This window comes from Tursiops truncatus, chromosome 10 (genome assembly GCF_011762595.2).
Source record: "Tursiops truncatus isolate mTurTru1 chromosome 10, mTurTru1.mat.Y, whole genome shotgun sequence".
Lineage (NCBI taxonomy): Eukaryota > Metazoa > Chordata > Mammalia > Artiodactyla > Delphinidae > Tursiops > Tursiops truncatus.
This window is the reverse complement of record NC_047043.1, coordinates 51,352,257-51,457,603: the sequence shown is the minus strand read 5'-3', so window position 1 is coordinate 51,457,603 and position 105,347 is coordinate 51,352,257. Positions and strand designations below refer to the sequence as shown.

Sequence of the window (105,347 nt, the reverse complement as noted above, 5' to 3'; positions counted from 1 at the left end):
AAAAGAGTATGAAAAAGAATATATTTTGCTGTACACCGGAAACTAACACAACATTATAAATCAACTATAGTTCAATTAAAAATAAAAATAAAAAATAATTCGGGCTCTAAAGTCAGGCAATGAGGGACTTCCCTGGCTGTCCAGTGGTTAAGACTCCGTGCTACCAGTGCAGGGGCCTCCGGTTTGATCCCTGGTCGGGGAACTAAGATCCCGCAGGCTGCACGGCAAGGCCAAAAAAACCCCCAGAAAGCAACACAAAACAAAAAAAGGACTAAATGGCGAATACCCTTGTAACCACCCTCTAGTTCAAGAAACAAAACTTTGTTGCCCTTCCATGGGGCCCCTCCCAATCTCAAGCCCTCACCCCCACAAGTAACCACTATTCTTGACTTTTATAATCATCGCTCACAGTGTTAAAAACCAGACTAAGTTTTAAAAAGATGCACAAGTTGTAAAAAATAGTGTTAAAGAAAAGAATTATTCTGACACTTGATAAAATGGTAAGGAAGATTTCCTTCAAGACTTTTTTGTAATAAGGGTCAACTCTACTGCCATAGGTGGGGAGGGATGGGTCTCAATTCTAAGTACAGCAAAGATAGCTGGGGATTTACAGCCAGCAGAGAGAAGGGCTTGTTGGTGAAAAATTGTAAGAGGAGATCTCAAGGGATTCTTGCTAAGGGGAGGTCAAGGACTTAGATGTCAAAGGGAGGTGGGGCGGGGATGAGGACCTTGATCAGATAACAAGAATTGGGGGATTGTTCCTAAACTGACTTAGCAGGATTCTTTGCTAAGACTGCACAATGCAGGGCAGGCAAGGACAGGACAGGCACAGAAGGCCGAGGTCCAGGTCTAGAAGAGCTTAAAAGAGTCTCTAGTCAGAGGAGCCTAATTAAAGTTTAGTCTAGGAGTCTGTCAATAGACCGCATAATTTAACCGTAATTTGTTTTTTTGTTTTGTTTTTGGCTGCGCCCTGAGACTTGTGGGACCTTAGTTCCCCCACCAGGGATCAAACCCAGGCCACCGCAGTGAAAGCGCCGAGTCCTAACCACTGGACCACCAGGGAACCCCCTAACCCTACATTTTTATTTTTCAAAACTAAGTTAACAATATAAAAGTCAAAAATATTTAAAATGAGTGAATTTTGTGGAATGTTAATTATAACTCAATAAAGCTGGAAAAATACATATATTTGAAATCGATTTCCCTAAAGGCTCCTTCCTCTGAGAAAGGGGGGATTTTCAGAGAGTTCGGGGAACTAGGTAGGAAAGACAACTTCAGACTCATATCTAGTGGTTAACCAGCGGTCCTGGACACGTTAACTCAAACAGTAGAGACTTCGTTTTCACGAGTGGAAAACTTGGATAAAACTTGTATTTTATGCCCAGTTGATAGATCTGCGGTATCGCAGGGATGTTGAGGGGCTCAAAGGCAAAACTGAAAGATGGGAGGTGTTGCTATTCTTGTCTCTCAAAACCCAACGATGAAATAAAAATTCCGCAGCCCCTGGTGCTTTGAGGGATGGCATTCGGAAAGATTTCGCCACAGTTGAAACACACTTCTAAATGTATCAATAACCTGGAACAGTGGTTCTCAAACTTTAGCGTGCATCGGAACTACCTGGAGGGTTTGTAAAAATACAGGTTTCTGGATCCCACCCCTAGAATTTCTTGGGCCAGGACCTGCTATTTCCATTTCTAACACGTACCAGATACAGGATTGGTCTAGGGAACCACACTTTGCAGGCCCCTGGTTTAGTCTTCCGGACAGCCCCGTGGGCAGGGCTGAGAGTCCATCTAGTCCACTTAGGTTTATCTGGCCTCAACTTCCCTCTTCTGTCCTGTCAAGGGAGCCAGGGAGCAAGGAGACCCCTGTTAAAGTCCAACCCCGAGGCGCGTTATCAAGCTGTTGACAGCCAGGCCTCCTGAGGGCCTTTGCAAAAGGCCCCTCCCTCCGGCGGAGCCCTGCCAGTCAGTGCCAAATAACACCATCCTGCTGTCACGCGGCAGCGCTTGGCCCCAGGCTCCCGCCTCCCTGGGTTCCTGGCTCGGCGGCCGCTGGGCGGGGCGCGGGGCGGAGCCGGCGCGGGGCGGTGCCAGGCCGCGGGTCCTCAGTCAAGTGACACCCGGCGGCTGCCCGGGCGCTGACAGTGGAGCCAGGAGGCCGGAGGGTGGATATGCCGGGGGTCGTTCGCATCCTCTCCCTGCTGCTGGTGCCGCTGCTGCTGGGCTCTGCGCGTGGCTTGCACGTAAGTTCACAGGACCCCCGCGCAGGAATGATGGATAGGGGACAGGCTGGCGGGGGACCGGGCTGGTGCTGCGGCCACCTGGGGTCCCAAAGGACGGAGGTCCTGGGACCCCAAGGCGCGCCCGGGCCCGCAAGGCAACGGGGGGAGCTCAGGCAGTGGGCTGAGCCGGCAGAGGGCCGGCCGGGCGGGGCGAGCTTCCTTACCGGTAGCTCTGTCGCTCGTGTGTTCCGCCCCTGCCGCCTCTTTTCGCTGGGACCTACTTCCTTATTGGTGCAATGAGGGGCTGAGATGAGGTGCTTTCCAGCTTTGCGGGTTTCCGGCAGGGGGATTCCAAGTAGCGCGCGTTCTTGGAGGGCGCCTTGGGCTCTGTTTGCTTGGCGCGCCCTTCCTTGCCAGCGCTCTGCGGAGCGCTCCGGAAGGAGAAAAATGGGGTCAAGAGAGGCCCCCGCAATGGGAACATTGGATTAATTACCTTCGAGGTGGTCTCTTTTCGGACATCTCGTGCCCTTCTCGGCCCTTCCCGCCGCCTACTTTTTAAGGCTTGGATTTTCCAAACCTTTAGGGTTTGGCGGTGGGCAAGAGGCAGGCTGCAGGTAGCCACCAGCGTTGCTGGAGGGAGGTCTGGCGGGACGAGGTGCTGGGCGGTGCGGGGCGTGCACGATTGCGGGAGAACTACAGCCTCAGTCCACCCGGCAGAGCTAAGGCAGGGGCCGAGGGAACTCCGAATCGCTCCTGGGAAGGTCAGCATCACGGCCTTGGAAAGGTGGGGTGGATCTGAGGGGAGAGGGACCGGGGGATTTAAACGGGCGCCTGTCTCTCTGCACGTTCAGGGAACCAACTTTGGTTTCTCCAGAGTTCGGGTGGGCTGAGTCTGGGACTTGTTTTATAAGTGGAAAATGGTGAACTTTGACTTGCAAATTACACCTTTGATAAAAGGCTTTCAGTAAAGTACGTAGGGCAGGGGAAAAAAATATATATATATATATATTTTTAATTTTAATTTATCTGTCTTAAACCGAGGTTGAGAATCTTATTTGGAAAACAACTGCTGAAAATATTTTCATTTTGGATTCTTCTTGGGAAAAGGTCACCTCAAATGACTATTTGCTAACCTTTGTCTACCTGGGTCTGTGCTTCCCCTGCCCCAGTTTTTTGTCTGGGAGCCCTGGAGTGGGAACTAGCCAGCCATGAGAGCCACAAGAGAACAGTTCAAGGATTCAGTGGCAGAGAAAGATGGGGAGATGGCAGATCTTAACCGATGTCTAGGAGGGTTGTGAGATGGGAGGGATAAGGATTTATGGAGGAGGAGCTGGGGGACAGGGCAGCCTGCCATGTCGTGGTCGCTCATTATCCTTGTGCAGCATCATTCACAGGGGCTGCCCTGTGACTGCCAGGAGGCCGTCTTCACCCCAGGAATCCTTATGTTAGGTGTCTAGGTGTCCCTCCTGGGCCTAGAGCTGGAAAAGATACCAGCCAACTAGCTTTCCATGATTTCCTTCTTACATTTATTTACAACAGCGGTTCTCAAACATTAACTGTCCTAGAAGTTAAAACCGAACATTTAAAAGTATTTATTAACTTACTTAAGAAATCGTAAAATCGTTATATGTTAATAAACTTTATATATTTCTTGAAAAATAATAATTTCTTCCCAAATTGTAGGGCGAAGAGTGACATTGTACATTTTTGCAAATCTCTTTCATGTCTGTCTTAATAGATGATAGTTGGATTCTCATAGCTACTTCTGCATTCATTCTCGCTATATCACATGTCATGTAGCCTCTGGAAAACTTCACTGTACACTCATGAGAGAATGGTTATGGCTTAGTCCTGTTTTGTTTTGGTTTTTTTTGCGGTACCTGGGCCTCTCACTGCCGTGGCCTCTCCCGCTGCGGAGCACAGGCTCCGGACGCTCAGGCTCAGCGGCCATGGCTCACGGGCCCAGCCGCTCCGCGGCATGTGGGATCCTCCCAGACCGGGGCTCGAACCCGCGTCCCCTGCATCGGCAGGCAGACTCCCAACCACTGCGCCACCAGGGAAGCCCCTTAGTACTGTTTTTGAAAATAGTTTTGACTTAATGGACCCCCCGAAAGGGTCTCCCTGGACCACACTTTGAGAACCGCTGGTTTAGAATAATGTTTTTGTTATTATAAAAGTTCACACGCATTATGGAAATACCTGAAACATACAGAAAACGGTAAGAAAATGAAACTGCCCATCCTGTTATAATCCAGCGTGTTTGTATTTCAATAATAAAATGTAGCAACTGACTGGTATTTGAGTGGCTTGGATTCAGGATGGGTTGGGCAGGTGTAAGTGGCCTTCAGGTTTTGACTGGGGACAAGGAAGCTCTCATATCCCACAAAGCTGACGCCGGTTCCTGGTTGCAGGCGGAGCTGACCTGGAAACCTGTCCTTGGCCACTGTCCTATCTAAGGAGCTCACCTTCCAGAGCCCGCCTGCACAGAACTGGCAGGGGACCCTCTTAGGAGCAGAGGTGATGGCGATCTTCAGGCAGCTGTCCCTGGGCGCAAAGGCCGCCCTGGCAGCCGGCACTGTCTTCGTGTCCATGGTCATCTCCCGCTCCTACCTGGCGGAGAGCCTCGAGCTCAGGGCCTGGCGGTGGCTGTTCCGCCTGCAGCTCGCCCTGTTTGCCAACTCGCTCATGCTCCTCGGTTCCCTCTACATCTGGCGAAGCACCGTCAGCAACCTCAGCCACTCCCCTGCTGCAGAGTCGGCCTGTTTCCAGCTTTGGAAGTTGGCCGTTGTGGCCTTCCTGGCCCTGGCCCATTCCAGTTTCTTCACCATGATCTTTCTAGTGGCCGAGGAGCCCTATCTCTTTTCCCTGACGGCCTACTCCTGCCTTGGGGCATACATCATCATGGTCTGCTTCCTCTGTACCCTCAGTGGCATGGAGCAGGCCTACCAGCTCCTGGCCTTGCGTGCCGGCAGGGTGGTGGGCAGCCTTGACAAGACAAGGAAGCTGGCACTCAGGCCAGCGCTGGCGGTGCTGGTGTCCGCCGTGCTCAGTGTGGTAGGGCTGCTGAACGCTGCCCAGCCCCCGGCTGTGAAAACTGTGGAGGTGCCCATCCATTGGCTGCCCGCCTCCATGGACAACCTCAAGATCGCGCTGCTCTCCGACATCCACTTGGGCCCCACGGTGGGCAGGACCAAGATGGAGATGTTCGTGAAGATGGTGAACACGCTGGAACCGGATGTCACAGTGATTGTGGGTGACCTGTGTGATGCCGAAGCCTCTGTCCTCCGGACAGCCGTCGCTCCTCTGGGCCAGCTTCGCTCACGCCTCGGCACCTACTTTGTCACGGGGAATCACGAGTACTACACATCAGATGTCAGCAACTGGTTTGCGCTGCTGGAATCCCTGAACGTCACGCCCCTTCACAATCAGAACGTGAAGATTTCTGCCACCCGGGCCCAGCCTGGCGGGGGTGAGGATGATGACTGGATCTGCTTGGCCGGGGTGGACGACATCGAAGCAGACATCCTGCACTACTCTGGCCACGGCATGGATCTCAAGAAGGCTCTGGGGGGCTGCAGCCCGGACCACACCACCATCTTGCTAGCTCATCAGCCCCTGGCTGCCAAGAGAGCTCTCCAGGCTCGGCCAGATATCAACTTGATCCTTTCTGGGCACACTCACGCTGGGCAGATCTTTCCCTTGAATGTGGCAGCCTATCTCCTGAACCCCTTCTTTGCTGGTCTGTACCAAGTGGCCCAGACTACATTTGTTTATGTGAGCCCAGGCACGGCCTACTATGGGATACCCATGCGACTGGGCAGCAGGGCGGAGATTACAGAGCTCGTCCTGCAGCGGGTTCCCTGAACCCACCCCTGCCCCGTGCGCCTCCTCATTGCCCTTGCCCTCCATCCCCGATCCTCTGCAGACCAGGCTGCCTGCTTTATCCCCTCCAGTCTCTCCTGCCAGCACACGCTTGTCACAAGACCGGCTTGCACCGTGATCAGTGGTGGGGCTGCCTGTTAACTCTGTAGGTGGCCATCTGCTTCTTTCTGTGCATTTGTGAGGCCACTAAAGTCACATGTGTAGGAACAGGCATCTATTTTCCAGATGATGTGGAGTAAGCCCTCCTCCTCTGCAGAACTCATGGGGATGAACTGAACCAGGGGGTTGCTTGAAGGGGATGCCTGTGGAAAGTGGAGTAGGGAGGGGGCTCTTGGTATTTTAAAAGCCTGTTTAGGACTTAAGCAGTTTTCAAAATCATTGATCCAGAGCTTTCTGGGGAAGGGGCAGTGTGGCTAGGTAATCTGGGAGAACTGGCGAGATGGAGGCCCCTCTGGCTGCTGGAGAAGAAGCTTTTCTTTTCCCCTTTGGTTCTATCAGAGTCCCCTTTACTGAGAGCATCAGCCAAGTCGGCTGGAATATAGGCTCATCCTGTTCCGGGCCTTGAGTGATGCTGTCTAATTGGCTGTGCTCCTGGGCCTTTGGGGTTGGGGGTGGGGCAGAAGGATGGGAACACTGGTCCGTGAATGAAGGTCAGAGTGCCGCTGCCTAGGAATTCAGGGGGTGTTTGCCAAACTTGGCTCCTTTTATACAACACCTGGATGAGGTGATTAGGGACAGGCGACTTTCCCCAACTGAGAGATGAGGGAACCGAGGCAAAGGGAGGTAGAGCACTGGCGGCAGCACAAGGGTTATGGGAGATTCTGGCTGGAAGCCAGGTTTTCTGCCTCCCAAGACCAGTGTTCTTCCCACTGCCTGATGGTAAGTAGCTGTACCCTTACAGGTGAGGATAGGGTTCAAACACAAGTAACATTGTAACGAGAACAAGCAAGGGCCTATAACCTGATGCCCTTTTGAAGTGGTCTGCTTGAGGCTGATTTCAGTTCATGGTAACTACGTGAGCAGGACCCGGAAGGGGGTCGGCCAGTTTCAGGGTAGGGTGGCTGTTACACTGGAGGGACAGTCAGGAAACTGGAGTGCACACCCCCCACCCCAGGTTTGGGTCAGAAACGGAGGTTCGCTCTCTACCGGTAGGGAGGTTGAGGCTTGCATGGGGAGTGGCAGGGCACTGAGCTCCTGCGGGCCCCAAGGCCTTCCCTTCGTGGGACCCCTGGCTCTGGGATGCTGGGCTGTCCTTCCTGCTGGTGGCTCACTGCCCCCTTCCCCCCCACCAGCCTGACCCCATCAGCGCTGTCCTAGCGCTCTGGCCACAGAACCAGACGGCCATCCCTAAGCTGGACCCTCAGAAAAAGAGGCAGGGGTTACCGTGTCTGGAGCAGCCCCAGCGTCGCTGGCCGGCCTCTGTGCCAGAGGTAGGATACCCTTTGACCCTGGGGTAGCAATAAGGCCTGATAGACAAGGCCTCACTGAGAATCTTTCTGCGACAGGGAACTCTGACTGGAGGGGCTCACCCTCCTGCTTTCTTGTCAGGCAGCATCGGGCAAATGACCTCACTGAGCCTCGGTTTCCCTCACCCTGAAATGGGGATAATTATCGTATCTACCTCAAGATTGTTTTGCAGGGAGGGTATTAAGACATGGCGCAGAAGTTGCTTGTAGCTCAGTCACAAGGAAGCAGTTGATGTTGCTAATTTTTAAACATCCCATGGGGCCTGCAAAGGGGCTGTGTTGGTCACAGGTGCACGGAGAATTTATGGAGCAGCCAGTCCTGGGAAACAGGAGTGGGTCCCATGCCGCCTGCCGCTGGGGCCCAGTGATTTGTCACAGCAGCAACTGCTGGGGTTGCTTTCCTCTGTCTCTTGCCTGTGTTATTGTCTCCCTGTGCGCACTCAGCCTGGCCAGGGCAAGTCTCTCCATTTTCCCCCTTGTCCTCTTGGTTAGCGGAACCCTGGGGGCTCCTGGAGACCACCTTTCTTGTTTCCAGGCAACCAAAGTATTGACAGCGGGTCTTCCAGTCGAGTTTAAAATGTATCTTTGAGTTGAGATTTCAGTGGTTTCCTTATTATTTACCCCCTCGTGTTTAATCATCCTTACAGCCAGGAATAAGTTTGGAGAAAAACTTATCCAGAACCAAGGAAAGGACCCTGGAGAGGCTTTCTTTTAACACATTTTGCGGGTGCTGGGGTTATAGGAGGGGGAAGTGCTTTGCCAAGGGCAGCGCCCAGCTCAGCTCAAGTTTCCTGACTGCATTCTTGGTGGCATCACTCAACCTTGCCACCTCAGGAAGGTCACTCTTCCAGACCCTCTCACATTCTCGTGCCCTGACCCCGGTTGGGATCACCCCCAGTCTACACTAGTTCTGCCATTTGTCTTCCACCTTGTGTGTCTCCTGCTCTACCAAGTATTATTTCACTGGTTTCTTGATTTGGGATCTTTCTCATCAGTGCCCTGAGCTGGATGGAATTCACTTCCATCAGTCCTGCTTTTCATCTTGCACCTTCTTGTCTCTTCTCTTTCCCCGAGCATTTTTCAGTCTTTCAGCATTTTTCAGTCTTGAGCACCTGTCTGTCATCCCTGCTCTGAAGTCCTTGCTTGACTGATTCCTCTCTTAACAGAAACAAGACAGGTCCATCTTCTGTGCCCAAGGAATAGTCAGCAGCACCTTCTCACACTTGGTTTGTGTCCCATGACGTGGTGGAAGTTTTCCCAGCACAAATTTCTCCAATTGTGTCCAGATATGGTCCTGGTGGGCTGCTCTCCACGGCCCCCTTGGTACCTCTGTTCCCTGTTCTTCACTCATTTACCTTCTTTGATTTGTTTATTTATTGCTGGGGGAGGTGGTGAGAAACATTTACTTGAAGCTTGAAAATGCTTTCAATTTCATTCTAGTTTCTTTTTAAAAATCTGTTAAATGCAAGTTAAAATGAAACATAAAGCTTTCTAAAAATTAACTATAGGGCTTCCCTGGTGGCGCAGTGGTTGAGAGTCCGCCTGCCGATGTGGGGGACACGGGTTCGTGCCCCGGTTCAGGAAGATCCCACATGCCGCGGAGCGGCTGGGGCCGTGAGCCACGGCCGCTGAGCCTGCGCGTCTGGAGCCTGTGCTCCGCAATGGGAGAGGCCACAACAGTGAGAGGCCCGTGTAGCACAAAAAAAAAAAAAAAAAAATTAACTATAGCCTGTGTACTGGGATACTATATATACATTTTTTTTTTTAATTTTTATGTATTTATTTTGGCTGTGTTGGGTCTTCGTTTCTGTGTGAGGGCTTTCTCTAGCTGCGGCAAGCGGGGGCCACTCTTCATCGCGGTGCACAGGCCTCTCACTATCGCGGCCTCTCTTGTTGCGGAGCGCAGGCTCAGTAGTTGTGGCTCACGGGCCTAGTTGCTCCGCGGCATGTGGGATCTTCCCAGACCAGGGCTCAAACCCGTGTCCCCTGCATTGGCAGGCAGATTCTCAACCACTGCACCACCAGGGAAGCCCTGGGATACTATTGTTGTAAAACCTCAATACATTAATCCTACTGCCATTCATTCCAAACATCCATCCATCCGACCATCCTTTTTTCCCCTTGTTTGTTCTTTTTAAAAGCTTTTTATTGTGAAAACTTGGAAGTATTCACAAACTAGGGAGAGCAGCAACAGAATCCCCATCACCCAGCTTCAACATTTGTGACTATTCTACTGTTCCTTCTCATCTACCCCAGCCCTTCACTCTTTCTTTTTTGTCAGGAGTATATTAAGGCAAATCTTAGAAAATATAATTTCACCCCCAAATGCTTCAGTATGAATCCTTTTTTAAAAAGCATATCCATAATGCTGTTATAGCTGATGAAATTCACAGTAATTCTTTAATATCATCTTATACCTAGTTAGGAGACTTGGGGCTAGAAGTTAGGTTTTCTACCTCTTAATAAAAGTATTTTTTCCACTGTCTGAGGATTAGGTGGCTGTATCTATTACAAGTAACTTTAGGATTCAAATGCAGTTAACTGTGTAAAGAGTTAGTTTTCAGTTTTTCCGATTATCTCAATTGTCTTGTGTGTGTGTGATAGAAAAACACATAGTGTGGAATTTATCATCTTAGTGATTTTTAAGTGTACAGTTCAATGGCGTTAAGTGTATTCACATTGATGTACAACAGATCTCCAGAGCTTTTTCATCTTGCAAATGTAAAACTCTATACCCATTAAACAACAACTCCCCTACCCACCCCCAGCCTCTGGTAACCACTACTTTACATTCTGTTTCTATGAATCTGACTACTCTGGGTACTTCATATAAGTGGAATTATATATTATTTGTCTCTTGTGGCTGGATTATTTCACTTAGCATAATGTCCTCAGTGTTCATCCCCACTGTAGCATGTGACAAGACTTCCTTTTTAAGGATGAATGATATTCCATTGCATGTATATACCACAGTTTGTTCATTCATCAGTGGACATTTGGGTTGCTTTCACCTCTTGCCTGTTGTGAATAGTGCTGCTGTGAACATGGGTGTGCAAATATCTCTTTGAGACCCTGCTTTCTATTCTTTTGGATATATACCCAGAAGTGGGATTGCTGGATCATATAGTAGTTCTATTTTTCATTTTTTGAGGAAACTCTATACTGTTTTCCATAGCAGTTGGACCACTTTATAATCCCATCAGCAGTACACAAGTGTTCCAGTTTGTCTATATCCTCACCAAATCTTATCTTCCATTTTTTTGTTTGTTTTAATAAATTTATTTATTTATTTATTTATTTATTTATGGCTACACTGGGTCGCTGCTCTGCGTGGGCTTTCTCTTGTTGTGGCGAGCGGTGGCTACTCTTCGTTGCGGTGCACGGGCTTCTCATTGCAGTGGCTTCTCTTGTTGCGAGCATGGGCTCTAGGCACGCAGCTCAGTAGTTGTGGCTCGCGGGCTGTAGAGCACAGGCTCAGTAGTTCTGGTGCACAGGCTTAGTTGCTCCGTGGCATGTGGGATCTTCCTGGACTGGGGATCAAACCCGTGTCCCCTGTATTGACAGGCAGATTCTTTTTCTTTTTTTTAAATTTATTTTTGGCTGCATTGGGTCTTTGTTGCTGTGCACGGGCTTTCTCTAGTTGCGGCGAGTGGGGCTTCTCTTGTTGCGGAGCATGGGCTCTAGGCGCTCAGGCTTCAGTAGTTGTGGCACGCGGGCTCAGTAGTTGTGGTTCCCAGGCTCTATAGCACAGGCTCAGTAGTTGTGGCACATGGGCTTAGTTGCTCCGCGGCATGTGGGATCTTCCCAGACTGGGGCTTGAACCCATGTCCCCTGCGTTGGCAGGCAGATTCTTAACCACTGCGCCACCAGGGAAGTCCCTGTTTGTTTGTTTTTGATAGTGGTGTGAGATGATAACTTATTGTGGTGTTGATTTGCATTTCTCTGATGATTGGTAATGTTGAGCATCTTTTCATAGGCTTGTTGGCTATTTGTATACCATCTTTGGAAGAATGTCTATTCAGGTCTTTTGCCCATTTTAAAATCATATTTGATTTTTTTGTTGTTGAGTTGTAGGTCTTTATTATTCTGGATATTAACCGCTTATCAGATATATGATTTGCAATTATTATCTCCCATTCCATAGATTGACTTTTCACTGTATTGATTGTATCCCTTGATGCGAAAAAGTTAAGTTTGATGTTCCATTTGTCTATTTTTGCTTTTGTTGCCAGTGCTTTTGGTGTCATAACCAAGCAGTCACTGCCAACCAAGCCCAATATCATAAAGCTTTCCCCCTATGTTTTCTTCGAGGAGTTTTAAATTTGGGGTTTTATGTTTCGGTCTTTGATCCATTTTGAGTTATTTTTGTATATGGTGTAAATTAAGGATCCAACTTCATTCTTCTGCATGTGGATATCCAGTTTTCCCAACACTTTTTGTTTAAGAGACTGTCCTTTCCCCATTGAGTGGTCTTGGCACCCTCACTGATGACCATGTGAACATTTGTGTGACAGTTTATTTTCAGGCCCCTCTATTCTATTCTATTGGTGTATTTGTCTGTCTTTATATCAGGAACTCATTGTTTTTTATTACAGTAGTTTTGAAATCAGGAAGTGTGAGTCTCCCAACTTTGTTCTTCTTTTCCAAAATTGTTTTAGCTATTGGGGGTTCCTTGAAATTCTGTATGAATTTTAGGATGAATTTTTCTATTTCTGCAAAGAATGCTGTTGGGTTTCTGATAGAGATTACATTGACTCTATAGATCACATTGGGTAATATGGACATCTTAACAATACTAAGTATTTCGATCCATTAACATGGGATGTCTTTCCATTTATCTGTGTCTTTTAAAATCTCAGCAGTGTTTTGTAGTTTTCAGTGTATGAGTGTTTCACCTCCTCGGTTAGGTTTATTCCCAAGTATTTTATTCTCTTTGATGCTATTATAATTGGAATTGCTTAATTCCCTTTTTGGATTGTTCATTGTCAGTGTATAGAAATGCAACTGATTTTTGTATGTTGATTTTGTATCCTGCAACTTTGTTGAATTCATTTATTAGTTCTAACAATTTTGCGTGTGTGTGTATGTGTGAAATCTTTAGGGTGTTCTACATATAAGATCATGTCTGTGAATAGAGGTAATTTTACTTCTTCCTTTCAAATTGAATGTCTTTTGTTTCTTTTTCTTGCTTGTTGCTCTGGCTAGGACTCCCAACAGTATGTTGAATAGAAGTGGTGAGAGCGAGCATCCATGCCTTGTTCCAGATCATGGAAGAAAAGCTTGCAATCTTTCACATCGAGTATGATGTTAACTATTGGTTTTCGTATACGGCCTTCATTGTGTTGAGGTAATTTTCTTCAATTCATAGTTTGTTAAGTGTTTTATCGTAAAAAGTTGTGGAATCTTACCAAATAAATTTCTGCCTCAATTGAAATGATCATGGTTTTGTCCTTCATTCTGTTAATGTGTGTTCCATTGATTGATTTTCATATGTTGAATCATTCTTGCATTCTGAATCTCACTTGGTCATGATGTATAATCCTCTTAAAGAGCTCTTGAGGGAATTCCCTGGTGCTCTAGTGGTTAGGACTCGGTGCTTTTACTGCCAAGGGCGCGGGTTCCATCCCTTGTCAGGGAACTAAGATCCCACAAGCCATGTAGCGTGGCCAAAAAAAAAAAAAAAAAATTGTTGAATTTAGTTTGCTGATATTTGTTGAGGATTTCTGCATCAATATTAATCAGGAATATTGATATTGGCTTGCAGTTTTCTTTTTTTGTTATGTCCTGTCTAGTGTTGGTGTTAGGGTTATGTTGTTCTCATAGGATGAGCTTACAAGTGTTCCCTCCTTTTTAATTTTTTGGAAGAGTTTCAGGAGGATTGGTGTTAATTCTTCTTTAAATGTTTGGTAGAATTCTCTAGCTGAAGCCATCTGATCCTTTGTTTTTCTTTGAGATTTTTCAATGACTGATTCTATCTTACTAGTTATTGGTTTGTGCAATTTTCTATTTTTTCATGATTCGGTCTTGGTAGGTTGTATGTTTCTAGACATTTATCTTTCTTTAGGTTTCGCAATTTATAGGTATACAATTGTTCATAGTAGTCTCATAATCCTTTTTGTGTGTGTGTGTGCCATCAGTTGTAGTATCTTCTCTTTCATTTCTGATTTTGAGGCTTCTTTCTTTTTTTCTTAGTTAATCTAGCTAAAGATTTATCAGTTTTGTTGATCTTTTCAAAAAATGAACTCTTGGGATTCCATGGTGGCGCAGCGGTTGAGAGTCCGCCTGCCGATGCAGGGGACACGGGTTCATGCCCCGGTCCAGGAAGATCCCACATGCCGCGGAGCGGCTGGGCCCGTTAGCCATGACCGCTGAGCCTGCGCGTCCGGAGCCTGTGCTCCGTCCGCAAAGGGAGAGGCCACAACAGTGAGAGGCCCGCATTACCAAAAAAAAAAAAAAAAAAAAAAAGAACTCCTACTTTCATTGATTTTTTTTTTTATATTCTCTATTTCACTTAATCCCTGCTCTAATTTTCATTATTTCCTCCCTTCTGCTAGCTTTAGTTTTTTTCTTTGATTTCTTGAGGAATTGTGTCACTTTACAGTTCTTTTGTTTGAATCAGGATCTAAAAACAAGGTCCATATATTGTATGTGATATATTTCTTAAGTCTCTCTAAGTCTATAAGATACCCTCTCTTCTTATTTTGTGCCATTTATTTGTTAAAGTTATCTGGATATTATATCTTGGTATTTCCTACATTTTGGATTTGTGGTGGTGTTTGACATGTACTATCCTTCATATTTTCTGTAAACTGGTAGAGGTGGACATCTATTAAAGTTAGAGCTAGAAGCTAGACAGATTCACGTTCAACTTTTCTCCTTTTTTGGTAGGAAAACTTCATTGCTTTCAGTGATGCTGAGATTGACCAGGTGTTGTCAGCTTGGCTCCTCCACTAGAAGGTTCCACATCATCTTTTCATCTAATGTTTCAGCAGTCATTGATGATTGTTGCCTAAAGTCATTAGTCCAGTAGGGATTGTAAAATGGTGATTTTTTTTTTAAGTTTGATACATTTAATACAGAATTTAGCAGGCCAGAGTACTAAATAGACTTTCTGGGAGTATTTAGTTGGCTTTTATCTATTCAAGAGACAATGGAAACTTCTTTTACCTCAGTTCTGAATTTTGAAGGAGTTTTTGTGGAGCTTAGAAGTATAATCCTGGGAATTCACTGGTGGTCTAGTGGTTAGGACGCTGCACTCTTGCTGCCGAGGGCCTGGGTTCAATCCCTGGTCAAGGAGCTAAGATCCCACAAGCCGCATGGTGCGGCCAAAAAAAAAAAAAGAAAAAGAAGTGTAATTCTGCCTTCAGCCCCCAAAACGATGATTTTTAATCTCATTTCTTCTGCATTTACTAGCTGTGGTTCTTCTACAAAGAATTCTCTTCATCAATTGTTTGGTTATTCTGAAAAAGTCTGTACCAAAGGCAAGACGGATGCTGGATTCTTCCTCTTTATTCATTAGTTTTCAGAATAATTAGTTGATAGCCCAGCAGACTTCAGGGATGACCAATAAGCTTTTCTTTTAGGTGGGAGGGAGTATTATGAATTTGGCTATTTTTGCATATCTGACGTGTTTCAATCTAACGAAATGATAAATCTTTTAATGCTCAAAATATCCCATTTTCAGCCAGTTGGAGCTCCTTCAAATTGGCTTCTGTGTCATTTTGTGTGGCCCTAATAGTTGTTGATTGTTTTAGGCTTATTTTGTATATATTCTGCCCCAGACTTGGATTAAGTGATTTCTTAAGGAGCCCTGGTTCCTTTTTGTGGGAAATATTTAGAGACCATAATTTAAGTGCTAGAGGAGCTAAGTGCTACTGGCTAGTGTCATTTCTCAGCTGTTTCTGTGGCTATTGCTGGGAAATAAATATTTTTTTAGAAAGAGAAAAAATTTTAAGTTACATTAGTTTTTAGAGCAGTTTTAGGTTCATAGCAAAATTGAGTGGACAGTACAGAGATTTCCTGATTGCAGGACTTTTACTTAACTTTCTTTGATTTTATGTTTGTTTCTATTTTATACTGAAATGTTTGGTTCCTGACAACCCGATGTAATTGCTTATTTATCCTATTATGTATTTTATAGATTCAGAATAGTAATGAAATATTATTAATAGGATGAAATCTACCGGATGCAGGTTTATTTGTTTTAATGCAGTTCAAGATGTATTTTTATCCTTAGTCTAAATATAGTCAAAATACTATTTCAAATTCACTTGAAATGATTCCTTCCTCTGTGGACAGTTAGGTCTGTTTTTCACTTTTAAGAATTATTTTATATTTTTAAATTTATTTTTTTAAAACTGTGTACTTAACTTTTCTCTGAGATGACGGAGCAGAATTAAATCTGTAAATGTCTGTGAGTCCTGGAGGATAGGGAACTGATCCTCAACTCATTTCTCCTCCATTCTGCCATTTCCCCTTCCTCTTCCATTGAAATTTGCACTCTTTATCCACAGTCTTTTGGAATGCTGAACAAAAATCTTCTTGGAACAAGACAGGAATAAGTAAATAAACTTAATAAATCTATAAGCCATGGCAGATCATTCACAAATTCCTCCAGATCCATATTGATTATCACCATTCATTCCGTGGGGTGGTTTTTCTTCTACAGCCTGTCTGATGTAATGGTGCTTCCATGACATTTGATGTTTGAAAGTCTCTAGCTCTGGCATTATCAATGTGTGTTTTATAGTCGTCTGCAATATTCCTTCCCTTTCTCTTTGCTCTGTGAACTGAGGGATCTGGGACGCCCATGTGTGTAAACACCCCTCCACCCCTGTCTTCTCCCCTTCTCTTAATCCCTTTTCCCTTAACACTAGGGTGCTAGCAGCCTGGGATGGTTGGGTTTCTGTCACCCTGGAGCTGAGCAGCTCATGTCAGGAATTCTCCAGGCTCTTGGGCCTCTGGGGTGAGTTGAGAAGGTATGTAGGGTGCTGGGGTTGGAGATCCATGGACTAGGTGCTTACCTGAGTTATTATGAGAGACTTGAAGACATTAGCATCTTCACGTAATCGGCATGACACATAACCTGGGATAGCACTGAGCTCCTTTTATTTCTTTATTCAGGTTGAGGAATGTGCACAAATAATGCAAATATAATTAATTTTAGTTCTGAGGATTAGGCAACTTGAGGCATGTTCACATTACCTGGTGATGTAAATACCAATGTTACATTGAATTTTTTTTAAAGAAAGGCTTATTCACCACTGAAATAATCTCAACAGCATCATTAACTTTAAACATGTTGTATCGGACAGTATTAGTTACCTGATATGTATTTGGTCTGGGGTTATTTCATTTGTACTGTGGTCTTTTTTCTCCAGTGTTATATGCATTATGTATAATACATTGGTTGGGGGTGGGGGCACAGCTTGGAAAGGTGTGGGCTTTGACTTGCTTGGAATTGCTTTTTATTCTGTAAGTTCTGTGACCTCATGCACTGTAAATATTGATGCTACCACACCCGAGCACATGTGAAATAAAACTGTGGCTCTTCAGTATTTGGTTCCAATGCGAATTAATTAAAAAGGGGTTGGGGAAGTAGGTGTCCAGTAGTTAAGAATCCGCCTGCCAATGCAGAGGACACGGGTTCCATCCCTGGTTGGGGAAGATCCCACATGCCATGGAGCAACTAAGCCCGTGCACCACAATTACTGAGACTGTGCTCTAGAGCCCGCGAGCCACAACTACTGAGCCTGCGAGCCACAGTTACTGAGCCCGTGTGCCACAAATACTGAAACCCGTGTGCCTAGAGCCTGCACTGCGCAACAAGAGAAGCCACCGCAATGAGAAGCCCGCACACTGCAATGGAGAGTAGCCCCCACTCGCCGCAACTGGAGAAAGCCCGCGTGCAGCAGCGAAGACCCAGCGCAGCCAAAAAAAAAGGGGGTGGAATTTGCACACAGGGAAAATTTTCCATTATATGTATTTGGGGGTAATAAACTCTGAAGGCAGCTTTCCCTCTTTTCTCCTCCCCCCACATTTCTCGATGGCCCTACTTCCATCAGTGGTGCCACAGCTCAGAGATTAAGGAAGCTGACTCTTTTAGGCTGGGTCCTCTCAGGTCCTTCAACATTGAAAGGGGTCACTTTGGAGCCATGAAGTGGATTTTCCCTGTTTACCTTGGCCCTGACAGTCACCAGTTAGAGGCTGTCTCTTAGGTGATGCTGCTTCTGCATCTGTCTGTATCATCCCCTCTGCTGCTTTTCTAAGCTTCCGTTTCAGAGACTTGTCACTGCTCCCCAGGTCCAAATAACATGCTGTTGTTTGTATATCAGACCAGTGTGACAGCTCAGGGAGTGTCCTGACAGTCGAGGTGTCTCATGGGAGAGAGCGGGGCAGTTACCAGGTCCCTGGAGCAAGACAAAGAATGTGTCCTGCTGTCCTGCCCACTTAAAAACCAACTGCTTTTGACCCTTTTTATTGATAGTTTTGAAAAGATTAGCCACAGACCAAATGCCAGAGGCTGTGTTGACTGTCCCACAGCTGCCACTGGGGCTACCACTTGGTTAAACAAGTGGTCCACCACCATCCAGCACGATCTGTTTTTGGCAGGGGCTCCCCGGTGATCTGAATGGGGATGTGATGAGGATGTCCACTGAGTCTTTGTGGTAGAGGCATCAGTGTCTGCAATTCCAGGAGAACTGTGGGCTTGTTCAGAATTACCTTGGGTGGAGGTGGGCAGTGGGCAGTTCCAGGACATCTGTTTGGCCCTTCCCTCCACAGCGGCTGTTACTCATGGGGAGGCTTCTGGGGGCTGTTAAGTAGAACCATCCCAGTTTGCACTCAGAACCAGGGACATCGCCATAGGGTAGGTCCTCTGACTAGTGAGAAGGACGTGGGCCCTTTCCCGTGGCAACAAGGTGGGGGTGGTGGCATTCAGGAGCCCTGGTATATACATACCAGCCCAGACTGCATCCAACAGTCCTCATGAGGTCTGGGGGTGCACTTTCCTTAGGACACAGGTGTCCTAAGTCCCGCTGGGGAAGGAATATTTATTGTGTGTACTTAGGGTGGCGTCACAGGGCCCTTCCTCAAGGGGATCCATCCAATCCTTCCTTCCATCAGCTGTTTGTTGTAGAACCACCTCAGAGCTGGGAACCAGATGAAGGAGTCATGATTTTCCACTTCAGGGGCTGACCTCAGCCTTTTGCTCACAAGTGATTGATTTTTTCTTGCGAGATACATCAAGCAGCGCCCTCACTGGTTGGCCAACCATCTCGCCCTCTTGCCTGAAGTCACCTCTGTCAACACGCCCCAGCTGCCACTCTGGCCTAGCTGTTTGTGGTGGTGATTATGTCCATCTGCATCTGGCGGTTAAGGGGTACCTCTTTGGTTATGCCAGGATCTCATCACCCTCGAAGACACGAGGGAGCATCTTCTGTCACCCCCTGCTCACAGAGCACAGCCCTCAGGGGACTTCCGGAGGACACCAGGACCCTCCTCACTGCTGTGTTCCTTACTGAAGGGTGTGTTCTCTGGCCAGTTCTGGGGAGTATAGTCAGATGTTGGGGTGTCTGGTCACCGTTTTTACTTTCTCACTTCTTGGAACCATCTCATACCTTCCTCAGGATTCCATGGCAGTCCAGGCACCTCCACCTTATTTCCTGTGAGTCAATATCATGTCCAAGTTCCAAGGAACTGGGTTCCAACAGCACAGGGACTGGGTTGGGCACCTTTACCAAGATGACAGCTCACACATGGGAGAACGCACCATGTCCATACACTCCCCTCTATCTGCCTTGTGTTCTGCCCCCTCAAGATCCCCTCCCAGTGTCCCCCCTCCCCCTCCGCAATTAAGTCCTGGCCTTATCTTTCTGGCAGGAGATGTAGGTCTCTTTAAACATTGCCATGGAAGCCTCTGGCATTCACAGAATGCCCTGAGTGGATGGCTGATTTGAGCCTGTCAACCGGTCTCTTTCTTCAAAGCTTCCAATCTGTTAGTAAAAACTAGCCAACCTCACAATCCTTATAATTACCAGCACCCACCCCTCAGCCCCATTCCACGGGTAGAGCTAATGCAGATGCCCACTCCCCCCCTCTGCCCGTGCCCCCTCCCAGTCCTGCACAGGTGAGGGCCTTATCGTGTGTGTTTGCATACCATGGGCCGTCGCCACCCACTTAGCACCAGCTGTAGGGTTCTTCCTGCTGTTTGACGCACAGGAAATGAGAAATCCAGGTATTCACTCACATCCTGAGGATCTGCTGTTTAGGACAGTTCTGGTACCAAGTGTCTTAATTTGGGTTCCTCTAGAAGTAAAACATGAAACCAGGGCTGGAGTGCAGGTGATCTGGGAAGCGGCCCAAGAGGGACAGATTCTCACTCTGGGCAACAGGACCGTGATTCTGCCAAGGCCTCCTGGAGAGCAGACGGAACGTCTCCCGAATTGCCTGCCTAAAAGAGGAGGGTGGGGCTTCCCTGGTGGCGCAGTGGTTGAGAGTCCGCCTGCCGATGCAGGGGACACGGGTTCGTGCCCCGGTCCGGGAAGATCCCACATGCCGCGGAGCGGCTGGATCCGTGAGCCATGGCCGCTGAGCCTGCGCGTCCGGAGCCTGTGCTCCGCAACGGGAGAGGCCACAGCAGTGAGAGGCCCGCGTACCGCAAAAAAAAAAAAAAAAAAAAAAAGAGGAGGGTGCAGTTATCCACTCCCAGTGGTTGAGGGCTGCTCCGAGGTGCGTGGACTCCCCCCGACACCTGGGCTTCTGGGTGAGCAGGTGCCCGTGGCGTGTGGGTGGGAAGACACAAAGACTTGACTGGTGAGCTTGAGATGAGACACTGTCAGCACACTGTACACTGAACTCGCGCGGGACTATCCACAGCCCTGACATAGGTGTGTTTTTTTGAAGTTTCGTTTTTTTGTTTTTTTAATTTTTTGGCCGCACCTTGGGGCATGCGGGATCTTAGTTCCCCGACCAGGGATGGAACCCGCCCCCACTGCAGTGGAAGTGCGGAGTCTTAACCATTGGACCGCCAGGAAGTCCCCAGGTGTGTTTTAAAAAACACCTCTTGACCTTCTCTTTATTCTGTCTCAGAGATCTTACCACGGTGGCAAGAATAAGTCAGTACTCTCAGAATGTATATAATATTTCATCATGTGTGTGTATGTACATTCATATGCAATACACGTACCACAGAAACCGTAATTTATTCCATCCAGTTTTTTTTTTTTTTTTTTTTTTTTTTTTTTTTGCGGTACGCGGGCCTCTCACTGTTGTGGCCTCTCCCGTCGCGGAGCACAGGCTCCGGACGCGCAGCCTCAGCGGCCATGGCTCACGGGCCCAGCCGCTCCGCGGCATGTGGGATCTTCCCAGACCGGGGCACGAACCAGCGTCCCCTGCATCGGCAGGCGGACTCTCAACCACAGCGCCACCAGGGAAGCCCTCCATCCACTTTTTAAGTTTAACCTTTTTCCAGTTTTATTGAGAAATAATTGGCATACATCACTGGATAAGTTTAAGGCGAACAGCGTGATTTATTTACATGTTGTGAAATGATTACCACAATAGGTTCAGCTAACACCCATCTTCTCATACAGATAAAATAAAAAGGAAAGAAAGAAAGAAGAAAGGAAAAAATTTTCTTCTCCTTATGATGAGAACTCTTAGGATCTACTCTCTTAACAGCTTTCCTGTATATCCTACAGCAGTGTTAGCTATAGTCATCATGTTGTACCTTACATCCCTGGTATTTATTTATGATAACCGGAAGTTTGTACTTCTTTATTTTTTTGGCTGTGCCACGCAGCATGTGGGATCATAGTGCCCCCACCAGGGATTGAACCTGCACCCCCTGCAGTGGGAGCGCAGAGTCTTAACCACTAGACTGTCAGGGAAGTCCCTGGAAGTTTGTGCCTTTTGACCACCTTTCTCCAATTCTCCCTGCCCCTGACTTTTTAATTTGTGTCAACATTTTACTAGGAAAAAATTCAGGAGGGTGGAGCCCCCTCCACCAGGGCTTACAGTTTCCTCTGCCTGTGTCGCCCATCCCCTTGGCTAACTCTTCCTCATCCTGGGGCTCAGCTTAGACCCATTCTTCTTTTTTTTTTTTTTTTAAGATGTCGGGGGTAGGAGTTTTTAATTAATTAATTTATTTTTGCTGTGTTGGGTCTTCGTTTCTGTGCGAGGGCTTTCTCTAGTTGTGGCAAGCGGGGGCCACTCTTCATCGCGGTGTGCGGGCCTCTCACTATCGCGGCCTCTCTTGTTGCGGAGCACAGGCTCCGGACGCACAGGCTTAGCAGCCATGGCTCATGGGCCCAGCTGCTCCGCGGCATGTGGAATCTTCCCGGACCGGGGCAAGAACCCGTGTCCCCTGCATCTGTAGGCGGACTCCCAACCACTGCGCCACTAGGGAAGCCCCAACCTGGTGGTTTTATCCTCATTTTACTCTGTTGGCCTCACTATGTCGAATCTTGGGTTTCTTCCTTGCTAGACAGAAGCTTCATGTGGTCTGTGGCTGCATCTATTGGTTCCCCTCTGTTATTACCCAGCACATAGTAGGTGTTTGTAATATTTGCAAGTGCTTGTTAGGTTGATGTTTGGGCTGGATTTTGAGGTTGTTTGAATGCAGGGGTGCTCTGCTCTGTGGGACAAAGGCCATATTCCACCATCTGCCCAGATCGTTTCTCTCCAACCTCATCTGCTTCTCCAAATCCCTTCCCTTAGACAAGCGAACTCCAAACAGCCCTTTCCTTTTCCCAGTTCTGCCCGAAGTTGCTCACTCCCTTTCTACCTGTACAAACAATTTCCCCAACATATGGGCCACCTTTGAACTCAAAGAACTTGTGGGAAACCCTTATTTGACATTTAATCATATACATGCTGTGAGATGTTTTCAAAGTCATCCATTGGGGCACCTAGTATAAGAAATCATGTGAGTTTCTTGCTTTTGAGTAGCAATTAAAGCGTTGTTTGGAGATACTAAATTGACACTCTGACCTTCTAAAAAATGATTCTTAAATTATTTGTTTATTTTTGGTTAGCTTTAGTAACTCACATACAGTAAAGCTTTCCAGTTGCCCCTAAGCAGTCTCCTGGCGGCATGCAAGATCTTTAGTTCCCCGACCAGGGACTGAACCCGGGCCGCCTGCAGTGGAAGCTTGGAGTCCTAACCACTGGACCGCCAGGGAATTCCCACAGTCACAATACTTTATATTTGGATTTCAGGCCAAGTGTGATCTAGGACCCTTGCTCTCATTGATGTTTCCAGGTATGGCTTCAAGGGCAACCCCCAAAGCTCTCATGGACTGTGATGCTGCTATGAAAAAGAGATTAAAAAAAAAAAAGCCTAAAGATGCACAAGGAATCTTACCAACAATGGAGGACACTAATTAAATGGTCTCTTCTAGTCCTTGTCCTGTTGGAACCTGAGGTCTATTGCTGCCTTTTTATATCCACCAGAGGGCAGTGTTCTATTCTACCTCACAGTCCGCCTCCCCTTTGAGGTCTCCCCTTTCTTTTCTTTTTCTTTTTTTTTTTTCAATTAAAAAATTTTTTTTGGCCACGCTGCATGGCATGTGGGATTTTAGTTCCCTGACCAGGGATCCAACCCAAGCCCCTGCACTGGAAGTACAGAGTCTTAACCACTGGACCGCCAGGGAAGTCCCAGAGATCTTCCCTTTCAAATCCTAGCATTTCAGCTCCTGAAGTGATCCCCAAACTGTGTTTCTCAAACTTTGATTTGACTTCTAGAATCAAATCAAATCTTGGGCGTCCCTGGTGGCGCAGTGGTTGAGAGTCCACCTGCCGATGCAGGGGACACGGGTTCATGCCGCGGTCCGGGAAGATCCCACATGCCGCAGAGCGGCTGGGCCCGTGAGCCATGGCCGCTGAGCCTGCGCGTCCGGAGCCTGTGCTCCGCAACGGGAGAGGCCACAACAGTGAGAGGCCCGCGTACCGCAAAAAAAAAAAAAAAGCATCTTGATTAGTTGCTAATAGAAATACATCTTACATCTCAACCCCACAGAGACGTACAACCATATGCAACTCTATATATGTATATATAACAAAATTTCATAAAATGACACTTGTTTTCATAGAGAACAGACCTGTGGTTGCCAAGGGGGAGGGGGTTGGGAGAGGGATGGAGTGGGAGTTTGGGATTAGCAGATGCAAACTATTATATATAGAATGGATAAACAACAAGGTCCTACTGTGTAACACAGGGAACTATATTCAATATCCTGTGTAAACCATAATGGAAAAGAATATGAAAAAGAATGTATATATGTGTATAACAATCACTTTTCTGTACAGCAGAAATTAAGACAACATTGTAAATCGACTGTACTTCAATAAAATAAATTTTTAAAAAAACACTTGTCTTTACTATGTGCAATACACTGATATTTCTATTCTCTTCCATTAAAAAAAGTGCCAATCATCACCAAATTGAGTTCACAACCTACAAATTGGGTCGCACATATTGCCTTAGAGTTCATTTAGTCTGGCATCCTGCATACTTATGGATGAAGAGATGCAGGGTTAGAGAGGGATGCTCAGTCATTGTGGGACTCAGCGCAGCACCTAGGATAAGGCTTCCGGGCTTCGGACTTCTGATCTGTTGCTTTCAGCACAACGACATTCCTGTTGAGGGACACCCAGAGCTCTGGCAGGTCACAGCCATGGAGTCCAGGATATGTGTGTGTGTGTTCCAGCCCCAGCACACTGAGCTTCGCCACACCTTGCGAAGAGTCCCCTGCAGCAGGGTTTTCTCTTTGGGCATGTAAATTCTGCAGCTCACCCACTGATTGTCACATTGGTGCCGGCCTCTGGAATCCTGCACGTGGCTCCTCCACGCCCTGACTTAGCAGTGGGTTGCTTTATAGCCCAGAATCAAGAACGTACACAAACTAAGAGGGTAGGGAGTCAGTTGCCACTGTTGAAGCGTCTGCTTCTGAGATGCGGAGGGTGGAAGTTCTCATGTGGTTCCGTCCTTGCTCTGTAGAACGCCTCCCAGAGGACTTTCGAGATCGATTACGGCCACAACTGCTTCCTCAAAGATGGCCAGCCCTTCCGCTACATCTCGGGAAGCATTCACTATTTCCGCGTGCCCCGTTTCTACTGGAAGGATCGGCTGCTGAAGATGAAGATGGCTGGACTGAATGCCATCCAGACGTAAGTAGGAGGGCACTGGGCTCTCACCTGGGCCTGGACACCCACCCCTGGAGGGAGGGTCCAGCTGCATCTCTCGGTGCAGCTGTTTCATTGCTCAGAACGGGGAATAGCCTGGTCTGGGGTCCCGGGAGAGGCTAGTCATGGGCTTGAGTGTCCCTTCTTTAGACAATTAACTACTTCTTCCAACCTTGAACTTTGTCACCAGAAATCATACAATGGATATCATCTTGAAAGGGCAAAGGGAAGTAACAATGGTTGAGTGTTTACTGTGTGCAGGGCACGTTACATGGATGATGCCATTTCTCCAAGGTCACCCTTCTTGTTTGCAGCTGGCGAAACTGAAATTTGCCCAGGCACATGTGTTTGGACAGAGGTTCCGCTGAGATTTGAAGATAAGGGTGTTGGTAGGCAACCATAGCTCCTCTCAGCTCCTAGAGGGATATGCCTTGTTGGGTAGATTCCTGAAACCTAGTTTGTCTTTGTGGTTCTGCTGGGGTGATTCCATGGCCCAAGGTTACAGAATTTTACCCCAAAACTATCTCTCCTTATCTCTTCTGCTGTTGTAAAGTGACTAATTGAGAAGGAAGTTGGGGTGGCTGGCCACTTTGGTTTCTGCACTGGTGATGTGGATTGCTGATAACTCTTCAAAGATAAAGGGTGAGAAAACCCAGCGGCAGATTCCTGGGACAGATAGTTAGGAAGAATCCCACTTGTTATTCTGGTTCTAGGGCCACTGGGACATGTCTGTAGTTTCAACACTAAGTTCTGGGGGACCAAGACTGTTCCAGGGAACCCTGAAACCATGGGATTGTGGGAAAAAAACACAAGCCAGGGGTCATCAAAGACACCTTTGTGATGGCAGTGGGTGGCTTCATATTTAAAGTTGTGTCCCAGGGCTTCCCTGGTGGCACAGTGGTTAAGAATCCACCTGCCAATGCAGGGGATATAGGTTCGAGCCCTGGTCCGGGAAGATCCCACATGCCGCGGAGCAACTAAGCCCATGTGCCACAACTACTGAGCCTGCGCTCCAGAGCCCACGAACCACAACTAGTGAAGCCTGCGCGCCTAGAGCCCGTGCTCCGCAACAAGAGAAGCCGCCGCAAGCAGAAGCCCGTGCACCACAACGAAGAGTAGGCCCCACTCGCTGCAACTAGAGAAAGCCTGCACGCAGCAATGAAGACCCAACGCAGCCAAAAATTTAATTCAAAAAAATAAACTTTTAAAAATAAATAAATAAATAAGTTTGTGTCCCATGCTGCAGGCAGCCCAAGGAGCTGGTCGGAATTTTATTTTTTATAAATTTATTTATTCATTTTTGGCTGCATTGGGTCTTCATTGATGCACACAGGCTTTCTCTAGTTGTGGCGAGCGGGGGCTACTCTTCATTGTGGTGTGCGGGCTCCTTCTCATTGCGGTGGCTTCTCTTGTTGTGGAGCATGGGCTTTAGGCACGCGGGCTTCAGTAGTTGTGGCATGCGGGTTCAGTAATTGTGGCACGCAAGCTCTAGAGCGCAGGCTCAGTAGTTGTGGCGCCACCAGGGAAGTCCCAGAATTTTTGTTATTTTACCTCCTTCGGACTATTCCTGACAAAATCTTTTGTTAGGAGGACGCAGGGCTTGGAGGTTTTCCCATTTTTATTGAAAAATATTTTTCAAAAAATAAGTATGGGGCTTCCCTGGTGGCGCAGTGGTTGGGAGTCCGCCTGCCGATGCGGGGGACGCAGGTTCGTGCCCCGGTCTGGGAGGATCCCGCGTGCCGCGGGGTGGCTGGGCCCGTGGCCCGTGGCCGCTGAGCCTGCGCGTCCGGAGCCTGTGCTCCGCGATGGGAGAGGCCACGGCAGTGAGAGGCCCGCGTACCGCAAAAAATAAATAAATAAATAAGTATGCCTCTTATTACTGTAGCACAGATATTTTCATTTTTCCTAAGCCCTTACATAGGCATAAGTAATTTTTCCATAGCAGTAATTTGTGTCCATGAACTCTGTCTTTTTTTTTAAGTCAAGCATTAAATAGGAATGGGCGTTCTTTGAGGGTCATACACTTAAAAGTGTTCCCCACAAGTTTGATTCTCTTGGTAGCTGCTGTGAAAGCTCAAAAGAAGGCTTCTTTTCTGCGCGTCTGCCTTAGGAAGATGTCTGTGTGTCCTGCGGGTTTATAGTTCTGCAGACTGTTCAGAAATTCATGTAGGACACCTGGATTTTTGAGATATTTCCAGGAAGGGGCTGTGTGTGTCTTGGCAGGTACGTGGCCTGGAACTTCCACGAGCCCCAGCCAGGACAGTACGAGTTCACTGGGGACCACGACGTGGAGCATTTCATTCAGCTGGCACATGAGCTGGGACTGCTGGTCATCCTGAGGCCTGGACCTTACATCTGTGCAGAGTGGGACATGGTGAGTGCGGCTTGACCTGCCCTGCCTGCCTGGTGTGCGGTCAGGCAGGGATCTGGAGGCAAGTGAACTAAAGCAGCGTTGGTAAGTCTCTAATTCCAGGTAACACGGGCCTGTGACTGAGCAAACCCAGTTGTCTTTTACCTTGAGCAGTGCCCAGGCAGAGAGGAGCAGGGAGGGGTCACAAGGCATGGGTCCTCCTCTTGGTGGTCACGTACAGAAGTCAGCTTCCTCATCTGTAAAAAGAAGTTCATGGTGTGGCCTCTGTCTGCCTCACAGGGTAGTTGTGAGGTTAAGTGGAGGAATCTGTAGAAAAGGCTTTGATTCTCAAAACATTGCATTCATGCCCAGTGATCTTATTTTTATTATGTTTACAATTTCTAATTGCCCTGAAAGTTACAACCCAGAAAGCCCAGCTCAAATACCCCTTCTCCATGACATTTTTCTTCTTTCCCCTCACTGCTAATAGTAGTAATTTCTGTCTCCCCTAAGACCTTATCATGGCCTCTTCTTCCTTTTTTTTTTTTTTTTTTTTTCCCCTCTCCTAGGGAGGATTACCTGCTTGGCTACTAGAGAACGAATCTATTGTTCTCCGTTCTAGTGATCCAGGTAAGTTGTTACAGATGTCGTAAGAGAATTTAAGAAAGCTTAGATAATTTATATCAAAAGAGTCAGGTATTTCGAAGGCTGGGGTACTCCTGGGCGAATGCTTGTGAAAGTTTAGCAAAAGTGTGAGCGTTCATCATGCTCTTCCAGGTACTGAATGTTTTAGGAAAGAAGGATTATTCGAACAGCTTGACCAGATCTCGCTGATACCCTGGGAACTCTTTGAGTTGGCACTGGGCCCTGTTTGCGGTTCACTGGCTGATTTTAATGCTTTCTCTGCCTCTGTTCTTAGAATACGACATGGCTGGTGCCGACTCCCAGCTAATCAGAATGGCAGGTGTAGTTTCTGCGGTGGTGTCACTGGATTTCTCAGTAGCTGCGGTGTCTTCAGTTCCTTTGTCTACTTTTACAGAGTTAGATAACTAAATGATAGATAAAATGATAGGTTTTTTTCTTGTCTAGCTGTAAACCCTGATCGATCTGCAGGTCCCATTTAGCTGCTGTTCTTTTTTTTTTTTTTAATTTTTATTGGAGTATAGTTGATTTACAATGTTGTGTTACTTTCTGCTGTACAGCAAAGTGAATCGGCTATACATATACATATCTCAACTCTTTTTTAGATTCATTTCCCATATAGGTCATTACAGAGAATTGAGTAGAGTTCTTAGCTGCATTTCTGTCTTCTGAAGGCTTCAGTTTCTCTTGGTGATGAAGCTGGTCATAAGAGCAGCTAACACTGATTAAATTTGCTGTGTAAAAGGCTAGTATATTATGTTCTATATGCATTTCCTTCTTAGTGTACTACCCTCACATTTTACGCTCTTAGTATATTAGTGTTTTTCCACATTTTATCTCAGTTAATCCTTACAGCAACTTTATGACCTATGTACTCTCTTATCCCCGTTTGACAATGTAAATGTATAATTGATTAGAACTTAATTTTAAAAAAACTCAACTGTGACAGAGAGGACACATCGCTCAGTCATTCAACAAACATTGGTGGATGCCTCCTGTGCTGCAGGCTTTTTGTCCTAATGGCAGGGGCAGATACCAGGCATACTGGTCCTTGTCCTTTCAGAGCTCCACTGAGGAGACAACTCTCGGGAGGACAACATTTTTTTTTTTTTTTTTTGCGGCATGCGGGCCTCTCACTGTTGTGGCCTCTCCCGTTGCGGAGCACAGGCTCGGGACGCGCAGGCTCAGCGGCCATGGCTCACGGGCCCAGCCGCTCCGCGGCATGTGGGATCTTCCCGGACCGGGGCACGAACCCGTGTCCCCTGCATCGGCAGGTGGACTCTCAACCACTGCGCCACCAGGGAAGCCCAGCAGGACAACTTTTAGCAGACTTTTAGTGCATGTAGTGCCCCCCCATTTCAGAAAGTGGTTGTTGAATCCAGTCTGTTCAATCTCTGCTGCCAGCCCCAGGGTAATAGGCTGTGTTGTGTCTCTTTGTAGAAAAAGGCGTGTGATGGTGTTAAACCTGGTTGTCTTCCAGATTACCTTGCAGCTGTGGACAAGTGGTTGGGAATCCTTCTGCCCAAGATGAGGCCCCTCCTCTATCAGAATGGAGGGCCGATTATAACAATGCAGGTAACTGCAGAGAGGAGCCTGGCCGGGTCAGGGGAGGTTTCCATCCATCCACATTATATATGGGAACGAAGCAGACATGAACCTCATATGTCTATTTCTTTCTTTTTGTTTTTCTTTTTAACTTTTAAAATTGAAGTATAGTTGATTTGCTATGTTGTGTTAGTTTCAGGTGTACAGCAAAGTGATTCAGTCATATACATATATACGAATATATATATTCTCTTCCAGCTTCTTTTCCACTCTAAGTTATTACAAGATATTGAATATAGTTCCCTGTGCTATACAGTAGGTCCTTGCTGTTTATCTTCATATGTCTATTTCTTTAAGAGGCAATGCCACAGATGGTGCTTTGATTTAAATTGCATTCTGGGGAGGCATTACCATTTTTGAATGCTTGCTGTGTGAGACTCTCTGCTGGATACCCTACAAATGCTATTCAGTTATTCCAACCACCATCTTCAAAGAGGTTAAGTGACTTGGCCAAGGTCACGCAGCTGGCAGGTGTTGCAGCCTGGCTCCTCTCCGGTGCCACGTTGCCTTCTGGCCACAGGGATGCAGCATGGACTGACCCACTTTGGCGTCTGCACTGCCTAGGCCGTCAGTTTCCATGGGTGTGGAAAGAGGATGCAGTGAATTGGGGCCACTGTGTTTTCTCTCCCACTTCCTGCCCTCACTTTCCTTCTTCCATGTGTTTTTCACTTTGCAGTGACTGGTAGATTGTGAGGTATATCACGTGGCAAGAACTTTTCAAGTGAAAAATAGGCACACTTGACCTGCGATGATTTTTGATGTTTGTAAAAATACTTAGGTAAAACAAAACCATGTCTGTTGGTCATTTACCAAGGATGCTCTGATTGCAAAGAATACGTTATGTAAAACTGGCTGCATCCCGGACCAGCAAGGGGGTGCGTGCGGTGCTCCCTAGGGGAGCGTGGGCCAGATTTCCTTCTTGTGAACAGCACTGTGGAGTGTTTGCAGGGACGGTCATTGTGGGGAGGGAGCCTGGCCATTTCCATGCCCTTCAGATATGAGAGGGCTGGGCTGGCCAGGGTGCCCTGCGTGGTGGAGAGAGGCCAGGCTGCTACTCCCAGAGGGGTGTACTGATAGCACTCACTGCCCCTCACCTGTCCTGAGTCTGTACCAGTTAAGCTTACAGGAGCCCATTTTCCTGTATGAAGATTTCAAGGCTGAAACTGGGTGTATCTGCATAGCTGGGTCTTCTTCCTTTCTCTTGATCTCAGGTTTTCCTCAATTTCCCTTGCTTTTTAGTCTCTGCTTCTGCCGAAATCACTTTCAATTTTTGCTGAGGACTTTCCTGTACCTTTTGGTTATTGAAATGCACCACAATGTCAACAAATATGAACTGTGCAAGGGAGAGCAAAGTTGATTGTCTTGGGGGGAATTTCCTCCTGTGTCCATCCCTGGCAACCTCAGATGACTTGAACTTGACCGTGGATCCTGCCGGAGGACTCAGCTTCCTTCCTCTCCCTTCCTCCCGTCACATCTCCACCTGCTAAAATCCCACCTAATCCTTTTGCCCCTTGATAATTAGGAGTGGGCGCCTTCCACCCACAAATTTGCTTCATCCAATTTGTGAGGTACTCATCATGAGGGATTAGCCCTGTTTATACCTGCTGTTTTGGAAGAGGAACAGCTGAAAACGTCTGCAGTGTTTTGTTGCTTTATCAAGGAGCTTACAGGGTGAGATAATTATTCTAGAACAAAGACCTGCAACCTGCAAACCTGGCCCTCTGCCTGTTTTTGTAAATAAAGGCCACTGGCACATGACCATGCCCGACCATTTATATATTGTCTGGGGCTGCTTGTGAACCACAATAGCATGGTTCAGTAGTTGAGACAGAGACATATGGCCAAAAAGCTCCAAATATTTACTCTCTGGCCCTTTATAGAAAAAGTTGGCAAACTCCTACTCTAGAAAAATCAGCTTTCCTCTGAGGCTAACTGCAACTTCGTCTATGAGTCTCAAGCCCTTTTCTGTGTGTTTCTCCTCTTACCTCCCCCGCCTCCACACACACCTCTGCTTTCCTCTCGTTGGCAATGATAGAGAACTTGACTGTATGCTTTATTGCCAGCTTTCTGAGCACTTACCAGGTGCCAGGTATTGTGCAAAAGCCCTATTCATGTATTGGCTCAGTGAATCCTCATACAACCCAGTGAGGTAGGTACACTCACCTCTTACAGGCAAAGAGACATTTGACGGGTGGAGCCACCTGGATAAGAAGAGGCAGAGCTGAGGTTTGCACAGGGACTCTTGGGCCTCTGATGCCTGTGACCGCAGCACGAAGCTGTCTTGCGAATGTTGAGCTTTTCTCTTTCTCTAAAAACCTAACCAAATTAGGTATATGCATTTATTACAATCCTGTTTAAACTACAGTCCTGTATTTTATCTTAATACAATGATGATAATGGATAAATAAGATTTGAAAGAGTAAGTGAAAATCAATGACATTGGCTTGGGGCGTGGCCAGAAAAGAACGAGAGGTGCAGAGGCTCTGGGCCGTCTTAGTTGCTAAAGCCGACCCTTAAATTTAGCTTTGAACTTCTTGGCAGCCAGATGATGAAGGAAGACACAGCCATTTAAGTAGCTCTTAATTAAAGAGGAGAAAAAAGAAAACGAGGGGGACAGTACCTTGCCAGTATTTGCAAAGCTTTTCTTAAGATTTATTTCAATTATTTCCAAAGGGACTTCTGAGGCACTAATCAGAGTATCAGGATCAGTCATCCAAGGGGAGTTTCCTGCTCTGTGTGAGTGGCAAACACCTTCTATTGCAGAATGGCTTCATGACCTGTGAAGCCCTTGATACTGGCCTACCACTACCTGTTTTGCTGCTTCTTTTTTTAAAAAATTTAATTTATTATTAGTATTTTTTTGGCTGCACCTCGCGGCATATGGGATCCTAGTTCCCCGACCAGGGATGGAACCCGCGTCCCCTGCACTGGAAGCGCAGTCTTAATCCCTGCACCTCCAGGGAAGTCCTTGTTTTGCTTCTTTTTAAAATTATTTATTTATTTATTTATTTTTGGCTGCATTGGGTCTTTGTTGCTGCACATAGGCTTTGTCTAGTTGCGGCGAGCAGGGGCTACCCTTCGTTGCAGAGCATAGGCTCTAGGTGCACAGGCTTCAGTAGTTGTGGCTTGCGGGTTCTAGAGCACAGGCTCAGTAGTTGTGGCACATGGGCTTAGTTGCTCCGCGACACGTGGGATCTTCCCGGACCAGGGCTTGAACCCGTGTCCCCTGCATTGGCAGGCAGATTCTTAACCACTGCGCCACCAGGGAAGCCCTGTTTTGCTTCTTGAACCCATAACATGAAAGTATAGTCAGAGGGATTCTCGCTGAGAAAACCATTGTGCGTTAAACCATTTGGGAGGAGGTGCTTTGCAGATGATGATGGTGGTGTCTAGTTCTTCTACATCACTCCCTACTCCCTTCCCACTCCCCGACTCTGTCCATAGGCTTCATGGAGCTACTAGCAATTTTGCCAACAGCATACTCCTTGCAGGAATACTCTCTACCTCTCCCGCTTCCCTGACCAGCGAGTGCCTTTCTGTCTAGAGCTGCCTCGGGCAATCCCTGCGGGGAAGCTTCCTTAACCATCTCTTCCAACCACTCTCAGACTGGGCACCTCGTTTCTGGAGGCTCACAGTTTCTTATGCTCATGTTCAAAGGCCACGTATCCCTAGGATCACAAAAATTTGTTTTGCGTTGTGTGCAGGTAGAAATTGTTATGTGTGGGAAGTTTTTAAATTTTTGTAAAATTGTGAAGTATACCACACACACATTAATGTGCAATAATGAAGCATTATGACAAGAACAGCTACAGAATGACCACCAAGATGGAAAATGGTACGTGGCCAGGACCCTGGAAGCTTCCCAGGTGTCCTTCTTCATCACACCCCACTTCTTCTCACTGTTCTGACTTTCGTAGCCGTCAGCTTCTTGCTTTTCTTTACACTTTTACCGATTATGTGCACACCAAGACTTGATAGTTTGGTTTTGACTGATTTCGATTTTCTATTCGGGAAATTGTATCGTGTGTATTTTTCAGTGTCATGCTTCTTTCACCAACCTCTATACCTCTAAGATTCTTTGGTGTATTGGATTTTCTGGTGTATCTGGTGTATTGGAAATAAATGAAGGTCATTCATTTTATTGCTTTAGAGCAATGTTGCTTAACCTTTTTTTCATTGTTGCCCATTAAAGATCCTCTCTAGACATATTTTTCTAATTGCCCCCCATGAAATTTTAATACCTGAGATATACTGTATAATTGTACATATATCTATACTTTATATGAAAAATAAGGTTTTTTTTTTTTAAATCCTATAAAAATCAGCTCCCACCTCCTTGGGGATGCTCTCCACCTCATTGAGAATGGACACTTCAGAGCAGGGGTTACCACCCTCAGCACTATTGTCATTGTACCCAGTGATTCTTTGTGGTGGAGGCTGACAATGCAGGATCTCTAGCAACATCCTTTGGCCTCTACCCACTGAATTAACAGATGATTTTTCTTCATTTTTTAATATTTCTGCCATGGAAAGTTATTATTTATGTAATGTTTAAAGTATCGGTTACGTATTATAGGGGACACTATCACTACAACCTGAAAACTAACACATTGGTTGTTTTCCTTATTTCTGGGAGGTATTAGAAGGTAGGTTTTTATGCTAAGTTGCTTTTTGGAAAATGAGTTTTGAGGACTGAGTGTAGGAGATATTTGGGGATATTACTAAGCCTTGTCATCTCAGAGATATGCAGGTAGTTTCTCTAAACAAAAGCTTGCCTTCGGACGTTGGAGTCTCCTGATTTCTTTCCCCTCCTCTCTTTAAATTTGCAGGTTGAAAATGAATATGGCAGCTACTATACCTGTGATTACAACTACCTGCGTTTCCTGCAGAAGCGTTTCCACTACCACCTGGGTGAGGACGTGCTTCTGTTCACCACGGACGGGGCGCATGAGAGCTTCCTGAAGTGCGGGGCACTGCAGGGGCTCTATGCCACCGTGGACTTCGGAGCAGGTTGGTGTCTACAGTCACAGAAACCCAGCTGAGCAGGCAGGTTTGGGCTTTTTACTCCATCGGTCATTCTAGACAGCTGTTGTTCAAGTGGCAAGGGCATATCGAGTGAGATTTCCCAGATTTTCCTGTATCTGGTAACGGGTAAAATAGAACACCTGATATTGCACCCCTCCATTGCAGAGATCATTTTATGTCAGCTGAGCTGGCCCTTAGGTCAGGAGCTCCATTTCCAGCCCTGGCGGAGCTGGCTGCAGCCTGGAGTCCTGTTCTCTTAGGGGCTGCCTGCCAGGAGCAGTTCCAGGTTGAGGAGCTCCACCTTTCAGGCTCTGTCTGGGATGTGCTGCTCTTCCCTGCTCGCCCTGTCCCCCGAGTCGTGGCTGGATGCTCGGGCTGGGTCGTGGCCATCGTGAACTCTGAGGCCGGTCCTGGGTTTCGGGGAACTTACCTGGTACTTCCATTTTCTTTCTACATAAACTCATAAGGCTGGGAACTGTGATGGGCCGGAGGTGGTTTGGCGGATGCTACGAAAAATTGTCTTCCTGATGCATTAGTGCTGTGTAAGCTGCTGAGGTTCCACACATGAAAGGAGGGCTGGGATGCTTCGGGCTGTATGACATTAAGAAATCTTCATGTAGGTTGAGAGCAGCTTTCATAAAGGGCATGGCAGCTAAATGCAGTGTGTGATCCTGGACTTTTTTTTTCCGTGTTTTTTTTTTTTCCTTTGTTGTTGTTATGAAGGACATTATTGAGACAATTGAAGTCTTTGAATAAAGCCTTTAGATTAGATAATAGTATTCTATCCATGTTAATTTCCTGTTTTTTATCATTGAGTTCTGTTTATTTAAAGAATGCCCTTGCCCTTAGGGGATACACACTGAAGTATCTAGGGGTAAGGGGCCATTCTGTCTGCAAATTATTCTCAAATGACTCAGAAAAAAATATGTATATTCATATAGAGAGGGAAAACCTGATGAATGTGGTAAAATGTTAACAATTGGGGAACCTGGGTGAAGGGAAGATGAGTTCTTTGTACTATTCTCACAGCTTTTCTGTAAATTTGAAATTATTTCAAAATGAAAAGTTACTGCCCTGCCCAAAAAGACCAGCTCTTCAAGTAGCATAAGGATCCCGCTGTTCTCCCATCTGAGGGATGAGACACATACCCAGCGTTGCCTTCTTTTGAGAAGGATGTACAGAAAACTGAAGTTGCATTTTTAAAAAGATTCTTCTACCCTACCAACAAGGAAGTAACTGGCTCTGAGTGAATTGAGTGTTTCTAGAAACATGGTACGTTGCTCAGAGCATTTGGCGATGAAATAACTCATCTACAAAGAGCTGCACAGGAAGTGGCATGCTGGTTTCGTCCTGCTTTGGCACACTTCCCAACACAGTGATGAAAAAGCACAGTATTTTTCTGTTGGGAGGAACAAATTGAAGATTATTATGAGTTAGTTGTAAGCATTATTTGTATGTAGGGTGACAGCACATACAAATAATGCTTCTTCTGTGGGTTCAAGGACAGACACTCAAGACCAGTGTGCCTGAGGCAGGTGGGGCTGTGGTAGCTTTATTCATTTGTGTGCAAGAGGGGCAGTGCCTGGGGTCAGATCCCAGGAGAGGCGCCTGAGAGCAGCATTTAAAGATCTGGAAGCTACTGAATGCTTAATAGTGAGAAATTTACAGCCATAAAATAAATGAGATTCCATTCTTTCTTGATCAGCACATTCCCTCCTGAAAGCTGGCCTTACAGAGAAGCCCAAGGCTTGTCCAAGAGCAGGGGGGTTTTGGAGACTTGGCTGGTGTCCCTTTCACGCTGGGACACCCACTGCGGGAACTGGACTGTGCAGTGTGGGGTCAGGGTGTCCTCTGCTCTGGCTGGGAAGCACTGTGCGTGTTCACTGATGTAAAGCAGCCCATTACCTCTCTGGGGAGAAACCCCTTCTCTCTTTAGAGGTGGAGGGGAGAACAGAGTCATGGGAAGCAAGATGAGATACAGGCATCCTAATGGAATATTTCAGAAGAAAAAATTGAGTTCACGAGTGGTCTGGAATGACAGAGAGAGAGAGAGAGAGAGAGAGAGAGAGAGAGAGACCAGCCGTGTGTCCAGGTGCCGGGGACACAGGAAGCACAAAGCCTGTGCCGTGATCTCCCAAAGGAAAGCAGTCAGGAGAGGCCCGAGCACTGTTCACAGAGGAAGCATCATTCTGTGGTCCCCACGGTCCGTCAAATGGATGGCCTGAGTCCTCACCTAAAGCTAGCTTGGAGGTGTGCAAGCCCCTGGGGGTGTGGGGAAGGGCGGGGGCCTCAGGCGCAAGTCCTACGAAGGAGTCTTTTTATTTAACTTCTTGTCATTCCCATGGCTGACCGTTCTTCTCCCTCTCATTTTTCAGGTGTCAACGTCACAGCTGCTTTCCTAATCCAGAGGAAGAGTGAACCCAAAGGACCCTTGGTAAGAATCAGGCGTGAGGCCTGGGGAGACTGTTTGCTTGTACTAACTTCATTACCGCTGCTGGGAGAGAGCGATTAACTGCTGCGGAGGGTGGGAATGGATCCTTGGTTTCTCTGAGTCTGAGGTCAGCAGCTGATGGGAGTGTAGAGACCCCCTTCTGGACACATGGGAAACAGCAGAAGCAGTGCTGCTACTTGACACTGAGGCCCTGCACTGGAGGGGGGCAGAATGGGGACCGAAGTGAACATCCCGCCTCCGTCAGGCTCTGCGCTTTTGCATACCTCATCGTATTTGGTCATCGTGCCAGCTCTCATAGGTAGTATCATTGTCTCCATTTTCAGTGAAACTCAGAGGCCATGTCACTTGCCCAGGGTCGTACAGCTGGTGAGTGGCAGGGCCAGGATCTGTGTTCAGGTCTGTGTTTCTTGAAAGCTCTTTGTGACAGAGCTTCTCCACCTTTAGTGTGCTTACAAATCACGTGGGACTCTTGCTAAAACGCAAACGTTGATCTGTTGGGTCTGGGAGGGGATTGAGATTCTGCATTTCTGACAAGCAACCAGGTGACACGGGGAGGTAGGGTTGCTGACCACTCTGGGAGCCGCGGGGCTCTGTGATGTGCTGTGTAGGCACCTGGGAGGTGGAGACGGAGGCCAGGTCCTGGCAGGTGTGCTCAGCCCATCAATGATGCAGCCCTCTCTGTGCTTCCCTTCTCCTTGCAGTTGTGGCAGTTGTCCTTGTCACTTGGCCCCGTGTAAGGGGGAATATCCTGTGCCTTCCGTGCAGCAAGTCAGGCTGCCCCGCCTGTGTACCCACCTTTGTACAAAGCAGCCTTTTCTGAACCTGGTCTCTGCTTCGTGAGCCATGCAGAACCCGAGTTCCCAGACTCCGGGTGGAGCTATTTCCTGGAGTCTGAGACAAGAAGTCCCCAGAACACGTCCAGATTTCTCTTTCCTTCTAAGATCAAGGGCTTGGCAGGGTCATGCCCAACAGAAACATGAAGCGCTTGGGGCCTGCCTGGCAGAATATTTGGACAAGTCTACCTCACTTTAAGTCAACCTGAGATCTGAAAATCTAGATTCACACAAAGGGTGAATTTGGAGCTAGTTATTTTATAAACATTTTGTCATCTGATTCTTTTGCCCAACAAACTTTCCTACCATATTCAAACTGAGGATTGGTTAACAAGATTTTGATGCAGGTACAACTTTTCAGGGACACCTGTATTGTTCACACCTGAGACCTGAGTTTAGGCAATGCTATATGGGATGTCCTCATTGGTCCCCCAGCTCCAGGTAAAGTAGTGAATGTCAGCTCCTCTCCCCACCTGTTCCTCGGTAGAGAACCTAGGGCAGTAGTTACTGAGAAGCCCAGCATGTAAAGGTCTTAAGTCTATCCTAAGCTCCATATTCCTTTCTCTTTTCAGGTCAATTCTGAATTCTACACTGGCTGGTTAGACCATTGGGGCCAACCTCACTCAACAGTCAAGACTAAAACGGTGGCTTCCTCCCTTCACGATATTCTCTCCCGAGGGGCCAGTGTGAACATGTGAGTGTTATTTTTCAGAGGGGAGGCTGTTCTCCGTAGCTGTGGGCTCATGGTGAAGTACTGTCTGTTCTCTTGTTTCCTTGTAGGTACATGTTTATAGGTGGCACGAATTTTGCCTATTGGAATGGTAAGAGCAATTTAACATCTGTTTGTAGAATCTAATCCTAAAATGTTTTTGGTGCTTGATTTTTGGAGGGGTGTGCCTATGGACAATTGTTATTTTCTATTTTTGCTTGCTTTCTCCCAAATTTTCTAATATATAAAATTGCATATATAATTTTAAAAATAATTTTTCTTTTGTTTATTAAGAAGAGGAGAGAAATGTTGAATTTACTTTTCTATTGAGAACTGATTTAAAAAAATTGAGTATCCAGGTGTTATGAAATAATCAATGTTATATAAATGAGGAACTGCATTTGATGATTATAAATTACCCTTCTATACTTGTTTGAGATGCTCACAAATTACTTGTTCTTTTAAAATTTAATTCAGAATTTTCATTTAATTTACAAAAGTGTTATAGAATCATAGAAATGGAATATTTTTCTTATGTAAATACGAATCTTTCAAAGTTTTCTTTTCTTTTTTTATTTTATTGAAGTATAGTTGATTTACAGTGTTGTGGTAGTTTCAGATGTACAGCAAAGTGATTCAGATATAGATAGATATAAATATATAGATATGTATTGTTTTTCAGATTCTTTTCCCTAATAGGTTATTGTAAAATATTGAGTATAGTTCTCTGGCTATACAGTAGGTCAAAAAATCATTCTTCCTTAAAAAAAAATTTAAGAGACATAACTTGTACATTTAGAAGCTATTGTTTTAAATCAAGCTAGTCGGGCAGATCATAGTCTCTGGCTATAACTTACTTGTTCGTATATTCTGGTCTTTTTCTTCTCTTTTTTTTTTTAAAAAAACACTTTGTTTTGTTGAGATATAATTCACATACCATAAGATTCATGATTTGGGGAATTTCCTGGCTGTCCAGTGGTTAGGACTCTGCGCTCTCACTGCCGAAGGCCTGGGTTTGATCCTTGGTCGGGAAACTAAGACCCCACAAGCCACATGGTGTGGCCCCCCAAAAAAATAAATAAATTCATGATTTTAAAGTACACGATTCAGTGGTGTTTAGTTTATCACAAACTTGTGCAGCCATTATCACCATCTAATTCCAGAACATTTTCATTACCTCGTACCCAAGAAATGCCCCACTTTCCCTCCTCCCAGCCCCTGGCAACCACTAGTCTACTCTCTGTCTTTATGGATTTGCCTATTCTGGACATTTCATACGAAGGGAGCCATACAGTTTGTGGTCTTTTGTGTTTGGCTTCTTTCATTCAGCATAATCTTCTCAAGGTTCATCTATATTGTACTGTGTATCAGGACTTCGTTCCTTTTTATTGCTGAATAATATTCTATTGTGTGGATATACCACATTTTGTTTATCCATTCATCAACTGATGGACATTTGGGATGTTCCCTCTTTTGGGCCATTATGCATAATGTTCCTGTGAACGTTATTACCTATGTGTAATATTACCTATGTGTAAGTATTTGTTTGAACCCCTGTTTCAGTTCTTTTGGCTGTACACCTAGGAGTGGGATTGCTGGTTCATATGGTAACTAACTCTATACTTAGAGTTAGAGGAACTGCCACAGTGTTGTCTAAAGCAGCTGCACCATTTTACATTCCTATATGGCCTATATGGTCATTTTTTTTTTAGTAGGAAAAATTATGGTAAAATTCTCTTCATTGCCATTGACTTTTGCAAAGACAAACCATCCTATATTGCTTTTCTCTAAACCTCATTCCCCACATCTCTCCACATCTGCATTTTCCTCTAGGAGTCATTGAGGATGCTTTACAGTTGAGTTTTGGAAGCCTAATTGGACCTCAGTCTCCTGGTGTTAGTAATTGGACACTATCAGCTCTTAATGAAGTTTCTTCTTCAAACTGCTATCTTTTGTGCAGGGCAGGATGGTCAAGGAGAAGACTTTGGTTAAAGTATTATTAATATTATTTTTAGAGCCAAAAAATGGAGATAATGCAAAGTTCAAATGTCATTTCTTAAAAGATAGTAGAGTGCCAAGGTTGGTAATTGAAGTTAGATCAGCCCTGTGTCTGTCTTCCCCTTAGAAACACTTCAGATTTTGTGATGCCTTTTGCATTCAGAAAGTAGGGATTCCTCCTAGCTTCCATCCATGGAACCAAGACCAGTCACCAATCCAGGAATAAAGGCTGATATTGTTTGAAACTTTACAGTTCATGAAACAATTTTCTATATCCTATTATTTTATTGAAAACAATACATTCTTTTTTTTAATATATATTTATTTATTTATTTATTTTTGGCTGCATTGGGTCTTCGTCGTTGGGTCTTAGTTGCTGCGCACGGGCTTTCCCCAGTTGCGGCAAGCGGGGCCTACTCTTTGTTGCGGTGCACGGGCTTCTCATTGTGGTGGCCTCTCCCGCTGCAGACCTTGAGCTCTAGGCGTGTGGGCTTCAGTAGTTGTGGCATGCAGACTCAGTAGTTGTGGCTCGTGGGCTGTAGGGCGCAGGTCCAGTAGTTGTGGCACACTAGCTTAGTTGCTCCACGGCATATGGGATCTTCCCAGACCAGGGATCAAACCGGTGTCCCCTGCATTGGCAGGCAGATTCTCAACCACTGCGCCACCAGGGAAGTCCCAATACATTCTTTTTTAAAATTTACGTATAATAACTGATTCACTTTGCTGTACACCTGAAGCTAATACAACATTGTAAATCAACTATACTCCAATAAAAATTTTTAAAATAAATAAATAAAATTTACATGTATAAAACTACCACTGAGAAGTTGTCCTTAATCCTGTCCCTTGCCCCTGACCCTGCCATAAACAATACAAGGCTCTTTTCTGCCTCTGTTTTCCCATTTAGTCCTCATAGCAGTCTCATCTGGGCTGGGGATTATGGACCCACTTTACAGATAAGAAAAGCAGGGTACCAAAAAAGTCCACAAGATTCCCATTCAGTTGGCAGAGAGTAGAGCCTAGGCTCAAACTCAGGCCTTGGAAAGCTGGTCACTGCTCTTTGGATAACTCCTTGCAGCCTGAAGCCTGTGTTTCCAACCCCCAAACCAGTCCCTCTGTGTTTGCTGGCCTCTCTCTCCTGCCCTGTTGCCTGGTCTCTTTGCAGGAGTTGGGCGAGGGGGTGAGCAGTCTGTGCTTTTGGCTGCAGTTCTTCGGGCCAGCTTCCCAGAGGACAGCATGGGAGAAAACCTCAGGTTTTCTGGCTCAGGTGCTCACTGCGTTCCTGCCCACAATAGCTGCCCATGCTGTGCAGATAGGCGCCCACTCTGTGCTCATGTATCCGCACGGGAGCCAGGCTGTCCTCTCCTCCTCACACACCCTGCAAAGCTGAGGAGCGGTACATCCTGCCAGTTCTCTTGTCTTCCTACCTCACACTCCCCAGCGTGGCCAGAGGAGGCTGAAGTCAGCACTGTTTCCCTAGGACACTGCCCTGTGGGAATCTGAAACATCCAGAGGAAGATTCTGCTGGTAGAACTGCACACACTTAGTTTTCCAGTCTGTCCTGTAACCCGTTGGCCAACTTCCCAGCCTGGGTTCCCTTGGCCCGTAAAGTATGTTTCTGGGTGTTCACGCTTGTTGACACTCCTTCACAGAGCTCCTTCTCATGCATGGCTCTGCAGGGGCCTTGGGTAAACAAGGCCATGACTACCACTAGGATGCCCTTGGTCTAGTCGAGCGAGGTCGCTGCCACACTGAGTGAGAGGAGGGACCATAAAGGAGAAGGTGAGCTCCTTGCAGCAAGGGATGTGGTTTTTCTTTTCTTTGCATCTCACAGCAAAGGATGTGTTTTAACATAGGTGTTCCCAGAGGCAGGAGAGTAAAAGTAATATGACTGGATCAATTCAATTGGTGGAGTGGCCCAGGTCTTTCAAAATGTAGATTCTGTGCATTGAACAGATTAGACAGTCTTTGGGGGATGACCTGATCCTTGGCCTCCCTCATCTGTCAACCCCGCCACCAGTAGGATCACCCAGGAGGGCTCCATCATTCGTGAGCTGTGGGATCACTCCAAGGAATTTGTTACTAAATCATAGTGAACTGTCAGATTTTGTGCCTCATTTACTTAAAAATTAGATTGGATGTAAGATTATCCTAAAATAACTTTATTCTTTCACACACTTGCACTGCAAAACGCTCTCTGGAGTAGAAGAGAAAGGGGTGGCATGGAGCCTTGCTGGTCTGCAAAAGGCAGCGTCAGTTTCACCTGGGAGGCTTGCTTAGAAATGCAGAGTCTCAGGTCTGACCCTATCCCTGCTGAGTCAGAATCCCAGGTTGGGCTAAGGAGTGTGTTTTAATGAGCTCTCCACGTGACTCTCAGGCCAGGGCAAGTTGTACTGACACAGGGTCACTGCCCAAATTTGCAGAGTCTCCTATCTGTGAATATCACCTGTGACAAGGCTGGGGCCCACTGGTCTAGACTGTGCCCCTTGGACAATAATTGCAACGCTGTTTGCTTTTTGCATCCACAGTATTGCCATTATTTATTAGTCTCTGTGGCGGGTCACGTTCCCTGGGAAACGTACTCTGAGACTGCCTGGCACAAGTTTATTGGGGTGTGCTCCCAGCGGCAACATCAGAGTCAGGATTGGGCAGAAGGAGAAGCTGGGCAGTGATGCAGTCTCAAAAGTGGCTCAGCTGATTCTAGAGGGAGCTCTGGAGCTGCGATGGCCCTTTGAGGCAAGGGGACTGGGCTTTTATATCCCTGCACTGGTCAATCTTTGGATGTGGGCAATCCCAGAAGGGGTGTAATCTTGGGCAAGGCGGCCCAGCAGATGTCAAGGACCAGAGAGGGGCACATCTGAGAGCCGTCTTCAGCAAGCACTCCTGGTAACTGGGGGAATGAGTGAGTCAATGTGAGAGGCACACCACAGCACCCCCCCAACTCTTTGCAGACATTACAAACGCCCAAGGTTACACTTGACTTTCAGTGGGCTGATGTGTGTCTGCAGTCATCTCCCAGTTTGTTTGGTCTGATAGCCCCTTAGTTGTTTGCTGCTGATCCTGGGCCCAGAAAACTGGTGTGTCCACCATGGACCTTTTCTCAGCCACACATGAGGTGATGAACAAGATCACGGCTGCAGGGTTAACAGTCAGACGTGTGAGTCATGCCATAAGTCTTGCTGTTGCTGGTTGTGAGATGTCCAGGGGGGTTGTGGGGAGCTTCAGAGGCCCTGCTTGTCCAGTGACAGGGCTGTCTGCTGGGGTCGCTGAGAGAGTGGATGGGGAGGGTGCTCTGTATGCTCTAAGAGCTTGGCGAGGGCCACTTGCAGGAAGAAACTCGTTTCTCTAAACCTTGCCTCCTGAGGGCCACCTCTGTGTCACTTAACAGTTGACTCTAATGTGTTCCTTATTTTCTCCCTCCACAATGCCAAGCCATGAATCCCAAAGAACTTTTCCCAGGGGAAGGCCTTCCGTAGTAGTTAGTGGCACGGTTTTGTCTTGCAGGGGCCAACATGCCCTACCAAGCACAGCCCACCAGCTACGACTACGATGCCCCCCTGAGCGAGGCCGGGGACCTCAGTGAGAAGTATTTTGCTGTGCGGGATGTTATTCAGCAGGTGAGTGCTTTGTACGGGCTGCAGGGGCTGGTCTGGGCCAGAGCCTGCCCGGGACTCACAATGCGCTGTAGACAACTTCCTGGAGCCTTTGTGTTTAAAAGGACGGATGAAGGGAAGCATGAGCAAGACTTGGCCTTGAGTCTTTGTCCCACCCGATTAAGAGTGAGCCTGAGGGCTTCCCTGGTGGCGCAGTGGTTGAGAGCCCGCCTGCCGGTGCAGGGGACACGGGTTCGTGCCCTGGTCCGGGAGGATCCCACATACCGCGGAACGGCTGGGCCGGTGAGCCATGGCCGCTGAGCCTGCACTTCCGGAGCCTGTGCTCCGCAACGGGAGAGGCCACAACAGTGAGAGGCCCGCGTACCGCAAAAAAAAAAAAAGTGAGCCTGTCAGCAAGGTGCTCCACAGTACGTTGTAAGGATTAAAAAGAACACAGGTAAGGCCTCCGGTACAGCCCTGACACATCTGTTGTCCAGTAAGCGGTGGCCATTTATACTATTATTCATACTAAACAGAAGAAGATGTGTGTCCACATAAGTAGCTGAAGTACGCAGGAAAGAAAATCCGTGGGCATTCTGAACACGGTACAAATGTGAGCTGTCAGCAATGCTTCATTTTTCTATTTGGGGCAAGTGATTTGCTGTTTCCTCCGGGCCTGACACCTGAATGCTTAGTCCTTGCTAACGTTGTGACCTTTGAGGCATCTAACGCACCCAGGTGGGGTTTCCTGTCTCTGTGTGGCTTTAAAAAAAAACCCACAGTTTTTCTGCTCAGTCACCTGAGTTTTGAAGTTAAAAAACAAAGATTTTCTGCCTATAAATGGTATGGACTTTTTTTTTTCCTGTTAGTTTTAAGTATGCTGTAGTCTCCGTTTAAGCCTGTGTTAGTTATATTATGAAAAATTTTAAACATATTGAAAAATATGATCTATACTTAACTACTCTTAGAGTTTGTCCATTTGATCTACGTTTCCAGATGTGTGGTTAAAATGTTGCTCGTGTGATTTTTATTGTGGGTTTAATCTCTGTAGAATTTAGAGCGATGACTCCCAAGTTCTGTCTTGTACGTTTGTTCTCTGTTTCAGAGCTCTCTATTCCTATCTTTATTATTTCCTTCCTTTATTTGAAGCTTAGCTTTTTAAACTGGGCTTTCTTCTTTTCTTTTCTAATATAAATACTCAAGTCTATACATTTCCTTCAAGTACTGCTATGGTACCATATCATAAGTTTTGATATGTAATATATTTATTATTGTTTGCTTTTAAACATGCCTATTTTGATTTCTCTTTGACCCTTCAGACGTTCAGAAGTGAGTTTTTAAATTATGAAACATAAATATTTTTCTAGTCTGTTGGTTTCTCACATATTTGCATTGTGGTTGGAGAATGTAGTGTGCATGATACCAATCCCTTGAAGTTTCTTGAACCTCTCGGTAGAGCCTGGCCTATACCAATATGAACAAATATACTGTGTATTCTCGAAAAGACTTCATGTTTTATAATTGTTGGCTATAATCTGTATATGTGTTCATTAGATTAAGCTTATTAATGGTTCTGCTGATATCTTTGATATCCTTCCTAAATTTTTTGGTCAGTTTATTGTATTAGTTATTGAGAGAGTTGTGTTTATGTATTTCTTCTTGTAGTTCTGTCAGTTTTTGAGGCCATGTTATTAGTATGTAGATTGAGAATTAGGTCTTTTAGTATCATTATATGGAAGTCATCTATCTCTGATAATGCTTTTTGCCTTAAAGTCTGTTTTGTCTGATACTAATACTACCTGCATTCTTTTGGTTAGTATTTATCTCGTATACCTTTCACAATGCTTTAATTTCAACCTTTTTATATCCTTTTTAGAAAAACACGTGTCCCGAAACAGACTCAATGGACGTAGAGAACAGACTTATGTTCTTTGCTTCTGATTTTTTAAGAAAATAATACATCACAGATAAAGCTGGGTTTATTTCCTGTTTCTTCTCCTCCCTCCTCAGAGGGAGGAGGAGGAATAGTATTTATCTTTCACACACATTTTTGGGATTTTTTTACCACAAATGCATGCATCCACATACACTATATTTAATTTTTTTGTCTCTTTAAATTGTACATGAATATTCCATTGTACTTCCCTTTTTAAGTTACTGATTTCTTTGATTTTATTGTAGTGCCTGTGGACTTATTTCTTTTACAGTCTGTTGCCTCATCTCACAAACCACTTCAGGTTTGTTTATTTTTAAACAGATTTATTTAGATATAAATCACATACCATAGACTTCATCCATTTAAAGTACACAATTCAGTGGGTTTTGTATGTTAATTTTTTTAAATTGTGATAAAATATATATAACAAAATTTGTCATTTTAACCATTTTTAAGTGTACAATTCAGTGGCATTAATTACATTCATAATGTTGTGTAACCATCGCCATTATCTATTTACAAAATCTTTTCATCCACCCAGACAGAAACGCTAACTATTATGCAATAACTCCCCATTTCCCCCTCCTTTCAGCCACCGGAAAGCGCTAGTCTACCTTCTGCCTCTGTGAATTTGCATATTGTAGATGTTTCACAAAAGTGGAACCATACAATATTTTCCTTTTGTGTCTGACTTATTTCACTTAGCATAATGTTTTCAAGGTTCATGTTATAGCATGTATCAGAAGTTCATTTCTTTTCATGGGTGAATAATACTTCATTGTATACATACAGACAGCCCTCCATATCTGTGGATCCCACATCCGCAGACTCAACCCACTACAGATTGAAAATATTTAAAAAAAAAAAAAAATTACAGGAAGTTCCAAAAAGCAAAACTTGAGTCTGTTGCACGCGGGCAATTTTTCACATAACATTTACATTGTATTTACGACTATTTACATAGCATTTACACTGTATTAGGTATTATAAGTAATGCAGAGCTGATGTGAAATATATGAGAGAATGTGCACGGAACATATGCAGATGTACTCAAGTCCCTTGAGCTTCCTGGAATGTTGGTATCTGTGGGGGTCCTGAAATCAATACTCTGCAGATACAGAGGGACGACTTGTATACCACAGTTTGTTTATCCACCCCATTCGTCTCTTGATGAACACTTGGGTTGTTTCCATCTTTTGGCTATTTCGAATGATACTACATTGAACATTGGGGCACAAGTATCTGTTCAAGTCCCTGCTTTCGATTCCTTTGGGTATATACCTCTCAGTAGTGTTGCTGGCAGGTTTATTTTTTTAATTTTTTTTATTTTTTGCGCTACGCCGGCCTCTCACTGTTGTGGCCTCTCCCGTTGCGGAGCACAGGCTCCGGACGCGCAGGCTCAGCGGCCATGGCTCACGGGCCCAGCCGCTCCGCGGCATGTGGGATCTTTCCGGACCGGGGCACGAACCCGTGTCCCCTGCATCAGCAGGCGGACTCTCAACCACTGCGCCACCAGGGAAGCCCGTGGCAGGTTTATTTTTAGAATCATTTGCCTTCTGAAATAATGAGCTTTTCTATGCTTAACATAGAAAAACAATCCAAGTCAAATTTAAAAGCAGATATTTACATGTGCTTTTCTTGCACAAAACATCATCTAATCTTTGGCCTCATCATAACCTCACGTTTTTATTCTCCCATATATTTAGCTACTTCTTTCTGCCCCCTCCCCCAACCCCTGCAACCCCTCACATCTTCTTGATCTTCCCTGGCTCTTAGGATTGATGGCTGTTAGAGTCTTTCACCATCACCCTCCATAGCCCTCTCTGCTGCTGTTCAAGGGCGCCTGCTCCACAATCCACCGGCCTGGACCATTCTGCTGTCACACTCTGGCCCTGAAACCAGGCAGGAGGACTGTGAACTTCAGTGTGGACTGGCTGGAACAGGGATTTGTACTTCCAACCTCAACTGGACCTTTAATTATCTGCACTTCTCTATTTACATCCTGGTCTTTTCTCCCCATCTAGTGGGAACCAGCACTGCCATGCTTTCTCCTTAAGGTATAGGTGATGCTATCTCCTCCTTCACCAAGAACATTAATGCTGCTGAATACACCATGTGACATAGTCAGATATACATTTCAGAAAGGGTACTGAGTGAGGCACCAAAAGCGAATGTATATTTAAATGAGTAAAAAAAAAAAATCATTACAAACTTACCGTTACCAGGGGATAAGTGAGGGGAGGGATAAATTGGGAGATTGGGATTGACATATACACACTACTGTATATAAAATAGATAACTAATAAGAACCTGCTGTATGGCACAGGGAGCTCTACTCAATACTCTGTAATGGCCTATATGGGAAAAGAATCTAAAAAGAAAAAAGAGTGGATATATGTATATGTATAACTGATTCACTTTGCTGTACACCTGAAATTAACACAATATTAATCAACTATACCCCAACAAAAATTGTTTAAAAATCATTACAAGTTTTAAATTTTTTAAATTAAAATAATTGCAAACATCACAAAACTTAAGAACATATTTTGGCTTTATTAACTGAAACACCTCTGCCATCCTTCTTCCCTTATATTCTTTTGGCTGCATGCTGTTTTATTGTCTCTTCGGATGATAACAATGTTTGTAATCTTCTTCTCTAGAGAGACTGGCAATCTCTCTCAAGTGTGACTGATTGAAATTTGTTTTTTAGTATTGATAGTTTAGAAAAACAGGAAAGCTTCACATTTTGTTACTGATAGCGTTATATGAATATTTAGGATTGTTATCTAAACTGGGGAGATCTCTCTCAATTCTTTCATGCGTGAGCTGTAATATTTGGAAGAAATTTCTGTAGACAGGTCCTGGCCCCATAACATTTTTTTTTAACATCTTTATTGGAGTATAACTGCTTTACAATGGTGTGTTAGTTTCTGCTTTATAACAAAGTGAATCAGTTATACATATACATATATCCCCATATCTCTTCCCTCTTGCATCTCCCTCCCTCCCACCCTCCCTATCCCACCCCTCTAGGTGGTCACAAAGCACCGAGCTGATCACCCTGTGCTATGCGGCTGCTTCCCACTAGCTATCTATTTTACATTTGGTAGTGTATATATGTCCATGCCACTCTCTCACTTTGTCCCATCTTACCCTTCCCCCTCCCCATGTCCTCAAGTCCATTCTCTAGTAGGTCTGCGTCTTTATTCCCGTCTTGCCCCTAGGTTCTTCATGACCATTTTTGTTTGTTTGTTTTTTAGATTCCATATATATGTGTTAGCATACGGTATTTGTTTTTCTCTTTCTAACTTACTTCACTCTGTATGACAGACTCTAGGTCCATCCACCTCACTACAAATAACTCAATTTCGTTTCTTTTTATGGCTGAGTAATATTCCATTGTATATATGTGCCACATCTTCTTTATCCATTCATCTGTCGATGGACACTTAGGTTGCTTCCATGACCTGGCTATGGTAAATAGAGCTGCAGTGAACATTGTGGTACATGACTCTTTTTGAATTATGGTTTTCTCAGGGTATATGCCCAGTAGTGGGATTGCTGGGTCGTATGGTAGTCCTATTTTTAGTTTTTGAAGGAACCTCCATACTGTTCTCCATAGTGGCTGTATCAATTTACATTCCCACCAACAGTGCAAGACGGTTCCCTTTTCTCCACACTCTTTCCAGCATTTATTGTTTGTAGATTTTTTGATGATCTGGCCCCATAACATTTTAAACCCTGTTTCCCCTCCACAACCCACATATTTCTGGAACTGGATGCCTTAGAGCACAATCATATTGCGAGTCAGCATAATCTGTTAGCAATAATTTACCTCCTCATAGGAGTGACAGTGAACCTTGTAAATATATTCTGTGCCCAAATTAAATAAATCCCCACCTCAGCTCTCCTTTGTTTGAATCTCAAAGATGCCTGTAGCCACTCTAAAGCCTCCTGACCCAAGAGGATGTTTAACACAGGAAAGCTGGAGCAGAAAGAGGCGAGGGTCTTAGCCTTTTGTGGTTAAATTGCATTACTTCTGCAAATTTTACAAAAACCTATGACCATGAGAACGCACTGCTAGGACCCTCCCTTGGGGCACTTCTGGATGCAGAAGATGAGTTCAGCAGCTGCTGCAGTAACCTAGGAGTTAGATGATGGCAGGGCCAACGGGGAGTGGAGAGGAAGCAGTTGATTTGAAAAATATTCAGGAGGTAAAACTGGTGGAATTTGGCAACTGGCTGAATGCCGGTGTGAGGAAGAATGAGGAGTCATTGATTTGTCCAGGTTACAACCTTGGTTGGATAACTAGATTGGTATTGGGGTCAGCAGCTAACATTGAGGGTTGCAGAGAAGGCACAGGTGGGAAGGGGGAGGGAGAAGCAAGTTGAGCTCAGGATGCCTCTGAGGACATCCAGGTGGAGGTGTCTGTCTGGCAAGCACCTCACTTAAGAATGAGAAGCTCCAGGAAGAATCCGTTTGGCACGGATTCTGCACTCATTGTGGAGGTGGAGGCTGAAGTCCAGGAGAGGTTGAGATTGCACGCAGAAGCTGAGTGAGAAGGGCAGCGGGCCAAGCAAAAGACAAACCCAGAGGATCCCAAGCATTTAACCAGTGGCCACAGTAAAATGAACCCATGAAGGAGACAGAGTCTTCAGAAATTAATGTAATTCAGTAGCTTATGATACATTGCAGCTTAAGATGTGGTCATCTTTCCCCACTTCTCTTTTTTGATATTTCAGGTTTGGAAGAGAGAAATGAACGACTTTAAAAGTGAGCTCTTTCTTATGAGCCTTTGTAGATGTTCACTTCGATGGTTTGTTAGATGGTATTCAAAGTATTTGTCTGCATCGAGGAAAAGAAATGGGATCATAAATACTCCCATATATAGCTCTTTCTGCCTCTTTCCTTCACCAAAGACTTAAAAAGTCGAATGGGTCTCTTCTTTAGTTCATCTCAAGAGTAAGCTGGGTGGAGATGGACAGTCTCTTTCACTGACATGGACTCCCAGAGATGGGAATTTCCCAGCAGACTGCATAAGCTTGTGCTCAGCGGTGAAGACTCCAGGCAGCCCTTACACAGGACTCTTCAAGGCGTGACAAAGTTCGTGACATTTGCATTTTTAAATGTATTCTCTTTGGTGTGGGTAAAACTCAACCAGACGTGGTTAACACCTTGACCTCGAGGATGAAGCGTAATACCATAGGGTAGCGACCTCCTCCTTGGTAGCAATTCCTGAGAGGGGCAGTGGTGAGTTTATTTTTGTATGCTTTTGAATGAATTTCAGACCGATTTTTTAAAGAGTTTTGTTCCAATTCTTTATAGGGATTCCATCAAAGATGAGTCCAGCTGACTTTCTGAAGATGGGTCATTCTGCAGAAATTAAGTTGTAGTTGAGGACCTTGATGACTGGAGGGGATCTCGGAATTCCATGAGGGTGGTAGTGAAGCTGGGCGGGGACTGGACATGAGAGAATGGCCATCGTGATTTTCAGTACCTCAGAAGCTTAATGAAGTTTGAAACTTGACCCAGGACCAGTCTACACTGGCTGATTGATAGTCCTTCTTGGTTTATGGCTGGAATGACATTAGCTCAATGGGTAGACACAGCTGTCTCTTGATGATCCATGTTGCTGGTGGACACAGTGTTTACGTCTGATAATTAAGGATTTCGATGTGAATATTACTTAATGAATGTTAGTCTTTTTTAAAAAAATTTATTGAAGTATAGTTGATTTACAACGTTGTGTTAATTTCTGCTACAGCAGAAGTGACTCGGTTATACATATATATATATATTCTTTTTCATATTCTTTTCCATTATGGTTTATCACAAGATATTGAATATAGTTCCCTATGCTATACAGTAGGACCTTGTTGTTTATCCTTCCTATATATAATAGTTTGCATCTGCTAATCCAAATAGATAGTCTTTTAAAGCGTCACCTGTACTCTTGTGGCATTAGTCTATTCATTTCCTACAGACCTGGTTTTTCTAGTCTGTCTTCCAGAGTGGTTTCTCTGAAATGCTGATCTGGTCAGGATGCCTTCCATGACTCTGCCCCTGTTTTCGTCAAGCCTCATCTTTCAATTCTCCCCCTTTTTTTTGGTACCACTTTAAAAATATTGAAGTGTGGTTAATTTACAATGTTGTGTCAGGTTCGGGGTGTACAGCAAAGTGATTCAGTACTTTTTCATTCTTTTTCAGATTCTTTTCCATTATAGGTTATTACAAGATATTGAATATAGTTCCCTGTGCTATTCAGTTCTCACTTTCTTATATGTGAGTCTCTAGCCTTAAAATGAAGGTACATAAAATTCTAGAATTTTACAGGAGGTGCAGTTTACAGCTCCTGGCATCTGCACAAACTGGTCCCTCTGCCCTTATCCATCTGGAAAATGAGGACACATCTCTTTACCTTCTCTGGGGTTTGTCTTTGATTCGTCTCTCTAAAGATTTAGTTACACTTTGTTTTCTGTCACCACATTATACTGTGGAAATCTTGAAGACACAACTTCTCCTAGTTTGCTAATATAACTTGTTTATACATTCTCACTCTGGACTAGGGGCTGTTATTATCCTTAGTACCAAGCGTAAGACCTGACACAAAGTACTTTCCTTTTTTTTGCCACGGCTTGTGGGATCTTAGTTCCCTGACCAGGGACTGAACCCGGGCCCTGGCAGTAAAAGCATGGAGTCCTAATCTCTGGCCAGGGAATTTCCCAAAGTACTTCCTAAGAGCTTGTTAGATGAATGAATGAAAACATTAGAGATCTTGGGAAAAGAAAAGTTGGTCACCATTGAATCTATTGTATTACACTGGGAAAAGAGCTGCTTCCCATGTTGAATTGGTCCCTCTAAACAGGTAGGATAAGAAGCAGTATTTATGACTGCTCTTAAAACTATGATTAAAGTACAAATTACTATGGAGAAATAAAGGTTCAGAAGTATAATATTTTGGCATATTTGTCTATTTCTTTTCTGACATATTAATTAGTTGGACAGAAGATTAGAATTTTGCTGTATGATAGTCAATGAAAATTCACTATAATTTTGTTTTTAAAGACAGAAGATTGTGGCAAGTGGAATAGTCACATGGAGGCTTAATAATGAGAATATAATGAGCTCATACCACTGATTAAAAATTCAAGATCCAATTAGATAATTGGGCAAAAGACATAAACAAGTATAGACATTTGGTGAAAGCTTTGGCATACACTATATTAAGAATCATATAGGGCTTTCCCTGGTGGCGCAGTGGTTGGGGGTCCGCCTGCCGATGCAAGGGACACGGGTTCGTGCCCCGGTCTAGGAGGATCCCACATGCCGCGGAGCGGCTGGGCCCGTGAGCCATGGCCTCTGAGCCTGCGTGTCCGGAGCCTGTGCTCCGCAACGGGAGAGGCCACAACAATGAGAGGCCCGCGTACCGCAAAAAAAAAAAAAAAAAGAATCATATAAAATGCTTATATCATTTGACCTAATGACCCCTCACTTGGAACTTTATTAAAAAACATTCTGAACATGGAAAATGCTATAGACATGAAGTTGTTCATTGCAATATTATTTATAATATCAAAAGTTGGAAATAATTCAACTCCTAATATTGAAAGGTTATGGTTATGTAAACCATACATAACCATAGGTAAATTCTGTCATATTCGTTTGACTGTAATATGCAAGTAAATAAAATTATTGTTACTATTTGGTCATGTCAAAAGTGCTTTTGGGGCTTCCCTGATGGCGCTGTGGTTGAGAGTCCTCCTGCCGATGCAGGGGACACGGGTTCATGTCCCGGTCCGGGAAGATCCCACGTGCCGCGGGGCGGCTGGGCCCGTGAGCCATGGCCGCTGAGCCTGCGCGTCCGGAGCCTGTGCTCCGCAACGGGAGAGGCCACAACAGCGAGAGGCCCGCGTACCGCAAAAAAAAAAAAAAAAAAAAAGTGCTTTTGGTAAGTGGCAGTAGCAAATTACAAAATTACCTCCTATCTTTATGTGTGCTTAAGCGGGGAGGGAGTGTAGGAGGAAAACTAGAAGAGAGAAGGTTTTGTGAGATTTTTTGGTTTTGGAATTATGGGGTAAGACACTTTCTACTCTATTGTTCAGCAAAAAAGGAGTCAAGATGGAGCTGTAGAAACAACACTAGACTTGGAGTCAAAGTCCCAGCTCCCTCCCTTGCCCTCTTTAAAATCTTGAGCAAGTTCCTCAGTCTCAGCTCTAAAAAGGAAATATAATAACTAGCTATGAAGGTCTTTGTGAGTAGTAAATAAGATGAGAGAACTGGCTGAATGTAGGTTGAATAAAGGTGTCTGTGCAGTGACTCTTTCTTCCAATGTGGTAGAGGGATTGCAGTCCTGGCTCAGGAGTTAGATGTACCATGTTCACTCCCATGTGCAGTGAATAGGGGACCTCAGAAAACGAATTGTACAGCTGTCAGGTCTCCTCTGTGGATTTGTGTTTACTTATTTTATTGACCAGAATGGGGGTGGGGGGGAATGGAGTGGGTCAGCTTACAAAGAAGAAAGAATATGGTCTAGACTTCAGGGAAAGCTGGGAAGAGAGATCTTACATCTTCCTCTAAGATTAGCAATAACTCTGGCCTCACATTCATGTTACTATGAGTCATGAAGATCATTTTTAATATGATCTTTCAAAAAATTTTTCACAGAAATATAGACTCATAGAATATTAGAACTACAAAGGGTTCCCAGTTCAAGATGGCTGTCTGTCTACATATTTGTCTCTTCCCCCTTCCAAAATGTTACTAAATGATAAAAAAGGATTTTTTTTTTTTTTCTGATGAAGCCAACAAGAGGGGAGCTGTCCATGCATGAGAGATTTCAGCGGATTTCTGGGAAACAAAAATAGGTGGAGCAATGGTGACTGAAGAAGTAGGATGAGAAAATATAGGTTCCCAGTGATGATGGAAAGGGAGTTGGTTATAGGAACAGGGAACAGGGAGAGATCGGCCCTAAAGAACCCTGGAGAGCCAGGGCCCTGGAAATGCAGGCATGGAAATGAAAGGGTGGAAATGAAAAGGATGAAAATGAAAGCTGAAAATGGGAAGGCTGATGAAACTCTACATAGTTCCTGTCATGTCCTTCATTTCTTCACCCCACTTTGAAATAGACTATCCATCAGGGAAGCATCTTTCTATCAGTTAGAAAATCAGAGGATTTTTTTTTTGGAAAAAAAAAAAAAAAAAGAACAGCCCCAGAGCAAAGACCCCATATATTATGTCTGACTCCCTGCCAAGTCACCCTAAAACAAAGCTCCCAACGGCACAAGCCTGGCTCCTGTACCCAGAGCAAGACTGGCAGAGAGAAGCTGAGTGTGCAAATGCTAGCGCATTCATCTGCATTACCGTTAAATATGAATACACAACTAAGGATGACGGCCAGACGTTTGAGCACATCAGTAAAACCTGCAAAGGGAAAGAGAAAGACCAAGATGAAATAAACAGAAAAATAACCCTAAAGGCAACAGAGAATTCAGGAGACAGGAGAGATCTTAAACAAAACAAAGCAAACTTTCTCAAATTTATATCCTTTAGAGAGATTTGAGAAGATATTGCATCCATAAAATAAGAACAGGATACTTGGATAAAGGAGACCAAGAAAAAGTTATTGGGAATTAAAAATAATATCCTAGAAATTAGAACCAGAAGACAGAGATGGAAACAAGAGAGAATATATGAGACGTACAGAGGAAGAATCTAGGATGTGCAGGTTACTTACAAGGAAGGGGGGGAAAAATGGAGAAAAAGAAAACATCAAAGAAACAGTACAGAATTTTTTTCCAAAACAGAAAAGGATATCTGAGTTGCCTAGCATAATGAATGTAAAAAATATATGTATCCAGACACATCCTTATAAAAATTTAGGACATCGAGGATAAACAGCCTACAAGCTTCTAGAGAGAAAAAGCTGGTCACCTTTTTCAGGAATGCGCCTGGCACGAGCCACAGCAGGTGATAGAGGACACAGAACAGTACCCTTGTCATTCTAAGGGAAAATGATTTTCAATATAGAATTCTATACTCATCCAAATTATTAATTAAATGTGACATATTCAGACATTGCAAAGATTCAGGAAGTTTACCTCCCATGTACCAGTCCTTAGGAAGTTACTTGAGATTTCTCTAGTGAAATGAGGAAGTCATGAGAGTCTAGAAACAGGAGGGAAAAGCCAGAAGAATAATGAAGGTGAATCCTGGACTGTCAGGGAATTTGCTGGTGGTCCAGTGGTTAGGACTCGGCGCTTTCACTGCTGTGGGCCCAGGTTCAATCCCTGGTCAGGGAATCAAGATACCACAAGCCATGCGGCGGGACAATAAATAAATAAATAAAATATAAAAGTTTAAAAAAAATCCTTGACTGTCAAGCCTTGGAGCAAGAAGACTGAGGGTTCCAGTAGGAAGTTTTCAAGGCGGGGAAAAGAGTGGTGGGAGAAACTTGATACCATCTCTGGAAATTTGGAACAACCTAAACAGGTGTTAACCTAACGGCAGACAAGAAAAAAGAAAGCAATTAGAAACCCCAGGGAAAAGAAGAGAAAAAAATCATCTACAAGGAGAGAGAACATGCCATCCCAGTACATATCCGCCACTTAGCTGTGCAGAGAGCAATATTTATATAATTATAATAATGTGAGCATTGGTGTTTTTTTTTTTTTTTGGCTGTGTTGGGTCTTCGTTGCTGCATGCAGGCTTTCTTTTTAGTTGCAGCGAGTGGGGGCTACTCTTTGTTGTGGTGCACAGGCCTCTCATTAAGGTGGCTTCTCTTGTTTCAGAGCACAGGCTCTAGGTGCGAGGGCTTCAGTAGTTGTGGCCCATGGGCTCAGTAGTTGTGGCTCGCGGGCTCTAGAGCACAGGCTCAGTAGTTGTGGCACATGGGCTTAGTTGCTCCACGGCATGTGGGATCTTCCTGGACCAGGGCTTGAACCCGTGTCCCCTGCATTGGCAGGCGGATTCTTAACACTGTACCGCCAGGGAAGCCCTGATTTTTAATTTAGAGTCAATGTACACTTGAAGGGAGGACTTATGGCTATAGACTAGACCTTTAACCTTGACAATGTAAAAAGTAAAGTTGATGGTTTGGAGGTGGGAGTGGAGAGGAGAGCTCAGCAAAGCGTGCAAATGGCCTTATCTTTAAATGTGTGGACACAAGGGATGTCTTAGTTGGTTAGAACTGAGATATAAGTATATGATATTATTTAAAGCTACAAATTTAACCAGTAGAGAAAGTGAAAATGACATAACCACATTGGTAAGAAAGGGAGATACCCAGAAGAGTACAGCTGAGCTAAATCCCATGTATTAAAGAAATCAATAATCATGCTTTAAATTGATTGAACAAGAAATAGCAGATGAGTATATTATTTAGAGACTAAAAGAAGCAAAAAATTGGAAGAATTAAATGATTTTAAAATGGTTTCCTCTGAAGAACAGAACTAAGAGAATAGTGAGTCAGGAGACTATCGCTTTTTACTATAGCAGTGTTTTATCCTCTTCTTTTTTATTACTTTTAAAAAGGGAAGCAGAGAGAGCAAGAGAGAGGAAGGAAGGAAGGAAGGAAGGAAGGGAGAAAGGAGGAAAGAAAGAACTGTAAGGATCCTGACAGATCATAATACAACCTATTTGGAGATTCCAGATGGACATAGATGTTTTTAAGACCTGGGAATTACACCCATACCTTCTGATGTTAATATAAATTGTGTGTGTGACTCTGTGTATGTACATATTTAATATTTTATTTAGAAAATAAAATATTTTTATTTTCTAAATTTTTTTATTGAAAAATAATTTCAAGCTTACAGAAAAGTTTCAAGACTAGGAATATTACAAAGAACACTTGTATATTCCACATCCAGATTCACCCCTGTCAACATTTCACTCTATTTGCGTCATCATTTGCCCCTCGCCAAGCCCGTGTGTTCCCTAAACCTCTGGAGCGTTGCAGACATCAGGACCCTTTACCCCTAAATACTTGAGTGTGTATTTTGTAAGAATAGGCAGGAATATGCTCTTATATAACCACAGCAAATTTAACATTGACACAAAACTTTAATCTACCAATGAGATTTAATCTGCAAATACCATCTTTTCCTACTGTAAACTCCCTCCCTTCAGAGTCCGTTTTACCATGTACCTTCTTCCTTTTCTCCTCCACTTCAATCTTCTGCTGTCACCTTTATTCTCTCTACTTGTTTTTGCTTTCGGTTTGAAGTCTTTTGTTCTATAATTATTTGAATGATTCCTGGAGCTTAAAGAACAGACAAAGTTATACACTTAGATTCTGTTTTGGGGAGAGTTTTTGGTTCCTTTGCCTTTCCAAAAATCACTGGCACTGTTGTTTGACTCTTTGACCCTCCTTTTGAAACATGAATTGTATAGATATGTTTCTGAGAGTTTAACAGCTGTTTTTCTTTTCTGTCTTTTTCCACTCTGGTTTATAGTTTGAAAAAGTACCGGAAGGCCCTATCCCTCCATCCACACCGAAGTTTGCATATGGAAAAGTTGGTCTGAAAAAGGTAAGAAAAAACAAAATGACAGAAACATTGAGAGTGAGGAAGTGGAATTCAGCAATCGTGAGTGAAAGTGTTATGCTGGGGAATCGGTTCGTTATTTTTCTGTGAACTTGTTTTCTGTGAGACTGATGGGGTGGATGATGTTTCTGGGAAAACAGGGACACGGGAGGTGAGAGACTCTGTGTGCATGTTGACAGGGTGAGCACATGGGGCACGAGCGGGCATTCTTAGATCATTTTGGTTCCATTATCCATGTCAAAAGCAGTACTAGGAGCCCTTGTGGGAATAACGTGTACCTTATTGTTATGGCTGGTGATGTTCTTTTCTATAATTCACCTTTCTCAGAGGGGGTTCTCAAAAGGCACAGGCATTAACCCTCAATTATACACTCCCCTCCATCTCAAAATTATGTCCTCGTGGCTTATATGGTAATTGGGAAATCAGGGGGGAAAGCTAGAAATGAATCATAAATATGAGTGAAGACCATTTTATTCTAGGGAAAGAGACAAAGAAGCGAGGTTTCATTTGATAGGAGTGACGTAGCCCAAATCAATTTGTTTTGACCATCTGTGTCTTCAGGTTTTCCCCTCTGATAATCCCTAACTCCTACATGGGTTAACTCACAAGGAAAAAAAAGTTACATATTTCTTAAGAATCTTGATAATTCTAGAATAGCATCATAAGTTTTTATCTTTAAGCAAAATACCAAACATGATTGTATAATTTTTCCATTCATGAAGCCCTTTGATGTATCATTGGTTGGTTGAGCTCTTGTAACATTTTCCACCTAGTGTCGGATAGGTGTGTTATGATCTACAAAGAATGTGGTCTCTCTGCCTGATAGGAATCTTGCTTTAGATTAACCAAACTTTAATCACACTTGTAAAGGGAGTATCTTCTACTTCTTCATTGCTACTACTACTTAAGGAAAGGGTTGGTTTGAGTCTTTTTGAAAATTTTTTTAATTTTTGGCTGTGCTGGGTCTTCATTGATGCGTGTGGGCTTTCTCTAGTTGTGGCTAGCAGGGGCTACTCTTCGTTGCGGAGCATGACCTTCTCATTGTGGTGGCTTCTCTTGTTGCGGAGCACGGGCTCTAGGGTGCATGGGCTTCAGTAGTTGTGGCGCATGGGCTTAGTTGCTCTGCGGCATGTGGGATCTTCCCGGACCAGGGATCAGACCTGTGTCCCCTGCATTAGCAGGCGATTCTTTTTTTTTTTTTTTTTTTTAGGTACGCAGGCCTCTCACTGTTGTGGCCTCTCCCGTTGCAGAGCACAGGCTCTGGACACGCAGGCTCAGCGGCCACGGCTCACGGGCCTAACCGCTCTGCGGCACGTGGGATCTTCCCAGACTGGGGCACGAACCCGTGTCCCCTGCATCGGCAGGCGGACTCTCAACCACTGCGCCACCAGGGAAGCCCTTGGCAGGTGATTCTTAACCACTGTGCCACCAGGAGAGTCCCGGTTTATGTCTTTACAGAGCTGTGAAAATTTTATTTTTATGCAACAGAAAATAACTGCAAATGTTTCAAACAACAACATTGCTAAAACATAGCTACCTTAGTACCAGAGCACATTTTGTTTACCAGGAAGGAAAATTGTGAGACCAGAAACTAAATATATACAATTGAAGATAGCAAATAACTAAATGAAGTTTAAGTAGAACATAGTTATATAGGATAAAAGCTTTCACCATGAGTTGAGTTCCTTTAGTTGTCCAAGGGGGAGAGCACCCACTCAGCTGAATTGATGGATTCCTGACCGGGGCTTCCCTGGTGGCGCAGTGGTTGAGAGTCCGCCTGTCGATGCAGGGGACGTGGGTTCGTGCCCCGGTCTGGGAAGATCCCACATGCTGAGGAGCGGCTGGGCCCTTGAGCCACGGCCACTGAGCCTGCACATCCAGAGCCTGTGCTCCGCAACGGGAGAGGCCACAGCAGTGAGAGGCCTGCATACCAAAAAAAAAAAAAAAATTCCTGACCAGTATCGTATTAGGGAAAGCCCTGGGTTTGGAGCCAAACCTAACTGCAAATCCTGTCTGCGCCTTGATTCAAGTGAGCTGCTCTGAGCCCCATTTCTTCTTTACTAAAAAGGGACCATAATGCCTGCTTTTCCCGGTGTTGTGAGGATTCAGTGAGGTATGCGGGTAAAGTGATGTCTCCCCTGGAGTTTGGTGAGGCAGCCAGAGCTCATAGCCATTATCATTGTTGTTATTGCATCAGAATAAACACCATGAGCTGCAAGAATACACAATCGTAAGTATGAATTGAGTGTCTTCCTTGTGCTGGCATTGGAGGTAAGCTCAGTACAGACCCTGCCCTTAAGAAGCTGACGGTCAGCAAGGACAGCAGTGGTATAAACAACTGGAAAGTGATACAGGCGTGGGAAACATGCTGCAGACCAATTCAGAGGAGGGCACAGTCGGAGCTACTTCATTGGGAGTGGTGGGAAGGCTTTACGGAGCTTTGGTTTTCATGCATTTTAAGGGCCTTTCATATACAGGAGGTTGTGTTTGCAGATAGGTATGTTTGAAACTATTTTTAGGTTTATCATGTGTTAATTTTCATCCAGAGTTAAGGAATAGATGGAATTGATTGAAGGTGACTGGGGGACAGCACTAAGTAGAATTTGAACCATTTCAATTTATTTAGGGGTTGGTCAATGACGTTATTCTCAACTGTGATTACCAGGGAGGGGTGACAGTGAGTGAATGCCGCTTTTGTTTCTTTTCAGTTAAAGACAGTGGAGGAAGCTCTCGACATTCTGTGTCCCTCTGGACCCGTAAAAAGCGTTTATCCCTTGACATTTATCCAGGTGAAACAGGTAGGCCTTCAAAGGTAATGCTTCACCTTTTTTCTACTTGCAAAAATGTGCTTTCTGCACTGCCTGTTCTGAACACAGAAACCAAAACGGTAAGTAGATAAATCAGACCCCACATAAATTAACCATGGATCTCCACGCTCTCTTTAGTTCTAAGTACTACATGGTGAGCTGATCTTTCCTGTGTTTTCCCCCCATTTCTTATTATCAGATAGGTCGTAGCTCAACCTGCTTCAGCATAATTCTGTACAAGCTATAAATTGAGTATATTTAGGACATAATTAATCTTTCGTATAAGGTATCAGAGGAAAACCACTATTTTATTACTCAAAAAAGACAATTATTTGTCCTTAGCTCAAAGGTAGAAGGACTGTGTTCTTAATAGATTAGGTTATTAGAGATTCTTTTTCCTGCTTTTGAAGAGAACAAGAACAGTACATCGTGTGTGTGTGTGTGTGTCTGTGTGTGTGTTTAATCTCCAGGCCACAGCCCCATCTTTATTGTAAAAGTTTTCCCCAACTTTTTATTTTGGAAAACTTGCCAGAATAGTACAACACCCGTAGAGCTTTCACCTGGATTCACCAAGTGTTAACAGTTATTTCACTTGCTTTATCTTTCTCTGTGTGTATACGCAGTCAACTGCTTTTTTTTTCCAGCAGTTTGAGGTAGTTGTCAACATCATGACACTTCACCTTTAAATATTACAGCATATATTTTTAAAAAGGACATTATCCTACACGACCATAAATAATGATCACCCTTAAGAAATTTAGCATTGGGACTTCCCTGGTGGCACAGCGGTTAAGAATCCCCCTGCCAATGCAGGGGACACGGGTTCTAGCCCTGGTCCGGGAAGATCCCACGTGCCACGGAGCAACTAAGCCCGTGAGCCACAACTACTGAGCCCGTGTGTCTAGAGCCTGTGCTCCGCAACGAGAAGCCACCGCAACGAGAAGTCCGCGCACTGCAACAGAGAGTAGCCCCAGCTCACCACAACTAGAGAAAACCCGTGCAGCAACGAAGACCCAACGCAGCCAAAATTTTTAAATAAATAAATTTATTTTTAAAAAAAGAAAGAAATTGAGCATTGATACAATCTTATTATCTAATACACATTCCAAAGTCAGGTAGCCCTGGTTATTACAATGGTGTCCTTCATAGCTTAACTTCTTTTCAGTCCAGTTTCCAGTTCATGATCACACATTGTCTTCTTTCAGTCCAGTTTCCAGTTCATGATCACACATTGTCTTCTTTCATCTGAAACGGTTCCTGAGTCTTTTTTTCTTTCTCTCATGACATGGACATGTCTGAAGAGGTCAGCCCAGTTTTGTATACGGCCCCTCACTGGTTAGATTCAGTGAAACATTTTTGGCGCAAATGTGACAGCGGTGATGTGTTCTTCTCAGGGCACCATTTCAGGATGCCCATGCCCATTTGCCTTTGGTTCAATGTTCAGTTTGATCACTTAGGATCTCAGCCCTGTTTTTTGAAATGGAAAGTTATCTCGGCCCTCCTTTCTGACTTCCCGGAGAGATCACCTTCTCGAGGGAATAATAGCACATCTGATCTCACTTTAACGTATTTTGCCTCCAGTTACTATTGTTATACTTGTGATTTCACTCCAACTGCACTGCTTTGTGATAAATAAAAATGAATAATTAAGCTCCCCACCCCACACTTTTTCATTAGGGTTGGGTAGGTTCTTTCTCTGGTTCTAACACACACTGACTGTACGTCCACGTCTTCATCTACCTGTCTTCTCCACCTAGTAGGGTCTGAGCACATCAGACAAGACACGACACAGAGCAGTAGGAACCTGGGAAGTGAATCCCAGGTTCACGTGTAGACACCGGCAGCCCTTGTTCTTCCTCAGACCCCTTCTGCTCTCTCATCTTTGGCCAAGGCAGTGCTCTCAGATCGGGTGGGGCTCCTGGGCCCTGGCTGTTTCAGATCTGAGACAAGCCCATAGAAGATTTATTTCCAGCAAACCCTTTGGCGGGCACAGCTGCAGGGATTGGGGTGCAGCCCTGGTACCCCTGCAGCTGCCCCCCACCCCATCCCCAGAGGCCTCAGCTTTGCCTTTGCAGGGAGCATCTCAGCTTCTGCTCCCCTCCTGGAAACCCCTGGCTAAGTCTTCCTCGGCCTCTGAGTTAGGACTCACCACTTTGGTACTTTCAAAAGATAAAAACAAGAGAGAGATGGAGATTTGGAGTCTGGGAGGGAGGCATCCTTGCACTTGAAGGTTTGGCTGGCGACAGCAATAGCATTTCTTGAGTTCAGCACTTTCCTGCAACACAGGAACGTGTGTTAGCGTTTTCCTTCCACTCCTGCAAGGCATCTCTCCACTTACCGGGGTGCACTTTCTTTTGGGGCCCGAGGAGTAGGGAACTTTGTCTCTGTTCCCTGCTGGATTTCCATTTGGGCTCTCTTGTATGACTCAGGATTTATCCACCTCCCCCAGCTAATGGCCACAGCAGGAAGCCACGAACCGAGGCTGACGGTTGGGGCCTTCCTTTCGGACCAGGGATCCCAGCTCTCAAAGTACTTACTGACTTAGCGACAGGTTACACCCCCATCCCTGTCGGTTTCCCTCGTGCCTCCACTTTAAACAGTTTCTGATTGACTCTTGTTTTGTATGTTAGAGCGGATTTGGCCCAAGGATCTGGAGAATGTTTTACCGAGCATTCTGTTGCCATTTGCCTTTTGTTGTTGTTGTCTTTGGTTCTGGTTTTTTTGTTTTTTTTTTTTTTGCGGTACGCGGGCCTCTCACTGTTGTGGCCTCTCCCGTTGCGGAGCACAGGCTCCGGACGCGCAGGCTCAGCAGCCATGGCTCACGGGCCCAGCCGCTCCGCGGCCCAGACCGGGGCGCGAACCCGTGTCCCCTGCATCGGCAGGCGGACTCTCAACCACTGCGCCACCAGGGAAGCCCGCGGTTCTGGTTTTTGAGGTAACAGAAATAACTTTGGGATATATAGGATGGGATCCCCCTGAGTGATTCTGGGCAAATCACTTAACACATTCCAGGGCCCAGTTCCCTCTTGTGGGAGGGGAGGTGACGTTTGACAAAACACTCTTCAGGCTTCCTTGCAGTTCGCTGCTGTGATAGTTTTATTCTATGACCCGAAGATGAAGCCGGTTCCCTTCTCTCAGATGGAATTTTTGCCGAGGCTGGGGAAGCATTTCATTCCTCTGGTTTTAGAAATGTCACTTTCACACAGATCGAGGGTGACCAAGTTCTCCTAACGTGAATGGCAAGAGTGATGTCTTTTTCTTGCATCCTTCTCTAACCAGTACTTTGGGTTTGTGCTGTACCGAACAACACTTCCTCAAGACTGCAGCGACCCAACACCCCTCTCTTCGCCCTTCAATGGCGTCCATGATCGGGCCTACGTCTCTGTGGATGGGGTAAGAATTCTCTCTGTACTTGTGGGTCTGCCCCCACGGGAGAGGGGGTTTGTGGGTTGCACTTGGTAACATGACAGTCAAGGCCGTTGCTGCCTTTCCATCCTCAGGCTCTACCCCTCCTCGTGATGCCCCTTAGCTCTGCCCCTTGCTTGCTGAGGTAGCCTCACCTGTGCTCTGTCTACCTGAGATACACCCCCTCACCCATCCGAACCGCAGGACTGTGCTTAAGGCCCCACCTCCTCGGAAAGCTTCCTGGTTGCCCCAAATCCAGGGCCATCCCCTCTGATTGACCATGTGTGTCACCCATGTCTTCTTTGCTCCTGGAGGGCAGGGTCCGTTTGTACACCCCGGATGACTCATGTAACTGTGGGTCTTCATTACATGAGAAATTATATTCTGTCGGCTTGTTCCTGATAATTAGAGCAAAAAGACACAAAGGCTTTGGTTTTGTAGCAAAGTAAAGATAACATTTTAGGATTTCCCTTCCTCTCACTGAAACAATCATGTGAAAAAAAACACACGAAGAGATTTCTCCTAACCAAGAAAACTTGTTCAGAAAATTTTAAATGAAAGTATTTCCATTCTGTTGTCATTCACGGCTTTAATTTCAGCGGCAGCAAGTGTCTAAGACATTATGTGTATACTGGCAGCAGTTCCTAAAATTTCAATCTGGGGGTTGTCTTAGTGAATTACAGTCATTTTTTTTTTAATCTTGCATTTAACAAAACTAGGAATATGTTGCTGCTAAAATACCTGTTGTTTCCCCTCATTTTATTATTTCATCTTTGTGGTTAATGCATCATGTCAGGTATCTTGAAGTGAGACTATTCCACCTAACTCACTGATTTTATCTCGTTTGTCTGATTTTGTCTCCTCTCTCCATGTTGTTTAGAAGCTACTTTTTGTGACTGCCTTTTTGCTGTGAGAACGTGAAGAGGTTCCTGTACTAGGAATCTTCCCCTGGAATTTTTGCCTCTATCCCCTTTCTGTTAAAAATACATACACGGGCTACTCAACACTCTGTTATAACCTATATGGGAAAAGAATATGAAAAAGAATACATACGTTTGTATGTATAACTGAACCACTTTGCTGTACACCTAAAACGAACACAATGTTGTAAATCAACTACACCCCAATACAAAATAAAAATTTAATTTAAAAAATAAAAAATAAAGGACTTTCCTGGTGGTCCAGTGGTTAGGACTCCGAGCTTCCACTGCAGCAGGTGCAGGTTCGATCCCTGGTCAGGGAACCAAGATCCCACATGCCGTGCAGTGGGGCCAAAATATTAAAAAAATAATAATAAGATAAAAATAAAAAATAATAATAAATACAAAATTTAAAAATAGAAATAGATGCACAACAAAACATCCCAGAGCTAAGGAAACCAGCCTTGCCCCTTCCTTGCTGGGAGCTGAGTCTGCTGACCTTCTTGTGTAGAAAGCAGTGATTTCTGGAACGTGGGCATCTGGCCAGTAACTTGGGCAAAGGAGCCATCAGAGCATTTCCTCCCAAGTCTGGTGACACTTCCAGGCAGGAAAACGAGTGCTGAACTAACTGAGCGGGCTGCCTCTCTGCTGACCCTCCCACCCTAGTTAACTCTCATTTGGCATTGAACTGACAGGTCCCCCACGGAGTCCTTGAGCGAAATATTGTGATCACCCTGAACATAACAGGGAAAGCTGGAGCCACCCTGGACCTCCTGGTGGAGAACATGGGGCGTGTGAACTACGGCAATTCTATCAACGATTTTAAGGTAGGCGTAGCTTCCCTGTAGGAGTGAGGTTCAAAGGTTGACCTGTGCCTAAGCCACTAGGGAAGTTTCTGTAAATGCATTTAAAAACTCTCCCACATACACTCTTTACCTCCAGCCCTGTTCACATAGAAGTAATTTTTAAAAGCACACCCACCTTTCCGTATTTGATGAGTGAACCTACCCTGATTTGTTTTGCAACCTAGAAGTTGGGTTATTTTGAAGAACTGTTTTCCTCTGCAGGTGATGAGAAAGTTGAGCTTTGCAAACAGAAGCCTTCCTTTGCGTTTGAATTCAGTCATCCTTTAGTAAGAAACAGGAGGAGAAAGCCACTGCACCATGCTTTTCCTTTGCTTAAAAAACCCACTGAGGTCGCAAAAGGCACTCCCTTGCCAACAAAGCCAGCTTAGCATTCGGTCTGCTCTGTTTTATGGATGTGGATGAACCAGGACAAACTCTTGAATTGCAGAGAACCTTCCCCTTGGTGCACTGCCTCTCACTTCTGTTGGTTAGTCTGTGCCTAGGTGTCTAGTGCAAATACATTTTTCTAATGTACATTTTGAGAGCATTATTCAGCAAACATTTGTGCAGTTCATAGTCTGTGCACATGCTCCGTGAGGCGCTTTGGGGGATGCAAGGATGTTGAGATATGGACGACCCCGTGGGTAGCTCACCATCTGCTAGAGGAGGGAAGTCTTCACTGAGGGAATGATGGTACCACCCACTCTAGGAGAGGACAGGTGTCTGGGGCTATTTCCTGACCCTCCTGGTGACACCTCGGAGGCAAGGCAGTGACACTCTTAGGGAATAGCTATACAGGGGCCACTTTTGTCTCCAGTAGAAATGTCCCTGTTACAGTCCTTGTGCTCAGGCTGTAATTAGTGGCCTTCCTGCTTGGCTGTCACAGGCCATGCTGACCTATAGAGTGATGGGGACTCTTATGAGGTGTCTAAGTCCCCAGGACCTGGCACCCAGCTGCCTTGTTAATGCCTATTGAATTACTAATTGGACAATTGAGGCTTGATATTGAGAAGTGTCCTGGGACTAATTTGGGATCCCACTGGGTTGGAGAAGTTCCCCTCATAAAAGGCTGGGAAGAGGGACTTCCCTGGTGGCACAGTGGTTAAGAACCTGCCTGCCAATGCAGAGGACACAGGTTCGAGCCCTGATCCGGGAAGATCCCACATGCTGTGGACCAACTTACCCGTGCACCACAACTGCTGAGCCTGCGCTCTAGAGCCCGCGAGCCACAACTACTGAGCCCACGTGCCACAACTACTGAGCCCACGTGCCACAACTACTGAAGCCCGTGCACCTAGAGCCCGTGCTTCGCAATAAGAGAAGCCACCACAGTGAGAAGCCTGCACACCACAATGAAAAGTAGCCCCCGCTCCCTGCAACTAGAGAGAGCCTGTGCACAGCAATGAAGACCCAACACAGCCAATAATTAATTAATTTTTTAAAAGGCTGGGAAGAGAAAGCCAGATAAACCATGAGCAAAGGCTTCGATGCAGTGGCTGGTGTCTTGGACACCCCAGGCCCCTGCCCCTGCTGGACAAATAGAGCAACTTCAGAATGTGAGTCTGAGGCTCCCTATCATCATCACGGCCCTTTCTATCCTTTTACAGTGGGCTGGATGTTCTTTTGCATCCCCCCCTCCACTCACTCTCTCATCCTCAAATTCCATCATTTCCTCCATTCTAGCAGTGTCTCTGAACCAAACACTGAAGATTGGGGATTTGGGATCAAAAGCTCTGGCCTCAAGCCAGATCTGTCCCTTTGATGTACACACCGTTTGAGTCTGCATATACTGTTTGTGTTTCATATCCCAGTTTGCTTTTCCCAGGAATTCAGGGCTGGAACACAGAGTCACTTCAAGCCAACCTCCACCCCCACCCCCAGCTCATTGCTCTGTTTCTCCTTTACAGGGTCTTATTTCTAACCTGACTCTTGATTCCAATATCCTCACCAACTGGGAGATCTTCCCACTGGACATGGAGGATGCAGTACGCAGCCATCTGGGGACCTGGGATGGCCATGACAGCGGCTGTGCCCACAGCCCATCTGACTACACACTCCCGGCCTTTTATGTGGCTAATTTCTCTATTCCCAGTGGGATCCCAGACTTGCCCCAGGACACCTTTATCCAGTTTTCCGGATGGACCAAGGTATGTGTCTTCATGGGAAGTGTTTGAATTCAGGCCTCAGACATCTGGTTTTCAGTCTCTGATTGAGAATCAAAAAGAGCTGCTAATGGGATGCTGTGTGAGTCTGAGAGTGGAGGGTTTTCTTTGGAAGTTTACCCATTTCTCAGGAGCAGGACCATGGCAGATCTTTGAAGATGCAATGGTCAGCATGAAGGTACACCATCTACCCCATTTTCATTGACTGACAACTTCCTTTAGAAACTTCCTCCTTCCTCTAAGAAAAATCATAGTCCCCTTGGAAAGTGCCTAGGAGGAGCCCTTCTTCTTTATCCTGAAGAAAATCTGGCCCAGGCAAAGGGGTGAATATCTGGGGCACCTGCTTTCTCTTGTTCATGCCTAACTCTATACTCTCAGAACACCCCCACCTCCGTGTGAAAGTGCCCCTGTGCCCTGGGGGCATCCACCACTGTCTGTACGATCCTCAGCTCTCCCTTGGCCACTTTACTGCCTGCTCACTCTCCTTTATTCTTTGAAGACATCAGCATGTCTTCTTTCACCATTGTCTTCTCCACTTCCAAGTCCTGTTTTCATCCTAGATGCCCTTATCATGACTCAGTTATTCGTTCAACAAATATCTAGTGGCCACTGTTACCAAGAGTGGGTCCAGTTGCTTGCTGCTCTAAAGCCAAATAAAGAGGCAAGGTTGGTGGAAAGGATAGTTTGCTTTATTTTGGTTGCCAGCAATTGGGGGTGGGGAGGACAGACTCCTGCCCAAAGGCTGACTCCCCCCTGCCCCCAATCGGCAGACAAGAGCTTTTATAGGTGGACGGAGGGGGCTACATATAGAAACAGCACAGTCAGCCTGACAGTCATATTGAAATTGGTCCTGCGGTGGTCTGACCACCTTCATCTTGATTGTTTTAAGTACAGTTAATCTTCAGCTCCAGGGTCAGTTTGTTACCATTTCCTTGAGGCCAATTCTCTGAATTGTGGCAGCTTATGTGATGGCTACAGTCTGGTCCTCGTGTAGTTAACTTCTTCCACCTGGTGGGGGTTTCAGTATCTATAAGACAGCTCACAGAACATGGCTCAGAATATTATCTATAGCCCTTGAGGAGGAATTAAAGTCCTTGACTTTGCTTAATGACTAAACTATTAATGTTTTGTTCTATTTGATTGTTTTCCTTTGCTTCTGTATTTTCCCACTTCTCTCATTAAACCTATCCTTTGGCTAAAGTTTTTCTACAAGACAAAAGGCAGGTGGAGGACATGGGGGGGGGGTGGGAAAGGACAATAGGGTCCTGCTCCATTTCAATCCTCTCTTTCCTTTGATACTCCCCAATCTTGATGAGGGACAGGTATAGAACAAGAAAGGGAATAAAGTTTTGGATAGAGAGATTAATCATAAACTTGGCAGAGGAACTTGGTTTTAGTTCCATTTCTGTTCCAATTTCCCCCAAATCTTTGAGGGAATGGGGTGACAACTGTTCTGGCTACTTCCTGCTGAAATGGGGCCTAGCCCTGCCTAATTTGGGGAGTGGACACAGAGTTGGAAATAATTTCGTGTTCCAAGCTTAGCATCAATATTTTGTATTATGAAAACATTGCCTCTGTCTTTGATTGCCTTGTCATAGTACCTGGACAAACATTTGAAAATTAGTAGACATATTGCAATGAGGATAATAATCAAAATGTTTTTTTTTTAAAGATCAGCTTTTTAAATAAATTTATTCATTTTATTTATTTACTTTTGGCTGCTTTGGTTCTTTGTTGCTGTGCATGGCTTTCTCTAGTTGCAGCAAGTGGGGGTTGCGGTGCGCAGGTTTCTTATTGCGGTGGCTTCTCTTGTGGCAGAGCACGGGCTCTAAGCGTGCAGGCTTCAGTAGTTGTGGCATGCGGGCTCAGTAGTTGTGGCTCGCAGGCTCCAGAGCACAGGCTCAGTAGTTGTGACCCACGGGCTTAGTTGTTCCGCGGCATGTGGGATCTTCCCAGACCAGGGCTCGAACCTGTGTCCCCTGCATTGGCAGGCAGATTCTTAACCACTGCACCACCAGGGAAGCCCCAAAACGTATTTTTGTACTATTCTCTGAATGTATTTTTTTCCTTAATGGTTAAAGTGGATGTACAGTGTATGTTTAATAGGCCATAAACAGGCTGTTTGGTTAGCCTGAAGTTCAAATTAAATCAGGTATAAGACAGAATGACTTCCCCATACCTCAATATGTGAAATTTCTTCTATCATTTTCCCCTTTCAATTGTAAATAGAAAACATTGATAATCAATGTATTTTTCCAAGTTGCCATAGTGGCTCAGTTGCCATAGTGGCTCAGTTGCCTACTCTGGGTCCATTCATGTCCCTCAGTGCTAGACCCACTTTTTGTTTATATATTTGTCTAGTCATCTACATTGGGGGAAAACTAATCAGACATAACAAACAAGTACAGAAAAGTCTGTTGATGGGGAAACAGTTTATAGGCTATACATTTTGTCAGTTATACCCAGTCGTCACACAAACATTGTGCACGTGCTTTAAGCAGTAAACTTAAAGCCAGCAGTGATACACATCATTAGTAGTTATACTCTGTGACAACTTCATTAAACTTTTTTTTCCATCCTGAACATTGGGGTCAGAAGTATAGTTAGAAGAAAAACAGTAGCTTTCCATTAGAATTCTTCAAATTCCTTATCAATATTTCTCTCTGAGTTTCCTCAGGGGCCCTCTGGAAAACTCAAAATTAGATAGATAAAGAAACTTACAATCTGTTTTCAAAAGCAGCTCAATATTCCAGGAAAACTTTGTTCTCTTAACAGAGAGAAAACCAGATTCCCACCTTGTACCAGCTTACTGTTAATAACAAAATTCATTTACATAATTAAATTCAATCTCATCTTAATCGATCTTAACAACGTACAAAATTCTTTTCTCAAAATACCTTCTTTTACAAAAACAGGATACTTTCTGTATCCATATTAATTTGTCCCTTATTTTTTTCCCATCCAGAAGCAACCAGCTTTAGGACAAAATTATTCTCCTCTTATCCCTCAACAAAGATATCTCCAGGGAATTCCCTGGCAGTCCAGTGATTAGGACTCCACACTTCCACTGCGGGGGGCATAGGTTCGATGCCTGGTTGGAGAACTAAGATCCTGCTTGCCACATGGCATGGCCAAAGGAAAAAAAAAAACAGAAAACAAAAATATCTCCATTTTTTATATTTTCTCTTGCCAACAACACACATCCTACTTGCTTTACATACTGAAATGTTTCCCTTATCATTTTTACATATTACAATTTTTAACCCTTTAAAACCTTAATAAAACTAAGAAACAAGTAATTGAACTGTTATACCAGCATTTTCTGATTGGCAAACTTAAGAACGTATTCCATAACCTCTAAAAACATACATTTTTTTCATGCACAATTTCTCTTTAGTGTGGTACCAGATGTATGTTTAATACACCTAAGTCCTCTTTCCTCTCCTTTTTTTTTCTTTTTTTTTTTTTTTTTTTTGGCTTGAAGTTCTATTAATTAACCCAAGGCTGAAGTCTCAGGCAAAGTGAGCTGTGTTTGTATTTCAAGGATGTGTTAAGAGTTAACTTCAAACTTTCTCCTAAGCATATTTTTGTTCTCTCAGGGTCAGAATTCTGAGAAAAAAAAAAGTATTTATCAAGCTAGCTTTCTCTAACTACATATACAAAAATAACCAGTTTTGGAATTTCAAAAGAATTTCATCTTAACCAATTTTTTTCGGAGTTTGAAGAATACTGTTGGTGGCCACACGGTGTTTTAAGAAATCATCTTTCTTTTTATTTAGTCACAGTGTCATAGCTAAAATCTTTCTAATGAACTGAACCTGAATTTCTCATTTTACAAAAGGCAACACGAATACCAAAGACACAAATGGAATACACACTCACACACCAGAAGACAGAACTGTCACAGATCCTCTGAGAGAATGCCCAATACGGAGTCCCAAACAAACACTTTCCAACACAAACGGTCTTCAATGGTAGACACACATCAGAACCAATTGACAAAATGCCCAAATGACACTCAGTGCTCACATATGGTTCTCAACATCAGACACACATCAGAACCAATTGGCAAAATGCCCAAATAGCACCTCATGCTCAAAAGAGAAGTTTGCCCAGGTGCACACCAGTGAACTTACCTTGGTCTTGGAGCTCGTCAGCTCGTCCAGAGGCATCTTTCTGTTCCACCAAGGAAAAGCGTACGTTGGCAGCCAGCGGCGAGCAGGGGAGAAACAGGGAGGAGCCCCGAAACAAATGGTTTTGGCAGCTGCTAGGAACACCCCGAAATCCCCCTCTCAGGGCCAGCGAACCATGAGCAGTGGGCTCCTTGCAGCCATCCCAGTGCATCGTCATGGTGGCAGCTCTGCTGGAGAAAACTCCAAGGAGCCAGATATTGTGAGAGTGCAGCTTCACATTGGGAGCCAAAATCTGTTAGCAAAGGTGGGCCCAGCTGCTCACTGCTCAAAAGCCAATAAAGAGGCAAGGTTGGTGGAAAGGAAAGTTTACTTTATTTCCAAGGCTGGCAAGTGGTGGGGAGGGCAGACTCCTGTCCAAAGCCGACTTCCCCCACACTCCAACTGACAATCAGGGGGCAAGAGCTTTTATAGGTGGACGGAGGGGGCTACATATAGAAACAGCACAGTCAGCTCTGACAGTTGTCTTGAAATTGGTCCTGTGGTGGTCTGACCACCATCATCTTGATTGTTTTAAGTACAGTTAATCTTCAGCTCCAGGGTCGCTTTGTAACCATTTCCTTGAGGCCAATTCTCTGAATTGTGGCAGCTTATGTGATGGCTACAGTCTGGTCCTCGTGTAGTTAACCTCTTCCATCTGGTGGAGATTTCAGTATCTATAAGACAGCTCACAGGACATGGCTTAGAATATTATCTATAACCCTTGAGGAGGAACTAAAGGTCCTTTCTTTAACATTTTTTTAAGATTTATTTATTATTTTTTAATTTATTTTTGGCTTGTGTTGGGTCTTAGTTGCAGTGCACAGGCTCTTCCTTGCTGCACGTGGGCTTCTGTCTAGTTGTGGCGCGCAGGCTCCAAGGCACGTGGGCTCTGTAGTTTGTGGCACACAGGCTCTCTAGTTGAGGCAAGTGAGCTCAGTAGTTGTGGCGCGTGGGCTTATTTGCCCTGTGGCATGTGGGATTTTAGTTCCCTGACAGATATCGAACCCGCTTCCCCTGAATTGTAAGGCTGATTCTTTACCGTTAGACCACCAGGGAAGTCCCAAACTAAAGGTCCTTGATTTTGCTTAATGACTAAACTATTATTGTTTTGTCCTATTTGATTGTTTTCCTTTGCTTCTGTATTTTTCTCACTTCTCTGATTAACCTTATTCTTTGGCTAAAATTTTTCTAGAGACGAAAGGCAGGCTGAGGACATGGTGGGGAAGGACCATAGGGTCTTGCTCCATTTCACTACTGTGTGCCCAAACTTTGTGCCAGGTGCTAATTATACAATAATGAATAGAACCAGATATGGTTCTTGCCCTCATGGAACTTAAAGTCTTGTTGGGGCAGCCAACCCAAATCATATAATCACCCAAATTAAATGATAGAACTGCAGCTGCAATGGGTGCTAAGAAGAAATATGGAGGTTGATAATAATTGGGCATTTGACCTTGTCAAGGAGGTCAGGGAAGCCTTACCTGGGATCATGATGCTTGACAGAGGTAGGAGTGTTGAATAGGAATTAACGTGGCAGAAAGGGGAGGGAAACATGCTCCAGGCAGAGGAGACAGCATGTGCAAAGGCCATGTGGTTAGAGGAGAAAGTGGCCAGTGTGAGGAACTGATAAAGACTGAAATGTATGGAACACAGAGAAAAGGGAGTGTGGTTCAGAGAAGAGGCTAGAAAGCGGGTAGAGACCAGATCAGGACAGGCCAATTAAACCATATTAAGGTTTGGTCTTTCTGTTGAGAATCACTGAAGCAGCAGAGATACGTGGCACGACTGTGATGTGATGAGCCTCTGTGACCCCAGGATAGGTTCGTTGAGGGTGCATGTGGATTCAGGGAAACTGTCTAGGAGGCTGGACCATAGTTTCATTGAGAGACTGGGATGGTGGGAGCCAAGATAGAGGGACATCAACTATATGAGAGATGTTTGAAGTTAAATTGGGAATTCCCTGGTGGTCCAGGGTTAGGACTCCACACTTTCACTGCCAAGGGCGTGGGTTCAGTCCCTGGTCAGGGAGCTAAGATCCTGCAAGCCACATGGTGCAGCCAGAAAAAAAGAATAAAGTTAAATCAATAAGATGTAATGACAGATCGGATATAGGGATTTAAAAAGAAGGATGTATCCGATGACTCTGAGGTTCTAGGCTTGCAGCTGGGCAGATGGTACCATGTACTGAAAGAAGAAATTTCAGAAGAGGACTTGGGCTGGAAGAGCAAAATCATGAGTCTGGGTGTGGACAGCTGAGTTAGAAATGCCTTGGAGAACAGTGGAGAGAAGGTACACAAGGAGGCTGTTGGATTTATGGGTGGGGGTTCAGAGGAGGGATCTGAGCTGGGAACATACATATGAGATCATTTGTGTATGGATGGTTGTTGAAGACATGGAATAAGGAGAGAGGATGAAGAAGGAAGAAGCAAGACCTCAGACTGATCTTTGAGAGACACAAGCATGACAGAAAGTGAGGAGGAGAGACCAAAAAATGAGAGGAGAACAATATTGATGCTGCCAAGAGGACAAGTGAGATGAAGACAGAAGCATCTCTGCTGGATTTAGCACCAGGAGGTCATGGGGACCCTCAGTAAGGGCTAAGCCAGCAGAGTGAAGCATTGCAAGCCAGATGGCCTTCTACTGAGGAGTGTAGGGGGAGGACATGAACACATGAATAAATACGGATACTTGAAGATAAACATTCTTCTTGAGAAGTTTAACTCTGAAGGAGAAGAAGAAAAAAATACTGGAAAAAAAGCTGGAAGAGACGAGGCACATGGCATGTGTTTAATAAATGCCCTTTTATAATGTTTGCTTTTTACATGTTTATGGACATATATTTTCATTATGTTTGAAATATTTTCTAATTTCCCTTATTATCTCTTTGAACCATGGATTATTTAGAAGTGTGTTGTTTAATTTTCATATATTTGTGCGTTTTTTAAAGCATATCTTATTTTTGATTTCTAATTTAATTCCTCTATAAAACTTCTGGAAGAAGGAGGAAAATCTTCATGATCTTGGGTGAGGCAAAGATGTCTTATATTTGACACCTAATACATGATCCTTAAAGGAAAAAATGGATAAATTGGACTTCATCAAAATTGAAAATGTTGGGCTTCCCTGGTGGCGCAGTGGTTGAGAGTCCGCCTGCCGATGCAGAGGACGCGGGTTCGTGCCCTGGTCCGGGAAGATCCCACATGCCGCGGAGCGGCTGGGCTCCTGAGCCATGGCCGCTGAGCCTGCGCGTCCGGAGCCTGTGCTCCGCAACGGGAGAGGCCACAACAGTGAGAGGCCCGCGTACCGCAAAAAAAAAAAAAAAAAAAAATTGAAAATGTTTTCCCTTCAAAAAACATTATTAAGAAAATGAAAATCCAAGCCACAGACTGGCAGAAAATGTTTTCAAATCATATATCTGACAAAGGACTTGATTTTAGAATATATAAAAATTCGTATAACTCAATAATAGGAAGACAACCAACCCAATCAAAAAATGGGCAAAGGACTTACATGGATAGTTCAACAAAGAAGATATACAAATGGCTGATAAGTACATGAAAAGATGCTTAATATTCAACATCATTAAGGAAGTACAAATCAACCACAATGAAATACCACTTTATACCCACTAGAATTGCTATAATAATGAAAGATGGACAAGAACAAATGTTGACAAGGATGTAGAGAAATGGGAAACCTCCTACATTGCTAGTGGAAATGTAAAATGGTACAAACACTTTGGAACACAGTGTGACAGCTTCTTCAAGGGTTAAATATAAAACTACCGTAGGATTCATCAATTCTGCTCCTAGGTAGAGACATAAAACATATGTGCACACAAAGACTTACATGCAAATATTCATAGTAGCATTATCAAAATAACCAAGAATTGGAAATAATTCAAAATGTCCATCAACCGATGAATGGATAAATAAACTGTGCAGTATTCATACAATGGAATGGTATTCCACAGTAACAAGGAGCAGACTACTGATACAGGCTACAACATGGATGAATCTGAAAAGCATTATGCTAAGTAAAAGAAGCCATCATAGAAGGCCACATATTGTATGATCCCATTTGCATGAATCGGTTCAGAAAAGGCAAATCTGTAGAGACAGAAAGTAAGTGAATGGTCACCTACGACTGAGGGTGGGAATAGAGAAGGACTGCAGATGGGTATGGGATTTCTTTTTGGGGTGACGGAAATGTCCCAAAATTAAATTGTGGTGATGGTTGCAAAATCTTCTTAAGTTTATTGAGACTTGGTTTATGGCTGAAGCATATTGTATTTCTTTTTTTTTTTTTTAATTAATTTATTTATTTATGGCTGTGTTGGGTCTTTGTTGCTGTGCACGGGCTTTCTCTAGTTGCGGTGAGCGGGGGCTACTCTTCATTGCAGTGTGCCGGCTTCTCACTGCGGTGGCTTCTCTTGTTGAGGAGCACAGGCTCTAGGAGTGTGGGCTTCAGTAGCTGTGGCACACAGGCTCAGTAGTTGTGGCTCACGAGCTCTAGAGCGCCGGCTCAGTAGTTGTGGTGCACAGGCTTAGTTGCTCCGTGGCATGTGGGATCTTCCCGGACCAGGGCTCGAACCCGCGTCCCCCGCATTGGCAGGCGGATTCTTAACCACTGCGCCACCAGGGAAGCCCCCATATTGTATTTCTTGATGAATATAACTCCGGAATTTTAAGCTCTACCATCCTCTCTCTGGCCACATATTTCTATCCCTCAAACTCTCATGCCTCCCAAGCCTACTCTTGGATCTTATGGATGACCTGAAGCTCCACCATTAAGGCCGCAGTTCTTCCCTATCCTGCGTAGACATCACCACCATTTTTTTTTTTTTTTCCGGTACGCGGGCCTCTCACTGCTGTGGCCTCTCCCATTGCGGAGCACAGGCTCCGGACGCGCAGGCTCAGCGGCCATGGCTCACGGGCCCAACTGCTCCGCGGCACGTGGGATCTTCCCGGACCGGGGCACGAACCCGTGTCCCCTGCATCGGCAGGCAGACTCTCAACCACTGCGCCACCAGGGAAGCCCAACCACCATTTTTTTAAGGGCCATCAATGCACTGACCCCCTTGCCCTTCCACTCTGTCTCCTTGATCATCCTCCACTGGGAGTGGGTCCACCATTGGCCTCCGCTGGTTCACCAGTAACTGAGCAGCCCTGGGGGAGCCACTCTGGCACATTTGTCAGGGCCACGTTCCCCTCACTCTCTCCAAACTCTGGAGGTCCCAAGTTGCCCAGCAGTCCTGGGCCTCTCTCTTCCCTGTCCCCAGCTGGCCTTTATGACCCTCATCATCCCCCTTAAACCACCTTCCTCTTCCCCACCCCCTCCGCTGAGGACTCACCCTCCTTGACACTATCAGGTGGGGCTCCTTTGTTCCTCAGCTTCCTGTCAGACTTACCTCTCCGCCTCCACCCTCGCTTCCTGCCCAGCGGCCTCTAGGAGGAAGTCTAAGCTCCAAATCCCCCTCCCACCTCTTTCCTCCAAGCCGAGGTCCCGTTCTCTTTCTCCTGCTGCATTTTGTCAGCCTTTCTGTCTTCTCTGCCAACTCTCCTATTCCAGCCCAGAAGCGATATCCAGGGCCTCTGCGACCCAGAAACAAAACAAAGCCCTCCCCGGATCTTCCCACTGGAGCACAAGCAGGCTCGTTCTTGTTCTCGTGCTCCCTGCCCACCCCCGGTCCTTCCCCCCTTTTCCTCTTGGTGTCCTCTGTTCACGCTTTTTCATTCCCTCCCTCTGCCCACCGGGTCTTCACGACGTCAGGACTGGCATTAACTCCTCTCTGAAACCTTCCTAGACCCTCAGTCTCCCTTGATCCACCTCGTGCCCCGCCTGGACTCAGCTCCGTGACGTTTCATCACTCAGGCTGGCACCCTGGTTTCACCCACTGAGTCATAAGTTTCACGAGGGGCATTTCTTTAAGTGCCCAGTTTATTCTGTGTCCTCCCTGGGCCCGGCTGCTCTGTAACTGCTTTCAGGTGGAAAGGGGGAACTGCCTGTGTTGCTGGGTCCCTTGAAAGAAAGCACGTGAGAGGAGTGTAGGCCCTTGGGTGGTCCTGTTGGTGAAGAGGGGCTTGGCTGGCGCTCTGGGTACAGGGCCAAGGCCAATGAGAAGACCCAGCACAAACCATTGCTCACCAGGTGGTGTCAGTTTAGTGCCTTAAGAGAAACAACCTTCAGGAGATGCAAAGTAGAAAGAGAACATTATCTGTCACAGGGGTTATGAACAGGGCTAGGGGGCTCAGATGGAGCTTGAAACACACCTGAAGGATGGATGGTCCTTCATCGGAATTGGAGGCTTTGTCAAGGAGAGAATTTCAGGTGAAAGAACAGTAGATGGAAAAATGAAGAAATGGGGCCTCCCTGGTGGCGCAATGGTTGAGAGTCCACCTGCCGATGCAGGGGACACGGGTTCGTGCCCCGGTCCGGGAGGATCCCACGTGCCGCGGAGCGGCTGGGCCCGTGAGCCATGGCCGCTGGGCCTGCATATCCGGAGCCTGTGCTCCGCAGCAGGAGAGGCCACAGCGGTGAGAGGCCCACATACCACAAAAAAAAAAAAAAAAATTTTAATTAAAAAAATTTTAAAATAAGGAAATGGAGAAGCATAGGATGTTTTTGAGGTCAAGGGGTTTTGCCTTGGCCAGGTCATATAGAAGTGTCACACCCAGGAGTTACTGACCCAGGAGTTTTGCTCGGCACTTAAGAGACACTATCTTCCTAATCATCAAAGGAGGCCCCTGTGGTAGGATGTCCTGATAGTGTCTCCAGTTTGCAGATGAGCAGGTAGAGCCTCAGAGACCTCAGTATCGTGTGTGAGGTACAGACATGGTGGTGGAAAGGCTCCCCAGCCCCAGGTCTGTCTGACTTGAAGGCCCACACGAAAAGGCAGGCAGCATGTACGGGGCCTCGAGGGCCAGCTGGGAGATTGTGCTAATTATCCAGGCAGAAGCTCTTTACTTACTTAGTCAGTCTGATGGATTTTCTGCACCGTCATGCTTGAAAAGTACGTGTACACACAATATTTATGAATGTGTCAAGGGGTTTGGAACCCCAGAAGCCCATCTAATTTATATGTCCGATCAAAAATGAGTACACAGGGCTTCCCTGGTGGCACAGTGGTTGAGGGTCCGCCTGCCGATGCAGGGGACGCGGGTTCGTGCCCCGGTCCGGGAAGATCCCACATGCCGCAGAGCGGCTGGGCCCGTGAGTCATGGCCGCTGAGCCTGCGTGTCCGGAGCCTGCGCCCTGCAGCGGGAGAGGCCACAGCAGTGAGAGGTCCGCGTACCGCAAAAAAAAAAAAAATGAGTACACAAATGTTCACAGCAGTAGTATCCAAAATTATCCAAAATCAACCAAAAGTTCGAAAAACCCAAATGCCCATCAGCTAATGAATGCATAAACAAAATCTGGTCTACTCACATAATGGAAAATTATTTGGCAATGAAAATAAATAAATAAATAAATAAATAAAATACTTATCGATGTTACAACATGGATGAGCCTTGAAAACATGTGCAGTGAAAAAAGCTAGTCACAAACCATACATACAGTATAATTGCATGTATATGAAATGTCCAGAACAGGGACTTTCCTGGAGGTTCAGTGGTTAGGACTCCACACTTCCACTGCAGGGGGCACAGGTTCCATCCCTGGTCGCAGAACTAAGATCCTGCATGCCGCACAACACAGCCAAAAAAAAAAAAGAAAAGAAAAAAGAAATGTCCAGAACAGGCAGATCTCTAGATATGGGAAGATCAGTGGTTGCCTAGAGCAGGGAGAAGGGGGTATTGGGGGGAGATGGGGAGTAAATACTAAAGAGTGCAGCGTTTCTCTTCGGAGTGATAGTAGCTCTGTAGTAAACTAATAACCACTGAATTGTACACTTGAAATGAGGGAATTGTATGATATGTGAATTATAACTCAATAAAGCTTTACACACACACCTGCAAAAAGGCCCATCCACAGGCTTTGTGGACCTGGGTTGCACGGGTCTGAAGGTCAGAGGACATACGTGTATCATACATAGGACAGAGCATGTGTGTTTTCTGTTATTTTCCAGCGAGCAGTGGTCCCTGTTGCCAAGGACAGTCCTGGGCCAGCTCTGGGGTGCGTTGGGGATGGACTGCCTGAAGCCTGGGCCGTTTCCAATGCTCCAGGCCTTTCCAAGTGCCTCCAGGCGCTAACCCTGCTCCATCCATCTCCAGCAGGGAGTCCCTGTCAGGCCCCTGTCCCAGCCTCTTGACTTATGCTATTCACTTGCTGTAGAGAAACTACCTTGATGGAGTGAATGAAGTCACTGATAAGGGTGATTCAGGAGATTAAAAAACTCACTTCTGATTACTCAGCCTTTCTTAAGTCAGATGTGGCTTTCTCGTTAAATGCCCCAATGTCAACAGGGATTTCAGTGGGAAGCGGTCAGGCATGTTTTGCTCCATCCCAGAGACACAGGCCAGCGCTTTGTCCGCACAGAGCTCTCGTCTGATGCAAACTCCCCGCAGTAGGCACTGTTCTTCAGTGCTCCAGCTGGGTCAGATGTGCCAGACCTAAGATGTCGTGCTCTGTCGCTGCAGTGACGTGTGTGCTGTTTATCTCTCCTTCAGATGCGTGTGGATAATCTCACATGAATATCCTGTGTAGCCTTCCTGCATTTTTTTACCACTCGCAGTACATCTGGGTGCCTAGCAAAGCCTGGCAATGAGAGGGGTGGGATAACTTCCTGCTTTTCCTCTACCAGAATTAAGCTTTGAATGTTAAGAATCAACATAGAATACGGACAGAAAGCAATTTTATTCTTTAAAGGCAAACATTCCCTCTTTGAAGATGTAAAAAAAAATCACTAAATAAAAGAATTTGTAACAAAGAGCTGACAGAAATCCCTTCTATTTTGAGACTCTTTTTTTGCATCTTGCCTTTGAAATTTCCAGCTCTCTAATCAATTGGTCTTTCTGGTGACCAGGCCTATCCGGAGGCCTGGTCACCAGAAAGATGATGTGATTAGAGGGTTGGAACTTTCAGCCCCACCCCCAATCTCTAAAGCCAACATGGGGGACTGGAGATGGAATTCTATAAAAACTCTAGAACAACAAGATTCGGGGAGCTTCTGGGTTAGTGAAAACATTCAAGTGCTGGGTGGTACACCTGGGTGGGAGGTACACCTGGACAGGAGGTGCACCTGGAGAGGGCTGGGAGCTCAGCCACCCTCCTACATTGCCCTATGAATCTTTTCCATCTGGCCATTCCTGAGTTGTAGCCTTTATAATAAGCCCATAAATATCTGTAAAATGTTTTTCTGTGTTCTGTGAGCCATTCTAGCAAACTATTGAACCTGAGGAGGGGTGCGTGGGAACCCCCAGCTTACAGCTGGTTGTTCAGAAGCAGGATTCCAGAGTTTGGAGCCTACACAACTGGAGGGATGGAGCTGTCAGCCTCTGAGAGGGGTGACTGAGCAGCACAGGTGGGGACCGGAGGCCCTATGTTGAGCATGTTCAGTCTCAAGTACTTCCTGTTCATCCAAGAGGAGCTGTCTGCTCTTGGCCACCAAAGCCCGCAACACAGCAAAAAGGAAAGCTTCACTCAGTACAATGCAATATTGTCATCTCTGTTTCCAGACCCGATGGCCATACTCTAGAAGACCTGTCAGTCTTGAGTCTATACGGATAATTCTGTACAGATGGGGAGGTGGGGTACAATGTAAGTTAAAGGTGTGCTTTTGGTGCCTGTCCCAGGCTTGGGGCTGTTAGGAAAGGACCCAACCTGTAGAACTGACTCTGAGTGGAGGACGATGGGGAGGAACTCTGCTCCCACACTCCTCGGAAACTGTCCCCGCCGAGGCCACCAACACGCACATAGTGACACCCCAGACATTTCTCACTTAACATCTTGGCAAGTAACATCTGACATAGGTAACCACTCCCTCCCTTGAAGCTATCCTGACGTCTGTGACCAAACTTCTGGTTTCCCTCCCCATCTTCATTCCTCCTCAGGCTTCTCTTTCTGTGTCTGTGTTTCAGTTCTCAGGACTTGATCCTGGGCCCTCTTCTTACATTTTCGTGGGAGGTCATCCTCAGATGTGCTGGTAACACCCAAATTTTCAGCTCCAACTCACCACTTTTGAGGACCGGGAACACCACATCCAAGCACCAGGGTGGACCAGCTACCGGAGGCCTCAGAGGCACCTCCCACCCGATACATATAAGACAGACCCTTCCTCCTCATTCCCCTGAAACCTACTCTTCTGCAGGAGAAGTGGTCCAAGGACAAGGAAGGAAGCTGGACTTTAGTGCAGCAGTGGTGGGTGGCGGGGGGGGGATGGAGAGGGGGCCCAGCTGTGGGAAATAATACCAGCCGACTCATCATGGAGCACTCCCTGCACACCAGCCACTGTGCTGAGTGCTCACCTGTGTCCTCTCACTATGACTTAACAACAACCCTGAGAGAGGCACGGACACGACAGAGGTAGCCCTAACGGGATTTGGTGACTGATTAGTGAAAGAGGAACTGACTAGTAGAGGATGATCCTACTCTTGCTAAATCGGGTTCAGTGACATCATTTACTTTACTAAAAAGCAGCATGCTACTGTACCTTGAGGCCGTGGAGCTGTGTATCAGTTAGCTTTTGCTGCTTAACAAACCACCCCAAACTTAGTGGTTTCAAACCAAAACCATTTATTTAGGTCCTGATTTGGAGTGTTGGTAGACTGGGTGGTGGTTCTTCTGCTGGTCTCAGATGGGCAGGGCCTTCTAGTCAGGGAGGAGGCCCTCCTCCTGGGGGCTGGCTGGCCGTCTGCTGAGGCCACAGAGATTGGTCCACATCTCTCTCATCACCCACCAAGCCAGCCCTGGCTTGTTCATATGGTGACTGGCAGGGTTCAAAGAAAGAAGGCAGATGTGCAGGGTTTCTTAAGACCCAAGTCAGAATTCACATGTCACTTCTTCCATGTTCTTTGCCCAAAACAAGTCACTAGGCCAGCCCCATCCAAGGGATGGAGAAACAGACTCTACCTCCTGATAGGAGAAGCTGCACAGAATTGTGGCTATTTCTGCAGTCTGCCGTAAAGTCTTAGCAAGGTTTGACCCTACTTTCATTCTGAATTTGATGATTTTTTTCAACTTTTTTTGGCCTGATTTACAGTTATTCTTACCCCCGACAAAATCTACTATTTCCACCTGATTCGTTGTTTCTAGTCACAAGTCCTGTGAACTTGGAAACTACATAATCAGACTCCTTTGCACAAATATATATTAATTTAGTAACAAAACTTGTAAGAATTGTGTGTAAACAGGAGTAAATAGGCTCTGAGTGAAGGAGGGTCTCCTACAAATTTTAGTGCATGGACTTTGTGACAAATAGTATACGGCTGCCTGGAGGTGGTTTTCACTCCCCAGTTCCTAGCCTCATTCCAGGCGCGTGAGAACGCGTGATGACTGTCGTTAGGTGAGATGCTCCGTAAAAAGATCAAGCAATGGTGGCACTCTGGGGGAGTTGAGAAGGAAGGAATTTATCTCTGGGGTTTGCTGAGAGGAGGAAGTGACTCATCTTTTAGGCTAATATTCTGTGTTTTCATGGCTTCGATTCTATCTGGGTCCGTCCCAAAATACAGAGAAACCATAAAGTTCTTTAACATTTTTACTCTTAAGACCAAGGAGGAAGCAAAGGATTTGCATCAACTACAGACCCCCTTGGGGTCTGAAGGAAGGGGAGATTTTGTTTTTCCCCTGTGTACTTCATGGAGGTTTATTTAATGTCTTATCTCTCACTATTTTTCCCTTTTTTTTCCGTTTTTTTTCCCTCCCAAGTTGGCACCATAAATACTCATGAATTGTGTGTGGTGAGAGCCTTCTAACCTTGAGAAATGAAACTTTGTCTTTTCCATGTTAAGTCCTCCAAGTGTCTAAATATCTTTTTCCAGAGTAGGACAGAGTCGACATTCAACCCAAGTTTGGTGTTGCTAAAGGAACTCCTGACCACATCTGAAAACTTTAAAGCTATTACTTAAACCAGGATTGACTCTTTTATTTATTTATTTATTTTTGGCTGTGTTGGGTCTTCGTTTCTGTGCGAGGGCTTTCTCTAGTTGCGGTGAGCGGGGGCCATTCTTCATCGCGGTGCACGGGCCTCTCACTGTCGCGACCCCCTGTTGCGGAGCCCAGGCTCCAGACACGCAGGCTCAGCAGCTGTGGCGCACGGGCCTGGTTGGTCCGCGGCATGTGGGATCCTCCCAGACCAGGGCTCACACCCGTGTCCCCTGCATTGGCAGGCAGATTCTCAACCACTGCGCCACCAGGGAAGCCCCAGGATTGACTCTTTTGCTTTGCGTTCTTATCAGAGGGTTCTATTAATCTAGAGAATTTAAAACAGACAAGCAGACACATGTCTGTCTGACAACACAGAGTAGGTCAGGCACTTCCTATCCGTCATTGGAACTATTACCACCTTGGTGATAATAGCAGAGAGCTGGAGTCAGCCAGGGGTCAAGCCGTGGTCAGAGAAAGTCAGCCTTTGTCATGGAGATATTTCGGCTGGGACAACCACAGGAAGCCCCAGAAGCCACTGGGTTCACTCTACAGATGCTCCACCTCAGTGAGGCTCCCTGTATTAATTAAGAGTATGTCTACTTTTAGGGACTCCCCTGGCAGTCCAGTGGTTAGGACTCCGTGCGTCCACTGCAGGGGGCATGGATTTGATCCCTGGTCGGGGAACTAGGATCGTACAAGCTGCACGGAGCGGCCAAAAGAAAAAAAAAAAAAGAGTGTGTCTACTTCTAGATCACATGTGCCTACTCTCCCCTCCACCAATAATTTCAGCATTACTTTTAAAAGAGAAACAAAAATCAGAGTGTAGGGCTTCTCTGGTGGCTCAGTGGTTGAGAGTCCACCTACCAATGCAGGGGACATGAGTTCGTGCCCCAGTCCGGGAAGATCCCACATGCCGCGGAGTGGCTGGGCCCGTGAACCGTGGTCGCTGAGCCTGCGTGTCCGGAGCCTGTGCTCCACAATGGGAGAGGCCACAACAGTGAGAGGCCCACATACTGCAAAAAATAAATAAATAAATATCAGAGTGTATATGTTTGTTTGTTTGTTTTATAAGTTCATTTATTTCATTTATTTGTTTTTGGCTGCGTTGGGTCCTCGTTGCTGTGCACGGCTTTCTCTAGTTATGCGAGCAGGGGTACACTTCATTGCGGTGCACTGGCTTCTCATTGCAGTGGCTTCTCTTGTTGTGGAGCATGGGCTCTAGGCATGTGGGCTCAGTAGTTGTGGCTTGTGGGCTGTAGAGCGCAGGCTCAGGAGTTGTGGCACACGGACTTAGTTGTTCCGGGGCATGTGGGATCTTCCTGGACCAGGGCTCAAACCCGTGTCCTCTACATTGGTAGGTGGATTCTTAACCACTGTGCCACCAGGGAAGTCCCAGAGTGTATATGTTTTTTAAAATCGATTTTTTTTAAGTTTGACTCTTTTAAAGTGTTAATCAAGGGGAAAGCAAATATTGCATTGTTCTTCCAGTAAGCAGTATTCTCTAAAATTCTTAAGCTGAGAGTGGAGGGGCATGAAGTATCTTTGAGTAGGGCTGAGTCTCTCCCCAGGCAGAATTATCCTCCAGTGTTATTTACTGAGTCAACACTGGTGTATATTGACTGTCTCTCTGCTAGGTGCTGAGAAGCTCTCTCTGAACAAGACAGACTCAACCTTTTCCTTCATAGAGTCTCTGCTGGAAATAGCTGATAAACCAGTAATGAGACAAATGACCAAAATTTCAAACACTGACAGTAACTAGAAGAAAGAAATTAAAGGGAGAGTGAGTGATGGAATGGAAGGCCCAGAATCGAGGAGGGGATGATATGCTCCTTCTCTCCGAGGAGGTGATGATGGGGTGGAGACTTGAGGGATCTGAAGGCTTCAGGTGTGAGGGACACTCTTGCAGGCGCAGGGGATGCTTGGTGCACAGGTGAGCAAGCCTGGCGTGCGGAGTGGGGAAGTGGGGAGCTGGGAGCAAGGGTGAGAGGATGTGCCTGTTGGCCACTCAGGAGATTAAAGCAGAAACGTGTGAAAATTGTCTTATTTTTATGTGGCTGCTGTGTGCAGCCTGGTATCTAGAGTTAGAGGAAGTCCGGGGGCCAACCTGGGGGGGCAGCTGCAGGAGGCTGGGTCAGCGCTGCCTGGGACGTGCTCTGGAGGACTGGCCATGAGGGTGGAGAGGAGCGGGGACACCGGACTGATGATGGAGTGACGGCCGTTCGCTCAGCTCAGCTGTGCTGCCCAGCACGGCAGCCACTGACCACGTGTGGCTCTTTTACGCTTACATTTGAATTAATGCAAAGTGAAGGTTCAGTTCCTTACACCAGCCACACCGCAGGTGCTCAGGAGCCGCTGTCAGGGCACACGGCGTCGCCGAGCTCTCCATCTCTGCAGACAGTTCCGTTGACCAGCGATGCCTCGGAGCTGTGTACCACGACCTGTGCTTTCCCAATCCTTCATTCCTCTCTCTTGGAAGGGCAACCAAGCCATCACAGGCTTCATTGAATGTCCATTCTGTTAAGGACTGAGAGTAGAGGGGAAGTTTGTCCTGAAGACTTTCATAGCTTTGGAGAATTAACCAAAACCAAAGACAGTGTAACCCTGGGTTTTGGGAAAGTTGGGGGGAAGGTGCCAGGCAGGATGCCTACGTGTTGGAGTCACTTGGGCAAGTTAAAAGACAGAGTCCAGGGACTTCCCTGGCAGTCCAGTGATTAAGACTCCACGCTTTCACTGCAGAGGGCACGAAATTGATCCCTGGTCAGGGAACTAAGATCCCACACGGTGTGGCACGCAGCCAATAAAAGAGTCCACGTGGGAGCTGAAGGCTTAAAATAGGCCACAGGTGATAATTTGCTGGAGAAAAGAATAACTAGAACAGGGCTTCCCTGGTGGCGCCGTGGTTGAGAGTCCGCCTGCCGATGCAGGGGACGCGGGTTCGTGCCCCGGTCCGGGGGGATCCCACATGCCACAGAGCGGCTGGGCCCGTGAGCCATGGCCGCTGAGCCTGCGCGCCCGCTCCGCAACGGGAGAGGCCACAACAGTGAGAGGACCGTATACCGCAAAAAAAAAAAAAAAAAAAAAAAAGAATAACTAGAACAGATCGCGCAAATGAAGGAGAATCAGGAGAAAAATTGTATCACCTTTGATGTGCAGCTAGGAGTGACAATTGCGGGTTACATCCCTCGGTCACAGAGTAGTCTGGGAAGTGGGGCCACCACGAGTGTTCGCTAGTGGGAGTTGAACCTTCCAGAAACATGGGGGTAGCTGGAGAAGTGAAAGTTGGAAGAAGGACCAGACAATCAAAGGCAGAAACGCTCATCACCCTCCCGATTTGGTCCAGTCGGCTTCTCTGGGGACTCCCAGAAGCAAGGGGTACCCTGGGAAGCTCACGGGAGGCCTTTGGGGCTGTTGTCTGTGCAGTTACTGCACTGTTGGTTGGCAGGGCAGCGTTTAGGAGGATGAGCTGGACCTGGACCAAGGGTGAGCTGAGCCCACAGGTGCCTGGTTCTGTCAGTTCCTCGTTTAACCGTGAAAACCCCCAGCAGTGTCCCGGCTCCCTTCCACCTTCCAGTGTCAAGCAAGTTACTCCTTGCTCGGGGAGCGTTCTGCTCCCAGGGCCCCTGCTCGCTGCACCCTGTCTCCTTGCCCGGGTGAGTTGCATCCCCTAACCCTGGAGGGAGCCAGGGGAGCCTATTTCCACCCTGCGCTCCCAGGTCCCAATAACCGACACAGGGGACTCGGGACCCGGTCCCCAGCTTCCAGGTGGACATGCCCGGTGCAGCACGAGGGATGTGAGGGGGTAGCATCTTAGAAGGGACTGACCCTCAGCATGGCCGTGGCTGGGATGCAGTGTGGAGCCCCTGTCGTCCAGGCCAGCCCTTGTGTGCTACTCACCGAGCCCTCTCGCACTCCCCCTTGGAGCCCATCGTTCCCCCTCGACCGCAAAAGTCAAGTTCTGCTGTTCTCTAATACTGCGGAAACAGGGCGCTGCCAGATCTTCAACTGATAAAACCTAGTGAGGCTGTCGTTGCGTGTACCTTCAGGATGGATCGAGATAGCATATCCCGTGGTAAAAACAAGAGTAAAATAATTCTGAGAATTGTGAATCTGTCACCCTTTTTCTAAATGACTTATCCCAACAGACAGGTGGCTTTCCATCACTGGCCTCCTTTCGTGGACCTGTGGAGGCCAAGGTCTTTTCACTGTGCTGGTGTGAGGGGTGCTCTCATGCCACGCTGACCACGGGCCAGGCACTGCCTCCTCCCACCCTCACGGTCCCCGAGTACCAGAGTGGGGACCCGCCCAATGTCACACAGCCAGTAAGTGGCAGGAGTAAGATTTGAACCCAGGTAGGAAGCTGACATTGAGGGGACACCTGGGGTTAACCAGGTGAGAACTGAGTAGCTCTGCAGCTGGGTCAGGGCTGCAGGTGGCAGCCAGGACTGGGCCTCCTCCAGGGTGTCCCCCAATACATGTGGGCCACCGTGGGAGCGATTTTTATACTTCTCCCTCCCTCCCTTCCTTCTTCCTTCCTTCCCCCATCCTCTCCCACGTATTCTCTCTCTCCCCACTTGCTCTGTCGTGTGTGTGAGATCTCCCCTCCTTTGCTCTCTTTCTGTGTAACAGAAGGGGCCATCTATTCATCCAACTGCTAAGTCCCACCTGTGAGCAAATCCTAGCTCCTGCCTAGAGGCTGTGCAGACACACCTGCGCCTGGTCCCTATTCCTGAGGACTTTCTCCTCCCTCTCAGTTTTGTGGTGGAAGCAGCTTCTCCTACTCACGGAAGTCGTCTTTGCAGCATGTAGGATCCCCTCTGCTCCTTGAAGCAAGTCCCCACTCTCATTCTGATGCTGGTGTGAAAACTGCCAAAACACAGCAGGAACACAGACACCCGCCTGGGCGGCCCCCATCTCTCCCTCCGCGACCTTCACATCCTTCTAGAGGACCTGTGTGTCCCAGGCTGCAGGCCCCGTGCTTATCTCGTGCACAGAGGCAGCGAGGTCACCACCTGCCTGGAGGAGGGGAGAATAAAGAGAGAAAGCTCCTCTCCTTGAGGAGGCAGGGAGGCAGCTGCCTACAGAGGTGCCAGGCAGAGGCTGGTGTGTGCCGACAGGCACCTGACCCCTGCCCCGCCCTGGACCCAGGACGAAATCCAGTAACTGGGTGCATCTGCCACAGTGTCATCCAGTGCTGACATGTGTGGTGCTGAAGCCAGTCAAAGAGACCAGACACATCTCTTCCTGAAGCAGGGTGGGTACCAGGGGCAGCTTTTGTGGCTTCTCCCACCCAGCCCCTGCCCAACTTGGCTGGACATCTCAGCAGGATGCTGGACCCCACGCTGGCCTGGCCTGGCTCTGGGCCTGACCTGTGGCAGGAGAATTCCTTTCTGGGGACACTGCCCGCCTCCCCACCCTGGCCCCCTTGCACCGAGGCTCTCGCACTCCCCAGGGTGGTCAGTGCAGCTGGGTTGATGGTTTTCTCTCTCTCCAGGGTCAGGTGTGGATTAATGGCTTTAACCTTGGCCGCTACTGGCCAGCACGGGGCCCCCAGATGACCTTGTTCGTGCCGCAGCACATCCTGGTGACCTCGGCCCCAAACACCATCATCATGCTGGAGCTAGAGCGTGCGCCCTGTGGGGACGGTGGCCCAGAACTGTGCACTGTGGAGTTCGTGGACAGGCCGGTGCTCGGGGCAGCCAAGGCCCACAGCCGTGTCCCTGCAGACCAACACTAAGACTCGTGGCTGGACCATGTGTGATGACAAGGACTGTGACCCTTTGGAATTCTAGCCTTGCTCATACCTCACATGCCCCTTGGAAGGTCAGCATTCACTGGAGAGTTTGACTGGAAAATAGGTTAGGTGTGTTCTCACCTGAGGTTTCCCTACAGCCTGGCGGTGCCTGCCGCACCCCCGTCTGGCTGCATGGACGTAGGGTGAGGGTGGTAGCCCAGCAACACACAGAGGCATTTGCAGAGTTGGCATGGAAGCGTTCAAGGTGTTCCCGATTTTTATTTTGTACAAATCATGTAGTCTTTTTATTAAATAAAATTTGTATTCAAATGATCTTACTGTTTTTAATGTTGAGCGGGTATTAAATTATAGGTTCTGATTTAAATCATAACTAGACTTGAGTGGGCTGAATAAGCCACTTCACTAACTTGAGGTTGGTTCAAAGGAGTAGAAAATAGTCTTGTTTTGATCTAGTGGACTGTTGCTTTTCTGATCTTTATTTGACTTCCTTTTAAATCTCTGTGATATCTACTAGGTGAGCCTTTAAACACAACTCCAAATAATTATGCAAAGGATTGACAGTTGGAGAGCGTAGATAGGATGGTGCATCTGTACAGTAGGAGACCCCAGAGCCACTAAAGTGGTGATGCAGATCATGGTAAGTGGTGTTAAAAAAGCAGGTTGCCTTCAGTTGGATCCCATTTTGTGTGTTTAGACATAAGAGCTGCATGTATGCACACATTCAGCCCAGGCCTGTTCAACGTCAGTAGACACGTGAACACACGTGGGCATGCAGAGACCAGGCGTTGTGTGAGATGCATGTCCTGCCCGGGGCATCCTGCTCTCAGACCTTGGGCACTGTCCTCCACTACGCCCAGTTCTGAGCATACTGTATATCTAATCCACTCCTCCCCCACAAGGACTCAGAGGAACGTATTGTCCTCTTCCCCGATCTACCAGGTCACACGTCTACAAGTGGTAGAGATACGGTTTGAACCCCGGTTGTCTGGCTCTGGTGTCTAGACACACATTGCATTCGTCATATATCGACACATGCTCATGTTCCCACAGGAGAGGACCACAGCAACATAAACAGAATTGTCAGTATGAGCATATCTGGGTGGTGGGTGTTTGAGAGATTGTTTACCTTTTCTTTTTTGCTTACCTGTATTTTAAATCCTGTACAGAGAAGATGTACATTTTTTGAAGGGAGGAAGAAAGGAAAAATTTCTGATGCTCATCTACAACACCTTTTACGGGAGTGTGTTTTTCTCGGTCTCCTAGACATCAGTGATGACTGTCTGGGATTCAACAGGGAGTTTGGAAACTCTGGTTGAGCCACTGCCGGAGGCAAGTATGAGTTGAGACAGACCAGAACTTAACTCAGGACTGTCTTCCATAGCATCTTCTGCTGGATGTCCTGCATCCTTTGGATACTGGGCAGACCACAGGGTGAAGGGGTTGCTACCTGCACACACAGCCTCACTGCATCACTCTTTCTTCCACTACTAAGTTACTGAAAACTTAGAAAACGATACTCAAGAACTGTGCCTAGCTACACGTTTTGGGAAGATGTGAGACCATTCCTTTTAAAGCCTTACGTACATTGGTACATTTCACGTCCCCTTCCCAGAGATTCCCTGTCGTGGAGTCTCCAGAGGCTCAGGCAGTGGAGTGAAACCACCGCGTCAGAGCGTACATTTCCCTTCCATTCTCTCATCCGATATTCAGAACTGCACCCTATGATAGGCAGCGGTAAACCCGCTTCACAGATGAAAACATTTAAACGTCAGCGAGAGCTGGAGTTGGATTCCAATCTGGTCTATCTCTGTCCAAAGCCAGAGTGTTTTGTCTGGTTCATGTGAGGGAATCTTTTAGGGTTCTCACCCTTGTCCAGGATGTTATGTTCTGGAAAACAGAATCTTGATACACACAAATGGTACCACCCTGGACTCTACCCAAACCTATCCAGCTCTCCGTACTGCCTCTCAGGGGCATACATTTCATCTTCTATAATGTTGTTCTTAAAATACAATGCCCCTTCCATCATTCCTGATTTCTTAACTCCGTGGAAGGGTGCTACCTCTGAAAATAATAAGGGCAGCACCTTTATTGCCTGCTATGTAAACCTTTTATATTAAATGTATCTTAAGCTGGTTTTAATATGTCAAAGCTTTCTGAGCAGGCCTGAGCTAACCCAACCATAACACTGATGTTCCTGGAACGTTACCATATTTTCAGCCATCCTTGCGAACATCGTGGCCTTTTCCTTGGTACCCCTGGCTTAGATGTTCCCCCGATCTGCACAACCTGCAGAACCTCTTGTTTTGAACAGAGTTATTGAAGTGTGATTTACATACCGTAAAATTCACTCAGTTTGATGAGTTTTACTAAACTTACACAGGTGTAAACCACCATCACAATCCAGTTTTAGAACACTTCTTTCACCCCAGAAGGTTCTCTAGTGCAGAAGATCTTCATTTCCACCCTACTTCAGGGAACCGCGCATCTGTTTTCCATCACTGTCATTTTGCCGTTTGTCAGGATTTCATGGAACTGGGATCACAATATGAAGTCTTCCGCGTCTGACTCCTTTCCCTCAGCATAATGTGTTTGAGGTTTGCCCATGTTGTAGCGTGATCAGAAATTTCTTCCTTTTTTCTGCTGAGGAGCATTCCACGTATGGACATCCATTTGTCGGTTATGGGCATTTGGATTGTTTCCAGTTCGGGGCTCTCATGAATAATGCTGACCTGAGCTTCCATGCACAGCTCTTCGTGTGGTCAACTGTTTTCCTTTCCCTTGGGTAGGCACCTAGGGGTAGAATTGTTTAGTCACATGATAAATGTATGTCCAACTTTTTAAGAAACTGCTAAACAATTTCAGAAGATCTCGTCTGAGGCAAGGAAGGGATGAAGAAGGGACAGAGTCCCCCTGGGTGGAGCGCTGTGGCACTGGAGTTTGTGCCCTCTGTCTCTTTATCCTGCTCTGTGTCAGGCTACTCAGTGTCTCTCTCTTTTTGTCTTTCAGTCAGTCCATTGTTATTTCTCAGCAAATCCAGTTTATTCAGAATGAAATTGTTTCGTGTTCATCCGGGTTTGGGTTTTTTTCATTGTTTCCCCAACAAGCGATAGGTCTTCTGTCAGATGACACACATAGGAAATGATCTTGTGTGGTCTTTGTTTCTTGCCTTATGAGCATAAAAGTCATTTCCTGAAATCACTTTTTCAGTCAATGCTCTGAGGGAGTCTGTCTGGTCTGTGGCAGAAGAGACGGCTCGGGTGGCCTAGTAGCTCGTGGGCTGTGAGGAAAGTCCAGTCGGTGTCCAGATACAGGCTGAGGCAGTTCTGGGTTAAGCCCAGCCTCTGCTCTTGGTCTGACTGAGCACGTTCCCAGGAGGGAACCTCCCAGGTTGTCCCCTGCCCTTCAGCCTTCGGGTCCTGAGTTTTGCTGACTAGACACCCTGCAGCCCTCTGTTGTCTATAAAAGCCCAGGGAAGATTCTCAACTGATTCCTCAGCAGACAGCTGCTCTGTACCCCCAGGGGTTTTCCACATGTGAGGAGCCGCCCAGAAGCCCAGGCCTCTGAGCCCTCAGGCCGGCAGCACTGTCCCACCCCACCCCTGCCCCAGTGAAACAGGACAGGCTGGGGGCAGAAACGCAGGTGCGTGCGCCCGCGCCATCACTCACCATCGACGTGGTCTCAAGGAAGTGATTCGCTTATTAAGCCCCCATTTCCTCACCTCCTATGTGGGGTCCCCACTTGTGGAGTTTTTACATCAAAGGCAATAATCATAAAAGCGCCTCATAGGGCACTTGCCATGGAGCAGGGGCTTCCTGAAGGCTAATTGCATTCTTTCCCACCACATTCCTCCACAGAAGCAGGTAACTGATCATCTGGAAACGTGAGGGATGGGCAGGGAAGAAAAGCCACCAGGAGACACCATCCTTTCCCTGGAGCTCCTTGTGTTCAGTTCAACAGCTTGGCTCTTCTGACCGGGCGCCGTGCTTGGCTGAAGGACGCAAAGCCAAGGAGACAGTCTAGTATCAAACATGGACCCAGACCAGGAAAGAGGGGGGAGGCTCCACAGAAAGGGTGAAGGCGCTTCATCCATCAGGACCCTCCAGCACTAGCCTGGCCTTGCTGGGAGCAGCCTGTGCCTACAGAAAACACTTGAAATCCAGCATGGACTTCAGAAACCTCAGTGTAGACCTCAGGGTCCTCCACTTCCTTAAGGCCTCTGTTCACCTGTTCTCAAAACTTAAGCAACTTTCTGGTGCCAACACCTTGAATTCCTAATCCAAAGGGCATTTCCCATCACTGCATGCCACACTGGTCGTGGTCTGTTGCTACACATCAAACTGCTTCAATACATTTGCATAAGTGGCATAAAAAACTATTTTGTGATGTACATGATTCCATGGATCAGGAATTGGGACAGGCACAGCAGGATGGCTTGTCTCTTCCATGACATCTGCGACCTCTGCTGGGTCCTGGAATCGTCTGGAGGTTCCTTCACTCCAGACGGCATTTGGGCTGGGATGTCTGAAGGCTGAGCTCAGCTAGGATTGTCAACCAAAGCTTCCATCCATGGCCTTCTCTATGCCTTCAGTAGCCAGGTTCCGAGAGGGCGTGTTCCAGGAAGGAATTCTAGAGCGTCCTTTTTGTGGATTTACGTCCATCCCACTAAAGTCTGAGAAGCCGGTGAGCATGAATTGAATCCCTTCACCCTTGGTCCGAGGTCCCATTGGCAAAGCACTGTGCTTGCTCCAGAGTGGGTATGTTTAGCCTGTGTTCATGAGTTGGATTCTTTTGTCTCTTTTGCAGATTACTGGCCTTTAGGGGTCCCACCAGGTATTACCGAAAGGGGAATTGTGACTCTGAACATAGACTAGAAATCCACTGTGTGACCCTCCACCGGCAAGAGTATATGGCAGGGTGAGGTGATGGGAGTGTATACTGCACTTAAAGTCTGGTTTCCTTCTTTGTTATCTTTGGATTTAGATTCCTGAGCAAGACGTGCACTCTGTCCAATTTACTTCACTTTGGCTTTAATTTTTACTAAGCAATGGGATTTTTATCTAGGTAATTGGGCCGTTCTGGATCATCTGTCCTCTTTTCCATGGCCTTTGAAGTCATGAAGTGTCCCAAAAAGTGTCAGGGAGGACTCCCCGGGGGTTCAGGTCGTGTCCCTTTTAGGGTGGGTGTGCCCTTCACCTTTAACTATGAGTGGAGTGTTTTCATTTATACAATAAATGTTCATTCAGTACTTACTCTGAACCCCATGCTACTGAGTAGGACGTATTTCTTGCCCCTCAAGGAGCACACAGATGTGTGAATGGACGATGCAGTGTTTGTGGGGAAGACAATTCGAAGGACAAGACAAGCGTGCTGTGAACATTCCGGATCTAGTCCTGGACCTGTTGCGGAGCTGGGATTGGTCAGGGTAAGCCTCCTGGAGTGGAGCCATGTGGAGAATAAGAGAAGGAGAAAGGAATAGAAATGAAGAGAACAGAAGGTACTTCAGGGGGGAAGCAGCAACTACAAAGATCCAACGTCTAGACAGACAATAGAGAATTCCAGAAATATTCAGACCCCAACCAATCTTAACAAGCACCCTTATTTCTCACTAGCTCCAATTCTAATTCTCGATAAACAACTCTCGTAACTGACGGTAACCTTGTGGGTTTTGCCTTTATCAGCCTCCCCCATTTTGTAGTCCGGCGGAACAAATTCAGGTGCTTCTTGAGTCTGTGTCTCCCAGGCTACAGTCCTAACAACCCCCAAATAAACACCTTTTTATTTCAGTCGGGTCTCAGTTTCTAAAAATTTTGGTTAAAGCTCTTGGTTCATGGTCCGGTGAATTCTTCTGTTGCAGGAGTCTGCAGTACAAGAACTTATTTTCCTCCTCAACTCTTGAAACTTAGATAATTTGTTTTCTTTCTTTCTTCTTTCTTTTCTTGATTGCTGTTATTATGGAAAATGGTAGGGGAGAATTTTTCTTTTCGACTCACACTTGAAGAAAACATGTCCCACCCAATCCCTCCATCTCCATCATGTCTCGTAAAATCTATCTTCACACTAAATGTGCTAAGAATCTCATCTGTCTCTTTGGGACAAATGCCCACCTCCAAAAAGAGCCTTTTGTTTTTCGTGCTAAGTATGGACATTGAGGCAATTATCTCACCCAAAGGTTTTTGAGATAATGGGCGATTTCCTGTTTTGTTGACACTTGCTGTTAATACTGTACTCTCCCATCACCTTAACTGCAATATGTGGTTATCATGGAGCTTCTGCAGAGTAGTCTTATGCTCATGAAGCAATAGCCAATGATAAAAACAATCACAGAAGAAGAGGAATTTCCATCATTTAATTAGGCAAAGGACACATAAGTAAATATCCTGGGCACTGTGTCAGAAATTCAGACTTGCGGATTAGGACCAGGCTGGCAAACATTCTGTGAGCCTTGGGGGCAGACAAGGAAATGGAAGAGCTAGGTTGCCCTGATAATTATTAGTGGAGGGACTGTTAATCCTTGCTCAGGTTACATCTCCTTCTGTGGGACTTAGCTCATAATATTGTTATTTGTTTACTGCTGACCCGAGAGCCTTCATGACAAGTACCATGTGACTTTCATTCTTGTATCCTTGGTACCCAGTACAGCACATCTAGCCCTCAATCAATGCTTCCTGGATGAAAAAATACTTCTGTGTCTACATTCACAGACTGGGAGCGGGTCCATGTGTTTTCAGTGTTCCTTTAGCCGTGTCTAAGACAGATGCTAGCTGAGGTGTCCTTCTCTTTAAAAAATTTAGATGAGATTTGTCTTTAAAACCTTCCCAAGATTTCTGTGAACCCCAGGAGAGCTTCCTTTCTCATGGTTTCCTCTGGCTACACATTGTGCTTCCACTGAATTAGTTCAATTCATGAACGAGCTCATCATCCCACACAGTCTTTTGCAGTATCTTGACTCAAATGTGGAACTGAGTCCCTTGAGTTTCACCAAAACCTCACCCACATTGGGCCTTTCATCTTTAGAACTTTACAGAAGTTTTAAGAGATGTGGGTGAGGGACAGTCCACAGAGCAACAGCATAAGCTTGATAGTACTGAATATCAGACACTCCAGTTTTTACAAGACATTCTACCATGCTCCATATTCCTTGGCCATCCTTGTTTATCTTCGCTTCTCTTCTCTGTCCACTCCCACCTCTGAGTTTCTAATAACTTAAAAATTACACATGTCCCATCTGTATTCCTGAAATGACACATTCTCACCTTTCTCCTTCAGGTCCAGTTTCTTAGGTAGGGCCCCTGAGAAGGCTTCCATGCACTAAGAGAGAGGAGTCAAAAGGAAAGCCAAGTCAGATGCCAGGGAGCATCCCTGGGAAGGGTTCTGGCATGGCCACCTCCCATGGCCAAGCCCTTGGAGTTGGAAACCACAAGAGAAGCCCCACCAAAGTTTTGAGATCTGAGCAAATGGGGCTTTGCAGGGAGGAAGCAAGATCCCTGAGCTCCCCATCATGGCTCAAGTGTGGAGGCAGCATGGCATGGGTGTCTGCACGTGGACCAAGGCCCCTTCAAGGGTTCCTATGAGCAAGACATGGAGTGGAGAGCAGAAGGATGGTCTCATGCCAGCCAGAGCAGCATGAAGTAGCAAAGCCTCCAGAAATCCCTGCTAAGTCTTCTGAGGCCACAGAGGAATAAAGGAGAAAATGGAGCATTTCCAGTGTTGCAAGAGGAATGCCAAAGGATCAGTGGATCAACTCAGGAGGTCAGTTCATGGGTTGATGGTTGAGGCCCAGACAGGATGAGGTGCATTTCAGCAGGTGCTGACAGCAACAGATGACAAAGGCGAGAGTCCCTTTCCCAAAATTGTTGACACTGAATGCCACTGAAGGAAGGGGGGTGGGTTAAATGCTGAATTGACTAAGATTAAGTCTCCGCCTTTTGGAGGAACTGGGGTCTCAAAACAGAAGTTAAGTTCAGTTCTAGATGGAAGTTTAGTGTTGACACCCACATACATCTCTCCTAACGCCTTTGGGTAGGATCAGCCCTATCTGGTGCCGGTAAATGTTTTAGAATCGTTTGTTCTTTGTTAGTAGGTGTTATTACTTCCTCAGAATGGATCAGCATATTTATTTAGAAGTATTTCCCCCTCTACTTTATTATATTGAGTTCATCTCAAGTGAGCTCGTTTGGATTGTTGATCTTGTTCATTGTTGTAGAATTATATTTCTTCCTTGGACTAAGGAGTGTTGGATTGCAGGCTCATTTTGAATGGGAGATTTCCTATTTGTTTATAAAGATTTGTTTCTCTCTCTCTCTCTGCTCCTCCATCCCTATATAGGAATTTTGAGGTTGCCTCTGTATTGGAGGCTGTTGGTACCCTACCCAGAAGCCTTTGCCCACTGCTGCACCCCTCCTTTACCTGCTGTGAGCGTTGGTTGTTGTTTTTTTTTGTTTTTTTTGTTTGTTTGTTTGCAGTATGCAGGCCTCTCACTGTTGTGGCCTCTCCCGTTGCGGAGCACAGGCTCTGGACGCGCAGGCTCAGCGGCCATGGCCCACGGGCCCAGCCGCTCCGCGGCACGTGGGATCCTCCCGGACCAGGGCACGAACCCGCGTCCCCTGCATCGGCAGGTGGACCCTCAACCACTGCGCCACCAGGGAAGCCCTGGTAGTTCTTTACCCCAGAGAACTACTCCTGGCTTAATTAGGAAGATGCCTCACTAACATGAGAATACAAAAGGCCATACTCTTTGCCTCAGAATGGGCTTAATTCTGTGAAACAATTCATGCCCCAGAGCCCCTGTGAAATCAAGCCAATGCAGCCAACTTGTAATGGTTAATTTTATGTGTCAACTTGGCTAAGCCACAGACATTTGGTTAAACATTATTCTGGGTGTGTCCCTGAGGGTTTCTGGATGAGATTAAATTTGAATAGAAATATAACTGATTTCTTTATATTGATCTTGTATCCTGTAATCTGCTGAACTCATTTATTAGCTCTAAGAGTGTTCCTTATGGATTCCTTAGAATTTTCCACATAAAAGATCATATTGTCTGCAGAGAGATGTAGTTTTACTTGTTCCTTTCCAATCTGAATCTGGATGCATTTTATTTCTTTTTCTTGCCTTTTTTATTTTTTCCTGACCAGAACCTCCACTATGATAGAAATGGCGAGAGCAGACATCCTTGTCTTGTTCCTGATCTTAAGGGGAAAGCATTCAGTCTTTCACCATCAAGTATGATGTGGTGAACATTCTTGAACGAGTCTTTTAAGGACTGAGGTCTTCATTTGTATTGAGTAAATACCTCGGACTAGAATTCCTGGATCACAGGGTACGTATACATTCAACTTTACAAAGAATTGTCAAGCTATTTTCCAAAGTGGCTTTTGTATCCAACCATCTTTTTTTTTTTTTTTTACAAAGAATAGGTTTGGGGTTTTTTGTTTGCTTTTTTGGCGGTACGCAGGCCTCTCACTGTTGTGGCCTCTCCCGTTGCGGAGCACAGGCTCCAGTCGCGCAGGCTCATCGGCCATGGCTCACGGGCCCAGCCGCTCCGCGGCATGAACCCGTGTCCCCTGCATTGGCAGGTAGACTGTCAACCACTGCACCACCAGGGAAGCCCTGTATCCAACCATCTTTTAAATTTTTCTTGTTACATGTTATGTATCATCTCAGTGAGTTTTGGAAAACAGGAAGGCCCCCAAACTGTGGGCTTCTTGTTGCACCTTAATTGGAAGTCTTCTCAGTGATAGACTCAACACATCTGCAACCCTCAAGAAGTTTCCAAGGGGGGACTTCCCTGGTGGCGCAGTGGTTAAGAATCCACCTGCCAATGCAGGGGACACGTGTTCGAGCCCTGGTCTGGGAAGATCCAACATGCCACGGAGCAACTAAGCGCATGTGCCACAACTATTGAGCCTGAGCTCTAGAGCCCATGAGCCACAACTACTGAAGCCCACGCGCCTAGAGCCCGTGCTCCACAACAAGAGAAGCCACCGCAATGAGAAGCCCACGTACCGCAGCAAAGAGTAGCCCCTGCTCGCCTCAACTAGAAGAAGGCTGCACGCAACAACGAAGACCCAACGCAGCCAAGAACAAATAAATAAATAAACTTAAAAAAAAAAGAGAGAAGTTTCCAAAGAACAGTTCTTTTATTTTCAACTTAAATCCATTCCCTCATAAGCTCACTCTTTGTCGACTGTACAAACCCTCTCAAACTCCTCCTTAGTCATTCCCCCAAGAGAAGCCCAGCTAGACCACAAAACCTGCCGCTTGAACCACCATTCACTTTATTTGCATGTGATGTTTTTGTGGCAATGTCATTACAATTAGGAGGAATCCCTCTAACCAAGGCAACCATGGAGAGGTGGTTGTACAGTCCAGTCTTGGTGCAGATCTTTTTCCTGCCTGGCAGGGCTCCAGTTATAGGCTTGGCTTATCTCCTGTGTGATCAAAAGAATGCAAACATTCTGCAGGCTCCCACATGCTATCTTCTAACCATCTCATACCGCAAACTCTGCTTCCCATCCCAGGACTGACAGCATCTTCTTCAAAGCACCACGCATCTCCATAGGCAGGTATATCAGGATGAGCAATCACCTGCTCACCTCACTTGTGAGCCCTGCTTTTTAGATTCTCTCTCTCTGCGGTTCGTTAGTCAGTTTTCCTTAATCACAAGGTCTTCCTCTTTTTATTTTTCTAAAATGGAGGATATTTATTGTTTTGGCAGAATATGAAAATAATGCATGTTTGTTTAAAGAAATAAAGAAGCCCTGAAATTATAAAGCATAATTCTTCCCTCTATAAAAATGGCTAACATCAATAATATCTCAATAAATCTGGAAACATTTTAAATGACTAATAGTTTGGGGTTGAAGTTTGAGGTTTATCTTTCCAGGTTTTTAAAATGCACTTAAGGGAATTCCCTGGTGGTCCAGTAGTTAGTGGTTAGGACTCAAAGCTATCCCTGCCGGGGCCCAGGTTCCATCCCGCAAGCCATGCAGCCAAAAACAACAACAAAAAAATAGAAGCACTTAATATACATCATGAACATTTCTGCATGGTAGTAAGTTTATAGCTGGACATGATTCTTTTTAATGGCATATTCCATAATATGGATATACATTAATTAATTTTTATTATTAAATGTTTTAACCATACAGAAGAGTACTAAGAATAATGTAATAAACATCCATTTGCCATTTAATCATCAGAAGAAAAGTTCAGTCATGTATACATATTTTCTCCAGTTTGTCATTTGTCTTCTGATTTTTCTTTTGGTGATGTTTCGTCATGCATATTTTTGTATTCACATAGATGAATTTATTACTCATTTCTTTTATGGCTTCTGAATTTTGAGAATGTTCTTGCCTGTGCCAAAATTCTGAAGAAATTCTCCCATGTTTCCATTTAGAACTTTGATTGCTCCAACTTTTACGTTTAATATTTTATCTATTTGTAATTTAACCATGTATGGTGTGAGGTATGAATCAAACTTCATTTTTTTCCCAGATGATGGTCCATTTTGGTCTACTCCTTAAATAAACAATTCATTGTGTCCCTCCTTTGATTTAAGATGCCATCTTTATTTTTTTAATTGAAGTATAGTTGATATTGTTAGTTTCAGGTGTACAGCAAAGTGATTCAGTTATATATATATAAGCATTCTTTTTTAGAAGACGTGGTATATATGTATTATATATATATAATGTGATATTACTCAGCCACAAAAAAGAATGAAATCTTGTCATTTGTGACAACATGGATGAAGCTAGAAGGCATTATGCTAAGTGAAATAAGTCAGACATAGAAGGACAAATACTGTATGTTATCACTTATATGTGGAATCTAAAAAACAAAATAAACGAACAAACGTAAAAAAAAACAGAAACAGTCATAGATACAGAGAGCAAACAGGTGGGTATCAGAAGGGAGGGGGTGGTGGATGAGTAACATAGGTGAGGGAGTTTAAGAGGTACATCTTTCTAGTTACAAAATAAATGAGTAACAGGTATGAAATGTACAGGGTGGGAAATATATCCAATAATTATGTAATATCTTTGGTGACATTTTATTTCATATCTATATGAGATGATGGATGTTCACTAAACTTACATGATGATCATTTCATGATGTATGTAAGTCAAATCATTATGCTGTACACCTTAAACTTATACAGTGCTATATGCCAATTACACGTCAATAAAACTGGAAGAGGAAAAAAAATAAAATTATGAAGAAAGTACAGAGAGTTCCTATATATTCCATTTCCCCTATTACTAATATCTTACCTTAGCATGATGCATTTGTTATACTTGATGAACCAATATTGATGCATTATTATCAACTAATGTCCACATTTTATTCAGATGACCTTAGTTTTTAGCTAATGTCCTTTTCTGTTCCACAACTAACTACATTTAATTGTCATGTCTCCTCAGGCTCCTCCTGGGACAGTTTCTCAGACTTTCCTTGTTTTTGCTGATGTTCACAGTTTTGAGAGGTACTGGTCAGATACTTTGTAGAATGTCCCTCTTTTCCAGTTTTTATAGCTCTAGTTTATTCCGCTTATAGCAAGGAGCTAGTATCTCCAGCACGATGGCGTGTAGCAGTGATGATAGCAGGGATTCTTGTCATCTTTTGCTTTTAGCCAAAATACCTCAGGAGTGCCCTGTTAAGCATTTTGAACTGAGATAAATATATTTGATCATGATAATAAAATATTATATTCCTATACTTCTGTCATATTCCTATCCTGGTTATAGTCAATATTATTTTTCTTAGTGTCTATCTTTGAATTGTTTTTTTTTCAATTGATTAGTTTATTGTTTGTTTTTATTTTGAGCTGTTTTGGGTTGAGCTTCTCATCGTTGTGGCTTCTCTTGTCGCGGAGCGCAGGCTTCAGTAGTTGTAGCACGTGGGCTCAGTATTTGTGGCTTGCGGGCTCTTGAGTACAGGCTCAGTAGTTGTGGCGCACGGGCTGAGTTACTCCGCGGCATGTGGGATCTTCCCGGACCAGGGCTTGAACCTGTGTCCCCTTCATTGGCCGGCGGATTCTTAACCACTGCGCCACCAGGAAAGCTCTATCTTTGAATTGTTAAATATGATTATATTTGTACTTGTGTGTGTCTGTGTGTGTGTTTGGGGCAGGGTGTCGGTAATTTTCCAGGAGGCAAGCTGTTTTCACAACTCAATGACTCTCTTCTACTGCCTCAGAGAGAGATTGCCTCCTGCAAATCTGAAATTTAACAAATCTGCCTCGTCTGCTCTTCTGAACCAAACTGGGACTCAGAGGGCTTCTGACTGAAGCCTTTCTCCTGGAGGTGTGCCCCTCCCTTTGGGAAGTGGATTCTTTCAGTGTTTTGTGAGGTCCGTCACTGCTGCACCCTCTCCCCACCCTTCTCTTCACCTTTCCCCACAATTTGCGCCTGACGTCGGCTGCTTTTAGCAGACCTTTCATATATTTTGGAGTCTGAAAAGTATCTCTCTCTCCAAGTTTGATTGAAAATGGAGTTCGTGGGTTTTTTCATTCTTTCTTCTTGCTGTTATTTTACAATTTCCCAGAGAAGATGAAAATGCAGACTTCTGCAGCTCTGTTCATACCAGAAGTCTTAATGAAGTCATTTTTGACCCAAGGACCACAGTTTCTGGAACTAGGAGGCAATTCAATCAACCTTTGAGCTCTGTCACACAAAGTTTTATTAGAAACATAATGGGGATTTTGGAGAGAGGACTGGTGACCTTTGTGTAGTGAAATAGAAACTTGAATTGCCAGCATAGAGTACTTAATTAAGAGATAAGGAAACTCACTCATTCACGAAAAAATAATTGAACAACTGCTCTGTGCTAGGCATTTTACTAAGCAGTGAGGTGATGATTATTGTTGGTAGGGTTTGTCTAATTCATTATTAGAATATTGTTTCCCCTGAACTCAGTTGCTTGGGGATAATAAAACCAACCTTATCTACTTTAAGAAGAGGCTGAAATGAGTTTCAATATGTGAAAACAGTTGGTGGAGTTCTGGTATACTGAAAGGGGAATTTGGAGCCATTATAAGCTTTTAAGGAGTGAAGTATTTTATTTTTATTGAAATTAGTTGGTTTACAATGTTGTCCTGGTTTCTGGTGTACAGCAAAGTGATTCAGTTATACATATATGTATCTATACTTGTTCTGATTCTTTTCCATTATAGGTTATTACAAGGTACTGAACATAGTTCCCTGTGCTACAGAGTAGGTCCTTGTTGGTTATCTATTTTATATATAGTAGTGTGTATATTTTGATCCCAAGCTCCTAATTTATCCCTTCCACCCTTCCTCTTTGGTAAACGTAAGTTTGTCTTCTATGTCTGTGAGTCTATTTCTGTTTTATAAATAAGTTCATTTGTATCATTTTTTTTAGATTCCACGTGTAAGTGATATCATATGATATTTGTCTTTCTCTGTCTGACCTACTTCACTTAATAAGATAATCTCTAGGTCCACCCATGTTGCTGCCGATGGCATTCTTTCTTTTTTTTTTTTTTTTGGTGGCTGATTAATATTCCATTGTACTTATGTACCACACCTTCTTTATCCATTCATCTGTTGATGGACACTTAGGTTGCTTCCATGTCTTGGCTATTGTAAATAGTGCTGCTGTGAACATTGGGCTGCATGTGTCTTTTTGAGTTAGAGTTTTCTCCAGATATATGCTCACGAGTGGGATTGCTGGATCATATGGTAGCTCTATTTTTAGTTTTTCAAAGAACCTCCATACTATTTTCCATAGTGGCTGCACCAATTTACATTCCCACCAACAGTGTAGGAGGGTTCCCTTTTCTCCACGA

The 105,347-nt window shown here is 45.5% G+C and overlaps 2 protein-coding genes across 3 annotated transcripts; both read left to right on the top strand.

Moving 5' to 3' along the window:
* The first annotated feature begins 2,085 nt into the window (after positions 1 to 2,085).
* On the top strand, positions 2,086 to 90,843 carry GLB1 (galactosidase beta 1). Of its 2 annotated transcripts, XM_073810952.1 has the most exons (17): positions 2,086 to 2,245; positions 24,572 to 24,741; positions 26,980 to 27,130; positions 27,676 to 27,736; positions 29,229 to 29,323; positions 34,183 to 34,363; positions 36,754 to 36,812; positions 38,236 to 38,357; positions 38,444 to 38,484; positions 43,875 to 43,987; positions 58,355 to 58,429; positions 61,153 to 61,242; positions 64,040 to 64,186; positions 64,531 to 64,644; positions 66,272 to 66,403; positions 68,329 to 68,568; positions 90,271 to 90,843. In XM_073810952.1, exons 1-17 carry the CDS (start codon positions 2,174 to 2,176, stop codon positions 90,511 to 90,513), a joined length of 2,106 nt encoding a protein of 701 aa, XP_073667053.1. In that variant the 5' UTR covers positions 2,086 to 2,173; the 3' UTR covers positions 90,514 to 90,843. The 2 variants fall into 2 exon arrangements, with proteins under 2 accessions (XP_073667053.1, XP_019802470.2); XM_019946911.3 differs by lacking the exon at positions 64,040 to 64,186.
* TMPPE (transmembrane protein with metallophosphoesterase domain) lies at positions 2,262 to 12,169 on the top strand. The gene has a single exon (XM_073810953.1). It carries the CDS (start codon positions 4,745 to 4,747, stop codon positions 6,086 to 6,088), a length of 1,344 nt encoding a protein of 447 aa, XP_073667054.1. The 5' UTR covers positions 2,262 to 4,744; the 3' UTR covers positions 6,089 to 12,169.
* Positions 90,844 to 105,347: the final 14,504 nt, after the last annotated feature.

What these genes read in the sequence shown, in the direction of transcription:
- GLB1 (XM_073810952.1), top strand. Translation starts at nt 2,174, where the DNA reads ATGCCGGGGGTCGTTCGCATCCTCTCCCTGCTGCTGGTGCCGCTGCTG. An exon ending in GCTCTGCGCGTGGCTTGCAC is followed by an intron (nt 2,246 to 24,571) that starts GTAAGTTCACAG and finishes CTTGCTCTGTAG; the next exon opens with AACGCCTCCCAGAGGACTTT. An exon ending in CCGCGGTTCTGGTTTTTGAG is followed by an intron (nt 64,187 to 64,530) that starts GTAACAGAAATA and finishes TTCTCTAACCAG; the next exon opens with TACTTTGGGTTTGTGCTGTA.
- TMPPE (XM_073810953.1), top strand. Translation starts at nt 4,745, where the DNA reads ATGGCGATCTTCAGGCAGCTGTCCCTGGGCGCAAAGGCCGCCCTGGCA.